This window comes from Triturus cristatus, chromosome 12 (assembly GCF_964204655.1).
Source record: "Triturus cristatus chromosome 12, aTriCri1.1, whole genome shotgun sequence".
Taxonomy (NCBI): domain Eukaryota; kingdom Metazoa; phylum Chordata; class Amphibia; order Caudata; family Salamandridae; genus Triturus; species Triturus cristatus.
Window position 1 is genome coordinate 613,938,945 of NC_140595.1, and position 144,179 is coordinate 614,083,123.

The following is a 144,179-nucleotide window of genomic DNA, read 5'->3' on the forward strand; positions in this document are numbered from 1 at the left end:
TTTGCTGGTGTTAACATCAGCACTCAAAGAAGTGCCAGTAGTGTGAGGATCTAGCTCCCGCTGAGATCTTGTACATGCCATGTTAACTTGAATCAGAACTTTTATCAGCAGCTCCCAGTAGGGATCTTTTTCAGTACTTCATGGAGTGAGTGACTCAAAGGCCCTCTGTAGCTGATCTTGGAGGGTAAGCACTGGACCGTCTCTTGTAAGCTCAGACCAAGAGTATTCTGGCACACATACAAAGGGAAGAAAGAGTACCTGCCACGGATTGATCACAATAAGGCCCTAAATCAGGGTCCAGATACTAAGAGACCACAACCAATAGGCAAACCGAAACAAAGTAGAATGGGATGGAGACAAACAGACAGAGTCTAGATTAATTTGAGTATTTTTTAGAGAAAAGTCTTTTTTATTTTATTTCATCATTAGTGTTTGTGTAGATATGAAAATCATTTGTTTTACATAAGTTGTAAAAAATTAGACAGAATAGATCAGAAAAAATAATCAAGCAAAATATCCAGAAAATACAATTTCAATGTAGCGAGTTGCTAACAGTCCCACAAATGCTCCTTCAAACGAACAATCATTCATACTATCACATATCCGACAGCAACATCAAACGACATGTAACATTAATACATATTCATAAAAACACATAACAGGTTGGAATAGTCGTTAAACAACTGAAATTTAAGGAATGGACTTAGAACAGTCCATGCGGCTAAAAGGCACCAATGAGCACGTTTATGGTAGCCCGGAAGGCATTCTGTTACCGCATTCCGGGCTACCATAAACGTGCTCATTGGTGCCTTTTTAGTCGTTAAATTTCAGTTGTTTAACGACTATTCCAACCTGTTATGTGTTTTTATGAATATGTATTAATGTTACATGTCGTTTGATGTTGCTGTCGGATATGTGATAGTATGAATGATTGTTCGTTTGAAGGAGCATTTGTGGGACTGTTAGCAACTCGCTACATTGAAATTGTATTTTCTGGATATTTTGCTTGATTATTTTTTCTGATCTATTCTGTCTAATTTTTTACAACTTATGTAAAACAAATGATTTTCATATCTACACAAACACTAATGATGAAATAAAATAAAAAAGACGTTTCTCTAAAAAATACTCAAATTAATCTAGACTCTGTCTGTTTGTCTCCATCCCATTCTACTTTGTTTCGGTTTGCCTATTGGTTGTGGTCTCTTAGTATCTGGACCCTGATTTAGGGCCTTATTGTGATCAATCCGTGGCAGGTACTCTTTCTTCCCTTTGTATTTTGATGATTCCCCTGGTAGTCCTGCCCGCATGATTTTTCAGGGGTCCCCCTTCTTAGTGGATATTCTGGCACACATGCAATATCCGCGGTCCGCCTGCAGCGGGAGTTTGTGCAAGAAGCATCCTTGGCTGCTCCTTTGTCACTTAAAACAAATAACATTAAGTGTACCTGATATCAAGAGATGGAATTGAAAAGTGACAAATCCAAATTAAACAAGAGGTGTCTTGGCCAACTTCCTGACTTCTCTCATGACTTTCGGCTCTTCTTTGTCCTCCTTAAGCACCATGGTGAAGACTTTGGAGCCCACCCTACTCCAGCAAGGATTAGTTGCATCAACTCTGGTAGGCCACTCTAAACGCTGTTGGATCCCGCTCATCTTTACATCACTACCTCTGTCTAAGAACCACGGCTGGACTGGTTCTAACCGGGACCCGAACACTATAACTGATAACGGATGCTGCTACTGATGCGGCCAAGTACATTCATCAAATAAAGAAGCATTTTAAGATCTTTGCAATGGTTTGCTAGGAACAGTCCGTTAGAAACTAGGCCCCTCCAGCGGAGAATAGGAGCAATTAATCTTTGCGTTTGTTTCCATGCATATACTTTTGCTCTATATCAAACCCAAACCTAAAAAATCTTAAGAAACATGAAAAAAGTATCTTTTCATCTGCCATAGTTAGGTCACCAAAGAATGTCATGATGTTTGTGTTTAGGAACTCTCCAGCTCAGAGGTGGGTAAGGCAGTTTCCCTAAGGCATTCTTCCTCCTTATGGATGAAGTGGTGACAGGCCTGGAGGACTATGGAAGGAAAATTTAGGAGTACACTGGTCTCTCACTCAGGCAAACCAATAAGATCATGGTGTACCTGTGGCGCGAGTTAGAAGGCCACACCTCAGTACTGGCCAAAAGAACAAGAACGTGGATGAATGGAACACAGTGGACCTTATTACGAGAGCCCCTGATTATTACCTGTCAACACCCCCAACTACTACCCCCATAGTATTACAGATAATGGTAACTCTGGGGTGATGTTTTTGCTGGGTAATCGGTAATCCTACCGGCCTGGTTATTCCTGAATATGCAGGAGTATTTCCAGAGATCTGCAAAGTTACTGCAGGTAGCATAAATTCAGAGAGGCCAGTTACTCCTGCCCCATTGGAATTAAAAGACCACTGGTGGAAGGCGTATAATCAGGTAGCACAGCGGCAGTGGGCTAGTATGACATGGAGAGTAACACTGATGGAGCACTGTTGGAGGTAGCACCATTACGAGGGTTCATAGAGCAGCAGTGTGAGGGCAGACTAACTGTCCTAAACACGGAACCGTAATGGCTCTTCTTGCTGTGGTGGAAGACTATACGAATCCTGGATCAAGGAGGAGCAGTTGCCATCATCCTCCTTGACTTAAGTTCAGCCTTCGACACAGTTAATTTTACCATCTTAGTAGAGAGACTCAGGAAGCTAGGGATCGTAGATGAGGCGATCACCTGGATGCAATCATCTATGCGGATGATACGCAGCTGGTCATCACTCTTAATGGTCCCCGGAACTTCCACTCTGACTTTGAATCATGTCTGGAGAAAGTGGCCTCTTGGATGAAACACTCCTGTTTCAAACTCAACGGTGGAAAAACTGAACTTGTGCTCCTAGGTAACAACTCCAGCATGGATCTCAAACAGATATGGCCCAAGTGTCTGCGCCCCCCCCCCCCCCCCCCCCCCCAACTCCCAAAACTAGGATAAAAAGTCTGGGCGTTTGGTAATAGGCGACAGGGGCCTGCTTTGGTATACTCAGACTACTTCGGGAGGTCCTCCATCTCCTTCCAATGGCAGCAAAAAGAATCCTGATTCAGGCCTTGGTCCTATCGCGACTGGACTATGACAACTCTCTCTACTTAGGAGCCCACAAAGCAACACTATGGAAGTTCCAAGTCGCACAGAATTGTGCCGCCAGCATGCTGCTCGGGATTCCAAAAACTCAGTCAGCCAAGCCAGCCCTAAAGACCCTACATTGGCTGCCAATCCCCGAAAGAGTAAAATTCAAATCTCTGCGTGGCCCACAAGACCATGTGGGGAAATGGCCCTGCCATTAACACCTCCCTCATCCCCCCCTACTACCCCAAGAAAGGCCTGAGATTGTCCAATCTCAACCCTGCAGTCGTTCCCAAAATCAGGAGGGTAAGAAGTGGAGGAAGATCCTTTTCCTATAATGTGGCAAAAAATCTGGAACACATTACCCCCACAACTTTGTGTCGAACCTCACCTTCTTCCGTTTCATAAACTTCTAAAAACCTGGTTATTTCAACAATCGGCCCCATAACCCCACTGTTTTTTTCTGTTCAGTCGCTAGCGCTGGGATGCCCTAGGGTAGCTATGCGCTCTACAAACGCTGAATAATAATAATAATGCCCCACAAATAGTACGGGTGATGCTTCAAGCCTGGAAGATGCTGCTATCTAGATGTAGCAGACTACTTCCCTACTCCCAAAGACAACAGTAATCGGAGATACCATATTTCAGGTGGATTGACAGAGTTAGGTATGAACAGGTGGAAGGGCGGGGGCTGCACTTAAGCAGGGGGTCTGTAGGAGACAGGCGCATTGATCACAGAGCAGGATGTGAAAGTCTTTCAGATGGGGGTGGGACAGTTTTTACACTATACTCTGTTCAGAGAACTGCATAGAAGCTATGGGGGGGGGGACAGTCAAAAAGGTGGTGTGTAGATCTCATACATTAGATTTGCTACTACAAACCGATCACGGCAGGAGACTTCTAACAAGGATGTATAAACCTTGAGAGCAGACCCGATAAAATACTGGCTTTCCGATAAAAACTAGGAGGAAGCACTTATACACATGGCCTCCAGTAATGCCAGATTGCGACTAATGCTATTCAGTTTTGTACACAGGACATACGCCACCCCAGCTTTGCTGCATAAAATACATCTGCCCAAGACTTAGGGATGGCCTAAATGCAAACAGACACCACTTAACCTGGACCTGTCTGAAAATCCAAAATTACTGGGAACAGGTGGCGAGTCAATATTATGAAGGGATAGAATTGTTGTTATGCCCACAGGCGTGTTTGTTGGGTGTAGGCCCCAGCCACACTAATTGAAAGATTAAAAAAGTTCATAAATTTCACATTACTGCTAGCCAGGGGATGATTAGCAATACACTGGTTAAGCTCAAAAACCCCGAATGTAGCCAGGTAGTTGAGAGATATGGGGAATGATATATGGCTTCAGGAATTCAGATGAAATGAACGAGAAGGGATCAGAGGCTCCCTGAGGATTCGGAAATGTGGCACAGACTAACCAAAGACATGCAATTCACACTGGACGCACATTCACAAAGAATGTATAGAAATAAACGTGGTCTACAGAAATGATCCAAAGGGAAAGTTAGGAAAGGGAACGCTAGCTAGAAAAGGGTTGTCAGATGATGCTGTATAAGGATAGATGTACGCTTACATGATTAATATTGTTAATAACATTTCTACAGCGCACGCTCCTCAACGTTTTTTTGGCGCTTATAGAACTAGAGCTTGATGCCGGTTTAAAAAGACCCAATGTCCTTATCCAGCAGGGTCCTTCTCCAGTGCACAGATATATGTAGTATTCGTTGTAATAAGTCAAAGCAACAATTTTCCTTTGGATTGTTTTAAAGCACACAATTAATGACTCATACCACATACATGTCAAACACACCCCTAACACCAGAGTGTGTTACAGGATCTCCAAAGCTGATATATAAATGTTTTTTTCAAATGAATTCCATTAAAAAACCATAGAAATACATTAAAAAGCAGGCCAAATATTACACCATAAATTGACTACTAATGTGAAAATTCACATACACAAATTAATATGAATAAGTTCAATACGGGAGAATATGATAGACATTGAGGGCACTAATCCAATAGAAATTCCATGATCAAAACATCAATATGTACAGTTCTTTCTTTTGACCAAGACCAATTTGATTTTGTTGTAGCAGTGTGACACGTTTCGGTGGTTTATACTGTTCCAACCACCTTCTTCAGGCAGAAATGCTTGGTATCTCCCCAAAATGTAATCTATTATGGAAACATCATATAAAACCAAATTTCAAAACTCATATTTTTTTTTAAAAACATGTCATTTTCATCCCACAATACATTGTACATTTATAGTGCAGATTACTATTAGAATATTAGTTAAATAAACAGTATTTATTTCTATAATATTACGCTTTGGAGAATATACAGAGATGTAGATAGAAATATAATCAATTGTGAACACTCTGGTGATTACTAAATGCAACTCACAGACATACACGTTAATATCAGATACCATAAGTTAATGATCACTTCCATACTCATCCAATATTTTAATATTGTCACTTTATTGCTGTAAAGACAAGCTATGACAGGTACCCACCGAAGTTGGTAACGTGATAATACTCAATTCTTTTGGGATCTGACTTCTCAAAGTAAATGGACCACAGGCAGCATGTCCCTTAATTTTATAAAAAAATACCCTCAAAGAGCCTAAAAGAGAGAAAACAAAAAAAAAAAAAAATATATATATATAGACTCATCTCTAGTACTACACCTCGTTAATGCATCAATTTAAATACAATTGATAATGCTGTCTTGAAATTATTGTTACCTGTAAATTGGTAGTGCAGGAGAAAAATGCAATTGAACTAATCTGTAATTGTGGGACAGGATAGTCTCCAGGCTTTCAAACTCGTTATTGCACCCCCTCTCCTTAGTAGTAAAACCACTTGCCTGTTTATGTAAAAAGCGACAAAAGCGCAACGACATTGTTTGCTTTATCAAAAACCCCTTTTCTACTAGTTTTTATAAATTTATTATTATATTGAAGGAGGAATCTTATTATTTTTCACACACCTAACTTATCCCAATTATATGTCTCTTGTATAAACCTCAATAAAATTGCTCCATGAGGCAACAAAAGTCTAACAGAGGTAATATTAATTATTGTCCTAATCTCAGAGTATCAAAGGGCCCTGCACGGGTCATACTACTAATCATGTCTGCCAGTCTACAACTAATCACAGAATGAACATGGCGTAATCCTCTATTTGACTATCCACCCGCTTTAAATGGATGCTGTTATAGTTGTCTCACCCGTCTCAGTATTCTAAAACAACGTTCCTACCCAAACGTGTGGGACTGACCACCGGCTTATTAAAGTTGACTAGCGGCCAACAACCATTTCATAATTTCAGTGATAGCGACGGCCATGAGCCGTCTAGATCAATGCCTTCTACACATTCCCTCTACAATCTTGTCCCCTCTTAGAGAGCACCACACATGGAACGAAAACTTACCGGGACTAAACAGTCTTCGACGTGCACCGGTCCGATTTACTTTTACCCAACAACCAAGCCGGGCAGGTCAAGACCACGCTATAAATAGAGCCCTCCCATATTTAACATGGAACTAGAGATGGGGACCGGATGTTGTCAAAACCGCTGCCATCTTAGAATGACTCCTGCGTGTACTGAACCACACAGGTAGACATTCCTCCCTTGTTACTTACAGAGCGTGGAGAAATCCAAAACCGCATTTTTCCTGTAATTGATTCATTGCACATGTAGACAACAAGAATCTACTATCAAAATTTAAAAGAAGGCATCTTGTCTATTCCAATTTATTACATGAACCAATTTTTAGATGGAAGAAAGCATAATCCCATTCTAAAAATAATCATGAACTGCATTGCAATGGTATAAAGTGATAACTCAAAATTGGGGGAACTATTTACATCCTATGTTATCCACCCCATAATTGTATCCATAGGGTGCTACCATTCAATATCCTTGATGTTCTTAGTTCACCAGTTTTTCCCATTCGTCTCTTGAGTTCAATCCCTGTCTTATTGTGTTTAAAATCGAAATATACCATTGTTCTCTGGCCTTTCTTTTCCCCTCCATATTTCCACCTCTCTTGCTTAATACTACTTTTTCTAGAAAGAACCACTCAAATTGAGTCTCTTTGTGGCCACATTCTTGAAAGTGAGACACTAATGGGGCATTCAGTTTGTTTGGTTTGATGGCCAATTTATGTTCTAATAATCTGATCTGGAGTTCTCTGCCCGTTTCACCTACAGAGGCTAGTCCGCAAGGACATCTCAACAAGTAAATAATGTTCTTACTGTGGCAGTTATTTATAGTATGTGCTACTATTTTCCTACCATTATGCTTTAGATCTTTGGAAACTATACATTGCGGACACATTGAACAACTGCCAGATCTCGTGTTGCCTGTGGCAATGGTGTTGTCAATTGCCCTTTGTCTTTTTCCAGGTTCCTCTCTGTAGGTATGTACCAACTGATTGCATAAATTCGTATTCCTTTTATAGGCAAACAGTGGTCTTTCTAGCCTAATTTCTTCCTCATCATTTAAGATGTTCCAATGTCTATTAATGACATTTTTGATCCTATTGCTAATGCCCTCATATTGGCTCACAAAAACTATTTTTGTCATATCCTTTTTGCTTTTGGAGCCATTCAACATCGCATCCCTATCATAAAACCTAGCACGTTTGAATGAGTCTGATACCAATTTCTTGGGGTACCTTCTATCCGTTAATTTTGATTTTAAAGTTTCTGCATGTTTATAAAAATCATTAAGGTCTGAGGAACTGACTGAAGAGGATATTGTCCTTTTGGGACTTAGGGTGAAAACTGGAATAGTGGAGCAAGGTGTTCTTATCCATTGGTTTATAGCTCCACTTCCAGTTTTCCCCTAGACTCCTTATTTGTTATATCTAGGTAGTCAACCTTTTCATTACTGTAATGGGCGGTAAATCGTAGATTGCTATCTCCAAGATTTAACCAAATCAGAAATTCATTTAGCAGGTCTGTAGGGCCGTCCCATATAAAAAAAAAAAACATCAATAAAGCAATGCCATTCTTGCACATTCTCAAAGAAGATGGCCATCTTATTATACACACGTCTTCTTTCAAATACACCAACATATAAGCAGGCCCGACTGGGGGCACAGGTAGCCCCCATACTGGTCCCCTTCTTCTGACGGAAGAGTTGGTCCTTGAACAGAAAGATGTTATTCTTTAAGACAATATTGGTGCATTCAACAATAAAATCCTTGTTAGCTCCATCAATCTCAGTATTGTCTAAAATCTCCCTAAAGACCTCAACTGTTGATTGCTGTGGTATATTGGTATACAGAGACTCAATGTCTAGTGTTACCAGACATTGAGTATCTCTGCTAAAGGCCTTATTTTCTAAAATAGTGATGATATGAGGAAAATCTCTGCCATATGATTTTAACTTGCTGACTAATAGTTTTAGAAAAAAGTCAACATACTTGCTTAGGGGCTCCAACAATGACCTTAGCAACTAACAATGGGTCGCAAAGGAGGATCCACACTGTCGTTATGGATTTTTGGTAATCCACATCGGGCCGGGATTTTAGGATCTTTATTATTGAGGAATTTAAATTATTCCTCAGGTATCCAGTCTTGATCTCTACCATTAACAATATGCTCACAGCATTTATTAACTAGATCTGCGAGTTCCTTCCCCTGAACCCTTTCATAATGTTCTGACACATCTAGAAGCTTATATATCCGATCTTCATAATCAGTATTCTTTGTAATGACACCCTCCACTTTTGGCTCGAATTTGATAATTATACTTTGTAATTGAGAATGGAGAGCTTCAATAAAAGAAATAAATAGGCCTCCGGTAATGTGGGCTAGAGATTAAAGAGGGTTATAAGCAGTGTGACATCCAAGCATATCCTAAGAAGAGTGAGCTGTTGAGTCTGTTGTAAGAAAGACATTCTTTTTTAAATTCTTTTTATTAACAAATTGAACAAATTGGTCTTTGCACATGGAAGGTCGAGCAAGACATTCTTGTGTGCACAACAGTCATTTAAGCTCTCAGTATTATCAATTGGGGCAACGATTAGGAGAGAACATTTCATGAGTAGTTGAAAATGGTTAGCAAGATGGACTACATGAGCGCCCTCTATGCTAGGATCAACAAAAAACTCACAAGTAGGCTGCAGACTATTCAGAACTCAGCGGGCAGAATTACTCCCAACCATCCACAGCGCACTTACACCTGAAGGAACTCCACTGGCTCCCTATACACAAACTAGCACAATTCAAACTCAACACTTTCAAGGCCCAGCATACCTCAAAAATCATAGCTGCTATCACAAACCGTCGAGACACTTCTGCTCATCCCGACTCCTACTTGAGCATATTCCGCGCATACGGAAAACCAGATCCGGCGGTTCAGCCTTCTCCTACAATGCTCCTAAAGTGTGGAACAACCTGCCACTACGCATAAGGGTCTCCTCCTCCTCAGTTTTTGAATTCGGTAAGAAGTTGAAGACCTGGCTTGTAAATTGATCTTCATGAGAATACTCTAAAATAAAATGTTGAACCCTTTTTTAAAAGAACGTCCAATTTATTTTCCAGTATCATCTTACAAACAATTTCCTCACTCCAAGGAATTTTGAAAATACAGCTTACACACACACACAGACCTTGAACAACAACAACGTATAGTTCTGATCACAAGACTTTACTGCGTAAAGTAAAAAAATTCTGGTATGTCAATCTGGATTCAAAGTACTGGAAAGCTCTCCTTAAAAAATGTCCACTTCCTGTAAAGGGCATTCCATGGTCAGGATGAGACCTCAGGCAGAGCAGCCAGACAACAAGACCCGAATGTTTGTGCTTTCTGTGTTATTTCAATGGTGGGTTTGCTCACAATGCACCTTCACCCTTTGATGGACCGGGTAATTCCCTGGAGCCCTCTTCACGTCATCTCAGACAACACAGGAGTTGACTGCAGAGTTTCCAAAAGGATTACTGGTTGCCATTATAAGATCGGCAAACTGGGCACCTTTTATTCTGAAGCTGATTCAATACAGTTTTCTCAAGAGGAAAGTCAAAAACACTTGCAGTCGATCACCTGGTCAAATTTGGGAAAGGTAATACCCTAGCCATTTTATGTTAGGCCCTACCTGTTAATAACACAATGGCATTTCATAGAAAGTATGGCATGAATGTCAAGGCCTCTTCCACTCTAGTCCAGGAAAGGTTCACCTTGAGTGTACGCTAGAGAAAATCAGTCCTCCATGCCAGCAGCGACTGTCAGGCTCAAGGAACTCCATGTGCTCTCATCCTCTGCATTGCTCTCTGGAGTTCGAGAAGAGAGAAGATGTCAGTAGGACTTCTCTCAAGGTCCATCTCTGTTGTCCACAGCACCGCAGTGCCCTCTGCAACGGGTCGCCTGTAGGTCCACAACAGCCACTTGCCGTTCCGCCTGATCCGGAATTGAAAAGAACTACTTGCACACGGATGTAGCTGACATTGCTCAGTGGGTTGTAGTCCACGTAGCACTGCAGTCAATCATTTTTTTATGAACTGTTGATATAAAAGAAAAAAGTAACATTCTGTTATAAACAGCATTACCAATTGCTTTACAACAGTGGGATAGCCTGCTGTGGTTTTAGCACTACATTAACAAGCATTTGCAATGCAATAGGTCTCGCATTTGCCAGAGTTTGAGCTATTGGCATTGTAAATGGCAATGCATTTTATTTATGTGTTTTGAAAGGCTACAATTAGTGCTTAAACACGCACTTTGTACTTATAGTCATTGCTTACAAGAAGCAAGGCTGCCAGTAACTGCGCCTCTTTTACTGCCAGCATTGCTTCTCGTTAGCAAGGACTATAAGTACAAAGCATTTATAAAGTGCTTGTGACTCCTGATGAGGTGTCTAAGCTCTTTTAGGCGAGCAGTATGCTACTTCAAAACCAACAAGCAAAACAGGTAACACTTCTGTAAATACTTCTCCTTACAAGCAGAACTACTCACCAACACCTCAAATGACCACCTGTCGCACATTTCCCACATTATTGCATTCCCAATACATCTGAGCACCGCCCAAAAACGTCTCCAAAACAGTGACACCCTTCACCGGGCACCTCTCAGGATACCAGATCTTCAATACTTTACAGTACCACCTGCCCAAGAAACACTTCATACAGTAGTAACACCACCCAAACAGATGCACCCAGGACCCCACTCACCGTGATGGTCACCTCGTGCTTCTTCAGTCTGGATTGATTTCAGGCTCTTCATGGCTTTTCGAGTTCGATTTACTTCTATTTAGCTCTCCCAGCCCCGGGAAAGCCTCCGGTTTCATGCGCCCTTGATCTCCTATTTCCTCAGAGAACCGCGAAGTTCCCTGGTCTCCTCTTTTAAACTCCTAGGTCTCCCCTCTCCCGTACCTGGCGCAGCCTTTTCTGACACTCAGTTTTCCGAGGTACCCTCAGTGTCGGACAGCACCCTTGGTCTTTGAGAATACCCCGCCACCCTCCTCCCCTGATTTCGCCTCCCAGCCCTCCGAGCACGTCTGACAGACCCTCCTACTCTGGGGCTGCTGAACTCCTCCACTCCGCTGCCTAACCGCCTAGAAGCAACAAGAGGCCACCTTCCAATCACGCGTCGCAGTTCTGGTGACGAACACAGTGTGAACCAATCGTAAGCCTGGAAAAGGTACAGACTACTCCATAAAAGTTTTTCAATTCGCTTTCATCGGGAGCTCTGCACCTTGGCTACAGAGGCGGGACCATGACGTTTCAAGAGGCAGGTGAACGGCATGGGGCAGTCCAACGACACCAGATGTGTGATCGGAGCCATGGCGTCATCGGAGACAGAGGGAGCGGGGTGTGTATGACATCACTACTAACGGGGTGTTGCAGGTAAAATGGGAGGCCGACGATGCCAGCGAGACGTGCTTTCAATTATCGCGCCCGTGTCTGGCCACGATAATTGAAACCACATGGCCTATTGGTGTCTATTACGCGCACCAAGTGCGTAATAGACACCGATAGGCCGTGGGCGGAGCAAAGCGCCCGCCTTTGGCCAATTGCGTGCAGTCTTTTATAAAAAGACGCACGCAAAGGCCAATGGGGTAGCACCATTTCTGAACCCCGGACAAAAGGACTCTCGCCTGCGTGAGCACTGCTGCGCTTTGCAACGCAGGTCGCAAGACCTAAAAAGGAGTCATTTCATATAGGAGATAATTTAATAAACATGCCAAAAGTGCACCACACTTCCTTTGATAATTGTAGTCCAGCTCCTACACATTGCACTATACTTACCTACGGGTCCCTTTGGCCATACATAGAGGAACTTTCAGGCAGTTGCGAGTCATGGTGCTGCCCTTGCATAGGCTCATGCTCTTCTGTTCTCTAGAGTAAACTCACTCCAATCTTTCCAGCTAAATAGAACAGATGGATGTAGTCACCTCCTGAGATTCTGGCCAGGCTGCCTTAGCAACATTCATGTAAAATACTGTGAATCTTTGAGTCTCTTCTTTGCTGGCTCCATTCATTCTGATTTGATTATACCTGTAACATTGGTTTTCTGGCACCACTTGTGAATTTAAAATGTCTGAACTTCTCATGAGAACCATCTATGTCACTCTTGTGGCTGTAAGCATTAGAAGTCTCCAGGTGCATTTTCGGCACTGGACATTGAGTTTTTATGTTTTCAGCCCCATGAATCTCCCTTTGTGTTATCTCCCAACAGAAAGTCTCCACAAAGCTAAAACTAGTCCTCATAGCGACGGCTCTCTTGAGGTTAAAACCGGAGACCATACTGAGGTCTGAGGGTGCAATAAAGATCTGAGTTGTGGTTTGGTGTGTTTTACAAACCTAAGAAGGTGTGCTTCTCTAGTTCCTCTGTTGGTGAAACATCTGCTAGTCAGAACCATAAACTCCTAGGATACCCACAGCCAGCCTTTATCCGAGTTTTGGTATTTAGTTATGATGTTTTTAATTGTTCTTTCTCTATTTCTTCCCATTTATGCACATCAGCTAGCCAGAGTGTGGAGGCTTTACTTCACTTCATCCGACCAATAACAATTCTAAAAATCAACAATATTTATTTTTCTTTGTTTTGGCTATCAGTTCATAGAGGCTTACCTTGGGGTGCATTAATCTCTTTCTATCAGTCAATACACACACAGTGCCAAACCACTGGCTTCCAGCAGTCACCAAAACTGGTGTACCATGTGATACAAGCCAGTTTTCAGCATCTAGGAAAGGACTATGAAGATGCCTTATATTTCTTCCCCAGTTTGTGTCAAATATGTCTTTGGAGTGTAATTAAATTGCAGCAATCTAAAGCAGGCACTTGACACTTTTAGTATATACCCTAGCATCGACTCCCCTTCCTAGTCATTAGCTCATTCACCAAGTCTCTTAAGCATTTATCTCTCAGACCACTAAAGAAACTTTTTACATGTCTAAGTAGGCTTTGATAGAGTTGAATTACCTGCTGCTTTCCAGTGCCAATCCTAACACAGTGGACAATGTGTTGTGCACAAGGGGTTCAACATCGCCCTTCATCCCTGTAGTTTGGATCAGCCTGACTGCTGACCCACTGTGGAGAAACTGTCCTATTGTAAACACATATTCTGCTACAACAACAAAAAATGATTTAAGAGTGCTAATTCCATTACTATTCCCACCTTTGACCATAAAGAGATTAAAATCTATATGCTTGGCTGCCACCCTTGTTATCCAGCCGAGCTAGGGAATCTCCAAGGCATACGCTATAGTTATATCATGGCTGCCATCTGGCAGTACAGGTTTCCCACAGTATTTTGCTATCACCATCAATATGGGAATGTCCTTTCTAGGTGTTTTCTGCCCCAAGAGTTGCCCCACCAAATCATCCCCACACCCCCTCAAATTGTCTAGTGAAGGATCTGCCCTTCGAGGGTGGGGTAACCAATAACCAATGAGCCAACGATTGGGGCTGGACCGCGAGGTACTAAAGTTGAAAGCCTGGTGCCTGCAAGTTCACTTCATAAGCAGGCATCATTAGTGTCCACAAGGCGACTCTGTAGTGGCCGAATCCAGATGAAATCCGTTAGGATTGTGTTCAGGTCCATAAAAAGAGAGACTGACAATACCACCAGAGTGTTGCAAAACACCACAACAGTTGCGGTAGCCACACCCTTCTGTCTGCACAATCTTGCCTATCACTGATAAAGAACAATGCCGCTATAGAAGCTTTCACATTCCCTGTCACCATATAATTTTACTACCAGTATTCCTGGAATCTCAGATATCTAAATTTGTTGAACTCACAAGTCTCTTCAGTATGTGGCAGTCTCTTGTCTAAGGGCTCTCTCATGTATAGAATTGAAAAGATAGGTGATTTTCTCCATTTACGTTTCAACCCAGACATATTGCCAAACAGTTGCAGTGCGTCTGGTACAGCACCCAGTCCAGAGGTCACAGCTTTTAAATATATGAACAGTGCACAATGATATGATGTGCGTTGTGCCTAACAACTTCAGTCCTATGTCACTGCCCATTCCTTGGCACGCACTTGTTTGTGCCTCAAGTGCTAGTATAAATAAAGGGGAAAATGAACACCTCTGCTGGGTTGCTCTATCTATTGCACACAAGTGATTTCATTCGACCATCTTGTACTCTTGCTGTGGAATCAGTATCAATCATTCCAGGGCTCATGTCCAATGTTATTATCACTGCAAGATGATATCTCCATTCTCATAAGTCAAATACTTTTTTCTAGGTCTGTTGATACTAACACCAGCAACCATTCTGTCTTCATCTACCACTAAAATTGAAATAACCTTTGACTATTCCAAGTAGTACTACACCTGGGTATAAAAACTATTCTGGTGTAGATGTGCGATGTGTGGGATAGGGGGAGGCACTTTTGCAATGAGACCACCCTCTATTTTACTCAGTAATTTATAGCCGGTATTTAACACGGATAGGAATGTGTACCATTTTTTTATACCAACATTGGGGCAAAACATCTTATAAGTCAGGATCTTGTGATCTATGTAGAGGAGGTGTTCAAGACATTGTGCATGTTTTATACGTCTTCCCAAATAGAGTCTTGGTTGAAGCTCGGCATCGTTTTATAAAACCTATATGTTTTAGATATAATTTACTTAGAACTAATGATCTGACTGATTTAATTAGATTACCTACAAAAGAATGTGTATGCTATTATCTAATTAATTTTTTTTATCGTTTTTTACCACTGTTTTAAAGAATCGAAGTTTAAGAATTGTTATATTTATTCCACAGATTGTGTGCACTCTTTTCATATTGTTGATCTCTGATGAGGTCTAAATCAATAAAATTGATTGATTATACAAGGTACAGAACCTATGCTTACAGAGGGAGACTGAAAGAGCGTCATGAACAGTCTGTGGTAGAAGACCTTGTGCTCTGCCCTCATCAAACATTATGGCCCGGTAGGGGGCCAAAATGTCAGAGTAAAACATCTGATAGTAAACCATCTGTGATAGAACAAGAGGGTATGAAGTTCCTTATGAGAGTCTTAAGCGGGGAGAGCCAGGTTAACTAATACTATGGGGGTCGTCCAACTAGTGTTACAAAGTGAGAGGGGAATTCCTCTGTTGGGAACTAGGGCCCTCACACACCCAGCCAGCTAGGTGTCATGCTTCATCATTGGGCCTGCTCCTCGTCGGGTCGGCGCTGCAATACCCGACGGGCACCCAATGTGGGGCTCTTTGGCGGAGATCTTTTGTTCCACGCCGTATGGTGTAGTGGGGGTGAGGGGCCCAATGTGAGTAAATGTAGTGAAAAAGTGTGTGCAGTGATTAAAACAGGTCAGGGAATCCAATAAGCGGCCTTTATTCAATTAGGTTCCCTGCCTCATTAAAACAAAGGTAGAGTAGTGTATATGTGACTGTGATAAATCAAAATATTTACGCTCTACTCGTATTTGTACAGGTCAACATGTTTCTTGCCTCGCTCGTCAGGAGGATCGCATGGCAATTCTTCAGGACCAAAAAACTTGCATCTGCACATCGTGGTGAGGTGGAAACACCTACCTCCCAAATAATCGAACTGTGGGAAAAGTGACCACAGCGATGGAGGACGACCTATAGGAGAGCAATAATAGAATCTCAAAAACATAGTTGTTTAAATCTGTGTGGACATAGTAACAGTAACGACTCTCTCAACACTCCAATTATTAGATGTTAATAATCACGACCCTAAGTATGAGCATTCATACTTCACATTGACGCATAACTAAAGTGCCAATGTTTCTTAAAAGGCTTAGAGTGAGCTCATGGTAAAGAAAACTAAAATCAGGACTCAAACTAGTCACGAGGATGATGGCAAAAGGACTCACCTACTGTTGTAGGAGTCATGCCTCAACGGTGTACCAGCGGGTCTTAGGACACCTGTCTTGTAGTGTCCTATAGGAACAAAATGATAAATGAAATCACCAATTAATTGCAAACTGCCAATAGTTTACGGGAACTACCTGTGGTAGAAGAACAAATGTAGGTTGGTGGCGGGCGGGGAGGGCAGCGTAATGCATGCATAACCCCAAGACCTGAGAGTGTAAACAAAAGCCCTTAACCTAGTCGGAGCAAAGGAGAGCCACCGCAACCCCTGTCAGTTAATAGTTAAGACACACCACTATGTTGGGTTCCTGGATGGAGGGTGCGGAAGGAGCTTCTCCCTGTGTAAGCAGCCTGTACTAGGGGTGGCTAACTCATGGATCAAGGCAATTGCTTACTGCCATATACAGCCGCCTCTCACCCAAAGCCCGAACCTCGGTGGCATTGCAAAGAAGGGGCCGAGACCGCTCGTGAAGACGCTAAGGCTCACCTGGTTAGCAGGGAATCCAAGCGTGAGACCTACCCTCCCGCCGATAGAACCGGATGGTTACAAACAGTTCTGGTGTGTGCAGATATATCCACCGGCTCCAGGAAGCGGGCGGAGCCGTCCCCCTAATTGGTAACTGCGCGTCATCACACCTGCGCCTCAAAACATCGTAGGCTCAAAAAATGGGAGAAAACATGTCGGCCATCTTTGAACGGTGTGAAAAAATGGTGCATCCAAAAATACCCTATACTGCGGTATCCTCAATTGGCGCTATGTGTGGAAACTGTGTCAAAGTTAATCATCTTAGGGTCATTTTACTATTCAAAATGAGCATGGTAACAATGAACGGTCAAATAAACCAGTAATAGGTGAAAATACTGTAATAGGTATGTACTGTTGTTCACTGAAGAGGAAACAAACCTATCTTCTATACCAGGAGTTCAAAAAATCCAGAACCACTCAAGCCAAGTATAAGAGAGAGCGCCTCTCAATATGTAAGCAATAAAAAATATATATACATTTTATATATATTAGATTAAAAACAATGGGCCAAAAGAGGCAATTTGCATCTTTGGTAACCTGATGACATCCCACGGGGGTTAACCGTGCGTATTAATTTAACAAAAGTGGGGGAAAAACAAGTGGGCTTTTTAAGGTCCAACATACATGCCCATAGCAAGATAGAACAAGAGGGTATGAAGTTCCTTATGAGAGTCTTAAGCGGGGAGAGCCAGGTTAACTAATACTATGGGGGTCGTCCAACTAGTGTTACAAAGTGAGAGGGGAATTCCTCTGTTGGGAACTAGGGCCCTCACACACCCAGCCAGCTAGGTGTCATGCTTCATCATTGGGCCTGCTCCTCGTCGGGTCGGCGCTGCAATACCCGACGGGCACCCAATGTGGGGCTCTTTGGCGGAGATCTTTTGTTCCACGCCGTATGGTGTAGTGGGGGTGAGGGGCCCAATGTGAGTAAATGTAGTGAAAAAGTGTGTGCAGTGATTAGTAAACCATCTGTGCCAGATGTCTAACCATTTGTCACTTTAGCTCTTTCGCGCTTCACTGCTCCATGATCAGTGCATCCAGCATTTCCTTCTGATCATTAATCCGTGTTTCGAAGCAAAAACTGCGCTATTGTGTTACTGTGTCATTCACAGTCATTTACTTTTACAATCTAGAGTAACAGTGAGTGAAAAGCCTTCATTTTTAATTGAGAGTGTACTAGTTCACGTTATACATAGTGAATTGCTATGCTAGTTGACCCCCAGACTCTCTGAGCATCTGATTTAACCAGCCATGCATTGAAGAATACAAAAATATGATGGATGGAATGATTGGATTCATCTCAGCCAATGGGATGCAACTCAGGGTCTCATCCAAATCCATAGTTTTTTTGCCCACCAAAGCATCTAAGATTAGACTACGCCATATGCACATCAGATTTGGCCCTGATTAATCAACAATGTTGACAGTCTACTCTCCTTGTCCTGCTCTATGTGCAGTCCTACAGAGTGGCACCTTTCAACCACACATCATACCTTCTTTTGAAATACTACATGTTTTTAATTATTTATTTGGATCTCCTCCTTAACTGCTCGGGTGCCAGGGACCCTGTCCTCAAGGACCCTGATTTAGTTTTCCAAGGATGCGAGTCCTTGAATCAACTCTGCTTTCAGTCCATGTGTTGTGAAAATGCACAGGCACTGCATCTCTACCTTAAACATCTCGGATTAATTTAGGGCACTGGATGTTGTGCCCTCATTTTTAGGTCTCGCCTACGCAGCGAGCATGCGCTGCATAGGAGGGGACTTTTTGGAATCGATCAGCTTTTTGGGCAAAAACGTGCACGTTTTGCATTGCTTTGTATTGCAGCGCGTGCACGTTTGGTGTTTCCCTTGCGGGAGCAAGCAGCGGCGCCATGTGTTAGCAATTATTGCGCTCGCTCCTGCAAGGTAAACGATGTGTGTCCCTGCTGTTTTAAGAGCTTTAGAAAATAAGCAACTCGTGATTAAAAGTCGGCAAATAAGCCTTTCCTGCTTGTGTGCTTTATTCTATGTTCTGTCCCTTGCTTTTGAGACCTTCACCGTAAAGGCCACATATTAGGGGACACGCAAACGCTCCCTGAAATATCTCGGTACTGTGGAGGGGAAAACATAATGTGAACGCTTTGATTTCAAATTGAGGCGTCTCCCAACTAAATCCGGATAATTGGCATGAATATCCGAGCTTTCATTTTTTGATCCAATCGTAAAAGGTTTTTTATAGGGTTTTAAAAAGTACTTTAACCAAAAACGTCTAATTCTTAAAATATGATGGGACCACAACGCCGTTAACCGAAGGGAGTTCTGCAACTAAGTGTAATTATTTGTCCAGGCTCTTTGGGTGTTTTGGTTTCTTTCATGAGTAGAATCAACACATAAATGCGGTGTTAACATTTATAGAAACCCGTTATAAAGCATGGAATGTAGCTCACACCCGCTGCCTTCATAGCTGCCAAGGTTTCAGATTGATCATGTGTGACATTTTCATAATTTCACTGCAATTATGAGTAGGGCTCCGGTTTGACTCCTATTTTCCGGGTAGTTGGTGCCTCGTGTTACACCATTCAAGCTGCACTGCGAGTCGCGCAAGTCAACAAACGTCTATTTTGATCAAAGTAAACCATGTATATTCCAATTTTACTCCATGACTTTGAAGACGTTTTCCAAGTTCACAACTGAGGAAATGTGTTTCCAAGCTTCAGATGCTAAAAGACATGCCCATCCAAGCGTTATCCAGTAGCACAATGGAAATTCACAGTACGTCCTGGGCAACTATATGGAAATCCAATGAAAGCATTTCGGGCTTAAAGCCCTTCAGGAGTGACTGGAATGTAATGATAAGCCCATCAACATTGTAGGGAATCTTAAACAACGTCCATTAAATCATATGTAATTCATGTATGAAAATGCAAGCCTTAGCATGCGTGTGCAACACTTCCAAAACCAGTGTGTTGCATGCCAAAAATAACCAAAACATTTGTGCTGTTGCACCAAATTGTGCATGCAGTTGTGCTAAAAAAGTATTATGGGACAAATAAACAATGCTGTCTACTGTGTCAAATACGAGCTAAAACCGTTGCGCCAAACGCCCATCGTGAACCTAACAATTTACTCACATTGCCACAGATGTAAAATCTAAACTTTCATGTCTCGACGCCAAGTCTGGCGCTTCAATTGGCATCCGTGAAACCAACCAAGAATGTGCTTGAGATAAACTGCTTGTTTTAAATCTAGCGAAATCCCCACAGGTACAATCCTTCTAAGCTGGAACACACCACGTGACTGTGTGCAGAGCCAAATAGTAAACATGAAAGAAATACGTAAACATCCTACTGACAAGAGCTTTTCTCGTGTTTTCCGCAAAAGAACATAATATGACAAGCATTGGCATAGCCAATAGGTCTCGCCTTTGGGACCCTATAAGTGTTTAGCCATGTAACAGTTGATGTTGTTTCACCAAGGATATTGTGCTGGATAACTTATAAGGTCCTAAAGGCGAGACCTATTGTCTATGCCAATGCTTGTCTGTAATGTAATCAGGCCCGGTTCTAGAGGGTGGGCCAGGCCCACCTAAGGAATACCCAGGCCCACCTAAGGCCAAATAGAACTGGAAAACAGGTGTTTTTCCCCTTAATGTTTCACAGGGCGTGCAGGCCCGTGGGTTCTCCCTTATTATTTAGTTTAATGATTAACACCATTGACATAGGCTACTTTCAGGCCTGGGGAGAGGTGTGAAGTCAGCAGAGTTTATCAGCTGCAATGATGTACAAACGACCAGCATGGATATCCTGAAAAATGAATTATGCTTCTGGGCTAATTGCATCGTATTTTTAAACTTCAATACTTTGCAAAGTAAAAAGCTTCCAACGTTTTTTAAAAACTTGAAAAGCTGTAAAGTGGCTCTGTATGGTAGCAGAAACATTTTTGCTGTTGCATATGATCAGCAGCATGCTGAAGTCTTAAAGTTCTGCATCTTACAGATTTGACAAGTAGCATCCCTTCCCTACCACAAAGCAGGAATCACGTCAAAGAAAGGGAAGTATGTTGCTCCTTTGGTGCTGATTGTTGTGTCACAAATGTCAAATGCTGACAGATGCCAATGCCTAAAATATCAGATCGATTAAATACTTTGTTGTTTTTTGGCTAGTACCCACTCATCTTTATGGCCCAGCCATGCTTCTTTACGGCCTTCCCAAAGAAAATTTCTAGAGCCGGGTCTGAATATAATTCTGTTAACCCTCCTTTCTGATGTCTCCTAGCCCAAGATCTGTCCGGGCTCCAGTCAGTAATCGTGCATCTGGGGGGGCACCTTAGAAATGTATTCAATCTGACATGCAAGTAGTTCACAGGGGGATAAAACGAATATTCTTCTTTGGCTAGGCACCTGTTATGCCACAGCTTAGTAGCTGTTCCTTCTGGAAAGACTTTTGCCATATGTCCAGTTGACAAACAGATGTTTTTTCAGTAAAAGCAACCATGCCGCGCTTTCACTTTAATAGCGGCCGCACACCTTTGTTTAGACGCGGCTTGTCTAAAGAAAGGGGCGCGGCCTACATGAATGCGAAAGCGCCGAATGGGCGCTAGTAAACAACAACTAAATAAATAAGTAAGCACGACTGCTATACCTAAAGCGGACCGCGTTGCTAAAATAAATTAAAAAAAGAAGTCACAATGGTTAAAGTGGACCGCCATTACTAAATAAAATAAAAGAGAGCAGCGTACTGCGACATAGTGGGTTGAATAGGGGCAAACCCTTAAACAAAATAGTGCTCACAGCCAAGATAAAGCAGACCGTGTAACAAGACAAGTAAAAGGTCCAGTCGTTATGGGAGGTAACAAATGTAGACAAGGCGGTACCAAGGAGGGACTAACAAGCTTAATAATGAATCAGAAGCCAGCGTTTATGAAGGACAATGACACAAGCCAATTAAAAAATATGGGCAGAGAGTGAATCGGGCTTCAAGTCCATACTCCAATACTGCATGCCATGCAGCAGCGCATGCGCTACCCAGGCTCGACCTAAAAACATAGAACCAGTTATTGTTTACCACAGCACATTATAAAAAACGTTTCAAGTAATGCTAAAGCAAGCCAGTCTATTATAGGCACCACAATTACTGCTCATTTACACTGTGAGCCAACTCGGCTCCCAGTACTATCAGCAGAATCTCGCAGTCTTGCCAGGATGGAGCTGCATGATCCGCGTGCCTCAAGGCTGCATGCGGCCAACTACCAGCACACGGCGTTGATCACCCGTCAAATTTTATCTGCATCTAGGCTGGAATCTGTCTGGACAACAAAAAGCAGTTCACATGCTCAAACAGAGTAGTACAATATATGATACCCCTTAGAATGTGTATCCCACCGATCCTTGTCTCTCTTCGGGACTCCTCTCTCTTCATACATTATTGGCTGTGTGCACCTAAGCTTCACCCTGTTTCTAACAGCTCTCTGCTAAGCCCGCTCCTCCTGATGGATAAAAGTGTCAAAGTTTGGTTTGGTACCCTCTGGAAATTGTGAATTCCTTGAAGTTGAAAACTACTAATAAAGTCAGTTTACAAGTCCATTGCATTGTAAAGAATGTTTTTAATATATGTGCAACTAAAATGTAAAGCGTTTACTTGATGTACATTTTTGCGCAGTTTTATATTGCGCAATCTGGCTCTGATCATATGAGCACCATTTACATTACACAAGGTCACATTCATGTTTTTAAGGCACAGGAACAGCCGATGCAAGACTCAAACCTGGTTTCCCAGTTCCAAAGTCGCCAGCTCTGGCCTTAACGCCACATCCTCTCTTTTTAGACGTGTCACACATTTCTGATTGTAAAGTAAATGCTAGTGTTCATTGTAACAGCAAAATGGCCCATGTCTCACAGAACGGCTAAAGACAATTCTGGTTTTAACCAACCGCAGATTGCATCATGGGTCTTGTAGATTTGATTTAACCTTTCTAAATACGGGAGGAACCTCAGAGCTCTCAAGTTTCCGATGTCTATGGCCGAGTAGCTCATCAACTTAAGGTGCTTGCTTTGCATTCTGGGACTTGCGTTCCTTTCTGTGCCCTTATAGAATCAGGACTACGCAGAGCACAAGTCCTAAACAAGCATTGGCATAGCCAATAGGTCTCGTCTTTGGGACCTTATAAGTGTTTAGCCAGAGATATTGACTTTGCCTATGTTTTTAAGCTGTGCTGTACATTAGTTTGTAGAATGCTGCAAAGATATAATAAAGAAGTGTTTAAAGCATTTTTGTTACCTTATATATGACCAAGAAAGCCTTACGTACAAGTGAAAGACTATATTAAAAAAGTATTACCTATAAATAATGTCTTGATCTAATTTAGTTCTTTAAATGCTGTCAACTTGTTTCTGCGTGTGCCAATGCTTGCTTTTATGTTTTTTTGTTGTTATGTGGGGCATAAATAACAGGAGGCTGAAGCTTGGGAAACAGTACCTGTGTAACAGTTAGTGAGATAGTTAGCGAGTTAGTTAGTTTGTTAAAGATTTAGTTAGTTAGTTAGTTAGTGAGACAGTGAGAGTTAGTAAGTTAGTGAGAGAGTGAGTTAGTGAGAGAAAAAGTTATTCAGTGAGAGAGAGAGTTAGTTAGTGAGAGAGTTATTTAATGATAGAGATAGATAGTTAGAGAGTTAGTTATTGAGAGAGTCCATGAGCGACAGAGAGAGAGAGAGTTAGTTTGGAGAGAGAGTCCATGAGAGAGATAGTTAGAATTAGTGTTTTTAAAGTGAGTTAGATAGTGAGAGAGTTAGTGAGATAGTTAGTTAGTTAGTGAGAGAGTAAGTTAGTTAGTGAGAGAGTTAGTTAGTTAGAGGAAGGAACATACACCAGACTTCTTGTGACGAGCATAACTGTGCAGTACACTACACATAAACATTGCAGTATGAACAGATGTCATGGGCACATAATTACAAGTGAAGATCACAGCAAAAACGTAAACTTCTAACTGTTATACTTTGTGGACTAGGGGACATTGCAACATGCCAGTAGCTAAGGGCAGTCAAACATGCACGGCAGCTCCGCGGCAGTGAACTCGATGGATGACATACTCACAATGCAACAAAAGTCATGCTCGGTACATGAAGAATGTCCACATTATGGAAAGGGGGCATTTCAGATGCCTGTTACATCTGCATTGACTGTATGTCTTTCATGGTTCGTGCTGCCACGTGACTGCCGGCCTGTGCCTAATATCAATGGAAGCCCACTTTGCGTCATTAAAATGGGGAGTTCACCTATGACCTTGTAGGATAGGATTCATATGAGGAAGGCATTACTGCTTTCACTGGTGTTATGCTCTTGCATGATCCAGCAGGGCAGCGTGTGGGTCTGTCATGTTTATCACTGTAGGACAGGTGCTGTTCTGCTGCCGACAAGCCTACCACAGCTGAGCACCATTGTAGCCCTATGCTGAGCTGCAGCTGAACGTCCAGCAGTGGTTCATGGTAATTCCCTCAAGGGGCGGCTTTGGACGGAGTCTGCATCACACTCATTGACCATGAAGAGTCTAATTAGGCCCTCGGCAGCCAATTACTCCGAAGACCCTAACCTCCTTTGTCTAGCATCATTATTATGGGGAATGGTGTCAGTAGTGCAATAGAGACCAGCATTTACTGGCACTGGAGTCACGAATTTCATCAGTTGAATGAATCTGAAACGTGAAAAGAAAAACAGTGGAGTGGAGGCTTAGTCAGGAAACTGATGGTGTAGGCTGGGAATATCGAATCCTGTAGATCGATGCATTTTTGGTAAGCATTTCCACATGTTTAAATAGTGCAGTCAAGTGATTCGGCTGTGAATATGTGTGAGAAGCTATGACTGTTGCAGCTTCCGAAGGGATACTTCTGGAATTTATGGATAATCCAAAATATATAAATTTGCTCCGAATTTAGGTTTAAATCGATGGAAGTAAACCTGCTTTATTAGCCTTTTTCTACATTTGGCATGCACTACTTAACAAGCATTGGCAAAGCCAAATAGGTCTCGCCTTTGGGACCTTGTAAGTATTTAGCTATGCAGCACATTATTCTGGGTGCTACATCATCTACTGATACTTCACTAGCCACTGGTGAAAGGGGGAGCCACAGCTGCCAGTGAAGGCAGGAGGGGCTTGTATGGGGCACAAGAGAGTGAACAAGCTGCGAGGGACAGGCACTACACCATAGAAGGTGGGCAGTGCCCTTGTAATAGAAACGAAGAGTGAGATTGCAGAGTGTGAGAAAAAACGAACTAAGAGTAGAACGAGCTACGGTCAAGAGATTTGAGCAGAAGTGAGGGTGCAAACAGTCAGAGAGAAACTCAGACAAAAGTAAAAGAATGATTTAAGAGAAAAAGACTGAAAAGCTGAGCAAAGAGGAGAGTGCAAAGATTAAGCGGAAACAAGTGGGCAGAAAGGCTAACTAAAAACGCACATTTACTAGTAGCTAAAATATCTGCTCTTCAAATACTGCATTTACTAATACTAAGGAGGGAACAGACAACAGGCGCCACGGGGCTCGAAGCCAGACAGAGCCATCCAGCTTCATTAATAGCTTAGCATTTGCACGTGTTACAAGTAAACAAACCACAAGCGCCAGTACAGCAGAATAAAAGTAGTGTCTCCCTGTGACCACGTAAACAGTTCTGTTTTGGATGTCATCGTTTCAAAATGTGAAGCTTTTCCTGCATAAAAGATTTGTATTTCTACAAGTACACAGGGTTTGACATAGCGTGAAAGAAACGTTTCCAAGTGTTTCCTTACGTTTAAGGCTGAAACTCTTCCGTGCAGTAAGGGAGGGGGAGGAGCGGGTGAGAGAGGGGAAGGAAAGCCGGCCATGCGAGGAATAAACAAACCACGAGCGCCAGTACAGCAGAATAAAAGTAGTGTCTCCCTGTGACCACGTAAACTGTTCTGTTTTGGATGTCATTGTTTAAAAATGTGAAGCTCTTCCTGCATAAAAGATTTGTATTTCTACTAAGTACACAGGGTTTGACATAGCGTAAAAGAAACGTTTCCAAGTGTTTCCTTATGTTTAAGGCTGAAACTCTTCTGTGCAGTAAGGGAGGGGGAGGAGCGGGTAGAAACCAGGATAGCAGCTGTGCGCATGCACGACATCGCGAACGCAAGCTGGAGGCCTGAAAAAAGCCACCAGGTTAACACTTCCAAAACCCACTTACTAAAACTCTCGCCAGAGCAGCGCTATAAGCGCTAGCTCAGGCGAGACCTAAAAATGAAGAAAAGCCCAGCAAACGTCTTTGCTTTCCATGCGCTGTAATAGCATAAGCCTCCCAAATGAAGTCTAATGTTCAACTTCCGTAAAATAGGTCTTAGAAACCGACGCCTTGGAGCCTCATTCAAAGGGCAGAACAGGATCAGATGGCATGTGTTGTTGTGTGTGGATGATTGATCACACCTGCACGGAGGGAGATTACGGACCAACAATTGTGGATGGAAAGGCTACCAACAAATGAATCAGGCAAAATCTAAAACAGAGAGATACCGCCTGTAAGCAGGACTTGTTACCCAAATTAAATAAGGTTCTATCTCATTTGTTGTCACTAGTAGGCCAAATCTTAACAGAAATAACATACTTTATTCTTTTTGTAACGTACTGTCAATACAATAACTTAAGAAGTCTTGTTTTACTATTTCAGCAATATTGGATGGATTGATATACAATTTTTTCATACCTAGCAATTCAAAAGACTTCTTTCTATATGACAGCCAAACAATCTCCCTTGCCCGTTTTAGACCCAAGCACTCCGAAATGCAAGCGCGCGCCAAGGAGGCCTCCGGGTCAGACCAAGCTTTAACCTATAACAATAAGGGAGAGAGATTTAGGAGACCTGTTAGGTATGAGATGCCAAGCTCTTCATGGCATAATAAACTTGTTGTGCCCTAGGGGACGTGTAATAGTCTTCTCATGAAAGTTTTCCACCTTGTGTAAAAGGTCTACATTTGTATATCCCATAGGCCAGCTCCATCCTGCTGAAACGCCTTTTGTTTTATAGAGATGAATGAGCTGTTTAACTGTTTTTTTTGTCCTAGAGTCTGGTAAAATCGAAAGATTGCTTCAACATTACTTTTGAAATGATTTGCCCTGACAGTTAAAAGCTGTTTCCATGCCAGAGCAGGGTTAAAAAAAAATTCAAAGATAATTAAAAGTATGGACTTTCTCTAATTTTGCACTTCCCATCGAATACGTTCTGGATTTTGTATTTCGTGGCCCGCAAATCAAGATTTGCCATAGTTAACTTTAAAGTATAATGTGGACACATAGGTTACAAAACCATCCAGTAATATTTGCAATCCATCTGCAGTTCATGCGATTAGCACGCCATTTTCCGCATATAATAAAATGGGTATTTGATAGTCCCATTTCCCAAAAGTGGTGAGTGGATGTGAGGCGGCTGCCTTATAGGTCGGGGAGGCCACCCAGTATCTCAGCTGCAGGTAGGTGAACATGTCAGCGGCCGGTAATGCATAGTTCTGTCGAAGTTGTTCAAAAGGGATGATCGCCAAAGGATCGAAAAGGGACCTCGCCCTTTTACAACTGACCTTGCGCCATCTGCTAAAAACCTCCGACCCGCCCCAGGAGCAAAATCAGGATTGTCCACAATCAGGGTCATCGGGGAGGGAAACGTTGTTCGTTTCTTGCTAAGGTCGACCCTATCCCAGACTCTAATCGTCGTCTCCGTGACCGGGGATGAATATAGTCCCCACGCTCTGGCTTTACGGGGGAGCCAGATTCCCCGCCATATTTTGATACCCGCCACCGTCTGGTCCATAAAGGCCCAGTGCTTTTCAGAAAGGGGTCGGTTCAATTCTACATCATATCGAAGCTGCGTGGCTTGATAATATCTACTGGTCAAGGGGAGTCCTAATCCTCCCTCGCCCTACAGCCTTGTCCGTTGTTTAGCTGGTAGGCCCGACCTCTTCCCTCACCATACAAACTTATTGATAGCTAGTTGCAGCGACGCGGGGGCTATTGGGATTGTTTGAAATATATAGAGAATGTGCGGGAGTACCGCCATCTTGACCGCCTCGATGCGTCCCCACCAAGCCAACTGCAGTCCCCCCACTCCATCAGCGACTTAGATGTTTGGTCCACGAGGGTCCTGTAGTTGATTGCCATGGTCTTGGACACTGTGGAAGCAAGCTGTAGCTCTAGATACAGAATAGTGTCTGCTGTCCAGGCCAACGGGAATCGGGCTCAGAGTGCTGCCTCATGCAGAGGGCTGACCGACCGGTTCAATATCTGGGATTTTGTCAAATTGACCTTGAATCCTGAGAACTTGACGAAGCTCTGCAGTTCTTCCAATAACTTCGGTGGGGAGTTCATCGGGTTTGCTAACGAGAGTATTACATCGTCCACATACATGCTAATGGTATGTGTCTCTGCGCCGAAGCGGATACAGGAAATCCACGGGTGATCTCTAATGCGCTGTGCCAGGGGCTCCATATAGAGTGCGTAAAGGAGCGGGGAGAGACGAGTACTGTGCTTGATCACAAACGGGGGCGAGGATACTCAGTTGACCTGGACAGCAGCCCTGGGTGCACTATAGATACAGCTTATCCACTTAAGAAACATCTCACCGAACCCGAAGTGGCGGAGCACCTGAAACAAACACGGCCAGAGGACGCGATGGAATGATTTCTCAGCATTAACCAAGAGGAAGAGTGCTTCCTTTCATGATGTTCTACTCTTTAAAGGTAGAAAATATAGTAAAAATATATTTAAGTTAAAAAAAAAGGCAAACTAAAGAGTGTGCTGTGATATATAAAATAGTGCTGCGGCAACAAATGATGAACAGAATGCTGAATCAGTCAAACTTTCACCCCCATTCAAGAGATGTGGGTTAAATCCATCGTTCTTTTGCTCACTTCGCCACCACAGTTTGGGCCCAGTCATATTCAAATCAGTTTTGACCCTGTTCCTCACGGGAACAGTCCAGCCCGAACTACCAAGCCAGATCCTCCCTGGACCGGAAACAAGCATCCTGGGCCCGGCATCGGGGTAACATCCCTCATCAGCCAGGGTAGCTTGAATCCAATGGCAGTGGGTAGAAAATAGACCACAAAATGGGCATAGAGATTTAAAAAAAAAAGAAAAAGCATAAGAGAAGCACTTCATGTAGTAATGTGCGGTTCACAGAACCCTCGAGAAACAGGAGCGCAACTATCAATAGTGCGGCAGGTGCATTGGCACTGGGGCCTAAGCAACTGTGTGGCCCTCTCCACCCAACTTTGGCTGCATACCAGTTCCTAAGGAGGAAGAGGGGAGCCCATTTGCCTGCATGCAATAGGGACTCTGTAATCCCTCCCACGCCACTCACGAGAGAGCAACTAGAAGAAAACAATCACTGCCAATGTGTCAGGGCCTCTCCTGTGCTGGAAGAAGCACTACCGATCAGTCCTCAAGAAGTAATGCACCATAAATAAACCCTTACTGACTCCAGACTGGTCATGTTGTTCCCAGATGTTTATTTACCATACAATTTGTTAAATGATGCACGCAATACACTGCGATTTCCGGGAACGGAAGAACAAATCAACATTGTGAGTGAGTGAAATTTGCAAAGCAGACTTTTGCCAAACTTGTGAAGTTTTAAAAAAAAATCATATTTAACATGTTGGCTGCTTTTATTGCACCAGACACATTGGTTTGAAAAACATTTCACAGAAAACTATGAACTGGAAAATATTTCACAGCTCACTGGAAATATGGAAAACATGTCAGGGGTTCCTGTGAACTATTGGTTTCGATATGACAGCCCCAAACCACTCTGCTGGGTTTTACTATTTTCAATCAATATTCTGCTCAAGAAAGATCAACTAGATCTAAACTTTCTAATTTTAATGAGTGCCCATTGTTTACTGCACCTTGCAGAGGAAGGTCTTAACAATCTCTCCCTTAACAAAGCAAATGTTTTTTTTTAATTCTACATTCTTAGCTATACAATTAAGTATTGTTTACGTCTTCACAGACAACCACATTCCAAAGACCAGCATTTAACGGTTTTCAATAAACATTTGCAAGTTTGAAGGAAAAAAACCCTTTCAAGCTAACTGGCCAACAAAAAATAGGAGTTAGATAAAAATAAAAGACTTAACAGGCTACATGTGTAATATGATCCCATTAGCCTCTCGGGGTTCTAGCAACGTTTATAGACACTGGGCCTTTGGCCTTGTGGTTTATGTCGTCACCAGTACCCCTTGACCATACTGCACAGTTATCCGATATGTATTATATATGTATCAGCGTTTTGCTGCAAAAGAGGTTTTTGCGGTTATAATCTCCTGCAAAAAGTTGGAGAGTAGTCCACAGAGGCAACTCACCAAAATTCCACACATCAGTGATTAACAATCCGCAATAAGTCAACTCATTCCCAAAAAAGAGGTGCCCCTGAAAGTTTACATTTTAACAGGCAGGGTAGAAGAGAGCTGTCAAACTCTGAAAGCACAGTCACTTACCATGAATGCAGGGGGCTTCAGAAGCAATAGATTTATCCTTTCCGGATTGTGTTGACCTTGCATTTCCGGTCACAAAATGTAAAAGGTTATTAAACCACTATTCTCTATTAAGATCAGCCACTGATTTTGTTATAATTTTAGGAGCAAGCCAAGCACGTGATCTTGAAAGTTAATGAGCATGGCTGCTTCAAAAGGAAAGGATCCACTATTGATTTATAATGGTCTACAGCTACCCGAATGACCTCAGGCTGGTGATTAAAGGAACCAGACACAGAAAGGGCATGTTAAGAATCAATAAAGGTGTCTTAATGTAAAGTTTTACGTAAGAATCATTTAAGGGCCGTTGCAAAATAATAAAACTTGAAGCAGGTATTTTTCTCTGGGATTGGTGGCAACACTGCATACATATAGGGTAAGGGGATCCATATGGTAGGAGAGGGTTTCAGGATTGAGGTAAATAGCATTGTTAGGTTTATGGGTGATATCTTTGTCCTGCTGCCGTATTTGGTTAAAGTAGTAGGAGCTACTGTGTAGTGGTGCCTTGACACTGTTGCACTGTATGTAGTACCAAGTATTCCTAAATATAAGTTGTTAAAATGCTTACAGGAGATGGTTTGTCATTCACTACCTCTTCCAGTCGAACAGCCACCAATCGATGTACCAAAGGAGCATCGTAAAGTAAACTAAAAGATTTTGGAAAGGTTTAGCGATGAATGATGCCTGGTCCTGCTAACGTTTAACTGGGTCAAGTGAAATTTCACGTGGCAATGAAAGGAAGGGAAACAAGCGGCCGTGCGGCCGCGAAAGTGATCGCGATCAAACATCAAAGCGGCCATGCGGCCGCGAAAGTGAAAGTAATCGCGGTCAAGCGCGGCGCCCGCGCACATGCACTGTAGCTCTAGGCTGGCCTGGTAGCACTTTTTGGAGCCCTCTCAAAAAGTCTCGCCAGACCAGCACATGCGCTGGGTCAGGCGAGACCTAAAAAGGAACCTCGATTGTCGACGAGTCTCCTAATTATTGTGATAGTCTCGTTGAGGTATTTGTACCCAATCAGGTGGGCGCATCTGTAGGCGCAGTGCTGACGTCAATTGTATGCCATAAAAGGTGTTACTTGTTAATGGAACGATTTGTTCCGCCTGCCCCAGGAATATATTGCCTGCCATTTCCCACAACACTATACTTGTAAAATGTTAAGAAACGGAGAAGGTGATAGACTTATGTGACAGTCTGGACCAGCTTGGTGTGGACACAAATACCAATGTGCGAACTAGCGCACAGGTGAAAGAGCCTGCCTGTCACCACAGTCTCTGGCTGCTGCATGGTGAGATGTTGCGTGGAGAGGAACGTCACGCGACTACTGTAATATTAGAAAGAGGTTTGTTTGACCTCAGCTACACTCTATGGCCAGTGCTCTACGCTAAGCAGGGTGACAAGTTGTTAAAAAGAAAGAAAGTTAGATGGAAATTGACAGTGATGGGCAAAGAACTCCCATGCGGAGCTCCCACACACAGGCGTGCGCACAGTTTTCTACCCCCAGTCCGCTCCCCCGAAGCGTCCTCAGCCCATTTAAAGCTGCCCCAATGAATCAGCGTATAGCTTTCCTAATGGCACACTCGTTATTTGCATCTATTATGTTTTGTGACAGATTTTAAAGCACTGCAGTACGCCTTAAGCTTCTCTTTTGCTTAGAGCTGCTGTTAAAACATATGACTGAACTGCAAACATTTGGCAAATGTCCCAGAGATTTGTGGGGTAAATAGTGACGACCAGATAACGTGGGAAAAGGGTCAGTCTGGCTAGTGTATTTGGTTACTCGAGTCACTATGCGATGGTATCAACACATTTTCCACGGTTACGTCTTTTTTCCTCCCAATCCAGGAACAAAAAATGCAACTACACACATACACATAAATTGACTCACACATGTACAGGCTACTGGGCACGCACCATCATGCTTACATCTGCCTCCGTTCCCCCTACCCACGGCCACTATAAAAGCAGATATCTTTGTGGGAATGTTTTGCGTGAAATCCCAGGCCGCCTCCTCCTTAGGATGGATTGAAGCAGTGCAAGAAAATCTGAATAACTAATCCGAGTGCTCATTAACCCCCTGCCGAAATGCTCAAACATTCACTTTGCTGTTCGTGAACAATAAAAAAAAAGAGTCTGCATTAAAATTGATGCATTATTAATCCCACTGTTCGGAGCCCAGCAGGCAGTGTATTTCTTTCCTTAGCTGGAGGCCGAGCAGTCAGGATAACAGATGCAAGCTGTAAAGTCTTTAGTAACAGGATACTGGATGCCTGTAGACGCTGAAGCCATATACAGCGTTTACCTTGCGGGAGCGAGCAGCGGCAGGCACGATAATTGCAAACAGATGGCGCCGCTGGTCGCTCCCGCAAGGTAAATGGCGTACATGCACGAGTACTCATTGGGAACAGTGCAGTACATGCACGAGTTTCCCAAAAAGTACGGAGCGATTCCAAGAGGTCATCTTCTAAGCAGCGCTTGCGTGCTGCGTAGATGAGACCTAAAAAAGAAGTGGGGGGACTAACCTAGTTAATGAGTATGCCGGTTACAACACGGCACGTAACATCACAGGAAGTGGCATCATAAAAAGTGACATCAGATCTTAAGCCCTCACATATATGTTTATCAAGTCTATCATGAGTACATTGGAGCACATTTCCAGTATACAGGGAAACGCTCCTGAAGATTCACACTTTTGTAAGCTACACATAAAACAATGTTGACTTTTGTCAGCGTAAACTTCCTCTACCCATAGTGCTTTAAAAGAAAAGATAGTGATATTTAAATTATTACAACGCCTCCTCAGGGGTAGTAAGCACTATATATGCTATTTATTTTGTGTAAATACTTGGACAGACCAACACATCTGACATTCTTACAGCACATGCCTATCTCCTAATGAGAGCCTGAACAAAGTGAAAAGCTGCCTCTCTTAAGTATGTGTGAAGTACTAACAAGGTGTGAGCCTTTGTTTCCCCTCTGCTTCATTTGCATCAGGTGTGAGTCTCCTAACTGCTCCTAGCCAAGAGACTCAACAAAAGGAGGCCTGATGACCCCTCAAATTCGGCCTTTGTTATGGGCCCAGCAGTAGTCTTAAATAAGAAAGCCCCATCCCTACCTGCACGTTGTTGCGGATCGAAAGCAGATAACGTGCAAGCGCTGCGGAATGTGTCCCAGTGTTTGCAAATTACACCGGGATGAATACAGCATATTTTACAGTGGGGCCCAACTTCTTGGCAGGGTGGACGGCGTTCACCCTGTAAAAATAGTGGGTGGACGCTGTCCACCCTCGTGTACCCCCGACTTTTGCTCTGGACTGGATATGCAACTGAGGCATTGTTCTGCTTGGGTTTTCGGATCAGATAGAACCCGCTCAGCAGAGCCTCTCTAACCCAAACCAGAACGTTACCCCCTCCCTAGGGCCTGTTTACACCTAAATAACCACATATATGTACCACCTAAGGACAGGGAATTCCTACTATATATACCAAGACCTACAAGTCACAGCCTCGCGGTCCCAAACGGACCCAGGACTTCCTGCCCAGACGGCAGCCACAGACTTCCTGCCCAGACGGCAGTCACAGCCTCGCGGTCCCAAATGGACCCAGGACTTCCTGCCCAGACGGCAGCCACAGCCTCGCGGTCCCAAATGGACCCAGGACTTCCTGCCCAGACGGCAGCCACAGCCTCGCGGTCCCAAACGGACCCAGGACTTCCTGCCCAGACGGCATCCACAGCCTCGCGGTCCCAAACGGACCCAGGACTTCCTGCCCAGACGGCAGCCACAGCCTCGCGGTCCCAAACGGACCCAGGACTTCCTGCCCAGACGGCAGCTTTACAAGTCACAGCCTCGCGGTCCCAAACGGACCCAGGACTTCCTGCCCAGACGGCAGCCACAGACTTCCTGCCCAGACGGCAGTCACAGCCTCGCGGTCCCAAATGGACCCAGGACTTCCTGCCCAGACGGCAGCCTTAGCACGAGTTCATCCTATAATTACCACGACATCAGTGTTACTATATATCAGATCACACAAAGACAGCTAGTTGAGCACAACTTGTTCCCCAGTTCGAAGGGCTCCTTTCTCCCTTATTCAGTTACCACCTACCTGATCAGGATTAACATCTGTTCATGTTAAGTCACAGCTGACTAGAAGAATAGGTTACCCTCTTACACAAGAACACGTAGCACATATTGCTTTACTACAAACTGAATACTTTATTTAGTTATTACATGCACACTCACGGAACATAATATATATCACATAACCTGCAAAGAAAAGTGAAAGATTAAGTTGTACACTCTAATAGTAAGGGGTTGACATCACCTTGGTCGTATGTAGCCTGCACTCAATGGTCATCTAGGTTCCCTTCTCGTCTGCGCCTCGGCTTCGCCTGGAAGTCACACCTCCGCAATCACGGGTTTACTCCCGTCTCCCTCTCCGAGTCACTGGGACCTCTTCCTCATCGGCTACTCTCTTCTCTTTGGGATATCTATCTCTCGGTTTTTCTCCACCTCCAAGTTTGTCATCTGTCTTCCCTGGAATAAGTAGCAGCTTTACTACTAACGGCCAGGTGCCGCCCATGGACAAGAAGCAAGTGCCAGTATCTGCCTCAAACTTTTACTAATATAGACGTGCATTTCCTCATGGAAAATTCCAGCCCGTAACCTGCCGCCCACCAAATTCTTGTACCTCCCCGTGCCAAGGACACGTTCCCAGCCGGCCGGCCTGATGTAGTGTCTTCGGCATGAAGAAAAATACAATCCTTCGATAAGGGCCGGCCTGAACCGGTTCTCTCCAAGCGAATAACACCTCCTAACTAAAACACTGCCTATGACCTAGAAACATCCCGAGCTGCCAGAGCAGGAGGAAAGATGGAGTCTCTCCCGTTTAAGGCCTACCAGGCCTGAATTCAGCACGGCTCCATGAAATACCCTCACTAAAGAACAGATTACCCCTAATGCTAACGAATCTATCCCCTAGGATATATATATATATGCAAACCCTGATCTATGGGGAAGAACACAGGATCATGTCGAAGTGCCTAATAAATAGGCTCTATACACTACTCTAACCCTTAGACTTGAATGGAAAGAGACTGAAGTCACCTAAATCACCCTTCAACACAATAAGACCGGAAAGATCGAGCAGTACAGGCATTTACACAGGCAACTTAAGAGCGCTGAAAAATGTCAACATGCAAAGCACTGTGGCAATATAAAACTTTATGTGTTGCTCTTATCTTAAAATTACAGCCGTTCTCAAAAACATTTTTCCTTTTCAAAGCATCACCATATTTATATTACATTATGTATCATTTATACAACATAACTTTTCTGATACAAAATACTTTGTTGAAAACACTGGCAGGACTTTGATCAGAGCTGGCCGTGTGGAGGAGTGGAAGGGGGTTTGGGAAGAAGATCAAAGCCCTGCTCGGACAAATCTGCAGTAGATTTAGACAGGATTGCTTAGATTAAGGGTTGGGCTGTGCATTGTTTATTATGGAGGTGGATCAGTACACCTCTGCGGTTGCTGGCTCACAGCACAGGTGTCAGATGTAAGTTAAAAGAATGCGGTCTACATATTGTGGTACATTACTGATTTGTGGCTAAAGTTAGTCCTGGTGGCACGGAATGTACACTCATGGACTTGCAGGATGACTTCAGCAGGCGGATGCCTTGGCTGAAGGGTGATGTCAGTTCCTAGCAGCGGGTGCTTTGGTGGTGCCCGTGGGGTCTGTGGGCGCAGCATCTACTCTCCTAGCAGCAGCAAGGTGACGTACTGCAGGAGACCAGAAGTGGGCACTATGCTGGGATGAAATAACATGTACAGCTCCTACATCCCTTATCCCCCTGAAGTTAATGATTAAACAAGTTGTAGACTGTTTGGATTTCAATAAAACTCTATGCGACAACACAGGGCACAAAGGGCTGTTGCCAATTGAACTAGCTCTCTCCCCCAGGTCTAAGGGGAGAGCTGCCCTGCTTGGAGTGAATGAAGGACATGAGCCTGGACAGCCCCGGAGAGAGGCAGAGAAGCGTTCATTGAGTTCACTCCCAAACAAAGAGGAGGAAGAGAGAGGAGAGATGGAATAAAGGACTGGTGGATTTAGAGGGAGTACTCAGTGAGGGAGCAAGAGAAAAAAGTAACTAGTAGGTAGGCCAAGTAGGGCTCTCAGTAGACCCTTAAACTGCCTCACAGGAAATTGAGTTTATAATTTTCATGTTGCACACAGATCTGCTGTGCTGGGAGGGGAGGCTGCCGCCTGCCTGTTGCACACGCAGCTCTGTAGATTGTAAGTAACCCAAGAAGCTGTATCAAAAGGAGAGAAGCCTCTGATCTGCATTTTGCAGAGATCTCTGCGGTTGATACAGAAACACTGAAGCTGTTAAATTTGGGGTGCAGCCTGTGATGTGCATGTTGCACACAGATCCCTGCAGTAGCTACAGTAACCCTTAAGCGGTCTCATAGTAAGTGAAGCCTGAGAGCGGCATGTTGCATACAGATCTCTGCAGCAGGTAAAGTAACCTAATAAGCGGTCTTATGAAGTATGGAGGTTACCGCCTTCATGTTTTTTTTTTAAACATTTTTTTTTTATTATTTGCATATCAACCTCACAATACAATTGCTCAACACCCTCCGCCCTCCACCGGAGAGTTTACATTTAACCATGCCCCCAATTGTACAAAAGAACAGTCACCCATCCGGTGTGGAGCCCCCCCTCCCCCTCCCTCCCACAACCCCTGTCAGTGTGCCCCCCTCTGCCAGCCCTCTTCCTGATGCGCCCCTCCCATTGCCATGACTCGTGTATGAGTGCTCAAACCTTCCCTAGGCAACTTGGGCTTTCCCCCATGTCTAACCGCGCCTCATGCGTCCAGCGCTCCCCACGGTTCCCCTCCTACTCCCCGCTCACCGTTTCCTCCTATCGGTCAGATGTGCTCCCTTCTCCCTCTGCGTCAGACATCAGCCCCTGAAGTTCCACCACCAGTGCCTCCCATGCCCGGGCCGTCGCTAGTGCCTTTTCGTCATCCCTCCTGAGAGCTAATTGCAACCGGAGTGTGCCCTCTGCGCCTGCCCATCGTGCGAACGCTGTCCTCCACCTCCTAAAGCTAGGCCCCACCCGTGACTTCCAATGCATGGTCAGTTCCCTCTTGGACCGCCTTCATGTTATACGCAGATCTTTGAAGCGGGTACCGTAAACCCTTTGAGCTGTCTCATGAGGCGTGGAGCCTGTCATCTGCATGTTTCACACAGAGCTCTGCAAAGCGTACAGTGACCAAAAATAGTGTAACTTGCCCCTGGAAATGCAGGAGTGATCTTTCCGATCCAAGATACATACGATCAGAGGCCGTACTCAGCAACTGCCACCATTTGATAATACACTCAAAGCACATCGGAACCACGGTGCGCGGTGTGAACGGATGCCACCTTTACCAGACAAAAATACGGGCCAGTGGTTCCCGTTTTAACATTAATGTAAAGGCCTGGTCATGATTCAAGGGGAAAATTGTACATTAAATCATCTGTATTCATTTTTTAATGTGGCTTTTCTGTTTTAGCTTATTTTAATTAGCAGCAAAATAGGCCACACTTCTGCTGGGAGAGGGTAAGGCAGGATTCCACTTTTTTCCTCTGAACAAATCCAAACCACAGCTAAAGATTGGGCCTAATCTCTCAGGGACCTATTCTGTAAACAAGATGCTGGCGGCAACACCCAATCTCAGGCTTCCGAGTTTAGGTTCAAAGCTCTTTGCTCTTTACGTGCTAGGGTCCTTGCTCTAGGTCCTTCTAATATCAGGATAGGGCCTGCATGAATAAGAATACGAGTTAACATGGTAGTAATTTTTACTTTACTTTAGAAACTGTTCTTTGTCAATGAATAACATTTTTGATTCAGGAATGTGCCTTGAAATCTGTGACCTTCAGAACCTAACAATTTTGACTGGACAATCTTACTAAGCCACTCATTGCCGGACTGACACAATGCAGAATCCAGAACCTTTTGATAAAGGTAGTAGGAGTGTAACAGTTGTCACTGTGATTTCCCTAAATCTGCCACCACAACAGAGTTTTTCTTTCAATCGCTCTCAATATAAGTTTTACATCGGAGAGTCAGAAAAAAACTGGGCTGTTTTATTCATGTAGAGGAATCCGACGCCGACATACATTACAAAATTAATGGAAGGGGGCTTCTGGTGTCACTAGAACTTAAAATGGTTTTAACATTCTTCTGAATTGCACATTTTAATTAGCGGTGCAGCTTCTAGCATTTTTTTTATACTCATGTTAATCCCAAAATGCACCCATTTTTTCGAACTGTGTCCATCTTTTGCATCTGAATGTCTCGTCTTCATTCGCATGTGATTATACAGAGTAAGTCAAGCTCAATGAAAAGGAAAATCATTGTTTAGGCCAACATAAACAGTAAGGAAATGAAATGCACATTTGTAAAGTATACGGTCTGGTCATATTGGCACTGATTAACAGTGTATTTATTGTTACCCAGCTTATAGGTACTTATTTTAATAAACCTTGGAAGGATGAAAGGCTGGATTCAAACCTGTGGTCATGATGTCAAACACAGATTTCTGGTGTAGATTAGTCGTCCACATGACCACCAGATTCTAATCAATTAATTAAAACGTGTATTTTGTTCTCAAAAGGTCGCGGTTTTGTCAAAAGAAGGGGAATTCCCTTGCACTACAAATGTCTTCCTTCTTTTGTCCTCCGACCTCTCCCTCGGGCTTAGCTCCCAGCCAGTACTATTATTCAATTCTTGTTTTTTATTAAAAGGCGTTTATATCTGAATATTTTCAAGTATCTTGTCCATTCAATCTAATTTTTGTTCAAATTAATTGATTATGGAATTAACTGAGTCCAACTAATAGTATTTCTCACTATCCGTTTCAAACTAATGACGTACCACCAACACATACAAACTGGATACCATACAATCGCTGGTGCAAGACATAGCAGGATCTATATGGAGGTTACTGCTCAACACATGCGCCCAACCGAGTAGAAAAACACAAATGCAGTGTACTCTCACCCTTTTCATCAGTCGTCAGTGTTTGCTGCGTTTGTTCTCGACGACAGAGGCCCCAGTGGAAGCGCGCTTATTGCGATGGTGCGGAAAGGTGGGCATCAGCTCAGGTTCACAGGCTAGAAAGAGAAAGGGACTAAGTCAGATGTTCTAAGACAGGGTCTATAACTCAATTTTCCCAGATTGCACTTCGTGTTAATAAACATAGTACTCACGTAAAGGCTTCTCTTTAAAGTAAGAGCTCTCCAGGCAGTCTTCGGCAGTGGCTCTGAGGAGGACACAAAACAGAGACACTCTGTAGTTAGACGACTTTGTGGAGTTAAAAGAAAGTTCCAATCAGTCTTCAAACCACAAATCTTCATTTGCCAGACAGATTTCTCATAGAAAGCTTTTTTGAAGCACAGTATGTACACGTTCAACAGGTACATGCCTGTCCCATAAGTACTCCTCTTCCCTGGCAAGGATCCTTAAAGTCCAAGCCTCCTAGCTCCATGACAAATGTCAATAAATGGTGATTTCCCTCATCCCATGAGAAGAAGCAGTATACTGTGACTGGCAATATGCAAGACCTCAGTTAGACCTTTGGGTGAAGCCTGATACAGCAGCTCTTACATCAAGGGTCAGTTTACTGCGGCTCTTGCTGTCCTTAATTGAGCAACATGCAGTTTCTCTGGCAAGGAGCACTATCCAGAGCCTTTTAGGACTATCTCTTATATTTGTCTCTACCTCCTTCCCAAATATTTTTCTTTTATGCTTTTACTAAGACACATTACAAGGTTTTCCCACAGTACAAATCTTATAATAAAAAACTGACCAGGAATGCAAACTTCTCTGAATAGATACCATAGTCATAGTGACTTTCAAGCTTTCCATGCTTGTTTGTTGCATAATGTACCCAAACCTCCTTCTACAACCATAACACTAGTCACTCAGGTTCCCGTTCATTAACCCGCAGGTCGAGACCTGCTCTGTATGACACCCCTCTTCCAAAGCAAGTTTTATTTTCTGTTTTTGCCGTACCTTTGTCCACTTTACCCCAAGCGAGGCAGCCTAGAGTAACCAGGAACAGAACCCCATGCTGATTCTAGGTGGACAACTGGTAGAGGGGCTAGCGGTGACAGCGAGAGGAACAAGGAGACTGAAAGAGCATTAGAACTGTTAGAAGGAGAACCAATACATTAATGCCAACGGAGACCACGATCAGGAGAATGGTAGGGCGGTCAACCGTGGCAAAGGCTGCTGTAAGACTGAAAAGAGTAGGAAGAGAGAAGAGGTGACTCTAGTGTGCAAAGCCAAGGAATTCAGAGACACGCATGAGGGCCATTTGCGCAGGGTTGAAGTTACAGAAAATTGATTATATATGAGTGAATACTAGCGTTTCGGAACAAAATGTGCCTAGCGCTATCAAGTGGTAGTTGTCAAAGAATGAGGGGTCAGCAGTTGTGAAACACACACGATGAATTCAAGATATAAAGTAGTGATTAGAGATCAAAGTAGGGCAGATCACTACTGGAGAAGGTGGATTTATTGTTAGTGTGGAGTGAGGGAAGAGTCAGAGAGCATGCATTATTGATTCGTGGAGCTCACATTTATGAATTGGTTCCACTGGAGAGTTGATGGAGAGACTCTAGTCAGTTAGTGTGTGGGTGGTGGGCAGGAGAAGAAGGATATCCAGGAGGGATAACAGGTTGTTTCAGACAGTGGCATTTTAGGGGAGGAGAATTCATTGGCCGTGAGGTTAGATAAGACAGCTTTAGTCGAGGAGGGTTTGGTTTTGGGAAAAAGAGGAGGTTGGTGTAGTACATGGATGTGGCTTATGGTCTGTAGCCACTGTGGTAAGAGTCGCTTTACAGGTGTACAGGTTTACCTGGGCACAAGATTTCTTCCATCTCCATAGGAAATCTTATGGCTGGTGTGATTAATGGCTGTGGAGGGAAGATGCAGGCAGTGAAAGTGAAGGGGTAGTGGGATTTGCTGAGCTCAGTAGAATGTTGGAGGTTTGCAAGAGGTGTAATACATGTGTGGAACCACGCTGAACTGAACTTGGGCATGGTTCTCTTGAATGTAGTTTTGAGGAAATCGGGGTAGATGTGGACTGAGGTGAATTAGAAAGTGGTCAAAAGGGGAGGGGCTTACTAAGGTGGATGAGTGGGTTAGAGAAGTAAAGAGTAAGATGAGGTTCTCTAGTTTTCCATACGAGTGTGTGGAGAGCATGTGATGATAGAAAGTGAAAGGTCAGATAGGAACTGGTTGAATGTAGTGGATGTTGGTGCTTATTCAAGGGTAAGTTGCACAAGCCGACATGGTGTGTGGAAGGGATGTTGTGATTTATTTTTCTAACTCATCAGAAAAGTTTCACATGCATTTCAGCTACTCTAATCTGGCCATACAACCCTTGACCATATGCAACACATACTGCTTTGCCACAAGGACAAGTTAACATCTTTCATACTTGTAAGAAAGAACAAGCTAGACAACTTTGCCATACATATTACCAGAAAATTAGGAAATGGCACTATGATACCTATGTAAGAGCTATAGTGGGAAACAGAAAGAAAAGTCTCAGGTTGTGTTTGGTTGGTCAGTAAATATCATACGGACTATGGACCATTGGAAAACATCCTCAAAGATCTATGACACACTAATGCAATAGAGATACTGAGGGAAAGGCCGGCTGCCCAACTCTACCAACTCCTTAATCTCACACAACTCTAAGTCAGTAAAACTGTAGCAAGAGTTGAATACACCCTCTTATGGGGCAGTAAAAAAGAAAACAAACATACATGCGTATGCACTTGAAATCAATCTAGTATGAAACCATGCAAATAGTCAAGGTGAAAGGCTCATTCACTTGCAAGTGAAAACATATGGATCCTCTATAATCTAAGAAGGGCACAACTGGCAAACGTTCAAACAAGATGAAACAAGCATTTCAAACTGGAACAAAGCATCACTTATTTACTATCCATGAGGTAAATAAAATTGCACCCAACTGGTACAAAACGCGGGACGAACCAATGGATTTACCAATTTTTGGGCCATGTAGGCCATTTCAGAAGCACCTTAGACTGAGGCACCAGTGAAATAAATGTGAATGAACTTGTCACCTCAAAAAACACAAATGGGGCCGATCAATATTTTGGTTTCATCTCACAATATGACAACACATGATTTCACCGGCAGAGCTACCTGGAATTCCAGTTTATGCTGCAATCTCCAAGGTAGCCACTAGTCAACCGTTTGCAACAAAACTCACGTTTTTCTCGATCTCGCTCACAAGACTAATTTTCACCCCCAAGGTAAGTCAGCACTCTGACCCATACAGATGAAACTCTGCTTAAAACAGATCAAAGCTCAGATATATACAGAACAGCCCACTCCCTCCATAAAGCCCTTCCCCCCTCTAGTTCTACTTCTCTCTTTATCTCTGGAAAATTCTGTGTATATTTAATGGATGGAAGATTATTTGTCAACCTGAACGCTGTAGTTTATTTACACTGGTCCAATAACAAGTATCATTATCTCTGTAGAATCCATTTAACGGACAAGTTTAATGTCACACTTCAAGGCAACATGTTCTATAAGATGTCAATCCTACAAAGCCCAGTTTCCTTTCACAGTGATAACTGGCCAGAAACAGAAACAACGGAGATAGGCATGCTCAGTATCTGGGATACTTGGACCGGTTTCTTCACAGCCCATTTAAATCAATGAATACAACTGGAGGAAGGGTGAGTGGAACCGTTCTTCCGTCTTCTCGTGAAAGGATTTACCTTTTTTTAGGGTCGTACATGAAGAGAAAGTTCAGGAGGCGCAGGCCTGCCTCGGAGAGCCATGGGAACTTGTGCTTAAGGTTGTTATATGGCTGCTTCCTCACGGTATACTGGCCAACCAAAGGCAGCTTGGCGAACCCCTGTAAGAAAAAGATGGTTCTAAAGATCTTGCAGAGAAAGAGAAAAGGTGCAGCATCTAGAGAGCTAAAACTTACTGGCCAGATGTTTTCATTGGGTGTTCCCAGCAGCTGGACGATCAGGTCAATCTGCTGGATCTCTGAGCCCCCTGGCAGCAAGGGCTTGTGGGCCAGCAACTCCGCAAGAATACACCCCACCGCCCTGGGAGAGCAGGAAAGAAAGCTGAATTTTAATCTAAAGATGGAAGTAACCGGTGTGCATGCTGGCACAAACTCCCTTTCAAGTAGCATTTTAAATTTGTAACAGAAACTCTTCCATCCCACTGACCTGGGGAAAGTTTAATGGGTGTGGTTAGAGACAGCTTTAGTTGTCCAAAAAACTCATATCAATTCTTCAACAAAGTTAACAAGCATTGAAAATGCAATAGGTCTCGCCTTTGTGAAAGTTAAAGTAATTCTGTTTGTAATTTGGTGAGTTTTTAGCTTTGCTTTTCTTAGTGCAAACTTTCCTGTACATAACATGCATATGTATTGATATATATATGTATATGTATGCATGCACACACACACACATATATATATATATACACATATATGTGTATATATATGCATATATATATATATATATATGTGCCTATGTATGTGCATATATACATATAAATGCAAACATGTATATAAATATGTATAATCATATATGTGCATATATTTGTATATATTTATGTATAGAAGTGTTTATATATGCATACCTTATATATATATGTCCATATATATATGCATTTATAGATGTATATATTTATATGTATATATATATATACACATCATATTTATATAAATGCAGTTATAAATACATGTATACATACGCATATATAAATACATACATATGTGCATATATGTTTAAACACAAATAAATACATATAGATACATATATATATTTGTGTATATGTATATGCATATATATGTATGCATGTTTATAGGCAAAGACACACGGGCGAGCAACAGGAAGCTCATACCTACCATGCACTGAAGGGAGGAGAAATGGTGCACAGACAAGGGGCTCACACTATTCTGCTGGGAAAAAAACTACTGTCAACCATTGATCTGTTTTCAAACATGCGCTGACCACTAACTTCATAGAGAAATCTCGATTTTAGTCAAATACAGGAGCATATTGCATGATTCAATAGATGGGAAGATTGGTGTAGTGACTAGCGAAATTAATCAAACTATGGGTGGAATGCTTGAATTAATCTCAGCCACTGGTAATTTCTGTAGGGCCATTCCATGTTCATTTGTTTTGCTCACTATGCCTCTGGAGACAAGAAGTAGCCGTAGATGAACCAGGCATGGTTCTACTCCAATAGCAACAGCCCAGCCCTAGCCGTCAGGTCCTCTCCTGAGGAGAACACAAGCAACTCCTGAGCAGTTTCACCTTTTTGGGACTCATGAGTGAGGTACAGCTTCAGTCATGTGGTATGCAAATAGGCAACAAGTTTCCATCTTGTTGGGAGTCAATATGAGGTGGTGCTTGAGTCCCATGGAACAATGTTCACATAACCTAATTAGGAAGACATGCATCCGCAGACATGTTTCCGCCTTGTTGGGTCTCATCCGTGAGGTGCATTTTAAGTCCTATAGCACAGTGAGGAAATGGCTCATATCTGGCTATATTTGTCACTCCTACGGTGTCTCGCTTAGAAAAAGATCATAGGTAATATTCTCCAATTAATATCAGCCACAGGTAATTACTTGGAGCCACATTCTAGTTCATAGATTTTTGCTATTGTAGAAAATGACCAGCCTTAAAGCATTTCAGACTTACGTACCCGCTGTACATGAACAGAAGCTACCAATTTTGACCATGTTGAGCTTCATCACATAAATGAATTAGCATCAGCCACTGGTAATTGTTCAGATCTCATTCTAGTCCATAATTGTTCCCCTCTATACCGCTCCATACAAGGACCAGGAATGTGCAAATTAGACTTGATGCTGCTCCAACAGAAACAGTCCTTCCTGAACCACCTGACCGGGTCCCCAGACTGGTTTCGGCCTTGTTGGTCCTCTTAAGGAGGGACACTGGCTAGCACTGTGAGCACCTCATTGTGAACACCTCATAGTGGGCTGGAGGGGGACACCTAAGGCTGGGGGGAGGATGCCTCTTTGTGAAAGGGTAACTACTCCTAGGGGCTGGGGGAGGGGACCTCAAGATGAAAGGGTAGAAGCCACTGCTCACGTGGGCTGGGAGCCAACAGGTTAGGGTCAGGGTGGACTGGATGGGAGCACCTTTGGATGGCCTTAGGGGGGCCGTTTACCGCTCAGATGACCATTTATGTTTTTTTTAAATAAAAAAACCCTATTTTTGTCCTTCTCTACAATAAAACGAACCCAAAGGTTGCCTCAGCGGTGTGGACCCGAGCTGGCCGTCAGTGCAATCTGCATATTTCTTACAAACAGGCTTTGTGAGCCAGGCCTCCCCGGGTTCGTGGCTGAGGGTAGTAATCACACAGGGGCAGCGGTGCAGCGAGGGAATATTCAACAGTGTGTATTGGTGTGGGCGCTTCATCGGGGCACGAGCCTTTATTCTGGGGCGAAATCTTTTCGGTAAAGGACTGCGCTTGGCGGATTTTACGTGGATATTAAATGTTTCGAGCATTTCTGGTTTTGCATGACCTTTGGCAACTGTGCTCGTGTTTCCGAGATCGCGGTTACTGCGGGGAGCACACCTCGGCTAGCGGGGTTATGGGAGGGGGGTGGGGGCTGTTGCTGCACGTCGAACGGACTTCCCTCAGCAGGGTATTTCTTTGGAGAAAGGGAAGCGGCTGTGATGTAACAATAAAACTGGAGTATTAGTCGAAGCAGTCATTCTGCCGACACCCTGGGCGGCGAGGGCCGGTTGTCACTTAGGGTGCAGTGACACTGCGGATCACAGGTCAGAATTTGGGGTGACTTGTGAAGTAATATTGAAGACCGCCAAGGTCGGTTTTGGGGGTCACTTCCAACCATGTCCTCTACTCTGACTCCCGAGGCGTGTAAGGCAGCAGAAAAGGCGGGAGACAGAATATGAGAGCAGCAGCAACATTTCACGTGCTCCCCCAGAACGAGGAAACCCTCCGAGAGCTGAACCCCCACACCACCATAATGCAGTTCTTCCTCTATTTGCAAGAGTTGCCCGTTTCCTGCCTCGCCGGGTTACTGTAAAGCAGGGGTCGGTCGGAGACTGAAGAGGTCTGAGACCCACAGTCTCGCCTAAGAGTGAGTGGAGCGTGAACTCCTCCCGGCTGCGGGGAACATCCCCGTGTCTCAGGCTCCCCAAAAGATACCCTCTGCATAAAGAGCTGCACAGAGATACGCTATGTTCAGTAGAAGACTTAACGAGGAAATACGAAGCGTTAAAGTGTCTTCCCTCGAAAAGTACGTGGAATATCCTGGATTAGTATTGATGAGTGCAGGGTCCGGGCACTGCCCCTCGGGGACATGTGCTCGTATACCAGGGACACCCCGAAGTCTGATGATTAGGCCAGAAAGACGTGCATTTTCGGTCCGATCCATGAAGAGAGGGCGCTTCACGGGTGGCTTCTCCTCGCAACTCCCATGGGCTGGTGAAGTGGGGTTTCGGCGTCCACGAAATGTGGGTGTTCCAGGAGTCCGTAAGCCCCGTCTGGGGTTTATGTGACCAGAACCCTTCGGAAAATATCATTTTTTTAATCCTGCGGCACACATGCCCTTATTTGGTGTTGGGGGGAGGGGTCAGCTGTCAGTGTCTAACTGCGGTAGCCGTGGCTTCCTCCCCCAAGGGCGGCAGAAAGAATGCACAAGAACGCGATGTTTCCCGTCAGAGCGGCGCGCGTGGGAGCCACCCGTGGCTCTCTCGGGTCTGTATGGCGTGCCCAGGGACCTGGCAAATGCCTGCTACACCCGTGTCCAAAGACCCCAGCCTACGGTACAACCCCCTCCCCCACCATCTAAAGAGATCAAGCTATAGTGTCGCTATTAGCCCAATAATAAGCCAAATGTATAATATCCATGGCACCCACATATTAAACCGAGGTGACGGTACCAACTCATGCCACCCCGATATTAAAGCTAATGTATTGTACCCATGCCATACGGTATTCCACCAAAGAGACAGGCGATGCCAACCCATAGCGATAGTGTCCATAACTCCGAAAGCAAATCAAAGCGATACTATCCAGAGTGCCTCCGTATGGAACCAACAAGATTGTATCCATAAGACCTCATACCCCGCCGAAAGACAGGACAGTATCGATAGAAGACGCTACTCAAGGAACTGTGATAGTATTGATCCCATAGTGATAGTCACGGCGATAATCAGGTCATGCGCCATGAAAATCTTGTTAAGAATGCAAAGAAAAAAGTGCGTAGGAAGTAATAAAGGGGAGAGTGTCACGCCGATGGTAAAAGATCAAATCCCGGTGGCCGTGGTCAAAAGGAGACAAGACGGCAACAAGGAGGGACTAAGAAGCCTCATTTACAATCAAAAGCCAGCGTTTTGCATGCAAGCTGACACTAGCCAATTAAAAAGATGGGCGGGTCTTCAACTCCGCCTCCGAGAGCTTCGGAATCTGTATTGATTCCAAGAAGCTCTCGGATGCTGAGAGCATCGCATGCGCTGCTCACGTCAGGCCGAGACCTAAAAACTGTTCACTATTGACAGGTCAGACTGTCCTTTAACACCATGTCATTTTGTCGATGTTCGCAATCTCACATTTGGGTTCTCATTAGGTTTTGGTAATGGTGCATTAAGGGATCCTTTTCGTAACGACTCTGGATGTGGCAAAATATGTAGATTGTAATTGACAGCGAGTGTGTGTTCTTTGATGTATTTACATTCCTGTCATGACGACATTCTAATTGCTGATTTATGCTTGTTTTATGTAGGAAGGAGATACTGTTTGATGCTTTAGCCTGTCATTAAAACAGCGTGTTTCGTTATTCACTAACTGCCCTTGCACATTATTTTATTTCAATTTGCTTTCATGATAACCTATTGTTGGGAGATCCTTTTTTTGTTCACAAAGTAAAGAAGTGTGTGCATGTTTTCTTAAAGATGCTACAAAAATACAGTTTTTCTGTACGTTCTACTGCTTTTGTAGTTTTGAAAAATTAAAAACAGGCACACAGATAAGCTTTCTTCTAAATGCAACCAAACAGTTGCCTTTTCTCTATCTTCTATTGACACATTGTAATTAACACATAAAATGATCTTGCTAACAACCACACTGCCTCATACAATTTGTCTTATACAAACCATGCACTTTCCACTTTTAAATGTACTAAACAACCATTCCTTGCCTCAAGTTTTCTGTACACATTAACAAAGTATTCAAGTCCTTTGCTACTACCCTATACATGATATACAGTACTATCAGATTGTATTAATAAAAGTGGATTTTTTTAACAAACATATTCATATATTCCATTATCTTTCAGAAACGTTACCTTCTTCATTTCTCTGCTTATGAAACTAGACAAATCACTGTTAATACCAAATTACATAACAATGTGAAAATATGAAAAAAGCTTTATTTTCAACAATTCTATCTCTAGGATGTTGGCAACTACTAAAATGAAAATGCATTACTAGCCACACCTATGTGCCTTTTTCCTCATTTGATTTATTTGTGATACAACGGATACTACTTTGCTGCCTGACCCAAAGAAAACTTTAGTTTTGCACTATTGCTATAGGCCATAAAAGTGCATACAATTTATTATAAAGAACATTCAATTAAAATAACAGTAAAAATGCAATCACTCTGCATCCAATACAGTTAAATGAGTCAACAACAACATTCTTTCTCTCCAGTAGGGTTTGAACAATAAAACAGCACGTCCGATAACAATGAACGTTTAAAAACACACCCCAGCTACATACAGAACAAGACAGTCTCAGCACAAACTCTCCCTGAAACGGTTGCATTACAGATATATGATGCAACGCTAAAGCATATAATGAGGGATTCCAAATCACATAAAACACGCATAGCCTTTTATGGTCCCTAATATTGTGCGTAATAAATAAGGGTTTTAAAAATTGCTTCCTTGAATTATCATAAAACCAACACAAAAGCAAAAAATGTAATGTACATTGTTTAAAATGACCATCATATGAACATGAAGTAGCTGTCAAATCCCACTGTTTGATTTTGGGTAAACACACAAGGTGGTGCTCCATATTCAGGCGTAGCCTGGTCAGGGCATAACGATGGTGGTAATGTGTTACCCAGGTTAAGTATGGTTGTAATCCAATTCGTAAGATATGTGACATATAGATTATTAGTGTGTTTCTCCCTTTAGACATAAGCTCCATTTCTTGCCCTTGTATCTAATCTAAAGACACACAATTGATGGACGGAATGCAGAACAAATCAAAACATTCACCCCCAGTCAAGAGATCTGGGTTAAATCCATCATTCTTTTGCTCACCATGCAACCCAGTTTAGACCTGGCCATATGCAAATCAGTCTTGACCCTGTGCCTCATGGGAACAGTCAAGCCTGAACTGCTAAGCCAGGTCCTCCCTGGACCGGAAACAAGCATCCTAGGACCGGTTTCGTGGTTTCACCCCTCTTCAGCCAGGATAGCTTGAATCCAGTGGCACAGTGAGCCTGGGACCCACGTCTGGGCATACCCGGTCCTAGGATGCTTGTCTCCAGTCCAGGGAGGACATGGCCTGGCAGTTCGTGCTGGACTGTTCCCATTGGGCGCAGGGTCAAGACTGATTTGCATATGGCTGGGTCCAAACTGTAATGGCATGGTGAGCAAAAAAACGATGGATTTAGGCCCAGATCTCTGTATTGGGGTGAATGTATGACATTGTTCTACATTCTGTCCATCAATTGTTATTTTTGCACTTGTATCTAATCTGGCAACCATTTTTGCAGACTTCTCTCATTTTAAAATCTTAAGCGGATCATCAAGACCGGAGAACCCGAACACATTATTAAGAATACTATTAATAGAGGGTAGCCATGATATTTTAAGAATGTGGTATAGAGTTAGGCAGGCCAATTTAATAGCTTTACAAAGTGTCATTCAGGTGGTTCAACCATAATTCCCTGTGCACGATGGTAGCTGGGGGGGTGGGGGGGATGCAAATGCCTTAGGAATTTGTTTTCCTCGACCTGTAAAGGGTTGATATTTGCATAGTCCCTTACACCTCCACCATAAATTGTAGTCGATAAAGCTTTCGCTTTATAAATGGTGACCATCTCTTTAATAGGTCTTCTTTCTAAATTAGAAGAAAATGTAAATACCCCTAGCATACTCTTTTCATCTTGAGCTCTGTACTGTGGATATGACCAGTCCAAGAAACATTTGCAGAAAATAACACACCCAGGTAACAAAAAGACTTGACCCTTACAATCTGCGGCCCGAGGTAAAATGACCTTACATTCATGGAGGATTTCCCGCAGGTTATTGTGAAAGGTTGATTTTTTTTTGATTCTTTTTAAAGCACAACATCTGCAAAGGAATCCATTAGTCTCTATAGCCCAACTGCAGTCCATGATTAAAGTACAGCACCGGCGGCATAAAGGAGGACGGGCGCCAAACAACCAGCAACAATTGGTGCATCGGCCTGCAGGGATCTCAGCAAAACATCGACCTCATTTATTAACAGGGAGAATAAAAAGGGCGCCAGTTCACAGCCCTGGTGGACGCCCCGCCTGATTCTAAATGTGGGCGACAGTTCGCCATTGGGTCTGAACCTAACTTTGGCTGGCAGATTTTCATATATCTGCGCAAGGAGATAAACAATCTCTGTGGGAGACCCATACGAAAGCAGAGTGTTCCACAATATCCCATGGTCAACTAAATCAAATCCGCTGGTGAGGTCTGCAAAGCATATATGTAGCAAGTACGTCTTTCCTTAGTGTACTTCCCAATCAAAAGTTCCAGGTTTAAGCATTGCTCCAACGCCCCAAGTCCCTTCCTGAATCCATACTGGGCCTCAGACAGAATAGAATTGTCCATTGCCCATTCTTCTAGTCTCATTAGGAGTACCCTTCACTTCTCCATTCACTGGCGATTCACAGTATTGCTAAGTGCATTTATGGAGCCTTGCAGAATGACCGAATAACTCCTTCAATGATGAAGAGTTTGAGCCCCATTCTGGAATTTTAAAGTGTGACCTGCAAGTTGTACACAGATCTTAGCAACAGGCACTAGCCCAATGAACAATCTACTCCTCTTTTCTCTTCTTTCCTCACTCAGTATTTACTATGTCACTCAACCTTGTATTCTGAATGTAGCTTGCTGTTTGAAAACATATGACAAAATTAGAAATGTATTTTTTAACTTGCTTTTCACTAAATGTTAACAGAATATTTTGCTTCTTGGAGTAAGCTATCCCTTCTGTTTTTTCTAATTCAAAATGTCAAGTCAGTACCAAAATTAAATGTGGCTTTCTGTATTCCATATGAAATGGCCTAAAGATGGCCCTGTGTCTCAATGGTGCTGCTGTCTGCTACTATGTAATAGATCAAGGATCAAGTCTGTCAGGTGATACGTGTTTTAGGCTCAGACACTGTTCGGGGTGGTGTTTGAGCTCCAGAATGTGGTGTGGCGAAACTTTACAACAGGGCACAGAGTTTATGAATAGAACAGAAGTGGAATGTTTGTAGGAAAATTTGCAGAGTCTGCCACAGCTAGAAGACCAGTCAGGTTGGGACAGAGTTGCTTATATATTAGACACCAGCACCCAATATGTGAGCGTAGTCGCACAAGCCCTCCGTACCCCTTAGAGGAACGAACATGCGCACTGCTAACCTATGGTGTCCTGAGGCAACTGGTCTGGTGTGTGCATGCTTTTTCTTTGCCTACAGACTATTCTGCTATCAGGCTTCAGATGCAGTTGTAGAGATAGGAACAGCACACAATAAAAAAATACTGTTGTTTCCTGATGCTTAATTTACTGCCAGGCTTACTACTTCCTATCACCCTAGTCCTCTGCAAAGCCTATAGTTAAAATTCCAACCCCTCGCTGAATGTACATCCCAGGTGGATCAGCATGTCTTACCACATGTCGATTGCAGTAGTCTGAGTTGTGGTTCCAAAAAGCAATTCAGGTGCCCGGTACCTGCCAAAAAAGTAACAAGAAGAACATGGTCTGAAAATCTGTGCATCTGTTTGCCAGCTGCCCAACTTCTCGCTCCTCACTCCTTCCACTAGCTTTACCTCCTCACTTTGTCTCTTTCGCCCATGTCTCTCTACTGGAGCTAGCACTCTGCGCAACACTCTGTTGCTAGCCAGCTAGATTCATACAGCAGAAGACACTAGACTGTCTTCTGAGTCACATGATATGTATGAGGGATCATGTGCTCTTGTTATGTCGTGGTTCACCACAATGAAACTTACCACAGAGTCACTACTTTCGGAGTCATCGGCTTTAAGGGAACTCCATATGCACGAGCCAACCCAAAGTCCGCTGCGGAAACACAAAAAAGCCATGTAATAACAATAATATACTCAAAAAGTGTCTGCTTCTCAAATACATGCAGAAAACCTGTGTCTGGCCCCTATTATTGCAGGGGGGGGGGGAAGTAAAATACAACAATTTAACTTACTTCTGGGTTCAGAGATTGAACACTTAAATTGTAAAACCTATGAAGATATTTAGAGACAGTCATGTTGTCAAAGACTTCCTTCGTGTAGTCACTCATCATCCATGCAGTCAGTTACCCATCCACCCATTGAATCATTCTTGTATTCACCCACTTACCTATCCATAATACCACTCACCAACCAACACAATACCACACATACACACACAAACTTACTAATCAATGAAGGATTACTTTCAGTAAACAGCCAAAACTACTGGCTTTGCAGCCAGTGAGCTGTCGGTGGTCTGTGAGTGTGCTGTTGGTGGTGACACTGGTACACTCTGGATAGTGCTTAATTTGTAAAAAATAAATAAGTGCCAGGGCCCTTGTCAGGAGGCCAGTGCTGATTGCACCACCCATTGCCGCTGGGAGCCCTTCCAATTACAGCACCAACACAACTACTAAACATCATACTCCTACAAGTTGTGACAATGCAGACTTTTTCAGGCCCCCAAAGCTATAAGATTGGCTTGGGCAGTAGGTATTAATCATTTTATTGTATATTGAATTAATAAACAACTGTTGTTGGGCTCATCTCTAAATTAGACAAACAGCGCTGCCATGTGGCAGGCTGTCATAAGTACCTTTGTTGACAATTAAGTGCCGGTGCCGAGCACCGGAAACCACCAGCTCAAATTTAGCACAACTGAGAAGGGTGTAAGAGTGCTGTCTGTAGTACAGGACTGCTAGTCGGTGTGGGGTGGAAGTACTGTCAGTAGTGTCAGACTGCTATACAGAGGGATGAGAGTGCTCCCGGCAGAGTGGGACTGCTAGTCTGTAAGGTGTGCGAGAGCGCTTCTGGTAGTGTGACTGCTACTGTGACGGGTGTTGGGAGCACTGTCGGAAGTTCAAGACTTGTAGTGTGTGAGGGTTGTAAGCATGTTTCCGGTAGTGTATGACATATATTCCGTGAAGGGTGTGAGAGTTCTTTCAAAGTGTATGACTGCAGGCCTGTTATGTTGTTTCTAAAGGCTGGTTACCCGCAGGTGCCCAGGCGCTAGATAGTCAAAACCAGACTGGACTACTCCTAAAATAGAATGAGAAAGATTAACATTTTGGGAAGAGCCAGGGCTTTAGCCCTTTTCTGAGGACAAGGTTATTAGTTTTGTTTCTTTAGATCAACTATCAGGGAATTCTATTGTTTTGTATCTCGAATGAAAAAACAGTGACCTTTGCTCTGGCCTTTTTGAAACAGGAAGCAAGAGCCATGTGTGCTGCACATGAGCGTATAGACCTGGCTAGAATGTAGTGACCACTTTTTGCTCATAGGTACTGAGTGAGCAGTACACAGGACCCTGCTGTTGCAAGGCATGACGGACACTGCATAGGCTTTTAACAAGATTCGTTTATCAATAGGAAACCAAGGAAGATCCCTCAAAACCGAAGAAATAGGGGTGCATCTAGGAAGGCACAGTATAATGCCTGCTGCAAGATGTTGTACTATCTGTAACCTGGCTAGCTGGTACGTTGGCAACTATGAAATAAGGCACTTAAGGAGTCCATGGCTTGCACTACTGGTTTTCTGATGGTAAAACATGATAATTATTTGAAAGGTGCAGGGGTGCGGACGGTTTTTAGGGTGTTTTGCTTTACCACCACAAGGGCTTAACAGCTCCCCTAGTATTTGCTGAGACCATGGCTGAACACACACTGTGTACTTGTTTATCAATGGGCAAGTCTTGCTCTTGGAGCAATCTTTTTTAAGGGGAGTGCTCTAGTTCCGCTTGTGAGCCTAGATAGTCAGCTTTCCGTAATGAGGTTATCAAAAGATTGGATGGGACTTTAATAACACAGGCTGTCCACTTACTTTAAAAAAAAAACTGGCCAGTGACCACTGGCACACATCTCCATCTACCAGCCTTCCTGCACGAATCACTGATACTCCTACCCCCAGATCATGTGAACAACCCTTTGTTTTACTGTGCTCACCAAGTACTAGTTACACCAGGGAACCGATTCTCAATCCTGTATCCCTGGATATTTAGAGCTCATAGACACTCACCCTTGGCTCCAGGGCTTTGCCCCAGCCTAATGTGTACACCTGCAATTTCAAGCAGTTGCTTTCCCTGGCTGCAGCTGTTCCATAATGCCCCAAACAGAAGCTACTCTATCTCCCTTGCATGCACATATACAGTGGGCACCTTCAGCAAAATGCCCTTCACGTGCAGGTCACAAATGCGACTAAGCTTGACATGAGCGGCTGGTTGACCACGAGGCAGGATCACCATACTGAGCACGTGCTGAAGTATATACACGTAGTCGCACGTGTAGAGAAGCGTGCTTACTTGTGTGCTAGATGAATCCGGAAAAGACAGCATAGACCCCAACCACTGCTGTCATCGCTCACTTGTATGGAGGGAGTCAACTCTGCGTGAAGCCTAGCAGCGGATTTTCTCCAAGAAATCATGGTTTACTTGCCTTCAATTGTGTCAAAGGGAGTCTTTTACCCCTGGTGTCCTGGAGTCATCTTATAATATTGCATGCACACTGAACACCAGGTACACCCCTACAGCACTGGACGCTCAGAGAAATGAGGTAGAGCAGTCAAAGGGTTTGTCAGGGGGCTGGTGTGGGTTAGAAACTCAGAACTCTGCAATTCACACAATACTTTATAAATCAATGTCCAGACTGTGGTTTTACTTTAAAAAAACGAAAAGTACTTCAATTTACAAACAAACATTCAATCTAAAATTACAAATGTACAAAAAAAACAGACCTTTTGCCCCCTCTTGAACTAAAGATCCTTGCTAAATGTTCTCCCAGTACTCATAAATGTAAAGCCTTTTACTGGGGTGTTTGCAGAAATCACAATTTAAAACCTCTTCCTATTGCATTTGTCAGAGGCCACAATGTAAGACCCCTCCTACGGTATATATCAGAGAGTTCACAATGTAATGCGTGTTCCTGCTATATTTTTCACGGGGCTACATCAGGCATTGAGGTTTCCTTATTTGACAAATGGTCCGCGTTAACACAATTTCTGTCTGTTATGAGCGATGGAACAACTATATAGGTGGGCTACCATAACTACTGTCCAATCAAATGCCCATAAAGAAGATGACCAACAAAGGAGCGAAGCCAAAGACCCCATCACTAAATTGCAAAAAAAAATTGGGGTGATTACCTGAGATCTTAAACATCTAGTGCTTTCTCCCACCACACCTAATGGAAAAAAAAACATTCTACCAAAGCTATATTTAAAACTACACAAACTGACTGCGGCTGAGCTAGTGAAGCAGATTCGTTAAAATATGGCCACACATTTGCGAAAAGCAAAATATCTTTGCATTTTCAGGTCACATTTCACAACTGTTTCCTGTGGGCTGAGGGAGGACCAAGGTTAAGCTGAAAGTGCAGATGTTGTGCTTGCAGCAATAGTATTACTGATTACATGAGTTACGAACATATTGCGATGAGACTTATGGTGGGCAGACTCCGGCTCCTTTCACCAACTTCGTTCATGAGGGAGGTGGGGGCCGGAATGAAGTGTAAGGCCCTAAATGGCTTGTATATGTCAAAGCATCAAATTACACTTCTATCACTAAGCTTTGTGGACAAATGCATTCGGCACTGCACAAGCCTTACACCATATTAGAATGCGGCAGAGGAACGGGAAGGGCAGAACACGCAAATAACACCACATTACTTTGATCCCAATATGCAAGATCTGCGACGTTCTAGCCCTGACTGCACCCCCTAATTTGGCCACATTTTGCTCTGTGCAGATCCAAACATCAAAGTGTGCGCACTGCACATTCTGTGCATGTGCAAATTAGTTAGTGAATCAGTGCTTTCTCGTTCTTTGGTTACCATGTGCACAAACACATTTTTAGAACTAGGTCCTTGGCGTCTACCATCCAATGCAACAAAGTGATAAAGGTCTGTAAAGTGTAGTGAAACACAGTGGACTCTAGTCAATGAATAACATAAAGGTTATAGTAAACCTGCTACTCATAATAGCCCAGCCTTCCACAATGAACAATTTAGAGGTCAGAAGAAAGTACACATTGTTTTGGTCTAAGGCACTTTTCTGAGCAGCTCATTGTGAACATGTAGGTGAAGGATTGCTCAGGCCACGCAGCACACTGAAATAACCTCACAATAAACGTCTTTCCACCACTATGAAGAAACAACATCATCACACTGGTCTCTCCAGCAAAGATCTCCTAACATGCTTCACCAGGTGTAGCAGGAGAGCCTAACCTCCAGTGCCAGTCGCCTCTGAGGTTGGATCACAGGCTAGCGGCTTAGTCTGTCTTCCAGTTTGTCACGTGGCTTTCTGTCAGAGCGACTGAACAACAGCTGTGACCATTAAGCTTCTGCAGCCAGTACACTTGCTAAACCACCTCCAAAAAAGACAACCTAATGCGCTGTATCTAACAACAGCATATGTCATCAAAGCTTTGGAAAAAACAAAGTGTCGGCAACAAACAGTGTTAGTTGAAAGCTGAGAAATATGGGGCCCAGGCCAAGATCGGAACATCCACTCACATAGCAACAATACTGGAGTCTCACACATGGTCAAACAACACAAACAGTGCAATTGCAGGACCACATGCGCATTTAATACAGAGGGATCTCTGAACTCACCGATCTTTACGCAGCCTTTGTCAGTCATCAGCAAGTTGGACACCTTCAGATCTCTGGTTGTTAAAACAAACAGTTTAAGAATCGAGCATGAGAAAGCATGAGGCATAAAGTGACAAACAGGGAACAGACTGAATGATACGGTCTTGTGAGGCCTGCCCGCTACTTCCACATAAAATGTTCTTACATTGGTACCTTCCCTGGCTAACCCATGTATGTTGCCAACTACGGGGGAGCAATTCTTTTTCTGTCAATGTCAACATCTTGTTTAATTTTACTTGCTGGAAGTTAGAGATCTTCACTTTACCTCTACCCAAGCCTAATTTGCAATGCTTCTGTCTCCCTCGGAGTGCAATGTATTAATATATCACTTTGTGATGTCATAAATTAGGGCCAGAAATGTATCCTGACCTCCCTTACCTGTGCACAATGAAGTTGTCATGGAGGTACTGTAGTCCCCTTAAAAGCTGCAAGATGATGCACTTGACCTGAGAGAATTTAACACAATACATTATCAGCTCCATAGTTGGAGACAGTTGTCATTAAAATACACAGTGATCCAAGTACACGGCCATCACACTACTGTTAATCAGTGACTTAAATGTTTCTAAGAACCAGAAAACATGCACGCCCAAACTGTTGAACAGTGAGTGGATTTCCCTAAAAATAGTATTGGCAGTGTGAGAGCTTGGTGGCTTTGCTCTTTGTGGTAAAACGCGACTTCAAGATGCAATAACAGACTCATTCAGTTATTGGTGGAGCAGAGATGAGAGACTCTGCATAGTCACACCAAGATGTGCATGGCTACCATGGACTAACCTGCCTGTTTATGGGTCACCCTGAGAAACTTGGATCCTGCAGCTGTAAACTCTGCTGTCCATTCACCTCTTCCAAAAGCAAGAAAGTCTTTAGCATCTCTTGTTTACCTTGAAAAGAGTGTCTGCAATATGTTGATCTATCCTGCAGCACCTGCCCATTTACCTTTGAATGCTGCTCTAAACAACAGAGGTTCTGGATGAGGTATTTTTCTGAACGGAGACTAAACTGAGACCACTATGAAACCGAAGCCCATCTATATCCTTTTGACTCCATTCAACTCACTGGAAAGAGTATACATGACTGGCTGAAGGACAGAAACTAGCCCTTCTAGGACAGGGTGTACACCTCAATAATAAGCCAGATGCAGGCAAGTATGAATGCGCTGGTCTGATCCCCCACACTACTTCAAGACACGCATGATTAACTGCAGCATCAATGGACACAACTTAGTGCACTGTTTTGAAGCTCATGGAGGACACCAAACGTTTGACACATAGGGCTCGGTTCTTCTACACATCCTTTGAACCACAAATACAACACCTGCTCAGCAACAAATCTGACAAGGATGAGCATTAACAGACCACACAAGTGGAATTAATTCACCATACTGAATTAGAGTTTCCACATAAGACACCTTTTATGTCAAAATGGTGCATCTTAAGGTACAATTAAAAAATGAGTTGCTACGGCAATGAAGCTCTTCCAACAGATGGCTAGGCACAGGCAATGTATCTGTATTTCGGAAGAGTTAATCTATTACAGAGTCACAAGCTGTGCACAATTCGACATATATATATGGATAGCTTACACATAACATATGTAAATCAAAAAAGGTGGGCACTGATCATAGGCTTAGCAACAATGCATCATTTTGACATCTGCTTTGTTATCGTAGAAAATGATGACAGGTTTTTGTAAAATTGTTTGTTTTCTCTGTAAACCTTTCTCTATCTGTAGCAATGTTAATGTAGATTATTGTGCTGCAATTAGGCACCATATTATTAATAGACCTAAACCAAAGTGTTCAGTAACCTGATTCGCATTATCATACCTGAGCCTCCGAAAAGGGTGTCTGCATGTTTTCCAGCAGGCTGGCAAGGTCCTGTTCGCAGTAACCCATCACTAGGAAAATACTGAAATAGATAAAAGTTTGAAAATATCTGCCCTTGCTGGAGATTCACTTGCTGAAGAACATCAGAGGAAACGGTAGATCTATCATGTTGTGTAGAAAGACCCCTTAAAGAACAGAGCAGGACATAAAGAGCCATGTTTCAAATAAAAGTGTCGCAAATTACCAAACTGTGATTCTGAGACATAACTTACCTTTCCAAGTGATTTCCCACAACTACTTCCTTCAGCTCCACTATATTAGGGTGTCGGAGTTTCAAAAGAAGGGTGATTTCACGCAGACTACTGATGGGGATTCCTGCACACGGATAGAGAATGAAACTAAGTGAGACCAGGTAAGGAGCAGGAAAATGAGAGACAACATTAAAACAAGGGGTCAGGTGAGGTATTGGTGCAGGCTTGGGGACAAGAGGGGATAATTTAAGAAACTAAGCAGAAGCTAAATTAGTTTCTCAAGTGTGAGAAGAGGGACTTTAGCTTCTGATCCGTTTTTCATGACACTTCAGGGATTTTAAGATTTCACCACTTTGCAGTTTCCATAAAGTAACTGGAGTTCTTTGCATCTGAAGAATACTCCTTGATTATCACCTGATTGGTGGACTCTAGTTGTCGGAAGGCAAAGAGGTCGCTTTACAACTGCGGCAGGTAACGTTCTAACAGCTAAGACAGCAAAAGCTATTAACAGACCAACCTTTGCACACAGAAATGTTCAACTGGATACCAAAGATAAAGAAGCAGATCTATCATTTGAAGGGGAAACTTTATTTTATCTATCTACCAATGAGGTAATAGAGAAGCGCATAAAGCGATATGGTGCTGATAAAGCATCCAAATGCAATATTATCTGTACCTGCAAGACAAGGTTCTATTTAGCTTTTGAAACCTTCAAGCCAGACATCAGTTTAAAACAAAGCAACGAGTATTTAACATGAAGCATATGCTTTTTTCGCAGTCAAAGAGATCGCTTAGTCTCTCAAGAACCAGACTCCTCCAAAAAACTAGGCTGGCTCCCCCTTAGGGGAGCAAGCTGCTTCTGTAGTTATCTTGAAACATGCATAGCCAGCAGGAGGAAGGCTAACACTCTTTTACAAACACTGGACGCACATTATTCAAGCCCAGTCATAATCCCTATTATCAAACAAGAGTATGATTTAGACCACCTTCAATGTCCACTACTTTCCCTCCAATGTTGCAAGAAGTCATCCTGAGACACAATAGGAAAGAAAATGGAAAGACCAGCTCACTACCTTCGCTAACACACTGGCTCCCCTCAGGCAAGCAGCTCTCCAAGAAATCCAGCTGGTTCTCTCCTGCCCTCCAACAGTCCAGGCGCACTTGCAGACAGCTTGAGAAAAGATGGAGGAGCAGCAAGATCTTGGCATACCACGCAGCCTTCAAAACCGCCGTCAGTGCACACCACCACCTCATCAGAACAACAAAGAAAACTGCCATACAGGAACACATCAACGCAAACGCACACAACAGCACAAAACTCTTCACCGTGGTCAAAGCATTCACCAAACCCAGCATGGAAACAGCAGACATTCCCCATTCCCAAGACCTCTGTGACAAGCTCGCCACTTTCTTCCACTGCAAGATCAAGGAGATCTACGACAGCTTCGCAACCCAAGACTCACCCACCCCATCTGCAACCAACGCACTCAATGTCTCCAGACCCCAGCAGACCCTGCCCAACTGGACCACCCTCACCATTGACGACACACTCAGGATCATGAAGAGCATCCAATCCAGAGCCCCCTCGGATCCCTGCCCTCACCACATGTTCAACAGAGCCGGCACCTCCATCACCCCCGAACTCTGCCACACCATCAACTGCTCCATCAAGTCCGCCACCTTCCCTGAAGACTGGAAACATGTAGAGATCAAACGCCTGATGAAGACACCCTCTACCAACCCGGCAGACCTCAAAAACTACAGACCCTTCTCTCTGCTCCGCTTCCCAGCCAAAGTCACCAAGAAGGCCATCAACGCCCAGTTCATTGAAATGAACCACATGCTGGACCTCTCCCATTCGGGTTTCAGAAGCAACCACAGCACCGAGACCGCACTCCTCACTGCTACAGACGATATCCACTCCTTCCTTGACCGAGGCGAAACTGCAGCCCTCATCCTCCTGGACCTCTGTGCCTCCTTCGACTCAGTCTCCAACCACACAAACCTCTATGCAAGACTCCATGACACCAGTATCTGTGACAAGGCCCTAAAATGGACCCGCCCCTTTCTCACAGGCCGGAAACAGTGAGTCAGACTTCCACCGTTTTACTCAGAACCCACAGTAACCAGCTGCGGAGTGCCTCAGGGCTCCTCCCTGAGCACCACCCTCTTCAATATCTCCATAGCCCCGCTTGCAGCCTTCGTCAGAAACCACAGACTCAACATAGTCTCCTACACCGACATCCAGCTGATTCTCTCCCTCACCGACGAACCCACAGCCGCCAAGAGCAACATCCACAACAGGATGAAGACAGTCACCACATGGATCAAGGACAGCTGCCTCAAGCTCAACTCAGACAAGACCGAAGCCCTCATCCTGTGCTCTACCCCCTCCACCTGGGACGACTCCTGGTGTCCAGCAGCGCTTGTAACCTCCCCCCCCCCACACCCCACGCACAAAACCTCAGCATCATCCTGGACTTCTCGCTCTCAATGAACCGCCAAATCAACGCCGTCTCGTCCGCCTGCTTCCAGACGCTCTGCCTGCTTCGGAAGATTTTCAAGTAGATCCCCACTGGGTCCAGGAGAATGGTCACTCATGCGCTCGTCAGCAGCAGACTCGACTATGGCAACACACGCTATACCAGCACTACCCAAAAACTCCTAAAGAAACTGCAGAACATCCAGAATGCCTAGAGTACAGTGGAGCGGAGTCCAGTGGCATAGTATATGGCGGAGTAAAGTGTTGTAGAGTGGAGTGGTGTGTGGTAGAGTTGAGTGGCGTGTGGTAGAGTGGACTGGTGTGTCGTAGAATGTCGGAAAGAGTCATAGGGTAGGGTGTAAGAGTGAAAAAAAAGTGTTGTACAGTGCAGTGGCATAGAGTAGCGTACACTGGAGTGGCACAGAGGGCAGCAGAGGAGTACACTGGAGTAGTGTCTCAGAATAGAGTATATTTAATGGGGTGGAGCAGCGTAGAGGGAGTGTGTGGAGTAGAAAGCTGCAAAATGCTATAGAGTGCAGTACAGTGCATTGAGAGGAGTGCATTGTTGTAGAGTGTAGTGCTATACAGTGGAGTGAGAATAGTGTGGTACAGTGGAGAAGTGTATAGTGCTGGTGAATGGAGTATAGTGTTATTGAGAGGAGCATAGTAGACTGGAGTGGGGTTGGATAGAGCGGAGTGGTGTAGAATTGATTAGTGTACAGAGGATTGGAATAGAATGGAGTTGCATACAGTGCAATAGCTTACAATGGAATAATGAACAGAGGAGGGCGGTAGAATGGGGAAGAGTGGAATGGGGTATTGTGGAGTGGGGTACAGTGGAATAGGGTAAAGTAGAGTGGTGTATAGGGAAGTGGCTTAGCGTGGAGTGACTTACAGTGGAATTGTGCAGAGGGGAGTGGTGTGGTGTCCGGGTTCGAAAAATCCACTAATCCGCTCGCTATGGCGAGCCAGATTTAACCGGGACAAAATATTTTTAGGGCCTACTCGCCCTTTCTGGCGAGCTGAAAATCCTCTAACTTCAGTCACAGAAAGAAGAGTAAATGCAGGAAAACAAACTAACCTATGATCTCTGTATCTGAAAATGTGACAAGATAACAAGACTTAAAGGCATCTTTATTGCTCACAAAGTGAATGAGCAATAAAGATGCCTTTAAATCATATCTTTGCGGTACAAAAGGGGGTGGTGATGGACGGAGCATCAGAACCAATCAAACACTCACACCCAGTCAACAGATCTGGGTTTGATCCATCACCGTTCTTTAGCCCACTCTGCCACCCCAGTTCAGACATGGCCATATGCAAATCTGTCTGACCCTGTGTCTCATGGGAACAGTCCAGCCCGAACTGCCAAGCCATGCCTTCCCTGGACCGGAAATAAGCTTCCTAGGACCGGTTTCTGGCATTTCAGCCATCATCAGCCAGGCTTGCTTGAATCCAGTGGCAAAGTGAGCAAGGGACTCGCGTCTGAGCATACCCTGCCAACTTATGGCGAACGAAGCGGTACAAAAGGGGGTGGTGATGGACGGAGCATCAGAACCAATCAAACACTCACACCCAGTCAACAGATCTGGGTTTGATCCATCACCGTTATTTAGCCCACTCTGCCACCCCAGTTCAGACATGGCCATATGCAAATCAGTCTGACCCTGTGCCTCATGGGAACAGTCCAGCCCGAACTGCCAAGCCATGCCTTCCCTGGACCGGAAACAAGCTTCCTAGGACCGGTTTCTGGCATTTCAGCCGTCTTCAGCCAGGTTTGCTTGAATCCAGTGGCAAAGTGAGCAAGGGACTCACGTCTGAGCATACCCTGCCAACTTATGGCGAACAAAGCGGTACAAAAGGGGGTGGTGATGGACGGAGCATCAGAACCAATCAAACACTCACACCCAGTCAACAGATCTGGGTTTGATCCATCACCGTTCTTTAGCCCACTCTGCCACCCCAGTTCAGACATGGCCATATGCAAATCAGTCTGACCCTGTGCCTCATGGGAGCAGTCCAGCCCGAACTGCCAAGCCATGCCTTCCCTGGACCGGAAACAAGCTTCCTAGGACCGGTTTCTGGCATTTCAGCCGTCTTCAGCCAGGCTTGCTTGAATCCAGTGGCAAAGTGAGCAAGGGACTCACGTCTGAGCATACCCTGCCAACTTATGGCGAACAAAGCGGTACAAAAGGGGGTGGTGATGGACGGAGCATCAGAACCAATCAAACACTCACACCCAGTCAACAGATCTGGGTTTGATCCATCAACGTTCTTTAGCCCACTCTGCCACCCCAGTTCAGACATGGCCATATGCAAATCAGTCTGACCCTGTGCCTCATGGGAACAGTCCAGCCCGAACTGCCAAGCCATGCCTTCCCTGGACCGGAAACAAGCTTCCTAGGATCGGTTTCTGGCATTTCAGCCGTCTTCAGCCAGGCTTGCTTGAATCCAGTGGCAAAGTGAGCAAGGGACTCACGTCTGAGCATACCCTGCCAACTTGTCACATTTGCTCACTTTCAGAGACAGAGGTCAAAACTCAGTTTGTCTTCGTACATTTATTTTTCTTTCTGTCACTGAAGTTAGAGGATTTGGAAAAGTGAACTGTGTGACAATCGCATTGAGACCAGTTCATTGGTCAAGTACATTAGTTAGGGCGAGTAGATTTTTCAAGTTCCTAGACCTCTAGGTCTAGTAACATTTTTATGATTTTTTTAGCCCTGGGCGTGGCGTAGAGTGGAGTGTAATACAGTGCAATAGCGTACAGTGGAGTGGCATATAGTGGGGTGGCATAAAGTGGAACAGCACACAGTTTAGTGGGAGTGAGTGGAGTAACATACAGTGGATTAGCGTAGAGTAAAGTCAGAGTGTAGTGGCGTACAGTGGAATAGCGTACAGTGGAGTGCAGTAGAATGGAGTGGCATACCATGGAATAGCGTACAGTGGAGTGGTATAGAGGGCAGTGGTATATAGTAAACTGCCATGCAGTGAAACAGCGTACGGTATAGTAGCATACGTTTAATTAGCGTAGAGTGGAGTAGCGTAGAGTGGAGTACACTGGAGTCGCGTAGAATGGCAAAGGGTACAGTGGAGTGGGATACAGTGGAATACCGTAGAGTGGGGTTGCGTACAGTGGACTGGAGTACCATAGAGTCGAACAGCATAGAGTTGAGTGGCATAGAGTGTAGTTGCGTACAGTGAAATAGTGTATAGCGTAGTGGCGTAGCGTGGGGAACAGAGGAGTGGCATAGAGTGGAATAGTGTACAGTGGAGTGGTGAAGAGTGGCATAGCATGTAATGTGGTAGAGTGTAATAGGGTACAGTGGAGTAGGGAGGAGTACAGTGGCATAGAGTGGCGTGAGGTACAGTGTAGTGGCATATATTACAGTGGCGTAGAGTGGCGTGGCAAGTATGGAGTTGCGTACAGTGGAATAGCATAGAGAGGAGTAGCGTAAAGTGCAGTGGCATACACTGGATTGGTATACCATGGAGTGGTGTAGAGTGGAGCGGCGTAGAGTGAATATGCCTGCTGATCCCGCAGTCTTTTTGTCCGCAGGGAATCACAACGCGGTCGTTACAACGACCGTGTTGTGATTCCGCATACCATTACTCCGCAAGTCGGAAGAACGACTTGCGGAGGGGGGGGCGCTGGATGTTGGAATAGTATAATTTACTATTCCAACTCCAGTCGGTGCGGACAGTAGGGAAGGTGTTGGATTTTAAATCCAACAACTCCCCCCCCCCCCCCACTTCCCCCCCACAAGTCGTTCTTCCGACTTGTGGAGTAATGGTATGCAGAATCACAACGCGGTCGTTGTGATTCCCTGCGGGGAAAAAGTTTTGTTATAAACGTTGTTTACCGCGTAGAGTGGGATAGCATAGAGAGGAGTGTCATACAGTGGAGTAGTGGAGAGTGGATTGCTGCACAGTGTAGTGGTGTACAGTGGAGTGGCTTAAGACTGGAATGTCGTACAGTTGAGCAGAATACAGTGAAATAGCGCGGAGTGGTGTACAGTGCAGTAGCGTGGAGTGGCATACAGTTGAGTGTTATAGAGTGGACTGCAGAAAGTGGAGTGACGTACAGTGGAATTGACTGGAGTGATGTAAACTGGAGTGGTAAGCAGTGGAATAGTGTACAATGAAGTGCGGTAGAGTGGAGTAATGTACAGTACAGTGGTGTGGAGTGACGTACAGTGTAGTGGCAATACAGTGTAATAGCGTAGACTGAAGTGGCATAGTGTGTAAGGGCATAGAATGGAGTGTTGTAGAATGGAATACCATAGAGTTGAGAACTGGAGAGTCTAGCGGGTTACAGTGTTGTGGGGTACACTGAAGTGGCGTACAGTGTAATATACTGTGAAGTGCTATAGAGCGAGTGGTGTAGAGTGGAGTGGGGTCGAGTGGAGTGGGGTAGAATGTAGTGTTGTAGAGTGGAGTGTTGTGGAGTGGAATAGAGTGTTGTGGAGTGGAATAGCGTACTGTGGAATAGCGTAGAGCAAAGTGTCGTACAGCGAAAGAACGTAAAGTGTTATAGGGTAGCGTGGACTGGCATTGTGTGGAGTGGCGTAAAATGGATTGCTGCTCAGTTTAATAGTATACAGTGGATTGTCGTGGAGTGGCGTATAGTGGAGTGGCATGGAGTGCTGTACAGTGCAGTATTGTACACTGAAGTACATTGGAGTGGTCAAGAGTGGAATAGCGTCGAATGTAGTCTCGCAGAATAGAGTTGTGTAATAACATACAATGTAGTGGTGTAGAGCGGAGTGGGGAAGAGTGGACTGGCGTACAGAGGATTAGCATAGGTTGGAGGGGTATACAGTGAAGTGATGTAGAGTGGAGTGGTGTAGAGTGTAATAGCGTAAAGTAGAGCAGTGTTGAGTCCAGTGGCATAGAGTGAAGTGATGTAGAGTGAAGTGTGGTAATTGAAACAGTCATAGCGTGAAAGTGTGTGAACAGATGTAATGTGGCAGGCAAATACTTTATTAGATTAAATTATCATTAAAAAACTCAGTTATATATTATGATATGGTATACTGTGGTAAGTTTGCGGTACAATGCCTACAAAAAAACATGCCTACCGTAACAAATTAGACTATGGCGAATCCAAACAAAATACCAAACCGAAACAAAATTTCAAATGCAATAAGTACATACGCAATGGTTGAACTCCCTTTGCGAAAGCATACAGGATCGAGTGAACAGACAGTGCGGACCAATTCAAAGAAAAAAACAGCGCTGATTAAACAATAAATAAACAAAAGAGTAGAGGGACATGTAACAGAGGCAGTAGCCATGCAAGTGAACACACCCAAAGGCGGGACAAGGTGGAACAAATAGCAACGTTTCATCAAAGAAAAGAAAGGAATTTAGAAAGACACATGGAACCAATAGAAAGCGGTGGGCGTGATGAAAGCCCACGATGTAGATACAGTATGTCTCTGTTCGAGACAGCGCATGTGCGCCGTCTTAGAGCCGAGACCTAAAAAATAGCTCAGATTTTAATAAATAAACAGGACTAAAACGACAAAAATTCAATTAGAAGAACAGGAGACAATGATTTTTAAAGCCTATAGCGAAAAATAGCGCTAAAATGCACAAAGCACTGTTGGGGAAATCTGGTTGTGATGGGCTGGGACAAAGTCATAAGTTTAGGCCAACTGCGATGAAGAACGGTCAGGCTACAGGGACCCAATTAAGCCTGCTGAACAAAGTACCTTAATCCTGGTTGTGGAGCGTTGCGTGGATCTGCGCTGAGGATGCGTCGCACAGCAGAGGCGATGCGACGGTTCCGAGATGTGACGAGGTGGAGGTGTAATGTCCTGTTGCGTTGACATCGAGGGTCCTGTCGACAGGGCTTGTGATGCGAACTCCGGTGTCGAGGATGCGAGGTGCAGCAGAGGTGATGCGTAGGTTCTAATGAGTGGTGAAGCTGGGATGTAGACGTTCGTCATCGAGGATGCCGTCGACAAGGGATATAAGGAGTTTGCGCTGGGAAAAGCATTGAGCAGGGGTGGTTCGGAAGGCAATACGTCGGCCCCTAGATGCAGGAGGCAGCAGGGATGCAAGTCTTTTGCGGTGGATCCAATCCACGCAGCAGAGGTGATGCGTCAGTTTTGTTAGGGCATTGCTGCTCAGCCGGGGAGATGTGTTGGTTCTACTCAGGATGCGTCGCTTAGCAGAGAAGAGGTGTCAGTTCCTCTGGCAAGCACCTTAGGTCTACATCCAAGAGCCCAGGACTGGGGTGGCACAACTTGGCAGGGTAGACTCACAGGTGACGGAGACCAGATGCAGGGATTGGAACACTGTTATGTCCCGAGGCTTTAGATCAGGAGGCCAGCCAGCTAGCTCTTGGAGTCACTCTGGGTTCTGGGGTCAAGAGATGCAGGTCCAGTCCAGACCAAGCAAGAGGGCTGCAGGCAGCAGATCAGCACAGGAAAGCAGGGGTTCAACAGAATGAAGTCCAGCAGAGCGGCTGTACTTCGGCAGCACAGCAGGCCTTCATCCTGGCAGAGTATCTGCAGGTCCAGATTTGTAATGAAGTGGTGGTGTCTGAGGTCCAGTACTTTTACCCAGTGGTGCCTATGAAGTGGGGGAGACTTCAAAGACATGCCTGTGAAGTGCACAAATGTCCTCCTTTCCTGCCCAGCCTCCAGACTCACTACATGGGGATATGGAGCCCTTTATGTGTGAACAGGACACAGCCTATTCAGGTGTAAGTGAGGCTGCGCCAAGTTCCTCACTTCCATCCTGCCAGCGATGGCCAATTGAGACACGCCTAAGCTCCCATTGTGTGTGGCTGTCTAAGAATAATGCACAAAGCTCAACTGCCAACCACACCCAGTCATATGATCAGACAGGCTACAGGCACAAACTGGCTAAAGCAATAAAATGCCAACTTTCTAAAAAGTGGCATTGTCAGAACTGTAATTTAAAATCAGACTTCACCATAAATCAGGATTTTAGAGACACCAAACATGAATTAATTATATCTTCACATTTGGAAATTACACTTATCAAAGGTAATAGGTAATCCCAATGTTATCATTTGGGAGATATTGGCCTTTTGGTAGTGAAAAACAAATGTAAGATTTTTTCACTACCTGGTCATGTAAAACTTAAAAGTCCATGTCCTGACTCTTAAATACATTGCACCCTGTCCTTGGCCTACATTAGGTGTGACGTATATGTATAAAAAGAGAAGTTTTGGGCCTGGCAACTGGTTTATTTTGACAGATCTAAATGGCAGTGTAAACTGCACACATAGGTTCTGCAATGGAAGGCTTACGACATGGTTAGAGGGCTACTTAAGTGGGTTGCACAAGCAGTGCCGCAGGCCCACCAGTAGCATTACATTTACAGGCCCTGGGAACATGTAGTGCAATTTACTAGGGACTTATGAAAAAACTAAACATGCCAATTGGGTATGAGCCAATATTACTATGTTTAGGGGAGAGAGCACATTGTCTTTAGCACTGGTTAGCAGTGGCAAAGTGCATAAAGTCCTAATACCAGCAAAACCGCGGTCAGAAAAGTGGAAGAGGAGGGTAAAAAGTTATGGGGGGGGGGGGGGGGGAGGAGACCACCCTAAGGCTGCAAGTTCTAACAGTTTTAGGTACAGGTAAGTGGTAGGTTTTATACTGGTTTTCTACCTATTACCACTTTGTTAAAGTATTAATAGGTGGAGAAATATATTTATCATTTTCTACATATTTTTTACTGCAGTTTAGGGAGAACTGCATTTTTTAAAAATCTAAGTAGCGTGGTAATTTGTAGGTATTATATGCATAGACTTTTTTGTGAAGCTTTATAATTGTTAAAAATAGAAAATGCACTGTTTTTCGCTACCTATTACCACTTTGATAAAGTGGTAATAGGCCTAGGGAAACAATATCAAACCTAATACTAACCTATATCTAAATACGAAATGTAGAACACAGCCAAAGTGTACCTAAAAACATCATGGCTGTCTTTAACTTTTGAAAAGACAGTCATTAGCCAATCACATAATGCCTTGTCGTTGCGATGTACAGTGCTACTTCCACTTAATTTCACAAAAATACAGCGACAACAGATATCACTAAGTTTACAACTTAATAAATACTTACCTGTAGTACACAAAAGGACCATCTGCTTACCATAATGTCTAATCCTGTTAAATTTCATGTAAATTTTCATGCGAGATATAAATGTCTATGGACAATGCATTTGGTAGAAAAATGCATTTTGGAAACCCCCCTTTATCTTTGCACCCCCTTGACCAATCACTGCAAAGCTTTCCATCCTCCGTCAATGTAGAAGAAGCTATAGGACTGGAAAGTTTTCGTGGAGATTCATCAAACGGGGCCAAAGTTATGAGCAATCAATAAATTCAGAGGAACCACCACTCTGTGTTATATAAATATATCAAGTAACCTACTAAGATTAGTCTTTTTGTATTCCCTTTGTCTTTTATCTTTGTTGCAACTATGCAGTGACTAGTCACTTTCGTTTTGAACAAGGCTAACTCTGCACACGTATGTGTAAATTAAGAACGCTATGAAACCAAGCACCGCCACCATGCTTAACACTGTTTTCTCCCTATTATCTTGTGACCAACTTGACACTCTTTGCACTTCCAGCTAATATTCTGGATTATCTATAGACCCAGTCACCACACATTACCTGCTCCATATAAAAATGTTCACCCTTCACAGCTGGTGCCCTCTGAGCAAACAATCAGTGGTGGTTCCTTTACTTAAAAAGACGCTATCACCATCAACCATCATGTTCTACTGTAACACCTTTCCTCATTTAACACTCTCAACAATTCCTTTTTTTACTGCTTTGTTCATTTCTACTAGAGAGTACTACAAAGTCACCATCTTACCCCAACTCTTCATATGTGCCCTGCATCTGGGTCCTTGCGTTGTCCATCAGTAATCATCTTTCCTCCCCTGCTTTTTATCCTTTTACTTGCATTACTTTCATGCCATTATTCATTCTTCTGAATTCTATTTTATTGCAGATTGACCACACAAAGATCTCCATCCCAGTAATCATCCTGCCCTTACCATGTCCAATGATCAGTCTCAAATACACTCACCTCCAGTTCCCTGTCCAAACTACTGATGATGGAGCTTCAGAAAACACATTTCTCTGAGCTTAAGGAATAATTGCCCTCTCCTAGCCCATCCCAAAATATAGCATATGGCAAAACTCCTCCAATCCCCAACCCTACACTTCCACATTTGTGGGTGGATGACTTTATTGCTGGTATTGGTCTACCCTTTTGTTGTCCCACAGGATGTGACTTTCGGTACTTCCCCTAAGCAGACCCAATAAAATAATACCAATATACAACATCTGCATTGAATTACTTTTAGATTTGTAACATATATTTATGTTAATATTCTCTTTAATTCATAGAAGGATGTTGCTTATGTTGCGTACTACAGGGTGCTTGGAGGCGCACTTTATGAAACTGCAAAAATAAATAAACCTTTTAAAACCCGAAAAAGTTGATAAAAATGGATATCTAGAAATTAATAATTTAAACTGCTAATTGCCAGCCAATTATCTGGTCAGAAGTCATGGGTACCTACCTTTCTCTTGCCTATTCTATAAGACACGTCAGTATTTAAACTGAAGTCCAGTTAACCAGATGTATGTAATTTGTGTTTCCACCTTAGGCAGCTAACATATCTACTTCATGTTCTGTCCTCCTTTACTGTCACAGTCGCAAACATGTATGTCATCACCCAGCTATGGGAACGTTCACTTTTCTGGGCCCGATTTACAAAGCTTATACTCCTGCGAATTCAGTATTAAGTCACTTCTATGTCAAACAGAAGACCGATTGTAGAGAGAAAAAGCTTTATGAACCAGGCATCTTGTTACCTTGAGAGGTTCCCCGTCATCTGCAACAGAAAGAGAATGCTGCTGTGCCTACTTTATAGACTCAGATGATGCAAGCACTCATCCACTGCATGCCGCCCCCCCACGGTGCCTCGATATCTCAAACTTGGTTACATTTAACCTACAGCTGCCCTTGCCCAGTTTTTGCCTGGGCCCTGCATCAAGAACTTCATTTACCCTTCAAGCTTCACAAAGAACCAGTTCATCTGACATTCTGAATATCTGCTAAAGCGTAGCTCTTCCCCCAGTGACCTAGTTGATGCACTTTAGCACCCCGCCCCACACTTCATCCTTCAATGCAAAGATGCCCTCCAAGTAGCACACTTGCGCAATACCAATGAAAATAACACCCATAAGAAATAGAAAGAAACCTCTTTTGCCTAAAAACTAATTCAAGTAAATTTGTCTGACCAGCAGGCAAAATGCTTAGCTTTAAACATGGTTAGGACTCTGAGGGCAATAGAGGTTAACGCACACAAAGAAAATGGAATCCCACTTCAATTTCAAACCTTGTGTTTACAGACTCTATGATTTATTTCATGACAGTTGTGGAATTTAAACCAATTGGCTTAGAAGTCTAACTCAGGTGGCCTATTTTATCACACTCAACAACATACTCTCTGCCATATCTCTACAGAAGTCGTCTCTTTCACCAGGACAATTCCAACTCATACTTCTTTCTTGGTATGAGACAATCACCGCAAGGGCAGGAAACAACCATACAATTGAGTATTTTAGGGGAGAAAAGAAACACACAACGGTATCGTATGGTTTACCCTACAAAGTTCTTCTAAGACAAGGCAGCTGATCAGAGAACAAAAGGGTCCTGGCACTCACCATCCTTCTCCTTGTCCATTCGCACCTTCTTCAGAGCTACAATCTCATTTGTACTGGTGTCCCTGGCACGATCTTTAAACAGAAACAAAAAGAGAAAGTGGGGCCATCTGCCATGCAGTAGGTACACAGTGCACATCATGCTTTTCATTGCTAAATATTACATTACATGCACAGAAAATCCTTAAAGAAGTCATAAACTAGGTGACAGTTAAGATCACAGGACTCAAAGGATACATTTACATTTATCCTGATGTAGATGTGGGATCGGTACCAACTAAACTCTCTTTAAGTGGGCCTTACTTACACACAATCCCATAGGTGCCTTCACCAATCCGATTCAGCTTCTCAAACTCCTTCACACTTCGACACCTGCCGAGCTGGAGAGAGAAGGATATTATCACATGTCTGGCAACATCCAAGGGCGATGTTTAACACATCCTATTGCCTCCCCGCCAAAACATCAATATACAGTGGAAGTTTGGAACACAAAACAAGCTTAGCTGCAGTATTCAAACACATGCAGATCTGTTTCTTTTCTGAAATACTCAATCTTTTTTTATAATTATTTTTATTAAGTATACTGGTGAATAGCAGAACATCACAAACATAGGTCTCCATCATCTCCTATACAGTCTTAACAATGTGTTGATCTCTCATTAACCAAAGGGCTTTTCACAGTCCTCCTCTCATTCGGGTGATAGGCCCATCGTCCGTTGAGTTATATCTTACAATAGCTATTCCCATTTTCTTACAATAGTTTGTTCTTAGAACACTCAATCATAAGTGTCAGTTACAGCTCTGCCTTAGCACAACTTTTGAACGTTTTCTGAAGGTCAAAGCCATGTCCGTTGGGATGCGCTCTTTTCAAAATATTCGCAGAATGGACACCTTTCTACTGCAATTGATATGTTTCTGTAGAGTCTGAGATTGCACATATGAGCCACCAGCCCCATTTGGTGACAATTTTCAAATTACTCAAGACCGACCCTTAACAGTGTGCAGTGTTAGCATTGTTTATTAAGGACTAATTCTGGCCAGAGCCAACCCAGGTCCTTTTGAATAAATGTATTGATGATTTTGACTCTAAATCAAACAAAAGGGGATGGAAGAATGCTTTTTAAAATAGTCTAACTACTGGCACTCGCTCAGGGTAGCATTCCAAACCCATTGTTTTCCGCTCACTATTTAGACTACATGCAAGCATTCCTCCCATGACATTTTATGTAACTGATGTCCCACCCTAAGTGTTCAAGGGTATGTCCAGACGTGGTTCTTTGCTCACTGAGCCATGTGATCCAAAATATACCTCACTGACGATACCTAACAAGGCAGAAACTGATCTTCGGTTGCTTTTGTTTCCTTCTGGAGGGGGCCTCGCCTAGCAGTTCGGGATGGACTGTTCTCATGCGGAGCAGGGCCAGTACTACTTTGCATAAGGCGCGCCTTTGTCTAGAGTGGCACAATGGGCGAAAAATGATGGGTTGGAATGGTACCCCGAGTGATTGCTAGTGGTTAGACTATTTGTAGGCATATCTCCCGTCACCTTTTGTGTGATTACATTTGATGATGACACTTTTGATGAGAAGCTCTTCATCTCCTAAGGAGTAAAGTCTGTCATCCTAATTTCACTTTAACTCCCTGTACATCAGCGACCTATTACTGTACCTCACCTCTCTCCATCATCTTATGCATCCCACTCATACAGTGTTTCCTTGTACTTCGTTTTCCTCAGTGGTGCCATGCAAATCCCTAGTGGTAGTCTATACCTTTGACACTTCGGGACAGACTCCCATAGAAAATGTATTTGGAGCAAAAAGTGCAATATACCTTTTGCTAATTCACAAATATATGCATACAATGCACAAGATCAGAATGAAAATGACTGTCAATCTGCAAAAAATATGCATTTTGCATTCATGTGCACATCTGCACATGGTAAAGCTCAGCAGAAGATATCATATGAAAACAGTTATGGATCCCTGACAAAGAGGCTACACACGTCTGCCTAAATAACTTTAGAATACTTACTGTTAAAAAAATATCTCCAAACAGATCCTGACTTTAGTATGACGATACAAGACTGTGGGTCCTCCGCAGTAACTGAAAATCTTCTGCATCCTAGTATAACCCTGCATCAATTGACGCCCAACAGCCCAGTGACCTCAGTGCTCGCTCAGTTAAACCCATGCACCTACAGAAACGGTCCAGCACTCCCAGTGTCAGCTCCATTGTTTCCCCAGTTGTGCCCTGTGCCTGCTATGGTTTCATCCATCTTCAGTCATATGCTGCATTTTTTATCTTTGTTGCATTCCAGTGCTCCCTCATCCACATCACTGGTTCCTCTGCATTATGTTTACCAAATAATACAAATTTTAATGTACGCTAACGATGTGGTCAGTTTCGACCTCACACCTATTGGTCTTCAGCGAAACTTGGATGTGCTTTTTAAGAATGCAGAGGATCATTTCTTGAAAATAAACATTACTAAAACCAAGGTGGTACCTTTCAGAGGGAAGAGATGACGGTACCGCCCCTTCGATTGGAAGTTGGGCAGAAGGCCCGTGGAGGTGATAAAAACATATACATATTTAGGGAGGGTCTTCTTCCAGACCTTACTAAGCACCTCTCATTTTTCTCACATAAGGCTCAAGGCAACAGCTCACATAGGTGCCTTAAATAGATTTTATTGCTCAACATGTAGGAGACATTTTAAAACTCTTTTATATATTTATCGGGCAAAGATACCTCCATCCTCTCTTATGCACTTGAATATAGCCCCTTAAGTAAGTGCTCTATTTTAAACTTATTCGAAGAGAGGCTCCTTCAGAAAATAGTATCCCTGAGCCAAGAAATTCCTGTCCAGGATTTACGCTTAGAGTTTTCTCTTCTCAGTGCCTATTCCAGATAACTGGCAAACGTGATCAAATGGGCATACCATCTACTGCACCCACCAGAAGGCACTTTGAGAAACCTCCTGAGGAACGAAACCTTTAAGGAAGAAGTAGACTTTTATACTTTCAATAATAATCTTGAGATCGCACTAGTGAATTTCCAATGTACTATCGCCAATTTGCAATTATGGACACCAGAGCAACTAAAATTGTTTTTGAAAAACAATGTGGCCATATTAAGCTACACATGTGATATTGCACACTGCTCCCACTTAGAAACGTATACACCCTACTCTGACAACCTAACATTCAGGACATATCAAGAATATCTGAAGTTTACTCTAGAACACAGCACTAGGAGATTTATAATTATGTTATGGTTGGGAGCTTTACCGTTAAACAATTTTAAAAAGCTTTGGTCGAATATAAGAAACAAGACTGGAACATGTGATCTTTGCAAGAGTGGGAATCAAGATATTAAGCATGTACTGTTAGTCTGCCTTTGTAAGACAGTGCTGGAAGCGAGGAATCATTTTTTTAAACCTATGTATTAAATATGTGTTTGAAGTTAATGATTTCATTGCCTTAGCAAAGTCAGCCCTGATGAATTTGTGTGCTACAAATTGTATAAAATTAAAATTTTCAAAGTGTTTTTACCTATGTATTAGCAGAACGTTAACGTGGAGTTAGTTATGCCGTTTATGTGTCTTTTACATAATTATTTGTGGCTGTATATATTGTTGTTCTCTGGCGAGATCTGACTCAATAAAACTGATTTGATTTGCATCTCAAATAATTGAGGTGAATCTCCAACATATCCGTTCTTTACCTGACACTAATGATGATTCCATAGACTCTGCCTCTAGTAACGTCCGTTAAATCCAATGAGCTCTCAGACCCACCAGTGATCTTTCTGCACCTTTTTGAGTCCATACTCCTCTACAGACCCTCTGTACTTCAGGGAGCCAGCAATGATCCCTTGCACCACAATAATACCTTTGCATCCTCTGGTGATCCGCTTTGCCATCACTGTGACCCTTCCCTTACTCATTCCTGTATATTCCAGTAACATCTGAACCCCAGGTGAGCCACTGCTCATTAACCCAACTACTGTCTTTTAGCTATATGCACTCTAACCCTCATTACTTCGAAAGGCCCACTCACATATCCTGTAATCTACCTGTAATGAGAGTGACCCCCCCCCCTTGAAGCTGTGCTTCAGTTGTCCTCCCCCAGCAGAGATTGTAATTGCATTTATATAGGGCTTACTAGCCCGGACGCGGTCTTGAAGCGCTTTACCGGGCAGCACGCTGCTCCAGAAGCGAAAGTTAGTGTTTAGTCCGGTGTTATTTGTAACTTTTTGGGATTAGTCCTTCACAGCAGTTTCTCCGTGGAAGATTAAATTAATAAGAGTTAGGTGTTATCATTCGGGGTAGTGTAGATGTTTGGTGGGGTTAACAGAGGTTAGGTGTTGATAGATTGCAGATGTCTGACTTTTCAAACATTATAGATTGTTATCTTTGAAATAAGCTATGGGCAAATCGCAAAAAAACATACATTAATGTCGATTAAGGCAAACATGAAAATGACGGCGTAAATTGTGCTGAGAAAGAAAACAGTTGCAGGAGGGGTAAGGACAAAGAGGGTCAAAGCCCTCCTAACATCCAATAAACTATTGGACCCCCAGTGACAGTTTGCACCCTCTATAACATCCTGCGACGTGTCCCTCTACACTTCTAAGTGATGTCTTAAGGGCACCCAGATTAGTGGAACTGCGTCGCCAGTACCACCTGCCCAATCACTGATCCCTGTAACCCCCAGACCCCATTGACCGTCAGTAACGCACGTGGACTCCCCTACCCCTCCAACCAATGCACCCCTATATCTTTAACGACACCACCTCCCGCAAACGGATAACCCATTTCATAGAGTGTGATCCCACCCGCCATCCTCTCAACAGGTCACTCCCCTCTTTTCACGAGGTCCCGCCCCCTCTCACCCGGTCATCCGGGGGTACGGTGAAGAAGCCGTCCTGTTTGATTCTCTTTAGTCTGATTTGTTGAAGCTCGGGATCGGGGGCGTCTGGCTCCCCCATGGCCGTGGGTTGCAGGGAGCTCGTTGCGCACAGCATTTGCTCCCGTTCGCCCCTATGAACAAGTCTTTCTTCTACTTCGTCACCCTTCCTTCGAGCGTTAGTTCAGGTTCTATTCAGCAGGAGCGTGGTGCCCTCTGTCGGCCACTACTGGGCCTGCGTCTTCCAAACTTGCTCTGTTTTCTTTCTGTCTGATTTATTTTATTTAGTTATTTGTTTGTTCCGTTCTTTTGCGAGAACATGGCCCGAGGGAATGAGTGCTTTACAAACCTATAGACAAATTACAAACTTTTCCTGGTTATATGGCTCAAACCCCATTAGTTAAGCAGCGATAACGCCCTTGTGGTGATTGGGCCCTCAGGCCCGCATGCAGATAAGGACTGACACAGGACACAGGATTACTGGTACTGTAAACTGGCCTCGAGCACGTGCGCTCGGCCCCTTTTATTGTCAGGGTCACCTGACTGGTGACGCCTGTGGTGGGTGGGTGTTCAGTGTGGGTTACAGGCACAATGGAACACTAGACTGTATCCAGCCGGATACTACATCCCTCCCAAACTTTAATGAAAGTTAAACTAAAATGAAGTCCGAACCTGTGGGAGAAAACACAAGTTCCAAACAAAACATAAATTGGCGATCATGACTTCCACGTAGTCTCTTGGCTGATGGTCAATGCCGGCGAGGGTGTTCTGACAGCCGGGACCACTCTGTCTCCTTGGCACGATGTCTGAGTGCTCTGCGGATGTGTTCTTTTGGACTTACATCGTGGAAGTGCGCCTCACAATCTCTTCCTAGTACTGCCATCGGTGGAAGTGTGGGTGGAATGGTGGTGGACCACTGTGTGTTCTATTTTCCGCTGGGCGCCCTGGTAGAGGTGTTTCCTCCGACTAGTAGTTGAGTAGTTGTCTTCTTCCAGGACTCACCGTTGCAGGATATCCCTCTCACGGATACCCCTCTCTCGTGAGTGTCCCCTCTCACTGGACGACCCGGAGGCCCTTTGTTGCCAGGTTTCCACTGGACCGGTGGACCGCCGCCTTGTGGCTCCACTCGCGTTGGGGGAGTCGCTACGGGTCCTCTTTCCGTGTCCGAAGTTCCACCTGAAAGGGTGCTGTTGGCACTTGGTCCTTCGCGCTCTGCCTTTGTTCTCCCAGGAGCTCCAGAGCCAGCTTCAACAGTCCATCTCTCGTCTTGGGGATCCGCTGCCACCGGTGTCCCTGAGGCCTCTGCCCCTTGGATGTCCACGGTCCTGTTTCCGTGACTTCCCAGAGGTGGTTGTTACCAACGTTCCGGCCTGCTCGCTTCTGTCGTCCCCGGGTGACCTGCGGGTTTGCGCATCGACGCATACTCCCAGTGGTGCTGATGGTTTTCCCAGGTACTGAGTCCGGCTGTCCATGCACCTTCTCACTCCCCACTTCGGGTACTCCTTCTGGTGTGTGTGTTGATCTGTCACGCACACCTATGTGCTCTTCTCCTTTCCTCTTCGGGTGTTCTCCTTCTGGTGTGTGTGTTGATCTCTCACGCACACCTCTGTGCTCTTCTCCTTTCCTCTTCGGGTGTTCTCCTTCTCCTTCCATTGCGACGTGATCCAGTCTTCCTGCCTTATTGCTCGTCCTTACCAGGCTTCTTCGTGTAGCGTGCACTCTACGCGTTTCCCTCTGGTCTTGTCCCGCCACTGGGACACTGTCTTCCTTTCACTCTGTGACTGGACCGATCATCGCGACCTTCTGTCTCGTAGTTGCTTCTGATGTTGAGTGATGTTACTGGACCTCTTTTCCTGCTCCTCCTGGTCCTCTTTGTGAACCTCTCATGGGGTCCTCTTCACTGACGTCCCTTCGGACTTCCTCTTCTCTCCAGCTCTGACCTCTTGGCAGGTCAGTGCACTCTCCGACCTCTTGTAGGTCTACATCCTCCTTGCGACCATCTCGTGATCGGCGTCGTCCTCCTTGCGACCATCTTGGTGGTTGGCTTCGTCCTCCTTGCGACCATCTTGGTGGTCGGCTTCGTCCTCCTTGCGACCATCTTGGGTGGTCTGCAACCTTCGCGCGACCATCTTGGGTGGTCGGCAACCTTCGCGCGACCATCTTGGGTGGTCGGCAACCTTCGCGCGACCATCTTGGGTGGTCGGCAACCTTCGCGCGACCATCTTGGGTGGTCGGCAACCTTCGCGCGACCATCTTGGGTGGTCGGCAACCTTCGCGCGACCATCTTGGGTGGTCGGCAACCTTCGCGCGACCATCTTGGGTGGTCGGCAACCTTCGCGCGACCATCTTGGGTGGTCGGCAACCTTCGCGCGACCATCTTGGGTGGTCGGCAACCTTCGCGCGACCATCTTCGGTGGTCGGCAACCTTCGCGCGACCATCTTGGGTGGTCGGCAACCTTCGCGCGACCATCTTGGGTGGCCGGCAACCTTCGCGCGACCATCTTGGGTGGCCGGCTTCCCGAGGTGCGTCACGTCGTGTGACTCCCTGTGTTTGCTGAATTGTCGAGTGCTGGTGCGTGCTTCTCTTCGTACCGTCGCGGTACATCTTCAGAATCGCGTTGCTCTTTGCGCTGTGTGATTTCTTGATGTGGTGGCTTCTTGGCGCCACTAGGTGTACTTCTTCATCCTTAGCCCGCCAGTGTCGGATACTTGCTGCGCGCATCTTCGTCAGTAGGTTCCTCTTCCTAGGCGCTGCTATGTACCTTCCGCGTCCGGGGTACATCTGCGCTGAGTCCTTTAGTTCGCTCGAGGGTTCGCTCCACTTGATGCGGCGACAGCGCAGTCCTTGCTGGGGTGGATGTGGCTTGACACCATTCTTCTTTCTCCTTGTCTTGCTGTGGGATGGCGCGGCATCCCAGTGACACACTGTCTCTTCTTCCTTGCACTTCTTTCGCGTTCCTGCGCTTCTGGCGCATTCCTGTGCGCTCCCGTCGCGTCCCCGTGCACTCACCATTGTGCATCAGTCTGCCCTTACGGTACATGCCTTGCTGCCTCTTCCCCGTGCCTCTCTATTCCTTTCCTGCAGCTGGTGCAATGCTGCTCTCCGGCCACTAGATGGCAGTGCAGGGTTTGCTCTTTACTTCCTTCAGCAGCAACCTTCTCTGCTGCAAACCTGTTCTTCCTTGTTCTCTTCCAGGCTTTGGTAGGCTGTGGAGACGGGCTGGAGCTATGGCAGAGCAGTGGAGGGCAGGACCGTGGCTGGACAGCAGGTAAGTCTCTTTACTTTTCTTTATTGTGGAGGCAGGGGGGCCACAGGCATTGACAGTGCTGCACAGGTCCAGGCATTGTGTTGTGTGTGTACGAGTTGGGGGAGACTAACTCACTCGCCACGCTGTGCTTGCCAGCACATTTGGGACTTCTGGGGCATGGTGGCAGTCAGTGCCGACGCGCACTCAGTTGCAGGTCACTTTTGGCGGCGCTGGCCGCTTGCCTCTCTTGTGGGCGCTGCTGGGGGTCCTGCGAGGTGGGGCATGACCCTGCATGGCCGGCGGCGGCCGTGCTTCACTTTTCCTTTCGCCCTCCCTGCCCGCGGCAGCTTCCTGCAGTCCACGCACGGCAGGGAGGGGGTAGGGGTGCACTCGCTGAGCTCCTCACAGCTTCGGCTTTTATTTAGTTATTCTCGCAAGCGGCGCTGGCCGCATACAGGTCCTGGGCATATCTCCCTCCCTCCCGCGGCAGCCTCGCACACTTCTCCTGCTGCGCGGGCGGGGGGGGGGGGAAAGGAGTGGACCCGGCGTGTTGTGCTGCGGGTGGGCTCCGCTTTTACCTTCGTGTTGCTTCTGCCCACTTCCACATCGCGGCAGGGTGACCTCCCGTCCGCTTCCTCACTTGCGGGGTGGGCTCCCGCTCGGCTTACACTTCCCTCGCCACTCGGGGCACTTCAACGCGGCCATGCGGGTGGGCTCCGCGGCGCGTCAGGCGAACAGTCGTCCCAGGGGGTGTATTCGGCGGCAGGCACCACCGGGGTCGGGGTAGGCACCCGACCTCCTAGTCTTTACCGTGTTCCCCGTCGCGGGGCTCCTCTCGGCCGGCGGGCCGTCTTCTTTCCGCGGGTGGGCACCGCGTGGTACAGGCGTCTCGCGGGGGTCGCAGCCGATGCGGGTGGGCTCAGCTTGGCGTGCGCTTCACCACGGGCACCTCGGCAGGCTTAACGGGGTCGGGCTGGGCACCCGACTTCGTCGTGTTGCGGGGTCACGGTGCCGCGGCCGATGCGGGTAGGCTCCGCTCGGCTCGCTCTTCTCCCCCAGGGCTCTTCCACGCAGGGGGGCAGATTAACTCAGGCCCATGAGGTGTGAGGTGGGCTCTCAGACACCTCGCTTCACGCCGGGGCTCTTCGCACGCCCGCAGGTGATCAGGCGCTGTCTGTGCCTGCTGGGGTTGACACGCAGGCAGCTCTCACCCCTCATTTCATTTCTGCTGGGCTGCTGCACGGCAGGGCACAGCCCCCTCGTCGCCAATGTGGTGATTGGGCCCTCAGGCCCGCATGCAGATAAGGACTGACACAGGACACAGGATTACTGGTACTGTAAACTGGCCTCGAGCACGTGCGCTCGGCCCCTTTTATTGTCAGGGTCACCTGACTGGTGACGCCTGTGGTGGGTGGGTGTTCAGTGTGGGTTACAGGCACAATGGAACACTAGACTGTATCCAGCCGGATACTACAGCCCTAACTCTGTGTGAACACGTTATTTCCCTAAACCTTTGGAAACCATACAGGGGGAATATACATTTTGCTTTGATTTTAGAACTTTTAAATCGTTTTTAAACCTTGATTGTGATATTGTGTAAACTACACACCTGCTACCTCACCTGGCCGCTCCGAGCTCCTCCCACGCACGCGCTCACGAAGGTCTAGTGACTGTGAGGGCGTCAGCTGCTGCACAGCAGGGCTGATTGGCGAGGAGGAGCCTGGGGTCACGGGGGTATATACTCTTTACACTGGAGCGGACGCGCGCAGCGGGCGCGCCGCTGGCGCGCCGAAGGCGCGCCAAAGGCATGCCCGTCTGCGCCCGTCCGCGCCCTGCCGGGCCCAGGGGCCAAAATCTCTGCCCGAACTCGACTCTACACCAGCGTAGAATTAAGAACCCTTAACCAGGACCACTACCCCTTGAATAGGGAGACTACTGACGTTCTTCGGAGAGAAGGCCTCCTCATACCAGCAGAGGATAGGCCCACACGCCCCAGTCCCACCCAGGCCCAGACCGCCCCCACTTCGGCGCCTCAAGCACTGAAAGTAATGGTCCTGAATACACGCTCCCTCCAAAAACACGCCATAGAAATTTTCACGTTTCTACAAAACGAGGCCCCAGACATCCTGGCCTTGTCGGAAACTTGGTTGGATGAAGATTCGGGACCCACTACACTGGCGGCGCTCCCAGACGGTTATGACATATTCTGGCACAATCGCCCCACCGGTAAAAGAGGTGGAGGGGTAGCGTTCCTTTTTAAAAAACACTTAAGGATAGAGAAAGTGTCTGGTGAAACTCTGGCAGGGGCTGACATGCTGACCATTAAGGTCTGTCTTCACTCCTCGAGCATCACGATTTCTATGCTCTACCGCCCCCCGAAATGCCCCCCCCAACTTTACCAACCTTTTTATCGAATCTATCACCAACCTCCGTTCACGTTTCCAACACCTCCTGGTAATGGGAGATTTTAATTTCCATTGGGATCAACAACCCAGGGAGGCTCAGGCCCGTCAATTAGAAGAGACTCTAACCGAGCTCGGTCTCTCCCAATTAATTACCATTCCTACTCATGTGCAGGGACACATCCTGGACCTGGTCTGGTCCACCATCCCCTCCTTATTACTTAAAGAAGTCGTCCCATGCCCTTGGTCTGACCACTCCTGTATTCATTTGATACTTCCCCTTACAGAACACACAAGGCCTCCCACTGCGACTTGGAAGCTTGTGCGCACCTGGTCCAAAATAGAAGGCCAGACGCTGCTAAACGTCCTCCGCAATCTCCCTCCCATTAAATGGGCGTCAGCGGATTCAGAATCTGAGGTTGATCTAGAAGGGGGGGTTGCTGCCTTCTCCGATCGACTTTCTGCTGCAATTAACACAGTGGCCCCGGAAAAGAAAGTTAAATTCTGCATTAAAGGCAAAGGGGCCCGTGGTTCTCGGAAGAACTTAGGACTTCCAAACGAGTCCTACGCCAGCATGAACGACTATGGCGGAAACACTATAACCCTCAGGCACTGGCAGACTACAGAAGAGAACTAGCCTCATATAAAAAAGCACTGCTACGTAGCAAGGCAATTTTCTATGAAAACAGAATCCTGTCTGCCCCAAATAAACAAAAAGAAACGTTTAGAATCCTGAAGGAACTAAGTCAAAAACAATCACAGACCACCCCACCCAGCAAGGAACAATGTAATAACTTCCTCACATACTTTTCAAAGAAAATTCAGGACATCCTGATGGAGATCGGCACTTCTCCCTGCACACCTTTACCCAAGGTAGTGGATGACTCACAGGTCAGGATGGCCGAGCCCCTTTCCTCCTTCCCACTCTTGGGAATAGAGGCCCTCCAAGACCTGGCCAAAAAGACCAAATCTGGGTCTCCAGCCGACCCCTGCCCGCCTAGGATTTTTAATCTTGCATTCCCAGAAATCGAGCATGACATCCTGGCCCTTCTCAATGCCTCCCTACGCTTAGGGACGGTTCCTAACAGCTTCAAGGAAGCTAGAATTACCCCCCTCCTAAAAAAACCCGGCGCTGATATATCCAATATGAAGAACTACCGCCCCATTTCCCAACTCCCCTTCCTCGCCAAAATACTCGAACAGCACGTGCTGCAGAATCTTTCTAGATTCTTTGAAGATCACCATCTCCTGGGGGATAGGCAAGCAGGCTTTCGGGCACACCATAGCACCGAACTGGTAATGCTATCGGTTCTCGACGACATTAGATTAAATGCTGACAAGAAGAAGCCTTGCGTATTGATCCTTCTTGACCTGTCGGCAGCTTTCGACACGGTCAACCATGTCACTCTGCTGGAAAGATTACGCTCCCTGGGAGTGGTGGGACCTGCCCTACAATGGGTCGCCTCCTTTCTGACAGATCGCACCCAAAGAATTCAGATGGGCGAGTGGGTCTCAGAGAAAGGCCCTATTACCTGTGGAGTCCCGCAAGGGTCCGCACTCTCACCTCTTCTGTTCAACGTATACCTCAGTCCTTTAATCAAGACCTTATCGGATATGGACTGCCAGATTTTTAATTATGCAGATGACACACAGCTCATTCTCCACATCGAGAACTCCCCCCATGCACAAGCCAGAGCAAAAGAGATTCTAAGCTTTACGGTTAACTGGATGATGGCAAATTCATTGAAAATCAACCCTGATAAAACCGAAGTCCTGGCACTATCAGATGACCACAATCCGTGGAACTCCCGGTACTGGCCCCAGGAGCTGGGTGAGGCCCCTGTCCCGATCCCGGTAGTCAAAAGCCTGGGCATCAAAATAGATGACAAGCTCACCCTGGCCAACCAAGTTTCCACGGTCTTTGGCACCTGTGTGGGACTTCTCCGACTGCTAAGGAGACTGTCCCCCATTCTCTCATTTTCTACCATGAGAACCATTGTTTCAGCCATTATCTTGGCCCGGCTCGATTACGCCAACTCCCTGTACATTGGCCTTCCTGACTTCTTGGTTAGAAGATTGCAGATAGCAATGAATGATGCCGCCAGGCTCATTTTCAAATTACCGAGACACACTCCAGCCTCGACTCTCCTCCAACGCCTTCACTGGCTTCCGGTGAAACAAAGGGCTAAATTCAAGGGCCTGTGCATCGCCCATAAAGCCATCTATGGCCAAGCTCCCTCCTACATCAAACAGCGCCTCACAAAATACGTACCTGGACGTGTACTCAGGTCCTCCACAGGGAGTCTGCTATACTGTCCCAGCTTCAACTATGTCTCCAAAGGAGGGAGAGCATTCTCCTCCGTAATTCTCACTCTCTGGAACAAGCTTCCCAGTCAACTGCGAGCTGAAGATCGCCTCCTCCCTTTTAGGAAACAACTGAAAACCATTCTGTTTGTGGAAGCCTGGGGCTTAATTTAGCGATCAAGTGAACTGCTGGGTTTCTATGCTACTCTTCCTCTACAGCGCTTAGAGACCTTTTCGGTATTAAGCGCTCAACAAATCCAATTTAACATAACATAACATAACATAGCATTCGTGACAATAATTTTCAATTCTATTAAGGATATGGAGGAGAGGATTGTGCTTCACATTTTAAATCAGTAAAGAAAGAGAAGCATAATCTGAAGCCTCAAATCCTGACATAGAAGTAATCCCTACTACCTATGAGCAACTGTGGCTCCGCCATTTGGGTGGAGGAGCAGACATGCCAACCCTCCCGATTCAGGCGGGAGACTACCGATGTCAAGGCTAGTCTCCCGCCTCCCGATTCCTGCAAGCAAAAACCAGATTCCTCGGTTGTTTCAGCTGACAGGGCTTGGTAATGTGTAACGTGCTAATTCTTCCAGCAATAGTCAGAGTGGCGATGCAGGGGCTCTAGAAGGGGTGAAAACCAACAAAGCCTCATTAACAAGCGAATGGTCTTTTAAAGACCTGTGAAGTACTCGGGGGCCTCTGTGTGTGTGACCGGGAAGCTGTTTCACACACGAGGGGTGGGGGGAGCGGGTGGTGTTGTATGCACTGCCAGCAACCTGCCAGGTCAGTGCACAACACTTGCATCACCCTCTCTCTGCCTGCCATTGCGCTCCATGCTTCTGGAAGGTAAGAAAAAACGTGCATTGCGTTTCAAATGTCCGATCCTGCAGTAGCATACTTCCAAAGCCCATACATGACAGTAACCCGATTCAAGGCCTCATTTTCCCGATTTTTTTTTTTAAATCTCCCACTTTGCTCTTCTGAAATGTTGGCATGTATGGAGGAGTGTCGCACCCTGTTGAGAGCGCAGCAAAGGTGAAAAATAAAATGGTAGTAAAAGGAATTTATTGCCATTTATTTTTTAATTGCCCCTGAACCGAGAGTCAGGGCTGGGCCATTGCTGGTGCGTAGTAGTGTCAATTCCAGTTTAAAGTGTTCAAGTCACTTTGGCCGGCTGTCAGTCCCTAGAAAAGTGCACTGCATGTGCCTGGGCCTGTAAATCAAATGCTGTTGGTGGGCTGCAGCACTGGATTGTGCCACCCACCCAAACAGCCCATAAATGTAACTCCGGCCTACCATTGCAGTGCCTGTGTGCAGTCTGGTATGGCCATGTCGACTTGGCAAGTGCACCCACTTGCCAGGCCCTAACCTTCCCTTTTCTTACATGTCAGTCACCCCTAAGGTAGGCCCAAGGTACCCTGGTGGGCAGGGTGCAGTGTAAGTGAAAGGTACGACATGCCCTGGTGTGCGTGGCATGTCCTGATAGTGAATTACTGCGAATTTCGTTTTTCACTATTGCAAGGCTATCTGTTCCCCATAGGACAGAATAGGGAGTTTGTATATAATATAATCCACATTTGTAAAGCGCAAACAATCACCCGTAAGGGTCTCTAGGCGCTGGGGGCCGTCAGGAAGATTAAGCAAGCTATTGCCCAGAGTCACATGGTGCTGGGCTAATCTGCCGCCGGCGCCCAGGATCGAACTGTGATCCCCAGATTCCGGGGTCAGTCGCCCTGGCCACGGTGCCACACCTCTTCCTCCCACTGTGCCACACCTCTTCCTCATAACTCAGAATCTAAAGATGCATCTTTTAGTGAAGGTTAATTTTACATTCTGTGTTTGAAAATACAAGTTTTAGATGCAGGTGTGCCTCTGCTGGGTTTGTGGATTGACTGTCTGGGTTTTGGATGACAGGGGCTGGGGAGCAGGAGTGGCTCCGGATAGTCTAGGTGGGTCAGGAAAGGGCTGAATAGACCTGGGCTGCATTTAGAGTAGGGGGGAGGAGATTTCCTTGCACCTGAATGGGCCTGGTCTGCCTCTGACAATCCCGTCCCCACCTGCTGCCAGGAAGCCACACCAGAGAAGGCAGAACTGGTTCTGGCTGGGCACAGACACTCTCTGCCTAAGAGATCAAAGGATTTTGGGATATAAATATTGGGGCCCAGACCCCTGAACTTTAGAACTCTTTTCGACCAAGAAGACTGCCAAGAAGAAGAGCTGGAGAAGCTGTGAGGAAGAACTACCGCTTTGCTGTGTGCTTTGCTGTGTTGGCCTGCAGTGGCTGCTTCTGTCTTGGGCAGTGAAAGGACTGGACTGAACTTTCTGCAATCTACTTTTGTGAGTTTCTCCAAGGGCTTGAGGTAGAGGTTGTCCCCTGCTCTAGAAGTCTCAGGAACAGCAAAGACTTCAAGCTCTTCTGCCCTCAGCACTGAGAACTGTGTGTTTTGTGCTGCAATGGAATTAAAAGCAACCGGACGACGTCGACAATGCCGCTGCCGACTCCGTGTCCTGACAGCACCACTGAGGGCACCACCGCAACACCGCACTGCGACCCTGGTCTTACCGACAACGCCATCTGACGCCGCCACCGAGCCGCTGCTCGCACCACGACCTGTGGGCACCGCACTCCGCACCGCCTCGCTTCACAACGACGCCTTGGTATCCCCGATGACGATGCTCCACGCCGAAGTCTACGCCTTTGCTTGCATTGTGGTTCGAGGGCACCACTCGTAAAGTCACACAACACACCGCTCTCATCCCGCACCACAGCCTGGGCCTACCGACGCTGGCGCCATCCACTCTAGTTCGGCAGCCGATGACAACGCTTCAGCAATGACGCCGCCGCTGCTTGCACCGCGACCTGCCAGCACCGTGACGAGCACCGCATTCACTTCGCACCGCGACCCTGGTCTCACCAACGATGCCATCTGACGCAGCCACCGAGCCGCTGCTCGCACTGCGACCTAAGGGCCGCACCGCTGCCCTTCACACCGCAGCGCTCCTGACTTCAACAGAGAGGAGTTCAATCTGCAACGTGTGTTATGTTATGTTATGTTATGTTAATAGTATTTATAACGCGCACAGCTGCCCCAGCTAAGGGGCGTCCTGGCGTCCTGGCGTGTGTGACTTCGAGTACCCCGACGACTCGTGCACTGACCTCCGGAACCGACGTCTGCGGACGCCGTGCTTTCGGAATCTCAAGGAGAGGTCGCAGACGCCCTGCATTTCTAAAAGGTACTGTTTGCGGGTCTTCCCGACACCGTAGCTGGCCCGCGACGCCGCGGTCAGCCAGAACTGTTTGGATTTGTTTGTTCACATCGCCGAGATAGCCCCGGGCGGAGCTATCAAAATTAAATAACTGTTTTTCAAACATATTTTGATAACTGAAGATTTCTAAGTACTGTATTGTGGATTTTTATCGTTTTTGGTCTTGTCTTAAGTATATAAAAATATTGGATATTTTTCTAAACTGGTGTGGTGTCCTTTTGTAGTGCTTACACTGTATTACTAAGATAAGCCTGACTGCTCATGCCAAGCTACTACGGGGGTGAGCAGGGTTTATTTTAGGAGTGTAACTCCCTTATCCTGACTAGGAAGAAGGGTCCCTATTTGGACAAAGGTACCTACCTCTGCCAACTAGAGACCCCATTTCTAACACTTTGTAATCAGCATTCTACTAAATATTGATTTGTTTTATATTTGGCCTCTTATGTCTGCAAGGCTGCAGGCAACGGCTTAAAAATTACCCAATGAAAGAGCAGGGAAGGGCTGAGAGGTGGAGGTGAAGAGCAATTAAGTGAGCCAAGTTCAGGAAAGGAAAGAGAAAAGGAAATTAAGAAAATTTAAATCTAAAAAGAACACAATGACCAGAAAACATAGTTGGGGGATGGTTGTTGAGCAAAGGGGAAGATAAGCTCGAAGCAATTGTTTGAGAAAAAAATTATAGTATCTAGAAACTAGAAAGGAGGAAGGCGTGAAGGGTAAGAGGAAGTAAGGAAATATAAAAAGAAGGAAGGACATCTGAAAGGATAAGAGAGAGGAAGGAATAGTGAAAACAAAAAAGAAAGGGTACAAGTATGAAGGATTGGAAGCATGACCACCACCTTCCAATGCAACACCAGAAGAGTACACAAAATAACCAGGTTTATCAACTCCAATACTAAATATGACTAGAGCCCCACAATAATCTTCCTGTTCGCCTCTATACTTTGCGGGCTGTTCGCTTGGAAGAGTACAGGTATGCTTCTGACCTTTTACATATTTATTTATACAACTTTGATAGCAGCATGCTTCTCTTCCAGAAACACTTACCGCAGCCGTGTCAATGGCTGCTCAACTAGGCACCTTGGGGCTTTGTTTCCAACAATTCATAAGATTTTTTAGTTAACAATGTTGGAATTTGTAGCATACAATAATAAGTGAAATTGGTTGCGATTCAGTATAACTCACCCAGGTCTTGCCGTCTCCTCCCACATGTACCAAAGACTGTGCATGACTTATCGCATTTGGCACATACAGTGGTCATATTTACATTTCTAACTTTCCATATTGATTACGACTGAAATCATAGTGAGGTTTTCTCTACTCTAAATTATCATACTATCATACTTAGCATCCCTTATTTATTCTGACAGGTACAATAGAAGTACATTCCTCGTTAAAATGTTTTTTTCAGTCTTATTTTATGTTTTTACTTTTTAGTGAGGCCTATCTTTGTGCTTATAATACACTTTCTGCTCCGCTTTGGGCAGTCCCTTATTTTAGCCACACAACCTTTGAAAGCTTCTTTTAGTGTAAAACATATGCACTCTTTTTGGCTTATGTCGGAAATTCCATTTTAATGCCACTGTGGTCTCCTCTCTATTACTCAATATGATATTCTTTCCGGCACTATGGGGCATCGAGTATAAGGACAGACAATTTGTTTGAACCATCATGTGAGTGTTTATTCACTTGCTGGACTCTTTCACATATATGCCTTCAGGATCACATGGGTGTTCTCTATATTCTTTATGGTGACGGGATGCTACAGTTACCAAAACATTTTCCTATGTCATTGTCATCAATATACGAGTATAAGACAATATATGTATCCTTTTGCAGCCTTGAAAAAGTCCCTGTCATGAAACACGTGTCAGTTGCCTGTCTCTATTTGGATAACATGTATGACATAAAGAATGTGAAACACTGTGGAAGGAATAAATCGCACGGAAGCCAACTACAACCTCGCTTCACTGCTTTATTGAATACATCTAAATAACTTTGGACTTCTCTGTGTGCTCTGGTATTTCTTTCAGCAGACCCTTGGAGTACTCCAAAACCCAGAGGTTTAGGTCCAGTGGTAAATGGAGCCATCCATACAGATTGATGTCTGCCTACCAGGAAAGAGCAGAACCAGGCCAACATAGGGCCACAGACACCTATGTCACAGAGACACTGTAGAAGTATGGGGTATGAGAGAGTGTTGAAAGCTGCAAATAGATGAAGGAGAATCAGGGCCACCTGCTTCCCCTGATCCACTGCTAGCTTAATGGTGTCTGCAACCTCTAGCAAAGTGGTCTCGGATCTGAAGCCAGGGCAAAAGCCAGACTGGGAGGGGTGTGGCAACTTATTCTGCTCTAAAAACCAAAGAGCTGCCACTTAATAAGCTTCTCTAATTTCTTGGCAAAGACCAGCAACAAAGAGATTGGTTTGAAGTTGGAAAGGTTGGATTTGTCAGCTGACAGTATTTTTTTATGAGGGGAATTAACGTGGCCTGCTTCCAACTACTAAGGACTGTGGCCCTCAGAATGGACAGGTTTAAAAGCCGATTTAGGGAGGGGTCGATTGCGGCGATGTTGAAGACGAGAATGTGAGGGGGACATGGGTCACCAGGCGACCCAGATTTACATGCTTGGAGGGTGTGAGCAGATTACTCCAACAAGATAGGAGCAAACTCCTGCAAGGAGTAATCATCTATTGCACACAAGATGGGGTCAGAATTGAAACCCCCGATGCCGAATTTAAATTAGTCGCTAGAACCTGTTGTCAGATTATACTCAGTCATTACAAAGGAAGACCACCAGTTGATTTGAGAGAGACCGTTAGAGAGGAGTTCTGGGATTTCACAGGGAAAGAGATTGGATTGATCAAAGGTGCCGAACCCCTAAAGATAACCCTCCAACCCAGTGCTGTTTTTCCACAGACCCACCCTGATAAAACGACTTTGGAAGCCATTGGAGAGATCACGCCTGTCATTGAGAGCATAGCAGAACAAGGCATTTTAAAATAAGTCCATGTAACTCACCGATCATGGCTTTACAGAAGGCTAACAAAAGTGAAGGATAGGTAAGAACCTTTAGAAAATGAATCACGTTGTTCCATGCAATCCTGTGGTACCAAACCCTGCTGTAATCTTGTTCCGAATTCCCACAGAGGATGAGTGGTTCACAGTCATTGACCTCTACCAAGCTTTCTTCTCGGTTCCCTTACACAAAGAGGCCATTTTCTCTTTGCATTCCGGTTCCAAGAGAAGACCCTTGTGTAGTGTTACACTCGACAAGGGTATATTGAAAGCCCATCCTATTTCAATCAGATACTTAAAGAGAATCTAGAGTCTCTGCAGCTACCATGTAGTTTGACCGTAATACATTTCATTGATGATCTTTTGATCACCTCGATGACCAAGGAAGCTTGCACGCGAAGCATGATTGCTCTGCTCAGCCATTTGGCTGAGAACGGATATGAGGTCTCTCCTGAGAAATTACAATACTGTCAAAAGGAAGTCCTGTACCTGGGACACCAGACAGAAAAGGGAGTGAGGGGAGTGTCTCATGAATGTATAGAGGCAATTCTTAAGATGAAGTTCCAAACCACACAGAAAGAAGTGCGAATGTTGCGGGGCATGGTTGGCTACTTCTGACAATGGATCATAACTTTTCTTTTGTGACAAAGCCTTTACTGAGGCTGATGCACACTAATGTCAATGACCTGGTACCAAAGGATGACGAAAGCACGGAAGCCTTCCAGTTTAAAAATCTACTTTGTAGGGCACCCGCTCTTCGAATGCCAGACTATACGAAATAATTTGTGCTCTTCTGTCATTAAAGAGATGGGTGTGCACTATCTGTACTAACACAAGTCCATGGGGAGACTAAGCACGCCACTAGATGCTTCTGAGCTACTCTTGATCTGGTGGCAGCAGCATTGCCTGGTTGTCTCAAACTGGTTGTGGCAGTGTGCCTTCGCATTCAGAAAACTGAAGGAATAGTGATGGGTTGCCCCATCTAATTGTGATGATACCTCACTCCATTGAGATACTTATGACCTAAACCCGAACCCAACATTTGACGAATAGCCACTTAACCCGCTAAGAGAAAATTCATTTTGGCAGCGGAAAATGTTGCCATCCAGAGATGTAACATGCTAAATATGCTTCCCTGTTGTTAACCTCAGAGGGAGATGATGAGGGTGAATTTGATCATGACTTAGTGTTACCGAGTTGTGCACAACAGCGAGACCTGACATACTGGGTGTACCCATTCCTGAATCTGACCATACCCTTTGTTGATGGATCCTGCTTAAGAGACCAACATGGTATTTTAAGAGCCGTTTATGCTGTGTGTGCACTGCATGGAGTCATGGAAGCGTCTTACTTGTGCCATGTAACGTCCACTCAAGTAGTAAAACTGATTGTTCTTACCAGAACCTGCTGCACTTCAGAAGGTTCACAAGTCACTATTTATTTTGACAGCCAGTACGGGTTTGGAGTTGTGCATGACTTCGGTCAGTTGTGGTCACCACAAGGGTTAATGACCTCGGCTGGTCTCCCATTCATAATGGGCTGTATGTTTTGAATCTGTTGGATGCTTTACAAATGCCAAGGGAAATTACTGTGATGAAGTCTGCTGCACAAAAGAGTGGCAGTGATTTGGAACTAGAGGCAATCATTATGCGGATGAAATTGTCCAATATTGTGCTCATGACTCCAGCACCTTCCATTTGGATGAACCATGTTATGCAGAGGGAGAAACTGTTTTCCAACATGCTACTGAACACTGTTCATACCTTCAATCAGCTGAGAAAACTGCAACATACTGGCCCAGAGCTAGAGAAAGCCAAGTGGGAAAGGATGCGATGTGTAAAGGATGCCAGTGACATCAGGGTGTCTTGTGATGGAAACCAGTTCTCCTTGATTTCCTATTGCCCGCAATGGTGCGGTACATGCACGGTCAAACTCATGTGTATAGAGATAGGATGGTAGCCACTTTCAAGCTTTATTGGTATAACCCCCATTTCCGATCAATGGCAGAAAGGTTGTATCAGTGTTGCACTGTTGTTAAGACCAACAGAGCCTGCTCTTAGTCACCATTTTAGCTTCACGTTTTAGCTTGACATCTTTTTCTAATGGTGACTTTTTACATGTTTTACACTTGCACAATAATGTACTGAGAAGTTATTCTGTATGCAGCTTATTTCTCAGTCAGCATTATTATCATATGGCTTGTACACTCTATCCAAGGCTAGGTACGCTGAACACGATACCCTTGTACTTAGTTGTTCGGTTGAAGACAGCTCTTCAGCTCCAGACACACTATCGCCTTAGCTCTGCACCTGCACCTTTGACACAGTGTGATTGGAACAATGTTTTTATTATATATGCAGCCTCTGCATTACATTCTGCAGAGTAGCACTTCTGCTGGGATTGTCCTGGAATGCGACACACTCTGGCTGAGATGCAGTCCTTCTGACAGTGACCTCTATCCTGCTAAGGACGATAGCCTGTTCTGCACAGGCTGGCTTCCTGATACATTATACTCAGGTATCGGGAGTTAGGCTGTGGAAATATGGATTTTTCCGATCAGTTATGTCCCCTATCTTGGACCCCAACGGTTTCATGTATGAATCACAAGTACATGTATGTTCCCTCCAGTTCCAGTTATAAAGACGCAAACTCATGTGCGTCCACCGTCAACATGTCCTCTTTCAGATCCGCCATGAATAGGCTGGATATTCCATTCCTAAGTATGAAAGGCCACCGGCTTTATACAGTTCACTTATGCCATTTTACAGTCCAGGCAAGTAGGCCCTGATTCTGTCATCAAGCTTTTCTTGCTTTTTGTCTCTGAAGCTCCAGTCTGAGCCTGCATCTGTGACCATGAACTTTGTCTCATTCCCTGCGCGGCTCACGATGCCTGACATCAGCCTGTTGCCTGCCAAGAAACTGTATTTCACCTTCGAAATTATCTGCTCCGCTCCCTGCCCAATGCATTCCTGTCTAGTAGTTTAAGTAAACATTCTCCCAGCTACCGAGCAAAGGCCCGGCTTCTCTGTCTTTATGCAAGTAATTCATAGCCCTGTTACTATGGAAGATTCCTGCCCTCGCATCTAGTGTAGACACTTAGACGCTTGTACACGCACTAACAGTCAGTATAGTCAGTATAGAATAAGATTCTACTCCAAGAAGGCCTCTCTTTTGGATAACATAGTTCTTTAAACATAGGATGTTAGATATGATTTGGGATTAGGTTGACTTGACCCTCCAGACATCTGTCGCCACATGTAGAGCTAAATGTCAAGTCCCCTTCACCCCCTAGTCGCACGTCAATCACACGTCATGCTGCTGTGCGCGCATTTCTGCCAAGTATTTCTGCTGACATTGCGAAATTCTTTCATGGAACCACCCTATTATGACATCACACCTGATGACGTTCTTTAGTCACACCCAGTTACACCTACTTTTGCTACACTATCAATTGTTACGCCTCTCGCATTTGCTTCACTGTAATGCCTATTGTATAAAAGTGATTAATTATCAATAATGTATGTACTTCACTTCCTGAACCTTCGTGGTGATGGAACTTGGAGCAACCGATTCGAATCGTCCATTGGAATAAAGCCCATTCCGAACCTCTAATACCACGGATTCTGCCTCTTGTTTATTGAGCTATTTTTATTATGTTCTGTATCAAATTAAGTCCCGGTAATTAAATTATTTACCACATGAATGGCGCCCGAACAGGGACACTTTCTCATCTCACGCGCCGGCGGTGCGTTGCAGGCCCGGTCTCCTGCCACAGCTGGACGGACAACAACGCGTACCAGCAGGATTTCCTGTATCTCCCTCCGGTCAAGCGGGGGCGACTGAGGCTGCGATCAACACCCAGACGAGGCGGTGAGAAGTGCGAAGTATCCCGACCAGAGCCTAGCTGAGAGAGCAAGATCCGAGGTATACAGAGGCCCACCAGGTTTCCGATGTCCCGAAGCGTCCGAAGTTTTCGAGTCGAGTCCAGTCCGGTCCAGTTCAGTTCAGTTCCGTTCCGAGGCCTTCCGTTCCGAGCTACCCGGTGAGTACCATTACTGGGGAGGCGTTCTGACGTGCACATAGGTTGTGCCGGTCAAGACGGGTTTGGGTACACAAATCCGGTCTGCACTGTTTTAGCAGTGTATCTGTACTGTTTAGCAGTATATCTAGTATATCAAGTATATAAATTCAGAATAATTCAGTTAATGCCGAGTATTATGTTTAGTGATTAAGTTTCCTTAGAATCGTCATCATCATTGTTGCTCATTTAAATGTTAAATGTTAAATGTGTTAATACGTCCTGCATATTGTGGTGTGAATGACTGTTCATTATCGTGGTTTATTGTATTAAGTTTGTTCAAGATCAAGTATCAGACCAGTTCTCAATATGCCGCTCTTTTCGAAACTAAGACAGATCACAACTAGAAAAGGGGTACTCGAAGAAGCTGTTCCCATTCCTCCTAGGGACACTCCAGGGTACTTCATGTATCATAAACACGGCTTAGACGCTATATTATTTCTTGATCTATGGGTAGACTACACTAAGGAATTACCAGAAAGTCAGAGGTGGCCCGCAGCTGGGACCTGGGATGCAGATTGCATCGTGAAAGTAGAGGAAGAGTTATGGAAAAGGAAAGCCAGACAGTCACAGAAAGACGCCGTTGAATTATGGCGTAAAGAATCGTATAGACGTACAGAAAAAGCACGTAGACAGGAAGAGAAGAGTAAAGAGAATTCAAATAAAGTCCGAGAAAATCTATTAATTGAAGAAGGTACACGAGTGAAATCAGAACAAGTAGACAGACAAAGAAATGCCCTTATGAAGGGTATGTATCCCCTTCTGGCCGAGGGATTACCTAAGGCTACTCCGGGGATACCAAAAGACTTGCCACCCCCATTATTTCCAATAAAAGTACATCCTGAGGGGCATCCTAGAACCGCAGAAGATGTTTTTCTTTCCTCATATTTAGATGACGCAGCTCCCGAGTATGCTAACCCCGCCCCACATAGACCGTCGGCCGGGGAGGTTCAACGCCAAGATCCTGTATCTGTATCTCTACAACGACAAATCCTGACACAAATTCCGGCAAGCACATCTGTTTCCACATCTGTTCCTACAGCTACTTCTATAGCTGTGTCCACACCTATAGTTGCTGTATCGCGTTCTACGAATCCTTTCACGCCCGATACTCCAGACGGGGCTACTGGAGGTGCTACCAACATTTTTTCTACGCCACCCAGAGTAAATAAACTTACCTTTCAAGAGTCAGCACATCCACGTACCCCCAAACTCATAAATTCCCGCACGCTTAAGGAACTTCTTATAGATTGTAGATATGACCCTGTGCCCGGCAAAGAGGACGAAATGATCATGGCATCATTACGTATCAGACGAGCCGCGGTGTATTTGGGGAAGTTACCAGGAATGACTGTGCATCTAGATAATATATATCATTTTGTCCAAACAGGGCGAGATTCTGAAAGTATTAACAGAGCTATGGAATACCAGAAAGTGGAGATACAGGGGGAACTGTTACGTTTCCTCATAAATTGTGTGATCAGAAATCAAGACCGACCGGGGGTAGACCCGGAAACAATGGAAACTCTTACCAGATGGAGCCAAAATATATCAGAAGGGAGACATGATAGGCAAAAATGTATAATAGCCATGTGCAGAAAGATCCGTAAAGAAATAGAACGCCTACACGAAGAGAGATTAGCGGTAGACCAGTTTGAACAAAACGAGGAGGAGGAAGGATCAGGACTGTCCACAGGACAGTCAGAAACCATAGCCTATGTAGGTAGAGGAAGATCTTGTAATAGTACTAGATGTTTTACTGACCCGATACGTCCGATATGTCCAGATAATAACAGGAATTTCCAAACACCTATAATAAATATAAGGTCCCCCGAGCATTCGTTCCAAGCCGCTGACAAATTACTGCGAGAACGAAGGGGTTATCATTTACTCGATTCTATGGATGAACAAGAATTAGCCAGGTCAGCCGTTCATTGGGTTGACAGTCCCGGAAAATATGGTGATGATACAGTAGCACACACATTTTTGAACCTCACCCCAGATGAACAGCGTTTAGCTGGGATTTATATGATTCAACAACTTCTTATACTATATAAAAGCCAACATTCAGATCCTGGTCCCTTACCTGATATATTGACTGAATTACTCACGAATAGATGGAGAGGTTCAGGTACTAAGTTAATTAAGGAAATACTAGAATCCAGAAAGCAGTACATTCTTTTTGTATGTCCAGAACATGTTTCACTGCCCATCAAGGAAAGACCGATGTATTACATGGACAGACAGAATCCCTTACGAGAAGTACACCCAATAAAGGGCGAGGACAATCAGTTTAAACGTGTATTTGTATATACGCCCATATCAAAAATAGAATTGTTAGAAATGAAGAAAGTGGTACCCAGTCATGACAAAGACCCAGCGGGTTTCCACCGAGAAATTAAAGACATGTTACTCATGGGAGAGTATACCTATCCCGACATTATGACAATATTAAAGGTATTAATGCCTGCTGGCATTTATGAAAAACTCAAGGAAAAAGAGTGGGAGGTAGGAGACCAAAAGATAGATTGGACAGCATTAGAAAATGAAGAAAAGGCCCGAGGTCCAGGTTCGGGGCTTGGGGACAAAACTAAAGCACTACCAGGTTTACTAGTACAGGTACTGCCACGTTTATTAACCACGAAAAAGGAAGACTGGGGTGCAATCTCAGCCTGTAAACAAAAGCAAGATGAAGACACTAGTGATTTCTATGCCCGATTCGAAAAATGTTTTGGTATAAATAGTGGTATAAAAGCAAGTAGCGAGTCATACCCACATCTGTTTGTGACAAAATTAGTTGAAAATTCCTTGCCCCAAGTAAAGAATAGAGTATTAAAATTCGAGAGTACCTGGCAAGGTAATACCCCATCACAAATGTTACAAATGTTACAGTACCATTACAATAGAATTAGAGAGGAACAAGAACATGAACAAAGACGCATGAAAGACACGAAAATGAAAATGCTAGTCTCTCAGACAGTTCCAGCTGAAGGACATAAAAAGGGTACGACACATTCCGGTGAGTCAGCAGGACCTGTAAAAGGGACATGCAACTATTGTAAACAGCCAGGACATTACATACACGATTGCCCAGTCCTGAAGCGTAATATCGCCACAGGTAAAACACAGGAAAGACCACGGCCACCTAGACAGGATCAGAATGAACAAGGAGCCCCGCAGCATGCACAGTCCATGCCAGCTCCACAACAGTCTATACAGTTTGTGCCAGCTGCACCAGCGCTGCCGGTTGCTGCCACACAAACCACGACACGACAGCTGTACCAGACCGCACAGTATGACTATCCTGATTATCAACGATATGCATGAACCAGCCTAGAGAGGGAAGTTGACTTACCCCTTATCGAGGTCCCTGTAGACCAAGAAGGACCTTATGTACATAGTGAATTATTAGGCCAAGATAGAAAATTTTTACTTGATACAGGGGCAAGTCGAACAACAATAAAACACAGTGAAGTTCCAGGGGCACCCCTCTCAGGCTCACAGAATATTTCCCTTGGTTTTTCAGGAAAACCTATTGTTAATGAAGTATCACAGCCTCTTCCACTTACGATAGGACCCTTGACCAGAACTACAGATTTATTGCTTACTAAATCATGTCCAGAAAACTTGTTAGGTATAAAAACACTGAAAGCTCTAGGAGCTATAATATGTTGTTCTCCGGAAGGAGTAAGATTGTTTTTACGTGATTTCAAAGGTCACTATGTGTCTCGAGACATGGATCCCCGACTGCAGACTTTACCTACACATTTATGGGCACAAGGCCCTACTGATGTTGGTTACATGAATATTACACCATATCGAGTTACACTAAGGGCAGGAGTGGTATTACCACGAATGCGACAATACAAGTTACCACCAGATGCTGTAGTGGCTTTACTACAAATCATTGACGAACTCATTGCCCAAGGAGTGGTTGTGGAAACAGACTCCAATGTATGTAATTCCCCGATAATTCCGATTCTTAAACGAACAGATCCAAAGGCCCCGCCAGTATATCGATTGGTTATTGATCTGCGCGAATTGAACAAATGCATTGTGCCACAATTCCCTGTGGTCCCAGATATCTCGTCATTACTGACAGCTATTGATTCTGAAGCAACATTCTTTACTGTAATTGATCTCAAGAATGCCTTTTTCAGCGTCCCTATAGATCCGGAAAGCCAATACTTGTTCGGATTTAGTTTAAATGGACGTAGCTTTAAATTCACACGCGCACCTCAAGGATTTACAGAAAGCCCCAGCATCTATAGCCAAGCACTGAAACGAGAACTCGACAGTATCCACATGCCAGTAAACGCTGTCCTGCTTCAATATGTCGATGATCTGCTGATCACCGCTAGAAGCGAACCTGAATGTGAGAAAGCATCACTGACAGTTTTACAATTTCTAGCCGAAAAAGGGCACAAGGTGTCCCCTTCTAAGCTGCAATTCTGTGTCCAGCGAGTTGTTTATCTTGGACACTCGCTGTCCAAGGAGGGAAGGCAGCTTACACCCGACCGCATTCAGTTAATAGCTAACATGCCAATACCCAAGACACAAAAGGAGGTGCGGGCTTTTATAGGCCTCACTTCATATTGTAGGCAGTGGATCCCTCAGTATGCATTTCTAGCAAAACCACTCATTCAATTGACAACACAGGAGGCAGCCACATCGACTGTTCTCCCTTGGACTCAGGAACATGCACAAGCTTTTGAAAGCCTAAAGAAAGCCTTATGCCAAGCACCGGTTTTAGCAACACCATGTTATAATAAACAGTTTACACTCTTTGTTACAGAACGCGAAGGTACTGCCTTGTCAGTACTCACACAGGAACAGGCAGGATCCCACAAACCATGTGCTTATTTTTCTAGTACATTAGATCCCGTAGCTCAGGCTTTGCCTGCATGCCTGAAATCAGTGGCAGCAACAGCTTTAGCAATCAGACAAAGCGATGCCATAGTGTTAGGACACCCATTGACAGTTCAAGTACCACATGCAGTAGAGGTTCTTGTGAATCGAACGCAAACACAACATTTGACTATAGCGCGACTTACAGGGTATGAATTAACATTGTTTCAGCCACATATAGAAATCAGACGTTGTAACACATTGAATCCTGCCACACTTTTACCTATAATCGGAACAGACCCACTAGCTCATGACTGTATTGAAGTTATTACAATCACGACGAAACCCAGACAAGACTTGACAGATGTCCCATTGTCAGACCCAGACCTAACGTTGTATGTAGATGGTTCATGTATGAGAACAAGTACAGGAGAGTTAGTGGCCGCTTACGCAGTCACAACAGACACTGAAATCATTGAAACAAATTGCATAAATACCTTGTCCGCTCAAGCAGCAGAGCTCGTCGCTCTGACACAAGCCTGTATTCAAGCCACAAATAAAAGAGTCAACATATACACTGATTCACGTTATGCATTCGGAGTTGTACATGACTTCGGCGTGCTGTGGCGAGAGAGAGGTTATTTAACTTCTCACGGTGCCCACATTCAGCACGGACCCCTCATTCATGCCTTATTAGATGCAATACATCTACCCACTGCAATATCAATTATGAAATGTAAAGCTCATACGAAAGTTACTGATATCATTTCTCAAGGCAATGATCTAGCTGACAGAACAGCTAAACAGACTGCTCAAACTCAAACATCCGACATGACAAAGACAAAAGTCCCGACGCCAACACATTGCATGATGGTTAAGGATCCCACTCTTGATGTAATTGACATACAGACACATGCTACTCCAGACGAAATAAGGAAATGGACTGAATTAGGAGGGATCCAAACGGATCAAGGATGGATGACGAAGGAAAAATCTGTGTGGTTCCTTCCTGATTCAATGGTCCAAGTCATTATTAACACTGTCCATAGTCCAGCACATCTAGGAGAAAAAGCTATGCTAGACAGCATTCAACACATTTGGTTCAACAAACATTTACGAGCAGCAGCCAAACAAAAAGTTCGTACCTGTATGATCTGTTGTCAGTTCAACCCAGGAAAAAGCATTCCCGTAGAACAGGGTGGATTTCAGCCTCCTGATCACCCTTTTGAAATCCTCCAGATGGATTATATCCAGATGGAACGATGTCGAGGATTCAAATATGTTCTCGTAGTTGTCTGTGCTCTTTCCCGTTGGACAGAGGCATACCCGGTTTCAGATTACACTGCCCCGACTACTGCCAAACAGTTAGTTCGAGAATTCTTCCCACGATACGGTTTTACCACGTGCTGTCTACTCAGATAACGGCCAGCCGTTCTCATCCGAACTAATGAAACACGTTTCACTTTTGTTAGGCTATCAGTGGAAATTCCACTGTGTCCGACACCCCGAGGCAGCAGGTCTCGTGGAAAGACATAATCAGACCCTGAAAATTAGATTGTCCAAAATATGCAGGGAGAAAGGTGTCGACTGGGTAGTAGCATTACCAGTTGCACTCTTTTACATGAGAATGGTAGCACACTCTCGAACAGGGCTATCCCCGTATGAGGTGATCTTTGGCAGACCACCAAATATGTGGGGGACGCCTATACCACGTAAAATAACTGATATTGACTGTAATATGCTGACAGATTATTTGGCTTCCTTGATGTCTGCACTACAATCTTGTCGTTCACAGGTAGCTGCAGCTTTTCCTGACAACACTGAGGTGAAACCCCATGACGTAGTTCCGGGGGACCTGGTCTTGGTGAGGAACTTTGATCGAAAGACTCAGCTGGATCCTAGGTGGAGGTCGCCGCAACTGGTCTTGCTCACCACAAGGACAGCCGTGAAGATCGAAGGCAGGAAAGGCTGGGTACATTCAAGTCATATCAAGAAATTTTATGGACTACCATCGGATGTAAAAACCACACCTCGTGTGTCTTCACCCATTGACTCAAAACTTCCTTTGGTTGAATCAAGTAGTCACGAACAATATAAACTAAAACTCAGATCTAACCAGTCGGGCAATTTGATTGTTTAAGTCCTCTCCAAGGTGAAGCGGTTGAATTTGTCTCTGACATGTATCCCTTAGACCTGAATAGAGAAAAAACCCGAAAAATGTTGAAACGACATGCATACTGTAAATCACTGCGTAGTCATTGCACAGTGACGTTATTAATTTTGTTTTTCTTAATTCTTTTAATAATTATTGCAAGTATATTGTTGCACATATATTATCCTATTTCTAGACATGTTTATAATGTTACTGCTGAACACTCTTTTAGTGAATTACCTCCGCTTGAGTTGTCTTATAGATTTGCGCTGCGCAATAATACGTTTATTAGTATGTTACATCATTCCCATCAGGTTAGCAATGCTACAAATTGTTGGATATGTGGCCGACTCCCTCCCTATCAGAATTATAAAGGAATTCTACCTCTTTTTCCATACCCGTTCACACACAACGGCTCCTGTGGAGCATGGTTTAGTTTAATTAATTCCTTAGATTCAAATTCTGCAGTTTATCAAGACAACTGGGTATGGGGAAATTTAAACTTAGTTTTACTTAAAGTCTGCTACCCTAACAAGGAGGGACTTCCCAAGAGAACAGGAACTGATCTAGAAAATGAAGTTTATGGATTAGGTAATTTTACGCCTAATCTTATGATCCTAAATATCGAATCCGAAGCTACTCCAATTTTGCCCGCCATGTCAGTATTTCCAGTAAAAGGTGAATTATGTGTAAGAAAGAATGGTTCCATAAATATGGGCCATAGTAGATGCACCACTGTAATAGAATTCAGTGATCAAGGCAAGTCGACATTTAGAGCTTCCCGCCATTCCTATTTTATATGTGGTCAGACGGCATATGTACGTTTGCCTCTAGATTGGGATGGTACCTGCTACATTGGATTCCTTTTGCCACCTGTTTTCCTAGCTCCTCCCGATTATCACAGAAATACTCATTTAGTACACAATAGAGAAAGGAGAGATCTCCCAATAGTCGATTACACTGAAACAGCATGGGAAAAATACACAGATTTCAATAAAGGTCTCTTTCCCTATATAGGTACCGTTACTAATAGTAAGCTGATACGTAGATTAACTAGAACCCTTGAAGCAGTAGTGAACGAAACTATTTCCGCTTTAGGCAATTTAACAGAAGAACAGTCTGCTATGCGGATTGTTGTGCTTCAAAATCGTCTTGTCCTTGACGTCATCCTGGCCGATAGGGGCGGAGCTTGTAGGGTCATCGGATCAAGCTGTTGCATTTTCATACCAGAAAATTCGCCATCTGTATATAAAGCCATAACCCGCCTTCATAAGATTGTAAGCCAGATACACCAGAATCCAGGCACCTGGACTTGGTCCGGTTGGTTTTGGAGTGTATTATCTACCTTTGGATGGAAGGTCCTATCCTTCCTAGGTATTGGCTTTCTCATACTATTCAGTTGCTGTCTATGCCTACAATGTGGACCAGCGATTTGTGGTCTGTGTGCCACATCGTGTATTCCATCACCAAGATTTCATTCGTCCCAGAAGAAAAAAGAAGAACAAATGATGCTATATGAACAGATCAATGGATTGATGAAGATTGATATCTCTTGACGGGCAAGTAGGGGACAAGGAGGGAATGTGGAAATATGGATTTTTCCGATCAGTTATGTCCCCTATCTTGGACCCCAACGGTTTCATGTATGAATCACAAGTACATGTATGTTCCCTCCAGTTCCAGTTATAAAGACGCAAACTCATGTGCGTCCACCGTCAACATGTCCTCTTTCAGATCCGCCATGAATAGGCTGGATATTCCATTCCTAAGTATGAAAGGCCACCGGCTTTATACAGTTCACTTATGCCATTTTACAGTCCAGGCAAGTAGGCCCTGATTCTGTCATCAAGCTTTTCTTGCTTTTTGTCTCTGAAGCTCCAGTCTGAGCCTGCATCTGTGACCATGAACTTTGTCTCATTCCCTGCGCGGCTCACGATGCCTGACATCAGCCTGTTGCCTGCCAAGAAACTGTATTTCACCTTCGAAATTATCTGCTCCGCTCCCTGCCCAATGCATTCCTGTCTAGTAGTTTAAGTAAACATTCTCCCAGCTACCGAGCAAAGGCCCGGCTTCTCTGTCTTTATGCAAGTAATTCATAGCCCTGTTACTATGGAAGATTCCTGCCCTCGCATCTAGTGTAGACACTTAGACGCTTGTACACGCACTAACAGTCAGTATAGTCAGTATAGAATAAGATTCTACTCCAAGAAGGCCTCTCTTTTGGATAACATAGTTCTTTAAACATAGGATGTTAGATATGATTTGGGATTAGGTTGACTTGACCCTCCAGACATCTGTCGCCACATGTAGAGCTAAATGTCAAGTCCCCTTCACCCCCTAGTCGCACGTCAATCACACGTCATGCTGCTGTGCGCGCATTTCTGCCAAGTATTTCTGCTGACATTGCGAAATTCTTTCATGGAACCACCCTATTATGACATCACACCTGATGACGTTCTTTAGTCACACCCAGTTACACCTACTTTTGCTACACTATCAATTGTTACGCCTCTCGCATTTGCTTCACTGTAATGCCTATTGTATAAAAGTGATTAATTATCAATAATGTATGTACTTCACTTCCTGAACCTTCGTGGTGATGGAACTTGGAGCAACCGATTCGAATCGTCCATTGGAATAAAGCCCATTCCGAACCTCTAATACCACGGATTCTGCCTCTTGTTTATTGAGCTATTTTTATTATGTTCTGTATCAAATTAAGTCCCGGTAATTAAATTATTTACCACAAGGCTATCCCAAAGGATCTGCCAGAAAGGTACTCCCACTATGCTTTCAATAGTATAGGTAGTGTTAGGTAGAAGTATAATAGTATAATCATATAATCACCTAGCAATGTTATAATGGTTGAACTGTTTATCTTTTTCACCATTCTTGTAATGCTGGTTACAATGATTTGCTTCTTCTGCCTAACAATTGCAGCACACTCTTTTTAGACAAGAATAAGTTTGCTTCAATAAATGTTTTGAAAAACCAATTCATATCTTTCTTGTGTTTACCTTGAGCATGCAAAAGTAAACAATGAAAGGGTAGATCTGTTTCCACGTTTTCCTTGGGGAATAAAAAAGTGGTCATGTTAGAGGTTGCTGATACCTTCTGGTATCTTGGTAAGTATAGGGCTTCAGATGGGGCACTGTGAGCTAGCTAGGAACCAGGCCAACATTTCTTGATGATATGTGTGAACCTAGTCCCCATATTCTGATGTTTATGTTGTCCAGATATACAGTCCTACTTAATTCATAGGAATCATATAGCATGGTGCCACCAGTGTTCTAGGTCAGACACTTATCTAATGGGTCACCTGGGTAGTTCTTGTGTGTGCCCAAGGTCTCCTTTTCACCTTATGCGGAGACGTCCATGGTGTTAGAGAGGAATCCTCCTCCGCTTAATAGGAAACCCTTTTTAGTCTGATGGTTGTTCAAGCCTGAACCTTAAAAAGGTTACCGCACTATAGTATTCTTCTTTCTTTGAATTCCATTCATCAAATATGGCGTTAGCTGCTATGATTCCTGTTAATTGAAAACATGCTGTTACAGCATGATTGCTGAAACAATGACTCCTTGCGGGGAGGGCGATGTCGCCTTCATGGTTAAGGCCCACAATGGATATAAACCACAGGTATTCTAGTCTTAGGTTCACTTTCCTGCAGTCAATAACACTACACAAACATTTTACACATACACACTAGCTGCCTTACCAGGCCAATACAGAGAGAAGATTTAAAAACACCATTAACATTTCAGGAACACCAGAATTAGTTCCAAGGTGCCCTTCCTCATCCATTAAACAATGTAACACTGGGTCCCCTCATCAATGAAGGAGCGACCTGGCCAGTCCTAACTGGCTATGCACCATATCCCTATTTAACACCAGTAAATGTTGCAGACCTCTGTACTCTATACACAGGTCTAGTTAGACTAGATAGACGTATAATGACTTATGATTCAGCTACCCCAGCGAGGGCTGTTCAAGCTGTGCATCCACAGTTAGTTGAGCCTGCAAGTAGTTCAGGCTATCAACGCATTATGGGTAAAGTTCCCGCCAGATGGGAGGAAATAACATTCTTTATTTCACAAACAACAAACCAGCCTGAAGCTGTGTTTTCCCGTACGGGACCCCAAGACAAACATAGAATTCTCTATTCCATAATATGGATCAAGAGTACGAATTACCAAAAAAAATTGTTAAAACCTATACATCCATAGGTCAAGATGATATGGGAGCCAGATCTAATAAGCCACAGATTAAAGGCCAATTCCGAAATGGAAAATGCCAAACAGGCACTTGAGTCTTCTAAATAATGCTGGGATAAACAGAAAAATAAAACAAAAAAAAGGGTGAATCTCCACAACTGGAGTCCGCTAACAAATGTTATAATTAACGTAACCCTGATAAACTTAAACAGCATGACAGGTATCAGTATGCTAATACACGTCCTTCTCGTTCCTTTTGGGACTTACCCGACAAACACTTGGAGAGAAGGGGACATCCAGAGCACAGGCAAGAAGAGAAGAGTATGTGAAACCGAGAAAGGGCTCACAGCACTTAACCGACTTTATCATATAAAAAGAAGAGAAACTTCCACAACAAAAACCCCAGTTCAAAAAGAAGGAAGGGGCAGGTATTTCCACTAAACATGCCCCCCATATTGAGAACGCTTATTCAGCTGAACAAGACATGGGCATTGATACTGCTATGCAGTGCAGCAGAGGTCACAATAGTTCACCAGCATCCTCAAGAGTATCTGTTTTTGAGAGCAACTAATGAATCTATTCAAGTTGAAACCTTAGATGAGCGGGTTAGCCATCCCGACAGAATGTATGATTTGGACATCTAAATTGAGGGTGACATACCGCATAATGTTAAACTAATATTCTGGGAAAATTTAACAAATACCTATGACATTCTCCTGACTGAAATAGATATGCAGCCCAAGTTTGCTAGGAAAGTCCCACAAGGGGAAGATGTCATAATAACTTCCTTCTTTGTTCTTGTTCCTGAGGTTGTCAAACAAGCTTATGCCATGGAATGGCCCCTTACACAAGCCCCGGCATTATACAGCAATCATGTTGGCTGTGATAAGTACTCGCCTTATCACATTATACCCATAAGGTCCCGCAAGTGCAACAACAATATTCAATAAAGCATGAAGCAAAAAGCCTGATTCTGGAAATTCTCTTATAATTAGAGTTTCAAGGCGTAGTAGAGCTTTGCATTTCACCAATGAACAATGCATTATTAGTAGCCAAGCCGGATCATTCACATAGTTTAATCTTAGACTACAGACATTTAAACAGTCATACATTCACTTCACCATAGCAATTCAAAATTTGCACAACGCAGCACTAATGAACAACATAGTGGGCAAAAAATACAAAACCAATTTGGACATTTGCTCTGGCTTTTTCTGACAAAATATAGCACCTGAAAGAAGAGACTGAACAGCGTTTAGTGCTCTAGGAATCCAGAGAAAATTCTGCTGATTTCCTCAGGGGTATAAGAACAGCCCAGGACTGTTTTCTGCCAGTGTAACATCAATTTTACATGACATTGACCCAGAAGCATTGTCCTACGTTGATGACTTTTACCTTACAGACAATGACTTAAGCACACACTCAGCCCAAGTACATCGAATTGTTTTGTGATTTGCTGAGCAAGACTACAAATTTTACTTTCAAAAAACAAAAATTGCTTTTCTCTGTGTCCTATTTTCAGGATACAAGTTGTCAAATGAAGGCAAACGCCTTGCCTTACATTTCTTAGAGAAATGTACCCTCTTACAATCACCAGACACCATCAAAAAGCTACAATCACTGTTATGCTTTCTTAATGTTGGTAGAACATACTAACCAGACTACGCACAACGGGTTAAACCGCTGTAAGACTTCATTTGTCCTGATTTTACAGACGAACCATACTGATATGCTCAGAAAACTGCAAACTGACATGCTTGCATCTAGACGCTTACACATTTCTGCCAAAACAACTAACTTGGTTATCCGCATAATGCGGAATCCACTAGCTACACATGCCACCTTTATTGATGGTGATACTGTGTCGATTGCATATAAATCGCATGTATATGCCAATGCTGAAATATGTTTTGCATCTACAGAAAAAATATTGACTGCAGTTCAGACAGCTGTTATAAAGGAAAGATCCAGTGGCGTAAGGAAATTGAGGTGATCCCCCTGCAAATTACATGGAGGGCCCCCCTTCCGGAGTTACTCAGGAGCTCTCAGGGGACTGAGCTGAGGGTGGCCCCTTGAGCTCGGTGCCCCCCTCCCCCCCGCACAGCGGGGGCCATTATTACGCCACTGGAAAGATTGTTAGCTCAAGGGAGAAGCATAATTGGAGTTACTCCAGTATCAGCCTTAGTGGCTGTCACCAAGTCAAGTGTTCCTAACACAAAAGCCTTACTTCCAAGATGGATACAATGGGCTACCTCCTTAACAGCTACTGATGTTGACTATTTCTTTGAACCTACCTTGCAAACGCAAGAGTTCCTCCAATATGAACAAGAATACCCTATGCCCAGTGACATTTTCTGCTGCATGCAAAGTAGTATGCGATATCATGAAAAATGGAGAATTCCATCACCAAAGAAAAATGTACACAATCCTTAGGGGATTGTACCTCTGGGCTGGCTGGCTAACCTAAAAAGCTTTGAGTCTGGCACCAGAGTACACTGATCCTGAATTATCCACACTCATAGTGTGCGATTTGTATTACTCTGTTCAGTCATGTAATGAACACTTACATTCTTAGCGCTTGAATGGATTCAGATATTCTAAAGGAAACACTATCAAGCATAGATTGCTTTGTGGAAAGGTGGCACATCTTAAAGAATGTTTGCCACGGGATCATGTAATTCATACATTGAATCATCAGCGTGTGGGAATACACGTTATAAGGAAATTACTGACTGATGAAGTTGCCAAAGTACTGGTTCAGACTGCTGTTGTTGCTGCAATTACTCGTTTACACACGAGGTGGATAAACACATCAAGGTTGCTGCCAATGCTTCACGCAATTGCTCTCCTTTACCTAAGCAAATCCCGTAAAATACTCCTTACTACTGAGTGCCCAAAACTAGCTAGAAACCAGGCCTATATTTCCTGATAATATGTGTGAACCGAGTTCCCATATTCTGATGTTTATTTTGTCCTGATACACAGTCCTACCTCATTCGTTTGAACCAAATAACAGCACCACTTGCCAGAAGCAAACTGTGGGTAAAAGGGTTGCGGTGACCATAAGCCACATTGGGAAGTCTGATGGTACCTTCAATCGTCTCCAGATCTACTTCATGGAGATGCCCTGAAGTAACCAACTGAGGTACATCCTCGTCATCATGTTTTGTTTTCAGGATGGGTTGAGGCATATCCCACCAGGAGATGTGACAGCCTAACAGTTGCTAAATTATTACTGCAGGAGTTAATACTGTGATTAGGGATGATAGTTCACCTTGAATTGAATCAAGAAACACACTTCAAGAGTGAGGTAATGCAGTTGCCGCGTAAAGCCTCAGGGATTGACCAGAGATTCCACTGTACCCACAGTCCTGAGGTGTCCAGCATCGTAGAAAGGTTGAATGGAACAATTAAAGCTAAACTGGTTAAAGCCTGTGCCTCTATGTTGATGAAATGGCCTGGCACTCTTCCTTTGGTGCTAATGAGTATTCAAAGTACCCCCTGTAAGAGAACAGGATTGTCTCCTCATGAGGTGCTGATGGGGAGAGCCATGCAAATTACTTCCATTCCAGCAGCTGCTACTGTGATTATCACAGATGACCTGGTTCTTGAGTACTGCAAGAGATTATCTGATGTGGTGTGTTCTATCTCTCATAAGGTCGACACAGCTATTGAGAGTCTACAGGACATGATTTGAACCCTGGAGATTGGGTTTATGTCAAGAAACACATCCACAAATCTTGCTTGGAAGAGCGCTGGAGAGGCCCCTATCAAGTGATCCTGGACACCAACACTGTAGTCGAATGTGCTGGTCTGTTGAACTGGATACACGCCTCCCATACCAAGAGGGCAAGACAAAAAGAGGAAGAAGTGGAGTTAATATCCACTAATTCCTCAAGTCCCCTAAGTTCTTTTTTTTTTTTTTTTTTTTTTAATAACCTTTATTCTTTGAAGTCAGGGACACAGCTATTCAGCCGACAACCCGGAGGTACGGCAGCTTTAGAAACACAACACATGCGAGCGTCCACATTTCACTGATAGGAGAATCAAAAAGGTTCCGTTTTAAATAAACACAAACCCAAACCTAAACACAAGCAAGGCGATAAGTACTTAAAGCACAAAAAGGGTTCCCAGCAGGGGGAGCGAGCCCCATTTCGTCCATCAGACACAGGTCTATAGTAAGGGAAAGGAGGGGAAGGCAGAGACTCAAGAAGGCAAACACATACCAGCAAAGAATACAAAGCCGGAAAGAATGCTAAGGGGAGAGCTGCTCCTCAGGCGGGTCCGGGTCTGGGGGCAGGCATATGCCCCCTCTGTACTGGTTCCATCGCCCACATATGGTGTGCCATTTCCGGGGGCGCCCTCGAGCACAATACACTGTCTTCTCCCTAAACATGCTCCAATCCATGTTTTCCATCCACGCTGTCAATGTAGGAGGCCTAGTAGAGCCACACAGGCGAGCGATGTCGCGCTTAGCTACCATGTTCCCTAGGTTCACCCACTGAGTCTGTGCCGCGTCGTGGTCTGTAGGACCCCAAACATTCAGGAGACAATACCGCGCCTCAGGCTGCATGACGATGCCCGTCACCTCCCCCATCACATCGTGGATTCGCTTCCAGAACTCCATGATCGCACCGCATTCCCAAATAATATGTAGGAAGGTGCCCACCATACCACAACCTCTCTTACATAAGCCCTCCTCAGAGAAACCCATGTGGACCAGCCTAGGCCCTGTCACGTAAACTCTGTGGAGTATTTTATGCTGCACCAGCCGCAGGCGCGCAGGGATCGCGACCTCTTTGGGAGAAGAGACTGCATACTGCCAATCCTCATCATCTAATTCGAGGCCATCCCTATTCCATTGATCGCGCAACCCTAGAAGAAGATCTGCCCGAACATTAATTAGTTTCTTATAGATGAGAGAGATGGTACTCTCTGGCATATGGCCATCCAGGATCCGGTCCTCTAACGGAGAGGACTCAGGCACCGTCTCCCCCTCCACAAGGACTGACCGCAAGGCGTGACACACTTGAGCGTATCGGAAGAACTCCGTGCTCCCTAGCTCATATTCCTTCTGCAGCTCCTCGAATGACTTCACCCTACCCTTAACCAAAAGGTCTCCAACCCTGGATATACCGATGAGGTCCCATTTCTCAAACCCTTTTGTATGCCAAAGCTTACCCAGAATATCGGAGTCAAACAACGGGGTGGCATGGGTAAGCTTACCCCTCCAGCCCAGTGAATCTGTCGCCACCTTCCACATGTGCACGGCCACCCTGGTGGGCCCCGTAAGGGTTAAGTCCAACGACTTCGAGTACAACGCTCTGTGGTAATTACCCCCGCGCAGCAACCACTGGTCCATGGCGTAGCCGGGGCTCAGCGCCGGACCATAGACACCATGGTTAATCGCGCTCAACTGAGTGGCCCAATAATAACGTCGAATGTCTGGAAGCGCGATACCCCCGTCATACCACGGAAGCGTCAACTTAGCAATCGCTATGCGCGGTCGCCCTTCCCACAATAGCGCGCGCTGGAGGCTTTCGACCTCACGGAAATAACTGGCCGGGACCAATTCTAGGGTATTCTGCAAGGCATAGAGGAAACGGGGAAGAGACATCATTTTAAACAGGGCGGCGCTGCCAAGGAGGGAAAGCGGCAACCGCCGCCAGCCCGCCACGTCCCGCCGCAAACGTGCCAAGGGAGGGAGCAAGTTTTTCTCGTATCGTAAAGTGGGGTCGGTGGAAATATAGATCCCTAAATACAAAAAGCCCTGCCGGGCGATCTGGATCGAGCAGTTTCGCGGGACAGGCGGGACATCACCACACAGGACATACAAGTATGACTTTCCCCAATTAATAACAAGACCAGAGTTCCTACCGAAAGAAGTCAAGACGTCACAAACCACTATGAGAGATTTCTTAGGCGAGGTGAGGTATAACAGAATATCGTCAGCGTAAAGCGAAATACGGTCCTCGTGGTCAGGCGACCAACGAATCCCGCGTATATCCGGGTGCCATCGTATCCACGCCGCCAGCGGTTCAAGAGCAAGGGCGAACAACAACGGCGACAGGGGACAGCCCTGCTGGGTGCCCCTCCCGAGCTCGAACGGTGTCGACGCCCGCCCGTTCACCACGACGCTAGCCAGGGGTCCCTCATAAAGCAACCTCACCCAGCCTACAAAGCCAGGCCCGAAGCCGAACTTGGCTAGCACAGCCCACAGGTATGCCCACTCCACCGTGTCGAAAGCCATCGTGGCATCGAGGGCCGCCACAATGGCCGGCTCTCGCATCGTGCCCGTCCTAGCAATCACTCCATGAAGGCGTCTAAGATTCAGTGCAGTGTTACGGTGCGGGATAAAGCCCGACTGGTCCGGGTGGATCAAATCTCCAAGCACCCGGACCAGGCGGTTAGCAAGGATCTTGGCAAGGATTTTCGGCTCGGCGTTGAGAAGTGATATCGGCCGATAGGAACCACACTTATCCCGGGGCTTCCCGTCTTTGTGTATTACCACAATCGTCGCCAGTCGTTGATCGAGCGGAAGAAACCCATTCACCCGCGCCTCCACGAACATGGCGCGCAGGTGAGGAGCCAACTTATCCGGACGAAGCTTATACAACTCAATCGGCAAACCATTTGGGCCCGAGGCCTTACCCGAGCGCAACGCACGGATAGCACACGCCACATCGTCAACAGTTATATCTCCATCGAGGTCATCCCTATCTATGGCAGAAAGGCAGGGCAGAGCAATATCACGCAGAAGGTCACACGAGTCCTCAGTCGGCCTATCCGAAACCGAGGTGTATACCATACTAAAATAGTCCGAGAAACACTGGACTATACCCTCGGGGTCAGTGACAACCTCTCCCCCATCCATCGACAACTCCGGCACCACTCGATTAACACGCTCTTTTTATCCAACCACGCCAACAGTTTCCCGGCCTTATCACCGACATCGTACAATCGACCCTGCTGCTCCCTATTGAGGGTCTTGGCGGCGTTCGTCACCAGATCCCTGTATTCCAATTGCTTCAAGCTCAAATTATGCAGTGTGGCCGCTGCAACCTCCTCCTCCAAGGCCACGTCTAAAGCCGCAATCTCGTCCTCAACTTGTGTCACCTCGGCGTCTCTCCGCCGCTTGGCGGCCACTACCAAGGAGAGGGCCTCCCCTCTCAATACGGTCTTAAACGCTTCCCACAAGGACACCGCAGATTCAACTGAACCCTGATTATCCTGAAAATAGTGATCAACTGCCTTCAGCAACGCACTGCGCAGCTTGGGGTCACGAAAGTACCAGGGGTTAATGGGAGCCACCCTGCCCCCCACTACCCGGCCAATATCCAGACGGGCCCACACCGGCGAGTGATCGGATATACCCCGTGCCATGTGCCTAGCCTCAGATACCAATGAGGCGTGCGCAGCCAGGGTGAGCAAGTAATCAATCCGAGAGAAACTACCGTGGGCCCCGGAGTGAAAGGTATATTGTCTCTGAGTGGGGTGCCGTAGCCTCCAACAGTCTACCAGGCCAAAGGTATCTATAAAGTCAGGAAGCCACTTCTGAGCCCCCCCGGTGTCCCTGGGCGGGTACCTATCGAGCAATCCAGATCCAACCGCATTGAAGTCTCCTCCCACCACCAACATCCCTTCAGGGAGTTCCAACAAGGCCTTGCCCAGATCAGCAAACGTGGAGGCCTGCAGGGCAGGAGGGACATAAACAGAAACCAATACCAACGTTCTGCCCTCCCACCTCCCCGCCACAGCCACAAAGCGCCCCCTATCATCAGCAATGGTGGAGTCAACCTCAAATGGTAGGGAAGCTCTAACAAGTATGCCCGCACCCCTGGAGCCCGAGGAGAACCCCGAGTGAGCAATGAATTTATAACCCTTTCTATTAAGTGCATAACACGTATTCCCTATAAGGTGGGTCTCCTGCAAGAGGACCACGTCTGGCGAGGTCCGTTTCAAGAATTGTAGGACTATCCCCCATTTAATACGATCCCCTAAGCCATTAACATTCCAGCTAATTATGTTTAAGCCCCTATCCCCCATCCCCAAACACAAAGAGACCTCCACCCCCCCCGGAGAACCACAATCGGACAATACTGACAACAATTACTACGCCTTGCAAGAAAAAAAACCCCAACAACAACCCCAACATCCCAAATCCCCCCCCCCTCCCTGCACCCCTGCGGCAGCTTACAAAGCCCCCCCAACTTGCAGTGTGCCTGTCGCCCTATTAAAAACAAATCTACAAAAAGTACCCCAAGGGAGGAAAGAGCTCATATCTTTCCCCCGCCGCCCTCCCATTACTGCAGTAGGGTGCAAGTCACTGTCCGGGGTTGAGTCAAAACAGACCGATACCGGAGGTATCACTCCTGTCCATCCCGGTCGCCTTCCGCTCCAACCACGCGGTCCCCGCCGGGTTGTCGTCGAGGGAGCGCATCCAACCAGTCCCCTGCCATGTCCGGCGATTCGAAGAAGAAAGTCCGATCCTCATACACCACACGTAGCCTGGCGGGGAAAAGCATGGCATATTTCAGGTCCATCTCCCTAAGCCGCCTCTTCACCCCCAGGAAACTCTGCCTTTGCTTCTGCACCATCTGAGTGAAGTCAGGATAAAAGCTCACAGAGGCATTCTGAAAAGGCACCGGGCCTGTCACCCTCGATGCTTGCAGGATAGCGTCTCGGTCTCGGAAATTAAAGATCCGGGCGACAATCAGCCGCGGGGGGGCTCCCACCTTAGGCCTTCCGCCAGGCACTCGGTGAGCCCGCTCAACCGCAAAAAACTTTCCGAGGCCCTTAGGCGCAAGATGGTTCACCACCAAGTCCTCGACGAGTAAATCCACGGAGAGCTCCTCTGAAGTTTCCGGGACCCCAATAAGGCGCACATTGTTGCGTCGGGCCCGACCTTCAAAGTCTTCGAGCCGGCGGGCGGAGAGGTCATTCGCGGTCCGTAACTTGCGAACCTCAACCTGGAGCTCCGAGACATCATCCGCGAGGCCAGTGGTCTTGAGATCCAGGGACTTGACCCGCTCATTGGTTTTGCCCAGGTCCGCGCGAATCAAGTTGACATCAACCAAAATCATGTCTACCTTGTGCGCCAGGGCCTCGAACTGTCGCCCAATCGATGATTGCATCCCCTCAATCGCCCCCTTGATATCCTGCAATGATAACTCCGAGGCTGGGGATGGATCGGCCTTCTGTGCTTCCAGCGACTGTCCCGATCCACCAGGCGACCCCTTCTGCTGGGCATAGCGATCCATGTTGTTGGATTGGGTATAGCCTCCCCGCCTGGTAGCCTTAGACTTCGGCTTGTCTACCTCCGGTTTGGCCGACATCTCGAACAGCAGGGCGGTCAGTTACAAAAAGACGTCCCTCGCTCAGCCAGAGGAAACAGGGTCAACCAGGACTTCAACAGCCAGCCAGGGTCGAGTGCAGGTCTTCCAGATATCAGGGGATCGGCATGAAGCACTCCCGGGCCAGAGCAATCAAAGGGCGAGAAAGCGAAAGTGAAAGTGCAGCGGCACCCGTCCGCCAGTTCACACCTCCCAGGGCCGCTGTTGTTCAATTAGTGGCCGGGCATCCTGCCACCGCGAGCCCCTGGCATCCTTCGGAGGTAGGCCGCAATCTTCCGCCATGCACAACTTCGGTTCCCGGTGGGCGATCTGAGCCCGGACAACGTCAATCGCCCCAGCTGTGACTCATCTGCAGGATTTCGTGCATGAAAATCAGGATTTAGGACAGGATAATTGCAGGAGGGCGCGAGGGTCGCGGGAGCTCAAGGCTCACGCGGCCATCTTGGTCAAGCGCTAGGCTCCTCCCTAAGTCCCCCAAGTTTGAAGTGTCCGAGGTTTCAGAAGAAGAGGAAGAATAGTTTGAGGGTCCACAGTCTCCATTAGACGAGCATCATCGAGGACAAGAGCCAGATGAAAGGGCTGTTATTTCAGTGACTACCATTACACCAACCATTGGATTGAGAATACGCATTCACCAGGACAGTGAAAATTCATGTAAGGCTAAAACTAACCTGCCGCAGCCAAAGCCGCAAGACGCACAGGTTGGTGCGGGACAAGGAAGTTCCACCTCAGAGAGGGAATCAGCTGTGTCAGAACCAGAGATTTCAAACACCTCTAAGGATCGAGGTCCATCTGATAATGGCTGGGCGAGAACTACAACCACCCAAAAGAGACTGTTGATAGCTAAGGAAAGACCAGACACGGTTAGGGAAGATAGTGAGTTAGAGGAACTGGAACAGGTTGACCAGACTGACATGGATGAAAGTCTGGACTTGACCAGTACCAAACGACCCAAAAGGGAGAGAAAGATCAATCAAAAGTATTCATTCCCGGATTTGACATATCTTGCAAAAATCTAATTTGACTCTGATGATTGCCTAACTGACATTGATGAACCTCCCTGAGACTAAAACAAGCCACACCAAGAGCATATGCATGTTGATCACTGACAAACATTGAAAGAACTTTCAGAGAGTTAGGGTAACGGTCAGAGGACGGTAGCTCCTTTAGGCCTCCAGTTGTGGCAGAGTAAAAATTTCTGTAGCTTTCAGGATATGGTAGTGATGATAGGTTAGTGACTACAGGATTAACCATTTTCATCTAAGATTCAGGGATTTCCTTGATCTGATTTAAGCTAACATGGCGCAGCAATGCTGAAGAATTTTGTTTTTGGGTTTTGGCAGTTGCCATTGCTGTTCCCTTGTTTGGATGGCTGTTGGATGTTTCTCTGCTGGGAGGAGCTATCCCTCACGTTTTGACAAATTCCATCCTTGAATCTCTACTCAAACCACCTGCACACCGGAGTAAAGTCTCACATGTCCCACAACATGAGAATGTGTATAGATATAATGTATCAAATGCTATCTTAATATGTGAAAGTTATGGAAGTAGAGAGTTGTTTCACGTGCACTTATCTTCCAACTTCCACAGTTGATTGAGCAGCATAATTCCACTTACCTCTGTCCTATTCCTTTTTTTGCTCTGTTTTCTTAAATCTCTTTTACCAGCAGAATTCTATTAAACTGTTCTACTTTTATTTTGATGATCCATTACATCTGGCAGAAGCTGTGCCAGTGGTTACTGGCATGAATCTGTATTTGTGGGCCACTAAACATAGTTCTTGTTCTTACAAAGAATTAAAATCAACGGATCAGCGTGAGCATATGATGAAATTCTTTACCCATATGACTAACTTGAGCATTACTAACCAGAGCATAGCATGCATGATGTAACCTGTAAAATTAACAAAAATGAGAGGGTATTTGGAGATGAACTGAATAAAAGGATAAGAACAGATGACAAGATTGTGGAAAAGAAGACAAGTGCAGAACATATTATTGAAAAGGATAAGGAGACCTTAAAAGAACCATCTCCAAGACTGAGCAAAGATGTCACCAAGAACAGATCTCTACGTATAATACGGCAACCAGAGGGAAATGAGACAGTTGAGAAATTGGGATTGAGAAAATGTGAGCATAATTACTCAGTTAAGCGAGAAACCTTTGCAAAAGTAGAGTTAAGTCTAAAAGTAATCTATTACACGAGCAGTAAGTCAGCCTATCTCCAATTGCCACATAACTGGGCAGGTAGTTGCTACGCAGCCCTTGTTTTTCCTAGGATTTATCACATTAACGAGTTAGATTTTCCTCTTGAGCAATAAATAAGGCAAAGCAAGCATAGCATTAAACAGACTCTTAGTGATATATTTTGCATACTCATTCTGTCTATAGGAGGGACATTAAACGATGTGAAGATTCAAAAGCAGTCCACATTGTTAGATTGGCTTGCCAGTAATATTGCAGGATCATTAACAGCAATCAATAAAGAATTGCTTGCAATGAGAGCTGTGATTATGCAAAATCACCTTGCATTGGATCTGCTCCTCGTGAAGGGAGGCAGAGTTTTCAAAGTTATTCACACTTGGGAATGCTGTGTCTACATCTCGCTTATAGATAAGCAGCTTGACAGCTACATTACAAACATCATGAACATATCACATGAACTAACTGAGCTGGAAGAGCCAGAAGCCTGGGAAGTATTAGGATCTATATTTAGATCTACTAGAATACGTTTTGCTTAGATAGGAGAATGGCTTAATAGTGTAGGTGGAGGAACTCTAAAACTGCTTCTGACTCCTCTCTTAGTTATAATAATCGGTATTGCATGTGTGCTTATTTTCCTAAAATGTTGATGGATAATTTCTTCATGGTATGGTATGGATTGCGGGTAAAAGAAGCTGTCAGCAATGAGAGGAAGATAAAGAAAGAGACTTGACATGAAGGTCGAAGAAATGCAAAGTGAACTCTATAACACCTTGAAGGATTTGGGAGAATCTAAGGAGAATCCAAAGTTAATGAATGATGTGTTGTAAAAAAGAAATAAAGTGCTGATTTAGAAATCATCAGGGGGGGGTTGTGGGAGTTGACTTTCATTTCATCATATTAAAATGCATTATAACTCAGGTTACGATAACCTAAACTCTGTTTACTCTGTCCTCCATCTTGCATTGATGTCACAATACATCACATAATGACTACTACTGCAGTTTCTTGACCTAAATTAAGCATGGCATGTTTTACACCAATAAACAGAGAGCATTCCCAGAGACTTTTTCCACACTGTACCTAATCAAGGACATCCCAACTGTCTCAAGCTATTACCGTACAATGTATCAACTAGTATGCTCAAATAAACCATGAGAATGACTGAAATCCAATGTAATACTACCATAAGGCAAGTTCCAGAAGTAATTTGTAGTAAAATGTTTTTTCTTGCTTGTGCCCTATTGGTGCATATCCTGAGAACCAAGTACTTATGTAGAATGTATGAAGATCTTGTCTATAGCCCTATAAAAGGATGTGTAATTTTCTGTACCCTGGAACCCTCTATTCTCTATCTTTAGAAGGCACATCTATGCTGGATTTCATGTAGAACTGTACTGAGTTCTTTGTACTTCTGCCTTTTATGTTTAGTTGCTAAACTTACTGATAGCATATTTTATGTATGTTGCCTAATAATTCTTCACATAAAATTTCAAACTGCAGCTCTTATTATTATAGACTGTTTCTGCATTTGATTATTGAACTTGATCAAAATTGTATTAACAACGGGTCCAATCCGGGAGCACCAAAGTCCGTATCTGGACTACACCGCTCCTGGTCTTAGCTTATTGGCACGTCTTTTGGTATGATCATCTAGGACAAGTGTCCACGGTGACAAATGTGACAAATTCATGTTATTGTGGACATAGACAAAGTGCAAGATGGTAGCTGTAGGAGAATCATTAATTCTTTTCCATTTGATCACATGGCATTGAAGACATTGGCCCACCAGCCCTAGCTCCAAAGTGGTTATATATTTTTTTATCAGCTGCAAACGTGTACACAGGGGAAAATGACGTAATTACCTCAGAAGTTAGCCAATGGATGCAGCAGACTGGTCCACTGCCCTATGCTGTGGTGGGTGAAAGCAAAATTAAATTACACTACAGCAGCCCAATGGGTGGTGGTTAATGATAGACCTAAAAAAACAAGTGAGCATTTATATGTGATGGATGATGTATGCACTACGCTTTAAAGGTATGCGGCCCTTTTTTTGACATAAGCATGGTATAAAGTCCAACCTGGGTGGCGGCTGATTTTCATTTTTTGTACAGCCCTGTAGCTGTAATGTTATAGAACTCACGAGGTACCAGTGCTTTAAATGGGCCGGTACTCACCGGTACTGAGTACCGGCACTTCCGATTTATTTTGCCATCAGTACTGGCACTTCTCTGTTGCCAGGGAGATTACAGGTACCCTGATCCACAGCATGGCAGGCGCAGGTTAGGTTTCTATAACAGGACCGGAGGCTTCAGATTATGCTGTCTCAATTTCTTTACTGACTCACAGCAGCCAATGAAAACACAGTAACATTAATGAAAAACTTAATTTCCCATGAGACTTTGAACCACGCCTCCTGTAACAACCAATAATCACACATTACATTCTACAAAATAATGAGGCACCATCTTGGCTTCCTCTTTCTTTGCTGCTCCGCAGTCAAGATAAGTGCCTCATTATTTTGTCTCTGATCAGACTTGATTTTCACGGGTATTTCATTGCTATATTGAGTTTCATGATTGTATTGCTTAACGATTGTATTGTGTTATACATTGTTTATATTCCTGCGGCGTGCACGCATCTGCATTATTGGGTTAATTGTGTTACACATTGACGGGGCCAAGGCTTCTACGTATGGGCTTTGCTGGTGACGGAATGTGTAAGCGTGGCTGTGGCGCGTTGGCAACTTTCATGCATATACTGTGGGAGTGCCCAAAGGTGGAGCGATTCTGGCGTGGTGTGCATGAGGTCCTGCGTGTGGTTACGCGTGTTGCGCTGTTGCCTGAAGCGCGGAGATGCTTGCTGAATGTGTGGGAACCAAATGACTATTCGGTCCCGCAGACGCGGTGGGTGACTCTGGGATACATGATAGCTAAGCGTGACATTGCTCAATTGTGGGGATCCCAGAGGCCCCCTGCGGTGTTGGCCTGGAAAGAACATATGGATTGGTGTATGTTTCGTGAAAAGGTGGTGTATGTGGCGAGGGGTAAGCCTGGGGCGTGGGTGAAAATCTGGGGCCCCTGGAACGCCTACCGCGGGGGTATTTGTGAGCCGCCACAGCTACCGGCTGCCTCGCCTGCTCCGTCTCCCTAGATGGCCCCCTCCCTTGGCCTTGGGCACGCGGTCCCCCAGTCCCTGATCTATTCCCATTCCCCTCTCCAGAGTTATGCTGCTGGTTGGGATCCCCCACTTATGGAGCACGTGCTGTCACTTTGGATCGCGGGTTGCCTTGCGGGTGTGGTTTTTTGTGTTGTTTTGTTTTGATAAAAGGGAACCGTACTGTGGGCATGGAGCTATGCGGCCTGCAACATTGATTTCTCCTGTTTTGCTAATCTGCACTGCCAAGAGACTCTTACTGTATGTATGCAATATGCTTTTGTCACTCTAGCGGCCGGCCGAGTGGTTGTAGGCCCATACCTGTAACTTTTTTCAAACTGCAATAAACGGTTTCAAAAAAAAAAAAAAAAAAAAAAAAAAAAAAATTGTGTTACACATTAATCTCATTTATTGCACTTACCCCATTAACCTTCCTTTTAAACCCGTTCCCGATCCCGTTTTCAGCAGTACACTACAGGTCCCAGAAGGTAGTGGGGCAGGGCGGGGTTGTGTGCACTCGCAGCTGTGCCTTGAATAGTTGGTTGCTGTTGCGCTTCGTGCTGTATGTTTTCTGCTGTTTTCCTTGTTTGAACCCGTTGGTGTTTCCGCGGTGGTGTTCCCTTTCCTGTGTGCTGCATCACTGCCTTCTCGCTTCATTCCTTACCCCTCCTTCAGATCCCTTGGATGTCTGGAGGCATTTTGAACACTTCCGTAAGAACCATTGCACGGATTCATTTCCGCCTCCCCAGTTGGTTCGTCGGTAGCAGTCCTCACGCATCAGGCGGGCGTCTCAAGACTGGCTGGAATTTAAAACCCCCTGCTGCAGTTCACGTCGTGGGGTTCTCAGCTGTTATTCTACCCTCTTCCCCCACGCCTATGGCAGACTCTCCTACCTTCTCCTTGTGATATTCAGTGCTGGGACTCTTATAACGCTCGTTGGCAGGACGTAGTGTGGTGCGCCAATTTCCACACGGATTTCGGGACTACTGCTTCTTGATTGATCAACACTCCGCACCAGCAAAGGAATTACCTCATATACAGTGTTGCTTCCGCCCCTGTGGATAGACCTTCATTTACGGACTGCTACCAGGCACCTGCTGTGTTCAGCATTGAGTCTCTGCTTATGGCATCATGGTGAGTCTGAGGGAGCACACAACCTAGGGTGGAGGGGAGGTAGTTACGGTAGGACTTAGTGTAAACAGGTGGGTGCGGGGATAGGTATCCCGGCCTTAGCATTCCACTTACAGGTTGTTTTCTTTTCTCTTTCTCTAGACATCGTTCCCTTCCTGACCGCCCCATACCCATCCCTGGGAGTTGAGACTTCTGCATTTCAACCTTGACGCCTGGTGGTCCTTCCTTGTCTCCTCCCTCCCCTTGGGGCTGGCGCTCGGTTCTTGATTTTAGTCGAGACGGGGCTAGCTCTGGGGAGAGTGGTGAGAATATTCTTCGCTCCTGAGGTTTTGTATCCTTTACCTAAACTCATACCCTAACAGATTGTCAAGCCCACGTTCTTTTAAAAACCCCCGAGCGAAGATGGAAAAGGACATGATAGCTATGGCTGGGGCCATGGATGACCCCAGTCATGATGGCAATATCGCAGAGTTAGTAGTGTTAGTCACTTCTTTACGACAGGAGCTCCAACAAGTAAAAAATGAAAATACTCGTCTCCACCTGGAATTGGACTCGGTAAAGAGTCAATCCATGCCCCATGCCCGGGACCCTGAGGGGGTAGTCAGGCAAAAAAAGACGTATATCCAGCCTGCCCGGTTTCAAATGCCTGCTCCGGCGGTAGACCCTGCCCGAGGGGTCAATCCAGCGCCAGTGAATGTTACGGTCTTGACTCCACCACAGACACCTCTTGCTATGCCCGAACGGTTCTCGGGAGAAAGTAATAAATATGCCGTTTTTATGAACCAATGCCACTTACAGTTTCTATGTCGGTCGGCATCTTTCCCAGATGATACGTCTAAAGTGGCGTTTATTATATCTTATTTATCTGGCAATGCGGCCTTATGGGCAGTCCCACTAATAGAAAATGATGACCCTGTTTTGTATAATTTACATCTCTTTCAAGAGAAGATGAAAAGTCTTTTTGCTCGGCACGCATATATGCAGGCGAGTGATAACGAGTTATTAGGGCTAAAACAAGGCTCCAAAGATCTGGTGACGTATATCACTACATTCAATCGGCTGGTGGCCGAGACTCAATGGCCCGAAGAAAAACGGACATCTTTATTTTATAGAGGACTTAGAGATGAATTGAAGGACATACTCTCGCAGATTGTAGATCCGCCAGAAGATTGTCCTTCTTTCATTGATTTGGTAGTGAAGCTGGACCATAGACTTAGCGAGAGGAAGGGAGAACGCTCGAAAGGTGACTTTTCTCGCCTACTGGTCACCAGAGAGAGAAAAGACACAAAAGATGGAGTGGAACCGATGCAAATCGGAGGCATCCGGGGACCATTGAGTAAAGAAGAAAAAGAAAAACGCAGAAAATTAGATCTGTGTTTATATTGTGGGAAAGGAGGACATTACGCCAAAGAGTGTTCGGTTAAACCCAAGAATAGCGCTAAGACAGGAATGGGTATACTGGGAACCCCGGTGCAGTCGGAAAACTAGTTGACTTGGAGAAATATGAGACCAGTTCTTCAAGTCCGCTCATCTCTTTGGTCTCTAGTTGTTTAGCCAATACCTATTCTTCTATGCCCAAGCATTTGACCTTAACAGTAGTGTTGTTTTTGTCCTCTACTGATAAGACCACGCTGGCACTCATGTTGGATTCCGGGGCTACTGGAAATTTTCTAGACATTACGTTAGCCCACAGATTAGGGATAAAATTCCTACCCAAGCCACATCCTGAAACGGTCAGAGCAGTGGATGGTACTGAGTTAGCGTCAGGCAAAATTGCATATCAGACACCTGTGATGGTGATGGTGTGTGAAAACGGACATACTGAACAGATCCAGTTTGACTTAATTGCAGCTCCAAACTTCGGTGCTATAGTGGGAGTGCCTTGGCTTCAGACTCATAACCCTCACATTGATTGGGTCACACGGAAGGTTACCTTTAGGTCTCCCTATTGCTTACAACATTGTTACCAGGATACTACACCTTCCACCACCTCTATTACCTGTGCCCTAACAGAGGATATTTCCACCACTCTACCTGTAGAGTATCAAGAATATGCTACGGTATTCGATGAAGTCAAAGCAGTGGCGCTGCCACCACATAGAACATTCGATTGTCGCATCGATTTAATACCCGGTGCTGACTTACCTGTGAGTCGAATCTATGCGCTGACAGAGCCTGAGAGCAAATATTTGCAAGAATATTTGGATGATATGTTAAAGAAGGGGTTCATCCGCCATTCCACCTCACCAGTCTCTTCCCCACTTTTCTTTATACCGAAACGTGAAGGGGGTTTGAGAGCTTGCCTAGATTATAGAGCACTTAACAAGGTGACGGTAAAGAACAAATACCCTCTCCCTTTGATTCCTGGACTATTAGATCAAGTCAGAAAAGCGAAGATCTTCACTAAGTTAGACTTACGCGGAGCGTATCATCTCATTCGCGTGAAAGAGGGAGATGAATGGAAAACGGCATTCCGCACAAAGTTCGGACTCTATGAATACTGCGTAATGCCGTTTGGCCTCTGTAATGCTCCTGCAGCATTCCAGTACTTTATCAACGAAATCCTGAGGGAGTATTTGGATGTATGTGTCATCGTATATATCGATGACATTTTAGTCTATTCCCAAGACATACATGAACACGTTTCTCATGTAAAAAAAATTCTTCAGATACTCCAAGACAATCATTTGTTTGCTAAACTGGAAAAATGCCTATTTCACGTGGAAAAAGTAAATTTTTTAGGATTCGTGATTTCCCCTGATGGCATTTATATGGATCCAGCTAAAATCTCCGCTATCACACAATGGGCCAGTCCTTCATCTGTCAAGGAGGTACAATCCTTCCTTGGCTTCGCCAATTTTTATAGGCGTTTTATAGATCATTTCTCGGATCTCATCTCCCCCATCACCAGGCTACTTAAAAAGGGAGTAGTCTTCAAGTGGGATGATATGGCTGAAAACTCTTTCCAATCCTTAAAAGACAAATTCGTGTCAGCCCCTATACTGAGACATGCAGATGAAACTCAACCCTATTATGTGGAAGCAGATGCTTCCCAATACGCAGCAGGTGGTGTACTATTGCAGAGAGACCAGTTGACAGGCACCCTCCATCCTGTGGCCTATTTTTCAAAAACTCTCGCTCCCGCTGAGCGAAATTATACTATAGGGGAGAGGGAACTCTTAGCAATAAAATTGGCTTTTCAAGAGTGGAGGCACTATTTATTGGGTTCTCCTCATGTAATCACCATCTACTCAGATCACAAGAACCTGCAGTTCTTTAGATCAGCAAAGGCACTCACACCACGCCAGATGCGATGGGTGTCTTTTTTTTGTGAGTACGACTTTGTCATAAATTTCCAACCTGGTGCAAGACATGGCCGAGCTGACGCCTTGTCTCGGTTAGGTAAAGACACCACACAAACTCCTGAAGAACCTGTACCATTGATACCCCCCACCAAGATTCTAGCAGTGGGTGTCAGATCAGAAGAAACAGAATCTCCTTTTTTGGAGAAATTGATTCTGGCATATCAAGGCCTGAAAGAAGAGGACTGGTTACTAGACCCGTTAAATAAGATCCAGGATTCCCTATACTTTCATGATGGATTACTGTATATTCCTTCTACACAGTTACAAAAGGAAATAACCCAGTGGTGCCATGCTCTTCCCCTTGCAGGACATCCAGGGGGTGAGAAGACTCTCTTATTGTGTAAAAGATGGTTTTGGTGGCCTAACATGTCTCAGAGTATTCAGAACTTTGTGAAAGCCTGTCCTGTTTGTGCACGGCAGAAATCTCTACACACTGTTCCCTCAGGGTTGCTTTGTCCCTTACCTATACCCTCACGCCCATGGTTAGCCATCAGTATGGATTTCATCACTGACTTACCGTACTGTAAGAGTTATACCACGATACTAGTAGTCGTGGATATGCTAACAAAGATGGCGCATTTTATACCACTTAAGAAACTCCCTTCATCCAAGGAATTAATAGAGGCATTTATCATGCATGTAATAAGGTTGCATGGATTGCCTTCAGTCATTGTGTCCAATAGAGGTCCCCAGTTTGTTTCCAAGTTCTGGCAGGGAGTATGTACAGCCCTTCAGATAGATCATCGCTTATCTTCAGCTTACCACCCACAAACTGACGGGCAAACGGAACGTACTAATCAGACATTAGAACAGTATCTACGGTGTCTGTTGAGTACGGTCACAGAGAATTGGGTACAAGCACTTCCGTTGGCTGAATTTGCCTACAACAACGCAAACCACTCTGCCTCTAAGATCTCACCCTTTTTCTTTGCATATGGTTATCATCCAAGGTTCCTGCCCCTGTCTCTTCCCCCCAGTGTGGCTAAGTTCCCGGCAGTAACGGAACATCATGAGTTCCTAACTCAGATATGGGAGCAAGCGACACATGAGCTCGCGTAAGCTAAAGACAGAATGAAGAGACAGGCTGATACACACAGAAAACCGGCTCCTGAGTACCAAGAAGGGGATCAGGTTTGGTTAGCCACAAAAAATCTGAGAACGTCTGGCCCACGCAAGTTGCAACCCCGATATACTGGTCCTTTTAAGGTAAAACAGATCATCAATCCTGTAGCCATCAAGTTAGACCTCCCTGAGGACATGAAGATTCATCCTGTATTTCACACTTCCTTGCTTAAACCTTATTTATTGCCTTCCTGTACAGAACCACCTCCTCCACCACTTATCATTAATGGGGAAGAAGAGTACGAAGTCAGACGTATTGTAGACTCTAGAAGGGTACAGGGTAAGCTACAATACTTAGTCGATTGGGTAGGCTATAGCCCCGATGACCGAACATGGGAACCTGCGGCACATGTACATGCACCTACTCTGATTCGGCGATTTCACCTCCAAAACCCTGACAAACCCAGACCGGTGAGGAGATCTTTACGGAGGGGAACTGTTACACATTAATCTCATTTATTGCACTTACCCCATTAACCTTCCTTTTAAACCCGTTCCCGATCCCGTTCCCGATCCAGTTTTCAGCAGTACACTACAGGTCCCAGAAGGTAGTGGGGCAGGGCGGGGTTGTGTGCACTCGCAGCGGTCACCTGATGGTCAAGGCGGTTAAATCCCGTCTCGATACGTTACGGCGGTGCTTGACAATCCTTCCTTGTGTTGGACCACGCCTCCCGCAGCTGTGCCTTGAATAGTTGGTTGCTGTTGCGCTTCGTGCTGTATGTTTTCTGCTGTTTTCCTTGTTTGAACCCGTTGGTGTTTCCGCGGTGGTGTTCCCTTTCCTGTGTGCTGCATCACTGCCTTCTCGCTTCATTCCTTACCCCTCCTTCAGATCCCTTGGATGTCTGGAGGCATTTTGAACACTTCCGTAAGAACCATTGCACGGATTCATTTCCGCCTCCCCAGTTGGTTCGTCGGTAGCAGTCCTCACGCATCAGGCGGGCGTCTCAAGACTGGCTGGAATTTAAAATCCCCTGCTGCAGTTCACGTCGTGGGGTTCTCAGCTGTTATTCTACCCTCTTCCCCCACGCCTATGGCAGACTCTCCTACCTTCTCCTTGTGATATTCAGTGCTGGGACTCTTATAACGCTTGTTGGCAGGACGTAGTGTGGTGCGCCAATTTCCACACGGATTTCGGGACTACTGCTTCTTGATTGATCAACACTCCGCACCAGCAAAGGAATTACCTCATATACAGTGTTGCTTCCGCCCCTGTGGATAGACCTTCATTTACGGACTGCTACCAGGCACCTGCTGTGTTCAGCATTGAGTCTCTGCTTATGGCATCATGGTGAGTCTGAGGGAGCACACAACCTAGGGTGGAGGGGAGGTAGTTACGGTAGGACTTAGTGTAAACAGGTGGGTGCGGGGATAGGTATCCCGGCCTTAGCATTCCACTTACAGGTTGTTTTCTTTTCTCTTTCTCTAGACATCGTTCCCTTCCTGACCGCCCCATACCCATCCCTGGGAGTTGAGACTTCTGCATTTCAACCTTGACGCCTGGTGGTCCTTCCTTGTCTCCTCCCTCCCCTTGGGGCTGGCGCTCGGTTCTTGATTTTAGTCGAGACGGGGCTAGCTCTGGGGAGAGTGGTGAGAATATTCTTCGCTCCTGAGGTTTTGTATCCTTTACCTAAACTCATACCCTAACAAATTGTTGTTTCTCTCACAGTGCGTGTTGCGCTGTTTGCTTTTAATTGTCCGCTTTTAATTATCTGCTTTTGCCCCCCTGCCACTTCCGTCTCCCGATCGGAGTAGGGCGGCTTTCTTTTGCCACGCGCTATCGGGGATTGACCCCCACCCGCGAAGGAGTGAGGCGCACGCTAAGACCCGACCGGGATCTTTGCGTGTGTCTCGGGAGCCTGCACGCGCCAGTGCACGTGTGAGGCCCCGATCTGACGAACTGGTGTGACGCCTTTTCCTGAGCTGAATTGGAATTTTCCACAAGCTTGCAGATGGCGTAGCCGGTACCAGGGCCTGATTTTTATAGCGCTTTTCACCATGTTTTACTGCAGGGTTAATCCTTAACTCCTTCAAGCCCAGGAGGGGCATAATACAATTTTTGGAGGCCCTGAGCCCGATTAGGCAGTCAGGGGCCACACCCTCTGTTAGCCCTATCGGCCAGGAGCTACTTTTGGTACCTTTTTGTCCCTCTGTCTACTCCAGCCCTTTGCTCCTGCTTGACGCCCTGAGTTTTGTGAACTAATTGGGGCTGTATAATTATGCTTCCCTCTAGGGACCTGAGACTCTCTAGTCTATAGAGCTGATATCTCGGACTGTGAAGTGTACCAAGAGGAGGTGATTGCGTGTGATGACCCTGAGGAGGCAGGGTACTACTATGATGAATCTATGGAGGAGATTATTGATAAAAAATTGGATGCTAAGCTGGACAAGGTCCTGTCCTCTGCTCTCCTACCTTTAAGCCAACTTTTGGATCCACTAGTTACAGGTAACCCTATCCCCTCTGATGGTCCTGCTCCAGCCCCTTTCCCACCCCCCGAACCTGTGGGCCTTCCCTGACCTCACATCAAGGTTTACTCCTCGCTATATAAGTCCAAAGAGCAGGCCATGGATGATACCCAGACCCCCTTTCCCACTCCTCCGAGCACTGTCCCTGACACCATGACTGACACAGGTACAGACACCGACTCTTCTCAGGATTCCAAGCCCCGTAAACGCGCCAAGAAGCGCAAACACTCTGCCTCGCCCACCCTCCCCTCCCCTTTTTCTTTTGATCTCTCTGACATTATTGTGAGAAAGTACCATCTTTCTTTCATGGTATGCCCTCACTTTTTGCTGAATGTATTTTGACTGTGCTGAAACCTAAAACCCAAATTGGCAAACCCTGGCCACATGTTAGCCCCTGGTAAATGGTACACTAGGTACCCAGGGCCTTGTGACCAGAGAAGGCCCCTAAGGGCTGCAGCACTTATTGTGCCACCCTTAGAGGCCCTGTACCCTGACACAGACACACTGCCCTTGCAGGCTGAGTGTCTGGGTATAGAATAAATCAGAGAGTCAACATGGCACACATCCCTGTGTGCCATGCACACAACATACACTGCCCTGGCATACATCAGCCACCCCTCTAGCTGAGTGCCCTATGCCAGTGGTGTGGGTACAGGAGCATGAGCCATGTGCCCCTACAGTACCCAGGTCCATTCCTGGGCACTGTAAGTGCAGTGCTGCAATTTAAGAGTATATGGTGCTGGGAGATAATAACACGAACTCCACAGCACCATGATGGCTCCACTGAAGACTGAGAAGTTTGGTATCAAACTTCTCAGCACATTAAACCCGCACTGATGCCAGTGCAGGATTTAATGTACAATTAGGGCTCCCGGTTTTATGGTATTTATTTTATAAACATGTTCGTCTGTATTTATCCATATTTATTTTTTGGCCCTTTTATCTGTAGTTATCCATATTTATTTTGTGTTTTGCGCATTAATGAAGTTGTCAAACTGTACATTCCCATATTTATTTAACTGTTAGACACACACTCATACTTTGATATCTGACGTGTTTTAGCTATTTAGGCTGTCAAATATTACATGAAAATACATCCACTGGTAAATACTAGCATTATACTATAAATGTATGTTGACAAATGTCATTATATAAAGAAATTTCATCCTAGTTTTTAATTACCCATGCTGTCCATCTGCTCAGCTGCTGGCCTATAAGTTATGAAAGGTAGCACGGAGAGTCACTTAAAAGCTGCACAACTTTCTGTATTTATCCACTTTTAAAAATAAATGCAGACAGAAAACAAATTGTTTTGTGTCTGTATTTATCTGTAAAAATCCGTAATAACGGAAAACAGGGAGCCTTATGTACAATGCACGACAGAGGGCATCTCAGAGATGCCCCCTGAACCTAACCTACAATCCATGTCTTGTCTGAGGGCTCCCTAGGCTGCCACACAGCAGACATGTTGCTGGACCCCTGGGTAGAGAGCCATCCGCTCTCCTGGGCCTGCAACAAGGCACATCCTGGGCGAGGTGCTAGGTCTCCTCCTCCAGGATGGCCAGGGGAAGCTTCAAAGGCATGCCGCCTTTGTGAGCTTCTCCAGGCCACTTCCTGTACTCAGCAACTGGCCCCTACCGGTTCTAAACCCCCACTCTGGCGGGAAGACTGGCCGGAAACCCAAAGGAAGGACAGGGGGTGTGCCAGCCTCTGCCAACCCCACCCCTCAGGTGCGGGAGGCGAGGTGAAGCACATCTCCGGGCTCTCGCCATCTTGAAGATGGGGAGCTCTGCCCATCAGGACTAGGCCACTGCCCCCCTCCCACAGGAGAGTGGCAGGATAGGGGGTGTACCCACCCCAGGGCAGGGACCCAGTGGTCCCTGCCCTTTACCTACCTGTAATGCCCCTAAATTTAGTATTTAGGGGCACCCTGAACCTTCCTTCCTTAGATCCAGATTCCAAAACAGCAAAGAAGATCAAGAAGAAAGAAGACCTGCCATGCAGCTGCTAACAAGAGGAAGACACCAACTGCTTTGGACCCAGCTCTACCGGCCTGTCGACCCTCGAACTTGCTCCTGCTAAATCACGGCATCTCTCGTGGCCTGCAACCTCACAAATCCCGGAGGACCTGGCTACCTTGTGACTCTGAGCATCTAGGACTCCCACGAGCAGTGGCACTGCTCAAAGCAAGTAACTGACCCCTGGTATCAGCCAGGAACCGCGAGCCCTGCACACTCTGCACCCGCCAAGCCTGGCCTAAGCTGGAGTGAACAAAGACCACGAGGACATCCCCCCGGCGACTGTGACCCCGAATCCGGCTCCCGAGGACCCACCTCAACGCTCCTGATCACGCCTGCAGCCTCAGGACCAGGGACCCCCAAATCGCGATCAACAGAGGGTAAGATTTCCCGACACCAAAAGGCACCCCTGCACCCGGCGCCCTGCGGCCCCCTGTGCCCAACTCCTGGGTACGTACCTATCCTCCAACTATACAACTTACCTCTCGAAGTGGTGGTCGCATCTGAAGAATCTTCGTCCCCGAGCTTGCAGCCTTTGTTCGTTCTTGAGCTTCTCCATTGCAATCCATTGAGCGCCCGACGGCTCAAAAGCACCCTGCACCCAGCCCGAGTGGCCCTGGCAGTGCAACTTCTACTCTAACCTACTTCCCCATTTGCCCTGAGAAATCGACCAGGAGCCCAGCTCCCACAGCCGCGTGGCCTGCTAGCCAGCAGCCACCAACCACGGGCTCCCTGCCTCCCGTAGGATAACATTGGGCCTACCTCACTCTGCACCCGGCTGCCCCTGTGCTGCTGAGGGTGTAACAACTGAACTTACCTGACCCTGGGAGACCCCTGAGTCTATGCCCAGCACCTTAACTCTGCCAGTCGAGTACTTACCCAAAAACCGATAACTCACTTTTCTTCCATGGGGTAACATTGGCTGGTTTCTAAACTTTAAAATATTCACCTAAAATCAACAGAGTAACGAAATCGAAAATACTCACCTGCTATTAGGAGAGATCCCAGTGCTGGATCTTGGTGCCCAGCACTGACCCTGAAAAGTAATTACAACCATACTTACCGCTAACTCAATTTACTCCCATAGGAAACCATTGACTGTTTTTCTGTGAAATTTCTTCTGTCGATTTTTGCAAACTACAAATATTCTTTAAAAATCGTACCAACTGTGAAAACGTAAATACTTACCTGTTTTAGATAGATGTTCCAGTACTGAGCCTAGGAGCCCAGCACTGGATTACAAAAGTAACTTTACCTGCAACTTGAATTTCCTTCCATAGGATAACATTGCCTGTTTTTTGCTGAAAAAGTTTCTAAGTGTCAATTTTGCAAACTTACAAATATTCGTTAAAAATCACCTGTATAACCTAAACGCATTCTCTCAACTGCTTACAGGTGGTACACTAGTGCTGGATACAGGATCCAACACTGAGCTAGAAAAAGTAACAATAACCCCACTTACCTGCTAAGTGAATTTCCTCCCGTAGGATAACATTGGTGATTTCATTAGAAAAAGTTTCCAAGTGTCAACTTTTAAAATACCAACATATTGCTTAAAAATCACAACTGTAACTAAATCATATTTACTCACCTGTATCGAGGAACTGTCCCAGGACTGAATCTAGGATCCAGTCCTGGAGTTAGAAAAGTAATCCTAAAAGTAATCAATTGCATTTAACTTGAAATTCCCATTGAGCTCACTGTATTATTGTGTTTGAAATTGTGTTGCCTATTGCAACAAACTGTAACTATTGCATTTAAAATTCAATTGCCTATTGCAAAGTATTTAACTAAAGCATCTCATTCTGAGAAAGTACCTATTGTTGGTTCTAAAATAAAACAACCATATATTTTTATATACAAACCATTGGCCTAGAGTTCAGTTCTTGAGTGTGTGAGACCATTTGCTGACTGAGTGTTTACAACAAATGCTTTACACTGTCCTCTGATACTGCCTTACTGCTCGTCCAAGCTACCACTTTAGAGAGTAAGGTTATATCTAACTTTAGCCTCTGCCAAACCTCTGGGGACTGTGGACTCTGTGCATACTGTACCTATTTGGGAACAGTATATGCAAAGCCACTTTCCTACAATTATACACCCCCGATCCACAGACTGGGTTCCTCCGCCGGCGGTGGCGGAATATATGCAAATGCACCTTAGGAAAAGTTTTGACAAAGATGTGAGAGCGCGTTTGAAATCAGAATGTCCCCGACCGGACCTAGCACATAAAGTTGCAGTTACCCCTGACATAGATTCTTGAATGAACACCTTTCTGAAAAAATATAAAAAGGATCCGAAGAAGGGTATTGATCGCACCCTTCGGGCGTGCCAAGACAAGGTATTGGATATCTCAAGCCCTCTTGCAAAGATCCTGGAATTGGCATTGCAGGCTCAGGAAACGGGTGCAGCCATCCACCCAGAGGTCCTAGCCGGATGGACCCAGAGAGCTATCTGCCTGCTTGGTAACGCCAACTGTGCCCTCGCTTCTGAACGACGGAAGTCCGTATTATTATGCATCGACCCACAGCTAATTGAGTTGGCAACGGCTGGACCATTGTCAAGTTTGTCAGTACCTTCACCTCTCTGGATAAGTACCAGTCTTCTCTTAAAATAGTTTTTCATCAGGTCTCTGGTAGGGCCCGGCGTGGCAGAGGACGCTCGACCGGCCGCTACGTCAACCCCAGTCCTCAATGAGGTTTCGCCCCTCGATGCAGGGGGTACACCCAGGAGCCTGACCAAGCGGGCTTCTACCCATCGAGATCCCGTGGGTTCTGAGGACGTTTTAACAGAGGCGTCAACAGAGGCTACAAACATTTCGACGCCCAATCTTCTGGTAAGTCCCCAGTTATTTCCAGTGATCCCCCTCGGGGGCTCGAAAGTTTCATTTTCTGATAAATTGGACCCGCCTGACCGCAGATGCGTGGGTGCTTCACTCAATCCAGGGATATCAGATAAAACTCTTAGATTCCCCGTGTCAGCTGACCCCCCCCGTCCTCTCCTTTTTTCCCTACAAGAGCAAGCTTTTATAGATTCCGAGCTGCAAGAACTTTTGACCAAACAAGCCATTCCCAGAGGTTTCTGCAGCAACGTTTTCTTGGTTCAAAAGAAGGGAGGAGGCCAGAGATTGGTTCTAAATCTCAGAGAGTTCAACCCCTACGTGGTATACAGGCATTTCAAGATGGAGGGGATCTATCTGTTAAGGGATCTTCTGTTGGAACAGGATTGGATGGTCAGACTAGATCTGAAGGATGCCTATCTCACAGTCCCCATCTGTCCCCACATCAGAAATTCCTTCAATTCCCATGGAAAGGGCAATGGTACCATTATTGCTCACGTCCTTTTGGCCTGTCCTCAGCACCTTGGGTGTTCACCAAACTGATAAACCCGGTGGTAACGCGCTTGCGAGAAATGGGAGTAAGGTTGATAGTTTATCTCGACGATATGCTGATCCTGCCTTAGGATCGGGACCTTCTTCTCACCCACTTGGAATGGACAATGTCCCTTCTTCAGGAGCTGGGTTTTGTAATAAATATCAAAAAGTCCATGATTATTCCGGCCCACCAGATAGAGTTCCTGGGGTTTCAGATAAATTCAGTTTCTGCTGCCCATGACAAAGATAAGATCTATCAAAAGGGAGATAACCTCAACCCTGTCCAAACAGATGATCTCGTTAAGGGTATTGGTGAGGATTGTGGGCCTCCTGGCATCATCAATCCAGGCCATCTTTCCAGGCCCCCTCCATTACAGGGCCTTGCAACGATTAACGATTCACTATCTACAACAAAGGTTTCTTACGACCATCTGATCCCACTGTCCCCAGACGCTCGGGAGGAGCTTCTGTGGTGGCTGGAACACATGACGGCATGGAACAGAAGAGCTATTTTTGGAGCCTCTCCGCACATCAAAATAGAAAACGACACCAGTCTCTGGGGTTGGGGCGCTCGATGTGGGGACTTTGCCACCGGCGGACGTTGGTCTGCCGAAGAGTTAAAGTTGCACATCAACTGCCTAGTATTGCTGGCGGGCTCATTCACCATAAAGTTGATTTCCCCATAGAAGAGCGACTGCTGTATCCTCCTTCGGATGGACAATATGTCCACGGTATGATACATCAATCGACTCAGCGGAACGAAATCCCGACTGCTAGCCAACATTGTGAAGGAGTTTGGGCATTTTGCCTTGACCACAAGATCAGTGTGGTGGCGTAGTATCTGCCGGGCAAACTCAATCAGGTAGCAGATTGGAACTCCAGGTTCCTGAGGGATTTCAGCAACTGGAGGCTTCACCCCTCGTTGTTTGCAAGGATCATGGATATGCGAGGCCCGTGTCTGATAGACCTTTTTGCCTCTCGCCTCAACGCTCACCTTCCCACCTTCTTCAGTTGCAGGCCGGAACCGATGGCGAAGGGAACGGGTGCGTTCCTTCAACATTGGGGACCACAGAGGAATTATGCCTTTCCACCATTTGCTCTGATCCCGAGGGTGGCGGTGCACATTCGCCGGCAGGTAGCGACAGTAGTGTTGGTCACACCCTGGTGGAAGACTCAGTCTTGGTTTCCGACACTATTGGAGTTATCGGTGGATTTACAGTTTCAGCTCCCGGTATTCCCGATGCTTCTCCAGGACTCAGTGGGAGCTCCACATCCTCTGGTGCTGCAGAACCAGCTGTCCCTCATGGTCTGGACGCTCTCAGGCGACACAAGCGAATTGAGGGTCTTTCAACGGCGGCTGCCGAGTTTATACACCAAGCTTGGGCTTCATCCATCCGCAAGCGGTATTCAGCTTCATGGAAACGATGGATGGGTTGGTGCCTTCAACGGATCGGATATAAATGAAGTATTACATTTTTTGTCGGAATGTGCGGAATTGGGCCTGTCTATAGGTCTGTGAATCATTTTAGGTCTGCCCTTTCGGCTGGACATAATCATATTGATGATAAACCGGTGGGGATGCACCCTCTAGTGTGTAAATTACTGTAGTAAATCTCTCCAGATTTTGAATTAAGAATGATTCTTTATTTGAAGTAAATATGAACACAGCAACCTCCAGCATTACATTTCAGTACTGGTTTACATTGGAACCCTGTCTTAGCTATGACTCCATTACATCACAGCTTCAACATTCAGTTCTAAACATCACCATATACCTTCCCCCTTATAGAAATAATCACAAAACATATTTTACATGACACCCCATAAAATTGAAAAACAATGCAGAATTAGGAAAACAATAAAATGCAAAAATAAAATTTATTGAAATTCATAAATGGGATACTTTACACAAATCTCCCACACTCCATTTTTTTCCATCATCTAGAAGAGCCACAGAACCTTCCACCGATATCACTTTACAGGGTTGAGAAAACTTACTCTCACCTTTCTTTACAAATCCAAATCTTCTTACCACAACCCAATCACCTTCTTCAAAGACCAATTCCTTAACAGCTTTTCTATGATCAAACCCAACCTTGCTACGCCTCTGACTTTCCAGCACTCTTAATCTCACTCCTTCTCTATCAACCCAAATCTGCTTCTTTTCTTGCAACCACATTGGAGATTCCTTAGTTCCAGGTTCCCTTCCTCTCAAAGCAACAAAAGGAGAAACCCCGTTACTGTGTGAGGTGTGATTCTATGACCCCACATCATCCTTCTTAGTTCATCTTTCCAGGACAAACCATTCGCCAATGAAAGCTGAACAGATTCCATAACAATACGATTTATCCTCTCCACTAAACCATTAGCCTGTGGATGGAACAAAGCAACTTTATTATGGGAAATTCCAAGACTACTTAAATAATTGCTCATTTCCGATTAAACTAATTGAACACCATTGTCAGTTACTAGTGTTCTTGGCACCCCTTCCTCTAAAAAGACTTCCTTGAGAAATGTTATTACATTTCTTGTAGTCACTTCACCCACGGATTTGCACATGAACCATTTGCTATGGTAGTCTACTAACACTACTAAGTACCGGTTATTACTACCTAATTTCTCAATTGGGCCTAATATATCCAACCCCATTTTTTCCCATGGCTTTTTTGGATGCTCTATGCACTTCAAAGGAGGATTCCTTGTGATTTTCACTTTGTCACTATTACTGCATGCATAACATTCCTTCACTAAATCCTCCACATCTTTGTCCATTCCAGGCCACCAAAATGACTCTCTCAATCTCTGCTTGGTCAAACTCCTACCCAGATGTCCCTCATGTACAATTCTCAATATCCTAAGTTTCAACGCAACTGGAGGAACAATCTTGCTCCTTCTCAAAATTCTATCTCCCTGCAAACTCAATTCATCTTTCACCTGTAAATATTGTTTATATTTATGCATCACAGTAGAATCAATCCAGCAATTGATAATGAGTTCTTTCAACCCTTTATACTCCTCATCTCTCTCCGTTGCTTCCTTCCATTCATCTTGATTTATGGCGAATTCATTGTCCACCTCTACAACCAAATCATCCACATCCACATCTAAGATATTCACACAAGAGTCATCTTCTACTGGCAACCTGGAAAGACAATCAGCCATCACATTTTTGTTTCCCCGTACATACTTGACAACAAAGTTATAATCAAGAACAGATGTCAACCACCTTGATATGCGGGGAGTCACACTACCATCCAATCCACGACCACCCTTGAATATGTGTACTAAGGGTTTGTGGTCAGTTTTAAGTACAAAAGGTATTCCCCACAAATAATACCTAAAATGAGCTATTCCCCAACAACAGGCAAGCGCTTCCTTTTCAATTGTCGAATAGCTTCTCTCTGCACCTTGCAATCTTCTAGAAGCAAATCCTATAATCTTTTCATCTCCTTCTGACACCTGTAACAATACAGCACCGATTCCCACATTACTTGCATCACTAACTAAAATAGATTTCCTTTTCGTATCAAAATGCCCTAGCGATGGTGCACTAGCAAGACAAGTCTTCAAATCATCACCAAACGCCCTTTCACAATCCGAATTCCAATCAAAGACGACTCTTTTTTTCAATAAGAGTCTCATCGGTTCCACTAACTCAGTAAACTTGGGAACAAACTTGGAGCAATATTCAGCAAGCCCCAGGAAAGATTTCAATTGCTCCTTATTGGTAGGACAAGGTGCATCCTTAACTGCCTTCACAATACTATTCTTTGGTTTTATTCCCTCAGCTGATATTTGATGTCCCAATCTCACTTGACATTTTTCCTTCTTTATCGTCAACCCACATTTGTCAACTCTCTGTAAAACTTCTTCCATGATCTCATCATGCTCTTTGAATGACCTCCCTACTATCATTATATCATCCTGGAAACACATTACCCTCTCCAAACCTTTGAATATGTTCTGCATTACCCTCTGAAATACAGCAGAAGCTGATGCCAGCCCAAATGGCATCCTCCGATATCGAAATGCTCCTAGCGGTGTCACAAACGAAGTCAAATGTCGTGAGTCTGGATGCAAATGTATCTGATGATAAGCTGAGGACATATCCAAAACACTAAAAACACATCCCCCACCCATCACACTTAGCATCTCTCCAATGTTGGGCAAGGGTTGCCTATCTACCCAGAGGTTTCTATTAAGGTCTCTTAAGTCAATACACAAACAAATTTTGTTCCCATCCTTAGGGGCAACGACAATCGGAGATAACCACTCCGACGACTCAATCGGTTCAATAACATTGGCTTGTAAAAGTTTTTCTAATTCTTTCTGTAGGGGTTCTTTCATCATGTGAGGTATTGTCCTTACTTTATGTACAACAGGTTTTGCATTACTTTTCAAAACAATTCGATGTGTAAATCCCTTCAACATACCCAAATTTTCAGTAAACACTCTAGAATATTTATGCATAATCATTTCACGCCATTCATCCTCTGTATTTACTTTAACCAACTTTTCTTCCACATTGGTGTCAATTGCCATTACAGGTTCTGGTGCATTAGGATTGAGAATAATGCTCAAGTCCTTCTGATGTCTCCATCCTAACAAATTGAACCCCTCGTCAGTGACGTAGACCCTTCCATAGACCCCTGTCTTCTTAAAAATGATACTTGTCCACTGCATCCCTAAGATATTGATCTTTGAACCTCCATATCCAACAGCTTTCACATCAGGAGATAGATGTTCACTCATTTTTCCATTCAATTTCTCTTGAAAAGTTTCTTTTGAAATAAGGGTGAACAGACTACCAGAATCGACTAGCAGTTTTACAACTCCATTTCCCACGGTGATTTCACAATGTGGCTTTACCAGTCTCTCTGTACTCTCCATCTTTAAGTTCATAGAATTTTTATTGACTTTTGAGACAATTTCTACATTCCCTTCCTCGACTGTTTCTGCCAATTGGCATTCATATAATTCTATTCCATCTATAGTCAAGAATATCTCTTCACTTTCCTCTTCTATTTCTTTCACACCAGTTGATTGCATGCCTCCTTTTGACCTACATGCCTTCGCTAAGTGACCTCTTTTCCCACATGACCTGCATGTAGCATTCCTTGCACCACATGCAAAACTAGAACTTACATGCCCAGGACACCCACACCTGTAGCAAATTATGGGCCTCCTTTCTCCTGCTTTGACTGGTACATTTCCATAGCTTTTATATGTCGCTTTCTTAATTTCTTTCTTTACATCCTTCACTTCCGCTGATATTTCTTTTTCAATTACTGTTAATGAACTCTCTGGACTCTTTTTCTCTTTATCAATCTCTTTGATCCAATGATCAGTGTCCTCCATGCTTCTAGCAATTTGGATAGCCTGTTCTAAAGTAGGATTCTTGGATAATAACTTTTCCCTAACTCTTTTATTATTCGTACACCTGACAATCTGATCTCTTATTAACGAATCACAGAGAGTTTGAAATTCACATGTGACAGCCAATCCACGTAGAGTTGCTACATATGACACGATGCTCTCATCAGATTTCTGCACCCTAGAAAAAAAATTATGCCTCTCAAAAACAATATTAATTTTTGGTGTGAAATGTTTTTCCAACATTTGCAAGGACATTTCATAAATGTTTAATGGTTGTCCATCTCCCATATCTAATGAAATCTCAGGCAAGTCATCATAAATTCTTCTACCCTCTACACCTAAATGATGTAGTAGTATAGTTTGTCTCCTAACGGGACCATATTTATCACCACCAATCGCTAACAAATATGTGAAAAAAATATTTTTCCATCGTTTCCATGGTATGGTAGGTTCACCAGGCACAGGCAAAAATTTCGGTGGCGCTGACATGGAATCTTCAGACATTTCCGAATTTGGTGTTTGGTAAAAAAAATAATTAAAATAATTAGCTGAAATAATCAATTAAAATAACTAATTAAAACAATTAATTAAAATAATTAACTAAAACAACCAACCAGAATAATTATTTAAAACAATTAAATAAAATAATATCCACTTCTTCTATTTTCACCACTGTTTGTTTTAGTAGAGTAGGCCTTCTTTAGTTTCTTTGACAACTTTGTTTCACCAAATAAGTCCTCCTTCCCTTTCAACTCTTTGTGTTTTTAGATCAGTCCTTCCTCCATTTCTACACACATGAAGTAGCACGAACCTTGAGAGGTATTTTGAATGTTAATTTCTATTTTGTTATGCTTTGAGAAGCGCGTCTTCCATTTATCCAAACAAAAATAATACGCGAGTCACTGCACCTCAATCCTTAAATACGAAATCCGCCACACATCATTTCGAGTCTGTGCAGCTTGCGTTTTCAAGTAGTTCATGCGCATTGATGGCAAACAGTTGTCCGTTCAGTAAAAACAACCACACGCGTATTATTTAATTAACGAAAACGCGCGTTGTTATGCTTCTTGTTTCTTGGTGTGTGTATTATATTTTGTTCAGGGCAATTATGCGCGTTGACAGCATACGGCACGTCTCATGTTGAACACGCGCTTCACTGTTCCAATACGTTGTAGAAGGCAGGTGCTTGGTAACTATGCACTGTGTTTATAATCAAACTCATGCACGTGCGCGCCAGTGAAATCTCTAAAGTCAATATTGCTTACTTATAAGAAAAAAAAATATCAATTCATTTCTTTCTTTTCCCGTATTGTATTGCAATCGATTGTACCTTCATTAGTTCATTTATAATTGGCGCTTGTATGGAAATAAAAGTTGTCTAGCAGTGGCTTAGATTACAGAAAGTCTTCGTATGAGCTCGAGTTAATTAACTTTTCTAGCCAGCAGCAGCTTTGAACTTAAAATTCCCTTGTCAGTTCACACTTGGATGTACATTAATAAGGATTCCTTTCAAATTAGCTTCCATTAATTTCTAGTTTTACTTTAAATGAATCATGTTGAAAATACCTTGACTGTATATTTCCTTACTGAAGTTAAAAAAAATATTTTAGTTCGTTTCAGATATCTTTGCATACTTTTCCAATGAATAACTTACAGTAGATGAGAAAACAGCAGGTAAATTCTCCAATAGCACCAATTTTGAAATCAGTGTCGTTCCAGAGGTGGAGGTTGTTCACTTGTCCTCTGCACAAGATCACTCGTCGCCAATTTGTAGTAAATCTCTCCAGATTTTGAATTAAGAATGATTCTTTATTTGAAGTAAACATGAACACAGCAACCTCCAGCATTACATTTCAGTACTGGTTTACATTGGAACCCTGTCTTAGCTATGACTCCATTACTTCACAGCTTCAACATTCAGTTCTAAACATCACCACAATTACTCAAGGGCATTAGGGTGGCTAGTCCACCACGTCCTCGCTATACCACGCTGTAGGATGTTTCTAAGGTTTTATCTTTGTTGGAATCTTGGCCTGATAATAAAAGAGTTATCTTTATGGTTTAAATCTGTTTTATTGATTTTCAAACAAGAAGCGAACAACAGGACCTCTTGCTCCTGAGAGACAATGCAAAACAGACAACAAGTGCCGGCTATGGTAGCATTACTAAGTAAGATGCAAGGAGCGAGTCAACAAAAGGTACCCTCAGTCGCAGAAAGAAAAACCAAATAACAAAACTCTCGACTCCCCCCTCTCCCTACCCTCCCACCCCTTGTCCACAAACCATAGATAAAAGAAGAAGGGAACAACACCCAATGCGTGCAGGTCACCGTGGCCGTTGTGACTTGCGTTTCGCAGGGAGCTGAGTGTCCGCAAGGCGGAGAAGCCTGAGGTATCGGGGGCATGTCAATTCTCGAAACTCCGTTGTGAGCAGAGTTAAGAAGGGGCGCCACAATTCCGGGAATTCATCCCCTTTGCCCGCTACTGTAAGGGATAGCTTCTCCGTGCCCAGAACCATCCACAATCGCTGTAACCAGCCCGAATGCGGAGGAGCCTGAGGGGAACGCCAGTGCGCCAATAAATTCTGGCTGGCTGCTCCTAGGGCAATGGCGATGAGGCGGCCTCTCCGGGATTTCAGGGGATATGTCAACGGATTGGGCAGGCCAAGGAGGACATAGGCTGGAAAGCGAGGGAGTTGCGTGTCAAGGTGAGCATCTATGTCATCTAGAATTGTTGCCCAGTAGGTTTGGATTTGATCACAGCTCCACAAAAGGTGCTCTAAGGTGCCCACCTCCCCACAACCCCTCCAGCACAGATTGCTAACGTGAGGGTCAAAGCGATGGAGACGTTCCGGTGTATAATACCAATAGGTGGCAACCTTGGTCAGCATCTCCGTAAGCCCTGCGTGGTGCGCCGAGTGTCGGGCCCTGTAATATATGCTGTCCCACGCTTTGTGAGATAAAGTCCTCCCCAACTCCCGCTCCCAATGCGCTCGTCTGGCATTATATGTGAGGGTAGTAGCCGCAAGTAGATGTTTATAAAGATCAGAGATGAGTTTTTTATCGGAAGACCGAGTAATCCGCCATTTCTCATATGGGGTTAAAAAGCGCTGAGCTCTGGGTTTAATTTGTGGTTGAAGTGCCCAATGTCTGAGTTGTAGG

At 45.0% G+C, this 144,179-nt stretch overlaps 1 protein-coding gene across 2 annotated transcripts; it reads right to left on the bottom strand.

Moving 5' to 3' along the window:
- Positions 1-5,735: 5,735 nt before the first annotated feature.
- CDK10 (cyclin dependent kinase 10) lies at positions 5,736-78,144 on the bottom strand. 2 transcript variants are annotated; one of them, XM_085637475.1, is made up of 14 exons: positions 77,913-78,144; positions 73,327-73,399; positions 73,023-73,094; positions 59,831-59,933; positions 59,559-59,640; positions 58,109-58,176; positions 57,692-57,744; positions 52,854-52,923; positions 52,516-52,575; positions 43,554-43,677; positions 43,339-43,478; positions 39,781-39,833; positions 39,572-39,684; positions 5,736-5,810 (listed from the first exon to the last, which is right to left on the bottom strand). In XM_085637475.1, exons 1-13 carry the CDS (start codon positions 78,042-78,044, stop codon positions 39,587-39,589), a joined length of 1,128 nt encoding a protein of 375 aa, XP_085493601.1. In that variant the 5' UTR covers positions 78,045-78,144; the 3' UTR covers positions 5,736-5,810; positions 39,572-39,586. The 2 variants fall into 2 exon arrangements, with proteins under 2 accessions (XP_085493601.1, XP_085493600.1); XM_085637474.1 differs by lacking the exon at positions 5,736-5,810 and adding an exon at positions 9,713-10,698 and having other exon boundaries at positions 77,913-78,141.
- Positions 78,145-144,179: the final 66,035 nt, after the last annotated feature.

What these genes read in the sequence shown, in the direction of transcription:
- CDK10 (XM_085637475.1), bottom strand. Translation starts at nt 78,044, where the DNA reads ATGCTGTGCGCAACGAGCTCCCTGCAACCCACGGCCATGGGGGAGCCA. An exon ending in CCGTACCCCCGGATGACCGG is followed by an intron (nt 73,400 to 77,912) that starts GTGAGAGGGGGC and finishes TTCTCTCTCCAG; the next exon opens with CTCGGCAGGTGTCGAAGTGT. An exon ending in ACTACTGCAATCGACATGTG is followed by an intron (nt 43,678 to 52,515) that starts GTAAGACATGCT and finishes CTGCTCTCCCAG; the next exon opens with GGCGGTGGGGTGTATTCTTG.